We start from the raw sequence: 119,848 nt of genomic DNA, 5'->3' as shown, positions 1-119,848 counted from the left end.
GACCCAGTTGTTGTGTCTCTTGAATGCTGCACATTTACTCCATCTCCAACCACCGTCCCAGGCGTTATCAAGAAGCAGACCTTCAGCTTCCTACAACCTGTGCCTTTGCCCCCTGTCCATTTCTGGCATCTCTGACTGACTTAGTAGCTTAAACACAGTCTTTCCGAGAAACCCACTGGTACTATGAGCCTTTACCTTTCAGTCCCTTGTGAGCCACATGCAGATGGTCTTTGCATTAATTCTCCAAACCTACTATTGCTCCTTAAAAGGAAGGAGCACAAGTAAATACTTGGTTACTGGGAAATAACCACCGTTCCAGTTGCAACAGCCCTCAATCTGTATCTCATCTGTCTCTTCAAATTCCTCAGAGGACATCTGATTTAGAAGGGCAGGCAACTCATGATTTATCTCCTCTGACTTTGACTAGTCCCTGCAGCTGCCTTATTTCCACCTGCCATAAATTCTAGCCCAGCACCTCGCTCCACCCAGAAAATCTTGCTCATCTCTCCACACCTCTCTTTATGACCTCCTTTGTCCTCTCCACTTATCTCACTGCTGGTGCTTTCCAGCAGTCTGATCTTCAAGCAGATGGTCTTGGGAAACTGATTTGTAGGAGCAGATTTTTCCCAAACTGCTGCTATTTCTGAATGCTCCCTCTAACACTTTAACAACTGACTATTTTTCCTGGGAACAGTAGAACTGTATTGTCCCAGCAAACTTCTCAACAACGTAAGTACAATGTGCTGACAATTAAATCAGAAAACCTTAACACCAGCCACAACTCCCAAGTCATGCAGTCTGAGTTTCCACATTCATCACGCTGGATGCAGAGCCCAGTGCTCAGCAGTGACTTGTGCTGGAAAAGGGAGAGCAAATTGGCTGAACGCGGAGGCTGGCAGTCCTTGCCTTGATGTCCTATAGAGAAGGTCAGAGCACCCATGAAGCTCTTGACTGTTTTCCCGTGGAGTCCTTCTTCCCCAGCACGTCTTTGAAAGCGGCAGGCTCTCCCAGGCGTGTAGTGCTTCTGCGGGGTGAGGGCAGCCCTATTAGACTCAAAGCTTTCAGAAGCAGCGGCAGAGTCTGAGCTGCAGTAACTTCCCCCTGAGATCAGTCCCAGGGACTGATAAACTCTTTCAGTGCAAACCCACCTCTCTTGGGATCCGTGAGAAAAAAACAGTGGCAAAAGAAGCTGTTAAAAGCCTTCTGTGTGCAAGCGCCTTGCAGCAGCATTGCCTCTGGTGTGATGCCAGGTGCATTATTTTCAAATAATAAAATGCAGCTTGGCACATGCCTGCTTCAGAGGTATCCATTCCACCTCTGGCTCCTCTTCGTGAGGTTATTGAGTCAGTAACAGTGCAGAGGCATCCCAAGGGAAAGGCAAGCATGAGGCTTGCCAATTCATTACGAACAAATCTCTCCTTTCTTTCAGCTCTTTCTCCCCTGGTGAAAGGGAGAGATGACTGGCTCAGGCCCAGCACTGTGTCCGAAGGCAGGGCTTCGTGCCACGGTGAGGGCAGGAGATGCACACAGAAGGAAAACAAAGCCGAAGCCATTTTAATTCCTCTTCCTGGTTTCCAGAGAAGTGGTTCAGGTTAGAAACGTTCTCAGAAATTAACTTCTAATTACTCACCACCTCCAGGAAAGAAGTTATGATCTTCTCCCGCATCAACATTTTAACGGAGCATTGTTTAACCTAATGACTGCAGGTGAGTAAAACAAGAGCTGAGACATCAGGGAGGAGAGCATGTGTGTTTGGTCATGGGTACAAGAGCTTCCTGAGCCCTGGGGAGCACCTGCACTTCAAAACCTTACAGGAAGGGTGTGATAAGCTGGAAGTTGAGGAGAGATCCTCCAAAGAAGGCATTTTCCCAGCTGAAAATGAGGAAAGTCCACTGCTTCCTACGCTGGTTTAAAAGAGCCTGGAAGAAGGCTAGGAGAGGGGTTAGAGGCTGGGATTCATCCACCCTCACTTGGATGTCTTAGCTTTAGGTGCTTAAGTCTGAGAAGGACTCTCCCTGGGTGGTTCTCCTCATCCTGACGTTGGGTCTAGGGCAGATCTGGTGACTCTCAGTCAGGAGGGACTTACTGTCCCCTTGGCCTATGGGGAAAACCCCCGGGTGGAGAGCCCAACTTGCCACATGGCCCTTCACCTCTCTCAGAGCGTGGGAGCTCAGACCCATCCTCTGTGCCCCAAGACCTTGCTTACCAGACCCGTCAGCATGAACCGAGCCAAATACCACAAACAAACCACAGTTAAACCCAAGCACCAGTGCTCACCGGGCCCATCCTTCTCAAAAATCAAGTCTGAGAGTCACGATTTTTGCTACTGCATATAACAGTTGTATATTTATTGTAAGAGTGCGTGCATACGTGTACGTGTACAAGATAAAGAACATGTTTTCCCTGGTCCACTGTTTCACTAGTGCAGTTGAATAAGCCCTTGCTATCAGGACCTTTGTCTGATGGTGATGGAGCAGGGGTGGTGGTCTGGGTCCACTCAGACCAGCTGGAGAACCAGTTCCCAGAGCATTGGCTTCCCAGTGGAAAGCGGAGGCATTACTATTAACTGTCAAAAGGAAGGGACTGTTCCAGTTTTGTTCCAGTTCAGACCTGCAAGCATCACATCAAACTTGGGAAGAAAAACCCAGGACTTCTGGAAAAGAACAGGTTTGCATTTTGGACTGTAGATGAAATGACCCAGACCTAACCGTGGTGCTCCGCAGCTGACTGTGCATTTGCATTGCTGGCCCGACGAGATGCAACAGATTTATTCAGGGGAAAGGTTTGTTTCTCGAGCTGCAAAGGAAAGCTCACCCTTTGTGTATGTTGGCTGACACACCTCTGCTGAAAGACACCTAAATTGTGTCAAAACAAGTAGGTGCCAACCAACCCAACCCAGGCTTCCACTGGGACGGCGTGCTGAGCCAAGGTATGAGTTGCCTTACACGAGCTTTAAGATCTTTGAAACAGAGCCAGACCTTCACAGGTTCTCTCAAGGGAACACCAGCAACACATGCCTGTTTGGTAGCAGTCACTCATACTAGTGTTATCCTCTAGGCTTGCGTTCAGCACCACGTACGTGGTGTGTTTATCGCTGGTTCATCCAGCCCTTCCAACCCAGGGTGGGCTGTGAGGTCAGTCTTGGTCCTCCTGTGACTTCGTGGGGGCCACTCAGTCTCCACCTGCATCTCCACACTTTAAGTGATTGCTCCTTGAGGAGCACCCCTGGAAAGGGGTCCAGGGAGGGAACAGGGCAAATGGAGATGGGGTGGATTACTGGGAATGAGGAGCAGGGGGACATGGGGCAATAAGGAGGTGTAACTTTGCCCCCGTGGTATCATGCGCTGTATGACGGATGGTGTTGGTGCATCACGATTTTGTGAGCTAAACCCTGTACTGCCCAGCTCTGGGGCTCCTGCCCGCCTGAGCACAGCTCTCTGCCGACACCACAGAGCAAGGAGCAAAGCCCCAGCCCATGGGGCCGTGCGTCTGGTACTCGCTTGGCATAAGAAATGAAACCCAGCCCATGCAGGACCACAGCACACGAGCACGGGAAGAGTGTGCAACCCCCCCTTGGCAGCAATGAAGGCCAGCTTTGAGAGAGCAGCACGTCAGCTGCACAAAGCCAAATGAATAAAACATCCCTGCAAATACTACAAACAACTTTAGAAAGAGTCATTCATCCGGGACTGCCTTTTGCACCCAGAGCTGCCAATGGGAGTTTTGTCTGAGCACAGGGAAGGGAACCAGGCATCTGGAAGACTGGGATGGGTGGGATTTGCTCAAACCCAGACAGCTGTTTCATAGGAAACAACAAATTACGGTAATTCAGGCTTTAGCACCCTCCCAAAGGGAAGGTGGGTATCTAGATAGTCTATATCACCCAAAAAAGAATATGATTTCTAGCACTGCCTGTTTCTTACCCTGTTCAGCTGTTTCTGTGAGAGCAGTTTTAAATAAAGGGCCATCCAGGAATCTATTCTTTCGTCCCAGGGCATGGCAACAGGACATTTTTAGGTGGGAGAGGTCAGCTGCTCCAAATAGCTCATTCCACAGGAACTGCCCTGGATGGAGCTCAACCGTGCAATTTAGCATCCCCTGTCTTTCATGTCTTTGACGTGGATATAAGGTAATAACAGGTTTGACTGTTACTCTAACCAGCACTGCCTCAGATAAGCGTGAATAGGCTCAGATAAAGACGGATAACAAATTGTAGGATTTCTTTTTCAAGCAGAGGTCCTTGAAAATCAAGGCAACTGAAGGAAATGCACATCATCCGATGCTAGAAATTAACATTAAGCCTCAGAGGACTTTTCAGACTGAAGGATGCCAAAGACTTCACGATGGTATTCACCCCTTTCTGTATTCCTTTTGCACCCAGAATGGGTGGTAATACAGTGGAAATGTACAATCAGCCAGGACAAATAATTAGGCCCATTTCCAGGGCTGTATTATGTGGGAAGGGAGAGCATGAGAAGAGAGGTTTTAATGAGTCGTAGGAGCACGTATCCCCTTGAGACTGTACGATCCGTTTCTCTGAGGGGCCAACAGCAGCTGAAGAATATATGTGAATCAACAAAGAGCTGTAACAGCGACATTTTGGGTGTGGGGTGTCCACTCTGGAGTCCTTCCTCGCGCAGTTGGACATTTCACACATAGAAAGCCCAACCCATAGATTTGTGTCAGTCCCAGAGCAAATTTCAGAAGGCTGCAAAAGAGCCCATTCCTGGGGACAAAGAAGGGACCTTGAGGACGGGTGGTGGTGGCATGTGTGTTCCCCAGGGGTGGCTAAACTGGAGCTGGGCCAGGTAGCACAAAAGCTTTCCCTGTGCCCCGAGCTCCCCTTCATTGCACTGCGCATTTCAGGCCTCTGCTTCCAAGTGGGCTACCATGTATTTAGCGTTATTTAAATCTGGGGGAAGGCTTTTGGTCCAGCAGGACCTGCCTGGCACAGAGCAGAGCCCCAGCACTTTCCAAGCATTGGACAGATGTCTGAGCCCGTCTCCTCCTTGGGATGAACGACCGCAGCATGTGCTGTGCTGGGGGAGCAGGCTGCAGGACAGACCCAGCCTGAAGTCACAGAGTCCATGGTGCACGTCCTCCACATCACGTGTCCCACACCTCCCTGGGGGGTTCAGAGCAGGAAATGTAACCACCTCCATGCTTAAAGTCCAGAAAAACTTGTGCACCTCCATGGAAAAGATCAGGAGACACCATGAGCATCTTCAGCATCCTCGGCCATTCAATCCCAACCTAATCAGAAGCCCCAAGATACAGGCGAAGGCAGCAGACCAGGATGACACCATTTGCAGCCGTGGCACGAAACCTTTGCTGCCAGCTGGGAGACTGTGGCAACTGCTGCCACAAAGTCCTGCCTAGGAAATAGTGCCATGAGACCTATGTGTCCGCCGGTGGGAAGAGAGCTGGAGAAGGAAAAGGGCAGCCTGTTCATGCAGGGAGGAGGAGGAGGGGAGGCTCACCTGGCTCTGCCAGGAGGAAGGCGAGGGAAGACAGTCAGGGCTTTCCTGATCTGCATCGTGCCGGCTAGCGCCTGTCCTTGCATTTGCTTCCACCCAACGTCTCAGCCCGCGTGGCAGGGAATGGTAAAACCCTGCCGAAAAGGAAGGCCGATGTTCTCTGATTGTCTAATCTCCCTTTTGCAGGCTCTAATCTGCCCATTTAGCGGCGGTGTGTAAAGAGCACCTGGATGATTCACCGTCTAAGTGCTGCTCTTGTGGGGCCAGTTTGCTTCAGCTGTTGTAATATTTGTTTACATCTGTGCTAGGATAGCCTTGAATAAGTGCGAACCTCCCACAGACGCTAATTCATATCGGTTCTCCTTTGTGTTAAATATTTATGTTCTTACAGGCACGCCTAAGAAAAATACTGGCAAGTAAGCCTGCAGCTCAACTCCATTACAACTCAATTTTATCTCAGTGCAATTTGCATCTCAAACGGACGGATGAGAAAACACTCTGTACTTACAGAGCAAAACAGCCCAGCAGTTCAGCCGTCAGCAGATCTATTGATTAGACGGCAACAAGACTTATCGATGAGAACTTCCAATGACTTTTTATCGCTGCCTGGACCCATAACCATGTTGCAAGGGCAGGCGAGCTTTAAGCAAATCCCCACAGCAGCAAAGAATAAACCAAACCAGGCCAAACCAAAACGCCGTTAATTGCTCGTTGCGTGAAATCAAAGCCAGTCTGTGCAGAGAGCTAAACGAAAAGCATGTGTCCTTGGAGCTGATACGTAGCCCGGCTGGGTTCTCGGGGGGCTGAGATAGCTGCTTGTTCCAACCCCAAACGGTGCTAATCAGGGTGGGCTCATTGCTTTCAGTAAAGACAACCTGGCTTACAGCAGGTGAGCAGTTTTTAAAAAAATATGAAATCTATTCATTTTTTCTGTTTGCTTCTTACTATCCCACAGAACAAAAGTCATCAAACAATTCTGGCCTTTAGAAAGGAAACTACGAGGGGTGCAGGGAAGCTGCTTACCTTACTGGAAAGCGCGCAGCGTCCTCGCAGGTCTCCCTTCTCCACTGAACCCAGCGCCTCCTCTCCTCTTTGGTAAGCTAGTTTCACGGCACTTTTGTTTGCTGTTCTGCTACCTTGTCAGCTGGGGAACAGCAGTGTTCGGTAATTCAATCCTCTACTTAACCGCAGAGACACTCCTACTCGGAGATCACACCCATTCCCAGGCTCACGGAGGGACAAAGAGGGAGCCGGTGTGAGAGAGTTTCAACCAACTCACTGTTTGCATCAAATATCCACCAGCCCTACATTCACAGAACAATAATGATTAAGTGCTGCTTTAATTAGAAACCTGTTTTGTCCAGATTTAAAAGGGCAGGGGAGGGTTTTTTCCCCCTTTTCTCTATCTCTGCTGGACAAAGCGCGGTGCTGCTCAGTGCCACGTTAACACTCGGGCCCAAGAGTCCCAGCTCCAGTCCCTGACTCTGCCTGTCCCGAATTTTGGCACAGTTGGTCCAAGGGGAGAGGTGCTTGGGGCGGATAACCTGCTCCTGTGCTCCCTGCGAGGCCGAGCTGGGTCTCCCTGTACTCGCAGGCTGGAACCCTGGCTGTCTTGCAGCCCAGGGCGACGGGGAGCAGGGGTGAGGATTGCCGTCAGGATTACTGGCTGAAACAGGGATGTAACGGAGCACTGGAGCATGCAACCAGGCTGCCCTCCCAGGAGAAGGGTAATGATAAACCAGAAAACCCCAGCAAAGCTGGCAGTGTTTGCTGTAGCCACCTCCTGCAGCAGAAAGCTGTGTATGTGGATGCTCATTGCGGTATCGTAGCTTACCGTTAAGAAAAAAGGATATGCAAAGGTCGGCTGTAATATGCAGCTACCGCCTCTGAAAGCTGCCCCGGTGCCACTGGCTGTGGGTCACCTGAAGACAAACCATCTCCTCTCGGTCCCAACTGCTCCTGCCCGGCATGGGCATGGTGCTGCTCGCTGCCGGTGGAGGGGACATCCCTCGCTGGAGAGGGGTGGAGGTACCACTTCTTACACTGTCATCAACGGGCAGCCCTGCCTTTGGGGGACCCAGGACCGTGTCCAGCTGGGTTTTGAATATCTCCAAGGATGGAGACTACATGACCTCTCTGGACTGGGAACCATCCAAGTCCTTCCCTTCATGCACATCAAGCTTCTTTTGCCATTTGCTTTATTTTTTAGATTAACCCACACAAACTGAAAATAGATATGGATCAGCTCATCAGCTAAACCAGGTGTCAGAATAGATGTAAACCAACACAGTTTCCACAGATCTAGTCCACTGACCCCAAAGGACATTTAATGGGAAGAGCACCCAAAATACCCGTGACATTAGCTACAGACTGATAGACCACTAATCACAGATAACTGCAAATCAGGGCACGGGTTGAACCTGCTCATTCAGCCTGGGTGTGCCCATATCGGAGAGGAACACTTCGGAGATCTTAGTTTCATGGTTGAAGATGCAAAACTGACTCTTAGCAAGCAATTGCAAAGGCTACAGCTCATAAAACCCGTAACAGCCTTCACCTTTCGTTTTTCATGCTTTTCATCATGCTGACCGTCTTCCCCTGTTGCAGGCAACAGAGGAACCATGTTTTGTGTCTTCCTCCAGCCCCCAGAAGATGGGGACCTGCAGCAGGGTCTGCTTTTGTCTTTGGAGTCAACCCCAAGCCCACTGCTGGCCCAGCGGTGAGGGTGGGAGGCGTTAGAAGATGGGGTGAGGACACCTGGAGATCTCAGAGGATCGGCACCAAACTCCATTGTGCTCTGGTTCCCCTTTTGCCACATGAAGTCGTTATCCCCAGCACCAAGGGTTTAATTGATAGCTGCTGTGTGTCTGGGTCCTTTTCAGGGCTATACATGCTGATGTAAACCAACCCATTTCCATGGCTGCGGCTAGATGAATTTGAGCCCTGGGATGAAGCATGTCTTTCCTTTACCCACAACTTTGGTAACACACATCAAGCTCAGGCACAGGTGGTGTTTGAGCTGCCTGTCCCCACTCCTTTCCATCACCATAGTGAAAAAGCAGTAAATAATCCTGGTGAGCTTTTAAGGAGTCCAAATCTGTAGAAATATATGTAAAGCCGTTAAGAACAGTCAATGCCGAGGGAAAAGAAAATGTTTGCTATAAAACATGGGCTCATTTAGTGCTGAGCTGTAGGCACTTTTGCTTCCTGCTAATTCTGGTCATGCCATAGGGTTATAGAGCAGAAAACATTATTTCCGAGCAGTTTAACTCAGTACTGGTGGAAAACAGAATAGCCTGGCTTTCATAACTGAAACATGATCTGAGATGTTCCTGTTCCAGCTATTTTTCTCATGTACACGACCTGATGCACTCGTATTCTGGTCCTAAGCCTTGACTCGGTATTCCCAGACCTCAAAGACCTTGTGGTTTGATTTTTTTTTCATGCATACAGATGGCAGATGAGGCTGTTTTCAGTGTCCCAGCGCAAGCCTAAGACACTGAAGACATTGTCACGGGCTGATGCTGGGGTAAATCAGAACCTGCTGGGAGGAAGACTCTGCCGAAGTACAAAATCAAGGTTTGGCAGTGTAATGGCCCACATCTGCCTCAGCCTTGGCCATCCCACATGCCTGTGGACAACGTTAATATTGTGCATGGGGAAACAGGCTCTGCCAAGGATGTATTTGCAAAATGACATGTTGCAAAGGTATTTCCACCCTGCTTTCGGGTACGGAGCTCTGGGAGGAAGAGGGAAGGGCCAAACCCTGCAGATGAGATAACATGGCAGGGGCCTCACACTTTGGAAAAGCAAAGGAAGGAGGCAAAAAACCCCCACAAGCTGCTCAAGAGACCCGTGCAAAGACCTATCACTGCTTATGTGAGGTTAAATGTCCTGACTTGTAGCAGCCAAAGCATTGCATGCATTTCTGACAAACGTTTCAGGAGAGCTTTCCTTGAGCCACAACCAAAGCACGTGACATTTTACTACACATTCCTCACGTAGCCTCGCTCAGGCACTTCTCTGGCCTACAAAATCATGTCCAGATGAAAATCTACATAGTGCCTCTTACAGGCAGATCGCTACAGATCTGATAGAGGAGGATTGGGCTATAATTTACTGCTCCCCCATCGGCTGTGCTCCGGGGTATGGGGAAAAAGATGAGAAAGCAATACATATGCATGTATATTGACCATGATACACGTGAGGACCTTACTTGTTGGGGCTTATAACTTGCTGAAGCACAAGACCCCCCCGAGACGGACATCTCAGCCTGCCACGGCATCTAACTTGTGAGCAAGGCAGGGATGACTGGCAGCTGTAAAGGACTGAGCACCAGCCTCAGGATTTGGCCCAGCTGCCTGCAAGGGGAGTTTTGGTGCGGGAAAGTGAAGACAGCTTTGCTTTTTGGCCTGGTGGGCTCAGATCGGTGGAGGTCAGGGCTTCGTGTAGATACGGTTTCATAGGGCACCAGCTGACCACGCAGCACAGAGCTGCCTCTGACAGGTAATGGTGTGCTGGTTAATGGTTAACAGCAGCAAATGGAAATGTCTTGGGACAGGGGAAGGTGCCCGGGCACCGGGGTGAGGAGTGCTCCTGTGCTGCAGTGCTGCGGTGTGAGGCTGTGCTGCACCGATGGAGACACGATCGTCTTCAGCTGTAGGGAGTCTTTTCATTCTCCTCCGGTCAGCTCGTGTCGGTCGATGGCTCTCAGCCCTTTCGGCACAGCTCTTGGGCAAGGCTGTGCACGGAGCCCTGCGAACGGCAGCTCCCGCAGAGGCAAGAGGAGGACGGGCTAAATCCTCTTCTCCCCATTCAGAAGGAAGGAGTGGCCTTGGCAAGCCAAGGACACAAGGGTAAACACCGATTTCAGGCAGGAATAGCTTTGGTGAAAGCTCTAGAGATGCAGTTTGCCTTCCTGGAGCCAACAGCTTGCAGCAGGTTAAGACAGGAGCAGTCTCTCTGGCACAGGGATTACAACACTGAGGCAGAAGAAACCTGTAACTGTGCTCCAATTTATTGCTTGGCAAATTTAGTGCAAAACCCATTTTAAGCCAGCTATGCTGGGCTGTGAACTGGGGATATGAGGCTCATGTTTCCTCAAGCTTATGGGAAAAAATATCCCCCCCTGCAAAAGAAAAGGAGGGAGGGGTCAGGAATGATGATGTCTTGTAGCATCACAGCAAGGTCTGCTAGGGCTTCTGGTCAGTCTTGAACCCCTCTTCTATGTCCTAAAATGTCTATGACCCATCCTTAAAGGTGGGAGGCACAACTCTATGTCTCTGCTAGCAAGGAGAAATACCTCGGTGAATGTAACTGCGCTGACTGTAGTGATGGGATATAACAACACTGGTGGAAATGGCCATACCGTGCCAGGCCTCCCTTGGTCTTTCTGCATGAGCTCTGGCTGCTACCGAAGGCTTTGCAGAATGACGTGCTGCAGCATGTTTTGTTTTCCAGAATTACTGTTGGGGGAATGCAGAGGAAAAATCCTCAGGGAGGGTGTTTCTTCCAGCCTCCCGCTGGTGAATGACTCCTGCCTTGGAGCAAGAGAGCTACCGACACCTTTCAGGAGGTTAATCTGCAACTCGCCCGGACGCAGGGTGAGCCGGGGAGGCATCAATCTCCAGGGGCAGCTGGCTGTGCCTGTGTGCACTGTGGGCGTGGGTTCCCCTGCACCCCTCTCCGTTTGTTTTTGCACCCCGCTGCCAAGAATTAGCAGGTGCACCGAGAAAACAGGATGGTTGAGGTGGGACCGTGACGTGGCACAGTGAAAAAGCAGCCCTGGCTGCCTTCCAGCCAGAGGAGGAATGCGGCAGAGAGGCCCCAGTTGGGCTCCGGATGTATTCACACCGTTGTTTTATCTGGGGAGACTTCCAGAAGGACCCGAGTCCCCCAGACCCATCACCCTAACGTTGCCGTCAAACCCTACTCCTAATGCTGATGCCAGAGTTTGGGCACTTGATATTCTTTGGGTTCTTGGCTAACTATCTGCTAGGATGAATGAGGTTTGTGCTAGAAAAGCTTAGATTTGCTACTACTTCAGAAAATTAGCCTGCTTTTCCAGAATGCCAAAAAGCTTTAGGGCAGTACTCAGTGGCAATGAAGACTCGGCAGGACGTGGCTCTTTAGGTAAAGAGATGGACAGTCTAATGGTGTGAGCTTTAAGGCAACGTGGTGGACGTCACCGAGTCTTACCACGGGGGAACGACGTGCAGGAGAACAAAACTATTGTGTTCCTGTTCCTGAATGTTTTTCTCATTTTTACATAAGCCACAACCAGCTGAGCTGAGGATCCCGACTATCGGCTGATGATTGCTGTTATTAAATCACAATCTTCTGCTAGAGATCTTAAATACTGATTCAGCCCTTTGCAAAGCAAATGCAGATGATTTACAGGCTTAATCCCAGGGTAAGGCATCGTGCGAGCCTTGCACTGAGATGTTTACCTGCCTCATGTCTGTTTTAAGATGGTAGCAGGGATTATCGCTTGCTGTTACAGGGATGATACCAGGGAGGGAGCACAGGATACAGATGGATAAGGTTTCCCAACCAGTATCACTGCAGGAACTGGGTAGTAAAGACAAGAACAAACCCAGATCACCCAAGCACCAGCCTGGCAACTTGGTAATGAAGACCAACCTCCTCCTGACCACCCTGTCACCACCTTGACCTCAGTCCTCAGCCACAGTATGGAGCAGATGTTTCCCCTAGGTAGAGCAGCATGTCCACCTCGAGGAGGAAGATGATGAGGAGAGGAAGACAAAAAGCAGAGAGGATCAGTAAAAACAAACGTCCCTACAAACGGGGTGGTTTTGCAAATTGCTGTACGGATAGTTTAGGAGTTTCACAAAACCTCAGGGGCTCTCTCTCAGCCCTAATGAAAACCTTATGAAACCCAACACAAATTCCAGCACGCTTTGGTCAGGGTCATCAAGCAGAGCCTCTGCGATTTCCAGCGTCAGCTGAATCCGGCAGAAAGGAGACATTTTGCAGCAAAGGCTGCACAGGCAGGGGAGGCTGAGCCGCGCCAGCCCTGGTTAATGGGTGTGTGAGCCTGGCAAAGGTTATCCCACAGCAGCCCTTGGGCGGTGGAGGAGTAACGCGCTCGTGCCATGGCGGTGACACCCCCTGAGTTCCATGCTCCTTGGGACTGTCCTTTCATGGGAATCACATCACGAGCAAAGTGAGACAAGGGATTAATGTCTTGGTTTTGTGTGGGAGCTCAAGTGAACGGAGGTTATTTATGCTTTTTTGGACAAGATTACTTGGGAAGTCTGCACAAGAACCAGGAAGGCGACTCAGGTCCCCAACAGCTCACCTCCGCCCTGCAGGAGATGTGACCCAGGTTTCCCTCCTGTGGGGTACAAGGCTGGTCCTTTACAACCCGGTGAAGCCAACTAGTCCCAATGGTTTTAATGAGTTAGGATCACTGGATGCTGAAAGGTGCAGTTGCAGGACATGGTGGCTTTAGTGGCAAAGGCTGCTGGAGCTCTCACCCTCGCTGTTTATTTTTTTTTAGCATTCAGGCAGACCAGCAGTTTTCATAACTGTGGGAAACCTGATTGCTCACGTTGGTGACCGTACCTGAGTGCCCACAAAATAATTCCACCCTCCCTTGCAAACTTAATTTTTAACCCGTCCCATTTCAGTGACCCAGCTGCACGTGTGTCTACACAAAGTCACTCTCTGCTAAGGGCTGGGGTGGGGGGATGAAATCCTGAAGTCCTGCCCTGCTGCCAACGCACAGCAGCCTGCCCCAGGAAATTAGCGTCATAGCAGGTCCCCGATTTGAAACTGTGGTGCCCAGACCTGGAGAGTGTGGGGGATGTCCATGCAGCTGTGTCGAATGGGAACTGTGCCCTGGGAGAGGATCTGGATTTTTCTTGGGGACTTTTGGGTTTGTTCCCCAGGTCTTTCCCCCAAATAGAGCAAAAGTTCTCCCAGAACAGGTAGTCTGGTTTAGAGCTGAGTTTACCAACTCCTGTTGTTCACATCTGCTGAACAAGGCTAATGAATTTCAAATCTTAACAGGCGAAGGGGTGCAAGGACAAACTCTGCAAGCTGCTGAGCCCCGGGACCTGCAGGCAGAGCCAAGATCATGCCTACAGGGCTCGGCATACAGCAGGTAGCCGGGGCTGGGGCCGGTCCTGCAGCGAGCTATTGTTTGCAGGAATGCAGCCCTGCCTGTGCCAACCAGGAAGGAGCAAGAAAAATCAATCACCCTAAAGGATGAAAAATTGTCATCCTGCTACATGTTGCCCCTCCCTGTTTTTCATGGTCCCCAAAGGGCACAGAGCACCGTCTACACCTGACGTGCATGCTTGGTCCGTTACACCCCCACATCAGACGTCGGTCACGTCACGCTGCTGGAAGGAGCTCCAAGACTGCTATCATGAGCATGAGAAGGGCACCGATACTCGTCACAGGCTTGGTTCAGCTGATGAACAAAGATCAGGCGCTTTGCTGAGTGCTATACGCACTTCCCCTTGCACGTCAACTCCACCTACTTGTGTAGACCAGCCCAAGGATCACACGTAGGAGATCACATGTAGGGTGGGCTGGATCAGGTTGGGTTAACTAGGACCCACAGAGTTTCTCTGAGAATGGAAGATGAAGGGCTATTTGAGGGAAACAACTTGCATTTTGTTATTACAGGCATTTCAACGACTGAAGAATTCATGCAGCCACTTTCTAGGTGACACCACAGTCCAGAGAATTAAGTTGCTTTGCCAGAAATGATCTTCAGAAAGTCAAAGCCAGAGCTGAAACCCAGGTCTCTTGTATCCCCTGTACTACCCACTGGGCCATACATCCTACCGTGCTGCATTTGGACCTAAAAAGCTGGCTACAAGTTTGGGTGCCAACAAACAATGTTGTCCCCCAGCTACCATCGAGATCTACTTGAGAGGCCAGTAAGGAATGGTGGTGCTCCCCAAACCCCTCTCATTTTCAGGAAAATCCTTGCCCTGAGGCTGATACACCCAGTTCCTCCCAAGGCCTTTTGCTGGTTAATCTGTGCAAACACCGACACTGCCCGCTGTTAACGGGTTGGAGCAATGACACTGGCGAGGAGCTCATGTGAGCCCAGAGCCTTTTCCCGGGCAGTTCTGGTTACCGTGTTTGAACACTAAGCAAGAAACCTGCGTTACTTCCGTGTGGGAAGGGACTTTTTCTAATACATGTGAGAGGTCGTGCTTGGGGCATCCTTGTGCCGCTCCCCAACAGAAAGTGGTTAGTTCAGTGTTTCTCCTTCTTATGTTTCCTTGCTTTCCTGAGCAACAGCCCACATAAAGAGCCCGTGCTGCAAAGGGCAGTATTATCTTAGCAATTTTTGGCACAAAGGGAAAGCATCAGAAGTCAGAGAACTGCCTTCGTTACGCCCAGGGCTTGGCTTATTTGGATTAAACATATTATCCAATGGAGCGAATGGACACCGGCTCTATCTGGAGGCATCCGCACAACGCAATGAGCAATTTCACTTCTTACCAAAACTGCTTGGGGACAGACAATAACGAGATGCCAGGGACATCACCGCGCCTGTGATGGCATCAACATGCACTCACACGTGGGCTTTCTGGCTGTGTTTGCACAGGTTTTGCCTCGTCTGGAGTCAGAAACATCACTCCCTTTGCAAACAAGGAGGAGGAGGAGGGTGATACTGAGCTTCACCAGCCTTGGGAGGTTGAAAGAGAAGGAAGGGAGTCCTGGTCCTCAGGGCAGATCTGCTGCCCCAGCCTGAGGTTTTAGGATGTTTTCTCCTCCCTGGCAAGGATCTGGATGAGACTGGGACTTGACTCTTTGCTCAAAGATTTACTGGGGAGGACTTTTCCAGACCACATTCCTTCTGCACAGAAATCCAGCTCCAGAAGAGCGTTCTGGGAGAGGACCGACCGCAAACGATGCCTGTAGGGTTGCATTCCTGGGCTGGTGGATGAATCATTTTCCAGTCTCACAAGGGAAAAGCCCATCTCTAACACACTGAAGACTGGGAACCGGGTTGAGGGAGGGAATTTGAACAGGATGGACTGGTTTCCAAGTTTCAGGCAGTGCGAATGAAGCCGAGGGAGAGCAGTTAGCACTGGGAGAGCAGTTAGCACTGAGCAACGTGAGTGCTTCCACATCTCTGCTGGTTGTGGCAGCTGCAGAAGGCTGCCTGCAGCACGGGGATTGCTGCTCAGATAACCTGCCCAGGGGAGCAAATTTTAAAAGGACTACACATTACATGTAGAAAGTGCATGGCAGAGTTGCTTTTTTGCATGAACGGCTGACAAAGTAGAGATCTCTCGGGAACATTTTCCACTTTACCCAGAAAGTGGCAATTATTCAATAAAAACCCACACCCCAGCCCATTTCAGCCAAACTCCAAAACGCTTCAAATCTCCGATGACGCAGGCTTGAAGCTATTTCCTTACATCCCTTTTCTCCTCTCCTAAACCAGCCTTCCCAGCTGGATTACGCTTCCCAAAGGCTCTTCTAAAGCTGCTACACCAGGGTGCTTTGCACCTCACGCTCCCTGAAAGCAAAGCAGCAGCAGATAAGCATCCTGCCCGGCCACTGGAAGCTTTCACAACACTTACTTTTGAAGATGAGTCCAGATGCATTCATGCCAGAAAATCCCAGGTGCGGATGCGTACCGACAGAAATGCACGGTGCCTTGTGGTCCCAGAGACTCTCGGGTGCTCGAGGGAAACAAGCATCACCAGCAGCACGGTGATGGTGGCAGGGTGCATGCTACGTATGCCTGGATGAGGGGTGTCCCCACTTACACCAGGGAAATACAAAGTGTGAAAGATCCTGAAGAGGCCACACAGCTCGTGCCCGGCCATGTTTGGACTCTACAGACTCGTATGCTGCCAGAGTCTGGTGGCTGGATTTGTTCTTCAGTTCCTTCACTAAAGGGAGTTCACAGCTCCTGCCTCAGTGTTCATATTTAGAATTAGAAACGAAAAAAGAAAAAAGAAAAGAAAAGAAAAGAAAAGAAAAGAAAAGAAAAGAAAAGAAAAGAAAAGAAAAGAAAAGAAAAGAAAAGAAAAGAAAAGAAAAGAAAAGAAAAGAAAAGAAAAGAGGAAAAGGAAAGGAAAGGAAAGGAAAGGAAAGGAAAGGAAAGGAAAGGAAAGGAAAGGAAAGGAAAGGAAAGGAAAGGAAAGGAAAGGAAAGGAAAGGAAAGGAAAGGAAAGGAAAGGAAAGGAAAGGAAAGGAAAGGAAAGGAAAGGAAAGGAAAAGGAAAGGAAAGGAAAGGAAAGGAAAGGAAAGGAAAGGAAAGGAAAGAGGGAAGGGAAGGGAAGGGAAGGGGAAAGGGAAAGGGAAAGGGAAAGGGAAAGGGAAAGGGAAGGGAAGGGAAGGGAAGGGAAGGGAAGGAAGGGAAGGGAAGGGAAGGGAAGGGGAAAGGGGAAAAGGGAAAGGGGAAGGGGAAGGGGAAGGGGAAGGGGAAGGGGAAGGGGAAAGGAATATTTCAGTTGGAAGGGACCTACAATGATCATCTAGTCCAACTGCAGCATGCGCCCTTATAGCTAGGATGTAGCTGCATGGTAGTCCTAATACATTGCTGAAATCTTTTTGTTGAAAAAGAAGCTGTCTTCTAGACATGACACAAATTTGACATCCTGCTGAAAACCAGGCATTTATCCTGACAAGTGACCTTCTCTCACCTCTTGAAGAACCTCTCCGTGTGCTGCTTTCCTAGGGGCCATGCTTTCTGTATTCTCCCTCTGTGGCTCTGCCACCCCACTTTATCTGTAATTTCTGCCTTAGAGCGCAGTGGCAGTGACCACAGCTCCGATCGAAGTCTCCGGCATCCAGTAGAGCAGCAGCAATTATTTCCCAGATTTTACGTAACTCTCCTTTTGAATATATTCCTCGAATGAAGCGCTTTTTTTTCTTTTTGGCAACGGTTTGTTTTTTTAAACTTGTGGTTGTTTTTACTTCAGAAGGATGGCGTAAGAGATCCAGACTTTGTCATCCACTGCATCTGCCTGTTCTCTTTCTGCTCCCTACAACACAGTTTCCCCATTTCTCTTTGTATGTTTGAGCTGCTTGGACTTCTCATGCAGGAGAGACAAATGTGATCTCCCTGCTCACGTGTCTAATTTTAATCATCACCGGGAAAACTCACCTCTACTCCTCAAGGTGTTTGAACTGCGGATGGCTTCTCCAGGGCTTCAGAGACCCATCACCTACACCGCTTCCCTGGTTTGGCTGGGAGACCGTCAGTCAGGTGTGACTGTATCCACAGGCCCACTGACAGCAATGTAATTTTGCATGGAGCTTCCCTAAAATAACAGCGGTGTTTAAAATAGTGCCTCTCTTATCTTCCTCTAGCACGGTAATTCGATTCGCTCAAGGCAGTAACCAAAACCATGCAGGAAAGGGTTCTCTCTGGGGGAAACCGCATTAAGAAATGATCTTTGGAAAGCCCCACCAAGTCCACCGAGCTTAAGTAGATGACTTTGAGACAAGAGGGTTTATTTCTTTCCACGGTGCCTTGGGCATGACTAAAGCAATTTCTGCTCTGATTTTCTGTAAGCAATGCACTTCGGGTCAGGCTGGGGGAGCTGAAGGATGAGCAAAGCTACATTACATACCTCTGGACAGGCAACTGATGGAGACAAACATTGACTGGAGCAGGTAACAGCAGGGAAAACACCGACCTCAAAAGGATACAACTTTTTGGCCATTGCCACCCAATGACTTGGGCTGACCTGCGATGAGGGACACTTCTCCCATGACCGTTTTTCCCAGCAAAAAGCATCTGAAGTTATTTTTCCTGACCTTGCATGATTTCCAACTCAGACAGCGAGTGTTTTGTTGAAGTGCTTTGAAGTTGCTGCCTCTGTTGCAGATCTGAAGGCAGCTCCGGTACCTGACAGCTTACGCTTCCCATCCTCCCACCTACGTTAGCCTGATAAAGTCATTCTCCCCTCCTACCTTGCCACTGTGCACTTTTAAATAGAGCATCAGGATAAGCTCTGAACAGACATTTAGGAAAACAGGGCTGTGCCTTCACACAATTTATAGACTTGGATTGGGACCATTTAGAAATCAGCATCTCTCTCCACTTCTGTTCCTTGAACAGTGGTTTCGGCCAGCTGCAACTTAGAATGGGATGTTCAGCAGCCTTTGTTTTCCCATATCTGTGTTTCTTTCATTACAGTAGTGCAGCTTATTTATAACAGCCCTTAGACCAGCTCTCGAGGCTGTTAGCAGATAAAAGTAATTAGGCTTTAAGTTGCTGCTCATTTAGGGAAAAAATGGGAAATACAAATCACAGAACTGTTTTGAACTTTGAAAATGCTATTAAGAAATTTGACATTTTTTCATTGCTCTACAGCTGGCCATGAAACAGGAGAGGTGAGCAGAAAGTTCGTAGGAATTGACAACTTTGCAGTTTGTTCCGATAAAAGATTGGCATTTAAAAAAGCAACTCGGAGCACTCTCATCCGGCTCTAATTGCCATCATTACAGAAGAACCGGCTCTCCAGAGCATGGAGTACAGCGGTGGGAGGTCACAGCGCAGAAAATCCTGCTCCGCGTCACACCGTTCCTGGCAGGGTTTCTCTGCAGTGCCACGGCAGGGGGGATCTCTTCTCCTAAAGTGAAACCTCTGACGTCCTAGACTGAAGTTGGAAGTCTCAGGGAGCAAACACGCATCCCCCCCTCCGCTAAAAGGACGTGCTAGAGCTCACCTCGCACTTGTTAGTCCTCTCCTCTTGCAGGAGAGATGCTTCCCTATGGCAAGTTTCACTGTAACTATCATATTGCATCAAGATGCAGCCAAGGCTTAGCCACGACCTGGGTTTACTCCAGACGTTGTGCCGCCGTTCGAGATTGCCAGCTTCTGCTGAAAATAATCAAAAGCAAGCCCCTACCTTGAGGCAAGAGGTGGGGGGTTTGTAAAGCCCAGTGGACAGGCTACCTCGAGGTGATGTGCTGCGTCTGGATACCTGTGGGGAAGCAGAGACAGGAGATGGTTTGTGGTTTTATACCGGGATGCAAAGAATTTGTTTTAATCAGTGAACCCAGAGCTACGAAGACGATTAGGGGACTGGAACATCTTTCTTATGAGGAAAGGCTGAGGGACTTGGGTCTTTTTAGTCTGCAGAAGAGAAGACTGAGGGGGGATCTTACTAATGCTTATAAATACTGAAGGGGTGGGTGCCAGGAGGATGGGGCCAGTCTTTTTTCAGTGACAGGACAAGAGGTAATGGGCACAAACTTGGTCATAGGAAGTTCCACCTAAACATGAGGAGGAACTTCTTTCCTTTGAGGGTGGCAGAGCACTGGAACAAGCTGCCCAGAGAGGTTGTGGAGTTTCCGTCTCTGGAGATATTCAAAACTCGCCTGGACATATTCCTGTGCAACCTGCTCTGGGTGAACCTGCTCTGGTGGGGGGGTTGGACTAGATGATCTCCAGAGGTCCCTTCCAACCCCTGTCATTCTGTGATTCATTCTGTGATTCTGTAAGCCAAGTTGTTCTAGCACGTGGCTGTTAACGTGAGCACAGCCTGGGTGACTCAGACTTAGATCCAAACCAAAGCTGATGCAATGGCAGGATATAGAGGCACAAGCAGAATCAGGCTTTTAAGAGTACTCTTCCCTCTTCACTTCAGTCCTTCAGCTTTACCAAGGCATAGGCCAGTGCACTGGATGTGGTTTCTTGTAGCCAGTCTAGTCCTACACCACAGCAAACATCATGGAGAGGTGTGCCGCAGAGCCAAGAGGGTGACGCTCCCTGATGGTGATGGAGAAGGGTTGCCTACGGTTGGAGGTGTCCTTCTTCCCCCAGCCAGGGTTAGGTGGTTTGGGCTGCAAGTCTGTATGGACCTGTAAATCAGAATCACAGAATCACTAAGGCTGGAAAAGACCTGTAAGATCATCAAGTCCAACCATCAACCCAACACCACCATGCCCACTAAAACATGTCCCACAATGCCTCGTCCACACGTTGCTTAAACACCTCCAGTGGTGGTGACTCTACCACTTCCCTGGGCAGCTTATTCCTCAGTCCCATAACGACTGACAGCATTTCATCACCAACAGCCCGTGCAGCTGTGAGTATCTGGGTGGAGGCCATGTGGCCTCACAAGGTACTGGAGGGGACAATGTTGTGAACCACAGGATGGGACACAGAGGACCCAGAGCCCATGTCCAAGCTCTGCTACAGGTCACCTACGTGATCTGGGATGGCCTCTTCTCTCCTACACCTCCACTTCCCATCTGTAAAATGGGTACATTGCCCCTCAATGGAGCGCTCCCCCTTCTAACACCACATTTCTTACAAGGCTGCTAAGGAACATGAAAAGGTGACTACTTTTTTCTGCTCTGATGGCAGAGACACCTATAAATCACTTTGATTTCTCATCCCGTCGACCATCTCAGCAGCTAACCTGTGTTTCACTTCTCTCTGGGTTAAGTTTCATCAGATCCTGAACCACTACATTTGTTGGAGCGCTTCTGTACATTTATCAAACTGCTTGCCTCGCTGGAGGGTGAGCTGCCATTCTCTTTAATTACAGTGGTTCATAATGATCCGATTCCTGCTTCACTAATATCATGCAATAGTTCTCGGGGGGTATCTGCTCTAAAGCTGAAAAAGATTTTAGGGAAGGGAACCCACTATTATGACTAATTAGTTGCTCTGCTTCAACACCTCTGTCTCCAAGATGGAGCTGATGATACCCATTTTGGTGGTGAGATCCCTAAAAATGGGTGAAAGCATACAAAACCGGTGCCTGTGCAATCCAGCCTGTCAGAGAGCACATCAAATTCATTATTTTAAAAAACACAGCAAGAAAGCATCAGAGCTGACAACCTGGTTATGAAGAAGTTGTTAAAGGAAAAACTTGATTTTCTGTAAAGTTGAAATTTAGAAATCTAAAGCAGCCAGCAAAACTGGTTCCCTCTGCTGCCTGCAGCTGACTCACCGCAGGCAGATGAAAAGCATTTATCCCCCAGCTCCCGAAGCGTAGATTTTCAGGAGAGGCAGGGTGATATGGAATCAAATGAGATGATGCTGCAGCCTTTACAAAAGATATAAGAAAATACATGATTTGTGGATTATTTTTACCCCTCGGACAATGGGAACTCAGATAATTTCCTTCCTTTCCATCGGACTGAAGGTGAGAAGCGCCTGTGCCCCAAGAGCATCCAAGCAACGGAAACGATTCAAGGAAAAACAGGATCTTGGAGACATCAGAGCCACATTTAACATTGAGTCATTAACTGGAGCCTGACCTTTTCCCTGGCACACGGTATTCACTGTAAAGGTTGGGAGATGCCTCTCAAGGAATTTTTCTCCTTTTAATTTAAATTCTCCATATTGGCTGAGTTACGTTAATCGAGTTGCACCTTCATTCTGCATCTCATGGGGAATATTCATTCACAGATAATCTGATTTTTGGAGCACAGAGAGCATCTTTGTTTTGCTAACGGAGATGCAGGCGTTACTTGCGGTAGCATCCCCTTATCCCGAGTACCGCCAGGGTCCCGTGTGGCTGGAGGCTGCCCGTGATGGTCAAAGCTGTCACCTAGAAAAGCCAGGAATTTGGCCCAGGTGTGGATCCCAGCCTGGGATTTAACTTTCAAGGCAGCCTCCCCCTCACCATGGGAAGGCAGGAAAACCTGCGGTGCTTATTTAAATCCACAAGAACGACCTTTTTCACTCTTTGCAAGGGCAGCTTATATTAATAAACATACTGATTCGAGGCTAGAGCTGCGTCTTGTCGAAATATTTGGACGATTGTAAGAAGATGAATCAACTTTCAGGTTAAACACAAGCGATTCACCCCGTGGTGCATCGTGTTCCTCGGTGAAGCCAGACGGGGTTTGCTTCTCTTGTAGGCATCTAGAAACACCCATCAGCATCTCTTGGCCCTATGTTGTCTCATCGGTGAACGCTCATCTTCCATTCTAGTAACGTCGTTTTTCTAATCAAATGGCAATATGTGCAAAATAAAAATATTCTGACTTAATGAGAAGAATGGTTCTGCTCCCCAGAATTAACGAGGAACAGGATTGCAAGGGGTCTAGTGTGACCTCCAATCCAGACATTTTGCACTTGGAGAAGTAAAACAACCAACACTTAGGGAAATCTCTTCATTCCTCTAAAAGAAGAGGCAAAAGAGGGGGGAACAAGCGAGTCAGAAGCAAATAACGTGTCCAAGGTAAGCTGGAGGGTTCGTAGCAGAGCTGGGTGTGATCCCCTGGTTGGATGAATCCTCATTGACTGCTGGAGCCGCAGAGCTCTCCTGCTTCACCAGGTCAGGCGGCCACCCCAGTCCCCAGGAGAGCCAGCCAGGAGGTGAAAGAAGACACATGGGAATCGTAGAATCAAAGAGCAGCCCAGGTTGGAAGGGACCTTGAAAGATCATCTGGTCCAGCCTTTCGTGGGAAGAGGAGCCTAGATGAGGTTATCTAGCACCCTGTCCAATCGCATCTTAAAAACCTCCAGCGATGGGGACTCCACCACGTCCCTGGGGAGGCTGTTCCCGTGATTGAGTGTTCTCACTGTAAAAAATTTCTTTCTTATGCCAAGATAAAACCTCTGCTGGTGCAACTTGCACCCGTTGCCCCTTGTCTTCTCCATGACTCCTTGTAAAGAAAGAGCACTTGTCCTCTTTGTAGCCAACTTTTAAGTACTGTAATGCCGTGGTGAGGTCCACCCTGAGCCTTCTCTTCTCCAGGCAGAAGAGACCTAACTCCTTCAGCCTTTCCTCACAGGGCAGGTTCTTCCAGGTGGGAAGGAGCGTGCAACTGAAAACGCAATGAGAGCAGAAAGCCAAGGAGATGGGCTGCAAGGGGGCCTTACGGGTTGCAAAACCACCTTCTTGGGGCAAACAAGAGCGCATTGGGCATGTGAAACCAGACGGTGCACTAACTAACGGGGAGACGCAGCCCTGCAAGCACGGTCCGTTCCCCAGCAGATGCAGCCTTTCTGGCCCGGTCTCAAACCCTCCCCTCGCCCGGCTGCCGTCCCCCCTTGCCCCCGCGCGCTGGCTCAGGTCTCGGCCGCGCTGCGGGCGTCGCACACGGCTCAGCGCACTCGTGCCGGCGGGGAAGCGGAAGAGGTGCAGGGAGCGATGCCTTGCTGCCCACCTGCCAGCTTGGCACTGGATTTCTTTCTTCTTCCCCCCTCCCCGCCATCCTGGAGAATTAACATTTGTCCACAGTTCTCGTGATGTACTTGAGCCAAATCCCAAGCAATTTAAAATGTTGTTGCTTTAAAATAAAAAAAAAACCCAACAACAGAAAAAGGTTGGCAGCAAAGCTCTTGGAGGAAAAAAGGTTTACCACACTAGAGAAGGGGTGACAACTCAACTATTTGAGAAATACTGATTTCTCTCTTTATTTTTCATGCGCTGATCATATGTTTCTGCATTTTCATGGAAGAAAAAAATAATCAGTAACTAAAATTATCATGAATACTTACCTGCCCTGTAGTCAGTTGTGAAGCCACCAGTTCCTTTTGCAAAGGAAACTCAGCATTCATCGGGCTAATAAAGAAATTGCCTCTGAAACACTAAAAGAGAATTTTAACAGAAGGAAGACGTTATCCGTGGACCTGCGGAGTGCAACTCCGGCAGGAGATTCAGATACCAAAGTTGTGGTGATGCTTTTTCTTGAGATAATGTCTTTTAAATTCCCTTTACGGCGCCTTTAAAAGCCAGCGCTGCACAGCTGCACCATCTCGTGGTGCGACCAAGCCCTGCATGGCCCAAGCCTTTAAAACCCTCTTCGTTTTCCTAAGACTTTGATCACGGATGTATAAAAGCCAAGTGCACCCACCGCCAGGCCATGCCGCAGCTTGGCCCACCGCAGTCCGGTGCTGCAAAGTCACCCCGGACCTTCCCCAGCTCCCGTCCCATCCGCCTGCTCATTCTCCTCTCCGGGATGCAATAGTCCCACCATTTTCCACCCGCAACCATCATAATCCCAAATAATTCTTCGCATCCATCCAGTTACTATTTCAAGATCTACTCAGCAGGTAAGAGATCAGGCCAGTGACCTATTATTCATCCGAACCTGCCTTAACTGAATTACTAAGATGTGTTACAGAGAATTCAGATGAGATCAAGGCTCCGCCCACTATTCAGAGAAAATATTAAAAAGGAAGATTAAGGGTCACAGAGCTACACAGCCCCGTGATGCAGAGCCAAGGGCAGGACCTCAAATGCTCAGTCTTAGCCCCACTCTTACGCAGCACGTGGCCCCATGGGCTTAGGTCTCGACAAAAATCTTCCTCTCTTCTTCTCATAAACGCGTTTGCTCATGAAGGAACAAAATGGCCCAAGACACCAGATACTACGCCCGAAAATTTCAGGTGCTTAAAAACATGCATAAATTTTACATGCATCTACTTACTGTTCTCAACCTCTTACGGTATGGCATATAGTAACCAGGTAGAGATTAAAAAAAAAAAATTCTAAAAATATTTATAAAATGATTTTCCTGTTAAAAACACCCATGAAAATATGGCAGACTTTCATATTTCTGTGGGTTAATCTGCTAGCAACTGCTTCATTTACAGGACTTCTTCAGCATGATACTTACATGCTACTGCCTGACAACCTAACTCAAGAGACGCGTGCTGGATGAAAAGCAGCTTCACATGGTCACCTTGAATCAATTCAACTCAAGCAAAAGGCAGCTCTCCCCGTTCCCTGCAGTTTTCTTAGGGTATAAATGTTGCTTGACTGCAGACTGGTCACTGCTGGTTAACTCAAGAGCAGTATCAGGTCCCCTGCTCAAACCCACCACCCATGGATGGGCAGGTGTTTCCAAGTGCTACAGAGCCAGATGCCACTGCAGCCTGGAAGAAAATGCAGCGATGTGCCTCCTGATCTGCACTCGGGCCACCCCTTACCCCTGCAAACCAAAGGCAGGCAGGTGAGGAATCAACCTTCTGCTTCACAGGGTGCCCTTGAACGCAGCACGAGGGATGCCGCATGCAGGAACTAAACCCCAGTAGTCTCCAGCACCTGTTTTCTCCCAGCACCTTATCCCCCCCCCAGGAATCCAGGATCTTCCTTCTTTCTCACCTCCAGCTTACATACAGGCTTTGGAAGCAGCACGATTACTTCAAATCTCAGCAGGTTAACAAAAAAAGAATGGGAACTGAACCTACCTGCCAAATACGCTGCTAGAGGAAGAAGCTCTTGATGCTTAGCAGTCAAGGCTTTAATCTTTGTTAAAAGCCCAGCAAGTCGGGCAGGAATGGAATGAGGAGAACTTTCTGCCCTGATTCTATAAAGTCTTTGCTTTTCCCCCTAGATCTCCCCCAAGGAGAATGGCATCTTGGGGGGAGAGGGGGATTTCTGGGGGAGGATCTCAACCACACGCATTAGCAGACATGAAGAGGATGAAAAAAATAACACAGAGAGTTTATTGCCAAACTGAATCAAAGCATGAAATAAAAATCATCAAGTTACACTGTAAATAAATTTGGATTTTATCACAAATGCTCATTAAAGTCTGACAAAGAAAACAACCCATTGTCAGGCCAGTAACTCCTCCAGCAACCCTCAGGCTCTTCGAGTGCACCATCTATTCAAACGCAGGTGGTGTACGTCGCTTTTGTACGAACAAAATGATCAACCCTCGCTATCGGCAAGAACAGTGGTTCTCAGAGGGGGTGACATGCTTCTGGCTTAACGGTGACTCCTCTGTTCGCCTTCAAGGAGCAACAGCCTCGTCCTAGCTGGAGCCCAGCCCGCGATGATGGCTAAGGCTGACGGGGGCCAGCTGCGTTTCGCTGCTTTGTCCAGCGTTTTCCTGCAATTTACATCCCGCTCAAACGCGTCTACATCACTAAATTAAAAGGCGGTTGCAAAATTAAACGATGCCAGTTGCACAGAGAAGAGGGGTGGGAGGTACGAGGGAGGGTCTGCCAAGGTCCGGGGGATCCAGCTAAGCTGACACAGCCATCACCTCAAAAACTCAGATTTAAGCGATGACCAAATCTAACCTTTTAAAATTGCTGTTTGGGAAGGTGTGTAATTGCAGATGCAGGCCCACTTTCCTGAGTCAAATAGATCTCTCTTAAGTCCAAGATGTTAGCCTATGTCGTGCTTCAGAACTGCCGATTAACGTGGCAATAGGTAATTACAGGACAACCTGCTCCTCAGCACAGCCCCCTTCGAAACAGCACTTGAGAAGGCTTTAAACAAAACATGCCTGGAAGCTTTTCAGGTTTGAGTTTGCCAACCTGTCAAACCCAACATATTACCCCAAAGATAATTTACTTTTCCAGTAGCTCCAGCAGAACCAACAGAGGAGTCCAGGAGAACTTTGCCTGGTCTCCTGCCAGCGTAGCTGGGTCAGTAGGAAGCCTGGATGGCAAAGGCCGCTGGTCAGGAAAACTGCTGGAGACTGCAGGATCCCCTGGAGCTGCAGCCCACCTGGAAGAGCCCTATCCCATCTTGCAGGGAATTTCAGAGCGGTTGGCTTTCCTTCTGAGTCAGAACACAATAAAAAGGGGGGAAAAAAAATATATATATATTGGAAGGCATACGCATAGAGGTACATTTATAGACTACAGTGTCTTCAATTTTGTGAACACTTACTTTCAAGCAGCTAGGAGAGAACAACGGTATCTTTCTCACCACTATAAATGAGCTGGTTTATGAATTTTGAAATGCTTGTTTTACTGAGTGAAAGAAAGGCATCTTTATCCTAAGCAGCAGCTAAGGAGATTGGTAAAACTAAAAAAACCCAAAAACCCTGAAAAAAAAAAAAAGTCTAAAAACCCAACCCACCAGTACAAAGTAAAGGCAGTCTAGGTCATTCCAACCGATCACAGGAATACCTAAAAAATATTTTTAATTGCAACTAATGTGCTATCTTGAGCCAGCTGCTTATTCTAACAGGCCTGAGGTTTTCTGCTTGTAAAGCATTAATAATATGTGCCTTTTCCTAGAAAGGAAGGCTCTGCCTAAGTCTTACTGTGTCAGACAAAGTCCCAAAATAGACTTTCCAACCAAATAAAGTGTTTTATTCAGATATTCATTTGGATATGGCAGTGGTGTTAAGAACAGCTATTCAAGTAGCTGAAGTAAGCCCTTCAAAAGAAGTCCCACAGCTTTGAGACTTGAACAAATTATCGTATGATCTCATCCAAGAGATCTAAATAGCTGGAACATCTGCCAGAGTCACCACCAATTTATTTAGCAGAGTTCATCAGTAGTTCATCAGCTCTGTTTGCACAAGCAGGTGCCAGGGCAGTCAATAAGGAGTCCTATACACGACTTAAAAAGAGGAGAGGGGAGGAGAGTGGAAAAGAGATGGGTGATTTTACTATCTAACACGGATGTGCATTAGCAGGAATAAAGCCCCTGTCAAATCAGGGCAGTGACTATTACTGAAGAAGTGCGGAAATTCTTTTTCCCAGAGAAGTATTACATGCACAAGTAACTATATTGTTAAAATTTTTTATTTGTGACAGTAAAGAAACCATTCAATACCTGATTGACAACACTTCTCTCTCCTGAAAACACTCATATGGTATCTGTAGTGTTTCTCAAGTATCGCTGGATTGTTCATTGCATTAAAGTGTAAACAGCTCCATTATTAGAAAAAAAAAAAGAAGAAAGAAACATTTCCATTGCTTACTCCTCTGTTAAGAAGTTCCCAATAGATCTTTAACAAGAAAGAAAAAAAAGTCAGCTGGATTTTTACAATATAATGTGAAACAGAAAACTGACAGCTGGTTTTGCATAGTTAGCCCAGAGATTTTTAAGCAATTGCCCCACGCAAGTCTCACCTGCCCTCCTCATCCCACAAAGGCGTAACATCACAGCACCTTGGAAATCAGAGGCACAAACTTGTTTTTGTTTTACAAATAGGGCTGTGCGGTACTGTGTTTTATTAGTTTAAAAAGAATCTGTAAAACATAGGATTATGTGTTTGTAAATTATATAGCTACAGATTTTTTTTTTTTTACACTGAAATCTCAAAAGCTGCAACATCAGTACACACCAGTGTCATTTAGATACTTTATTGTCCCCAACCAGTCTAATCAAAACCATGCTGTGATAAAGTGATTGCATACACTGATAACCAAATCTCTTCAGGTGTGGAGTTTCTTCCATGTATAACTTTGCTGTTTAAAAAAGATTAAAGGGCAAAACAAATAGACAAATTATTCTTCCAAAGCTACCTAAATGAACACAGCAATATTGTACATTTGCTACGATCTTCCATTCAAAACCTGCCACGCTTCCTGGTGGTTAACAAGGATTCTGCGCACAGCCCTAGTTTACAAATGGCAATTTAACTGTAACACTTCAATTGAATTTCAAGAATCTAAGGCATTCTGCCTTACAGCTTAATTTAAAAATACCTATACAGGCAAAAAACCTTTTTTAACCCAACATAAAAAGGACAACAGAACTTCAGGCCAGGCAGCATTTCTTCAGCTGAACAGAATGACCAACTGGAAAAGACTTTTTAATACTTCTATAATATCCAGAAATAGAATTGAAAACCAGGGTTTATAACAGCCCTGGTGACCTGCATGCACTTCAAAATATGCAAGAGATTTAAGAACTAAGTATTTTTTCCTATTATATTTTTTAAAATCTTGTATTTAAAATACAATCAAATACCCGTATTGTGAATTTTACAAACATTCCACTCCTTTATCTGGCTTTATGGACAGAACTATATTGCTTTGTTAAAATCTAGAAACTCTAAATATATAGCGTATGTCTATTCACAGAAACTTAAAACTTGAAATTTCAAGTACGATAATAGTGTCAAAATAAACAACTATGACAGTTTGATCTCTTTGGTCAAATCTGAATACCCAGGGAAGTCCAAACCTGACGGCAGAGCACTCCAAGTTCGATTTCAATGGGAATGAGTTAAAAAAAAAAAAAAAAATTCATCAGAAGTTATAGAAAATACTCTTAAGATACTAGCAGAGATCAAAACTGTTGCTAAGTTTTTCAACTTTGCATTGTCACTGAGTGTCACTTTAATGCTGTACTAAGTTAAAGTTGTTTTTTTGTTTGTTTTTTGTTTTTTTTTTTTTTTAAATTTGTGGATTTCAAGAGCCAAAATAAACAATACAGAACAAGTACGGTTGTACAGAACATTATCAGAACCGTTCTTCCAGAAGCTGGTGCAGAAGTTCAGTTGTCCATTATATGTGGATTGTAAAACAATACAAGACACTTTAATAATCAACATTCATTCACAGACTTAAGGCAACTGGTTCATGAAATCGCTGCTTTCATAAATGCAAACTAATGACATGGTTCGTCTCACGTACAACAGGTCACAACCGTTAAATGGTAATGTCTCGGTGGGGTTATTTATTGTCTAATTGGAAGATTGTTTGGTCTAATGCTAGCAAGAAAGTCTTTGAATTTTTTCAGCCATTCCTATCATACCTGCACAACTAACTACAACCTGAATACTTCCCTGCAAACTGTATTTGAAGCCTAGAAGCTACAAACACAGTTGAAAATACTGCTCAGAGAACAACTTTTTGGCAGCTTACAGCTTCATTACTCTGAAGTCAAATACAAAATTAAACAATCTTAAACTGAAAGTAAACGTTAATGGACTAACCAGAATCCATACGTCCTTTTTTTCATGTTTTGAACAATGTAAGTTGGTTTGTTTTTTTTTAATTTGACAGTTTTGTCTTTTGTTGTGGCACAGAATCATACAGTACTAAGGTAATGCCAGCTGGTAAGAAAACGAAACGGTGATGCCGTACAGACTCACGAGTGTCACGGGACTGCCTCCAACATCCCTTGTTACCAGAGACAGTCAACAGCTGGCGCACAGCTGCACTGCAAGGGGACAAGTCATCGTTCAGTTTTATACTGCACCTACGACAATCTACTCACTGCCTGTGTAGGCTGGCCTGCCCTTCTATGAATTAATTTGTTAAGCTGCTTCACCAATGTTTTAGACAAGGATGACATCCAAGTCCATAAAAAAAAATTTCTTTCAAGTCGTCAAGACTTTTTGAGAAAAACAGAAAAGGCAAAGGGGATCTACTATTCAGAATTTAGCACAAGGCTAATTAGAAGCACCAACTACTCCATTTAGTCTTCTCTGATGGCAGCCAAACATAGCTGTCATTTTTATGTTTGTAGATTTCTGGTGCGGAAAATAATTAAAAGGTGACACTGCAAAGGAAAAAAAAAATAGGTGTGCCTTCTTCTTCAAAGGCTTAAAACATTTAAAAGTTATTCTTTTGAAAGGGTACTTATGACACTACAGAAGATGCTAAGCAGGTTCTCAGATTCAGAGATGAGACTTACTCAACTCCAAAGCCAGAGGACCACTTTTAGTCTAGGCTAGTAACTTCTGTCCTTCTAGCAAGACTCGATAAAGCTCCCAATCTGTACTTTACACCTTGAGGAAGAATAAATACAAATAAGATGTGGGAAAAATACTTTTTTGCATTTTTATATACCAGAGAAAAGAGAGGGCTTCATCCCAATTGGGAAAAAAAAAAAATTCCTTTGCAGGTCACCTTTAACTGAGTTCTCTGGTGTATCAGATACCATAGGATTAATACATAGGGGTGGGTTATGAAGCCTGCATTTTATTTATTGCCCAAGTTTGCAGCTTACAGAAAATGTTTCATAGCACAGGCACAGTGGCAAAAACAGTATAACAGCCGATGGTCAACTCCATTTGGTGAGTATACAGTAGCAGCAATTAAAAGAAAAAAGTACTCCAAACAGCTCAATACAGATCCAGCTTACCCAGATGGGTTTTTTAAAGAAAAGAATCTTAAACTAATAAATAGACCTCCTCCCCATTCTCCCAAGATAATGGTTTTCCAAAAAACGAGAGGCATGGCAGTTGTGCGTAAGCAGAGACAATAGAACTTCATCTGTCTTGAAGAAAAGGTGCTTTAGATCTATTAGCCACCTTATTTTCTCAATTCCATCATTCCCTAATACTCGAACAACTGCAGATATGTTCAAAACTGTGCCCAAAATCGCATCAGTGAAACAACCATGTAATTAACCCAAATCACCCCTCCCACAAATGCTTAAACCTTCTGAGCATGACAAAATGTAATACAACTTAATGTCATTGTGGAGACAGGAACCCAGCATCTTTGTTTCAACTTTTTCCTTTGTTATATATTACAGTGCTCTATAAAATTTTTCCTTTTTCCTTTTAAAGCATTTAGACAATACAAGACTAAAAGATGTCTGGAAATACGTCTTATACAAAAATGAATTTTTATCTTAAAATAACATTCAAAAGGCACTTCATTCTGTAAGAAAAAATTCAGAGTCAGGTCAACTGCTCTAAGCAGGGGGGTAAAATCGTCTGCATAGTGGGAGGGGAAGAAAGGGAGAGAAATTCAACTGCTGAAATACAAGCTTCTTTTTTGGCATGTTTTAAGAAAAGCTGATCCAGTAAAAGATGTCCATTTATGAAATTCATTAAAAGAGTCCCATTTAAAATAGCTTCTTTTTTTTTTTTCCTTTAAAAAAGTAGTCTGAACACATGACCTTAGGAGTCAGGCTTCTGAAGGCTTAATAGCATCACTCATGATTGTCCTTCGTGTCCAACGTAACAGGAAGATCAAGAGTAGCACTTCTGACAGGGGTGACCTCCCCAAAGCTTACATTTGAAAGAACTGAAAAAGATGGAGACAGCCTCTAGCAACTGCAATCTAGTAGCAGAAGTCAGTCAAAGTTAAGGGCTACCTGTTGCAGAGTTTATGAAGCATACTGTAAACTTCTTCCTCTTTGCTTAGTCCTTCAAAGAAAGGAATAAGATCTAGCAGCTCTGTGTCTGTCATGTCATCAAACCAGGACTGCACAGGCACCTGAAACAAAGCAACCAATAAATATTAAGATGACTTTATGATGTGAAGAACACATGAGTTTTGCCTACGTAGATGCCCTCTAATACTCACTGCCATCACAGTAAGGCAAATTGCTAGTCATTAGCATTCAAGTGGAGTACCAGATTCAAGTCCACATTTTCTAGTATGCGACATCAACCCCACATCCAACTGTAAAACAGCTGACCTTCCAAATCCAACTGTAAAACAAGCTGACATGCAGCTGACCTTCTCCTACATGCCCAGGTAACCTACATGACCCAACACTGGACAGCTCAATTTGCTCTGCCTCCTTAATACTCAGAATAGACTGGAAGGAAGATACAGGTTACCAAGCTGTACCGACACTTTATTTATGGGCAAGTCTTTTTTTTCCCCTCTAAGTATTACCAGTGTGAGTCACTAAACATAGGCATGCAGCAACAACCCCTTCTGGCATGAGGTTGCGGAGTAAATATTTAAACAGTGAGTACACAACAGTTCTGCGATTTAAATATAAGACCTTGAGATGGGTTCAGAAAATAACGCATGTAATAACACTTCTTAAATATGTGGGCTGGGTTTGGGGAAGGAGTTCTGCGTATCTTCACTACAGAAGTATACTGAGGTCTTCTAAAGACTATCTTGGATCTCATGACAATCTCTGGTTTCTGCAGTTAGCTAACAGCACTTTTCTATACATGATTAAACCACTCTGACAAGGCCCTTAATTTCATCTCCCAAATTGCTACAGCTCATTATTTTCTTGGCACTGAATTCCGAGATACCAAATGACGATCTGGATTAGGTTTTTAATTTTAACCATGAACATAAATTAGAGCTACAGCTCCTGGTTATTATAAATAGCAACTTTAAACCATGTGTGGCACCAACCAGAAAAATGTTTTCACCCAATTATTTAGGGCATCACAGTATTAGGATCTGAATTTAAAAGCTGATTGCTGCAGGATAAATAGCTCACATTAAAAAAAAAAAAAAAGGCTACTCCGGAGAGGCAGGACCATGCGAAAACAGTGTTCCTGATAAAAATTTCCTATGTTAATTTTAACAGTTCACAAAAAAGGCAGCCTAAAAACATCAAAGAAAACATTGCACAGCCTGGTTGTTTAAAAGTCAGTAGATCTAAGGCGAGTTCCAGCTTGCTGTCCTGGGGAGCTACAAAACAGATGTGAGCATCCGTACTGATTGCAGCAATGGAGGGAGCAAGTGCCAGACCATTCCATCATAGTTTCTGGAGCTGATACGAAACACACAGTGAAAATGCGCATTGCTCCTTATTATTCTCCCTTGTAGTACTGTTGTCTGCCTTTTATCCTTATTCCTAAAACTTGATGAACTTGTTGACTAACATTTCTAATTATGAAGAGAGTTATCACAAAAATACTTGAAAGGACAAGCATAACAACCCAACAGGATCTTGATTTCTTCCCCTTAGCCACGAATACAGAACTCAGATAGTAACCCGTAAAGCATTAATTATCTTGTCTAATAAAGTATTTTCATTCACACAATGAAAAAAGATGGAATACCAAAAGCAGTTCAAGTAAACCACCCTTTCTGTAATCACCTCGCCAAAGAACAAAAACTATGCTGGAGGGCAGCTTCGCTTTTTAGAGCTAGGTTAGTTATTCAGGTTCTACACCACTCGGTATTTCTCAAAACTGATGGACTTCATGCCAAAGCTAAAACTGAAAGCAGATGAACAGTCATGACTATGACACACTGTCAAGGTCACTTTGCTCTAGTTGAAGGCACCATTTGGCAGTGAATGCTAGAACCTACCTGCAGTCTAAGAAAATACAGAACCTAATACAGTTAGCGTTCTGAAAGGCTATTTTATGAATCACAGTCTGGGCAAGGACCAGAAAGATAAAGTTACACTTGAGTACTAAGAATACTTACTGCATTTTCAGGATGGAAGATGTAAGATGCAGGAGAATTATCTACTATAATAACTTTACTCAGCTCACGTCCCAGTCGACTCAGATCCTTCACGTAATTTCCTCGGTGGAAAACACAGGATTCTCTAAAGAGCCTTGCCCTGAACACACCCCAGCGATCCAGTAAGTCAGCTACTGGGTCTGCATACTTAAAAACAGAAGTCAGAAACACAACGTTAGCAATGCGCAGATAAGGCTAATTTACAGAACTATACAAAGAAGGGACACAAAATAATTTCAGATAAAATGCCCTTTCTTCATTTTCTTCCCTGCTCCTTGTTAATTAACTTACAAGCCTGAAAACCTGAAGTAATGAATAGAGTTAATGCAAAAGTAGGATGGTTCTCTTTCTATGGAAGGCTAACTTGCACTCTAATGTTTTGTGTGATTTATCGATTAGGTTTTATTTCTAGGGCCAACTTATAGTTACCCTCCAAGTTACCTAGAACTTGATGGATCCAGAGATCTCACCTAAGACTACCATAAAACCAAACAGCGCTATCAGAAAATCTATATGAAGCCATTTCCACAGCTGATTCACTTCCATGTGTCTCTGAAGATAAACGGCAATGATGGCATCTGAGCTCCATGTAGCTTTTTCAAACGGTGCCCATGGAGCCACTGGGTCTGTAAGAATCTCAAGATTACCAAATTGCATAATTGGGCCACCAAAGATCAGACAAAGATGTTACTAGGAAAAATACCCAGGTATAATACTGGGAAATTCTCATTTTATATCTAAGATGATACTTGAAGTGAGGCACAGCTTAGAATCCAACAATTGATATACACTGTCCAAGGAAAAGTATCCAAATAAATCAGAACATGAAATAACCATGTACTTGAAAATGGTAGTTATAACTTATTTTTGCAGGACAGGAGTTACCATTTTCCTGTATTTTGAACTGAGAAACAAAATTGATGTTGAAATCAATCATCTTTTGACTATGAAAACTGCTAGACATCTAACAGCAGTATAAAGTTGTTCCATTATTTAGGATTTTCACTGTGACTGAACAGAACATGGCAAACAGAGTGCAGGGAAGAATCCTCTGAATAAGAAGACAGGGTCCTGTCCCCTTCCACCATCTCTACACTAGGCTGGAGTAAAAGCTCACTATGCTAGAGTACTATTTAGAAATAATCAATGCAATTTTACAAACAAGACACCACAAACACAATACATTGAAAGAAGTGAAGAATTTAAGATGTCTACTACTGCAATGTCTACCACAGAACTACCTACAAAGTACTACTGCTACTGGAGAGCAGAGGGCACAAAATATTCCTGTTGATGTTTCAAGCTTTACAAAATGTCTAATTTTCTAACTCCAGATTGCAATTGCACCTCGACAGAACAAAAACGCGTTCCCAATTTTCAGTGAATTTCTGAATCACTGGGTTGATCATGTAGATAGCGTTAAATACGGTGTATTTTATTTCATGCCCAGCTTTAATATACTGCTTTACTCGCACACTATTTGTTCTAATTTCTCACTATAACCATGGTAACTTGTAAGCCTTTCATCTTGGCATTATGAGCAATGCATGGAGGCTACATTATGAGACAAGCCCATATGTGATGGTGTTACCATGGAAACACTTACCCACACACTAGCAGACAAAGTACACACTGTCAGACAAAGAAGCAGAAAAGAAGGGGAAAAATTAAGATAGTACCAACTGTGGAAATAATTATCCATAGAAAACCCAACCAAAAATCCACTGACCAGCACCGTAAAGGCTAATGAGATGAAGAGAAGAACAAACCTTGGCTAGACTGGCTGTGAAGAGTACACATTCAAAGAGCTCTCCCATCCTCTGAAGAAACTCATCCACATGTGGTCGTTTCAATACATAAACCTGGAATGACAATGACTTTTATGTCAAATGGTGTTTAAGGGGAAAAAAAAACAAAAAAAACCCCCAAAACACTCCTGTAATCCTAACACTTGAAGAAACAAAAGTTAGCATGGAAGCAGTTCAAATGAAATGCTGAAAGAAAAAAAAATAAGTATACAAGATAAAAGTAGGCATCCAATAATGAGAAATTTGAATGCATGGGCTGCCAAGACCCATACGGATTATGCAATTGCAAATACCGTGCATCATCTGGAGCGATGCTGCTTGGAAATATCTCATTAAAGGCAAACAGAGACAGTAGGGCCTCTCAAGAAGCGAGGATTCAGATCTCTCAACCGAGCCAATTTTGGTGCCGGTATCTTCAGTCCTGAAGAGCTTTACAGAAGGAATCAATCTGATGAAACCTCTGTGACGACAGCAATTGCACAATAGGGACCTGTTTTCTTCCTGTGGCTAATTCTTTCATTTTTTAAATTCCAGGCACTAAGTACCGTATCTCACTATGGATAGTTATCAGTCATCCGGCTCTGCAGAGAGCTTTCACCAAAAATGTTCACAGCACCATGCAGAATGTCTAGCAAATGCTGCTTTCAAAATTCGGTGGCAAAGTCTACAGCATCTTCTACTGTGACCTTGCCATAAAGATGGTAAATGCTCAGGATCTCTTTCCTCTTGAGCAGCTTGGTTTCAGCAACGCTCTATTGCCTTTTTGCACTGACAACCGTACAGGCAAGCTTGGCTGCCTACTGTCAACAACCTGATTAATATATATTAGATCCTCCTTGCCTCTCTTTTCAGAGCAAGGAAGATGATTTGCATTCACAGAAAAGACCAAGATAAGATAACTGCTGCTCAGAGAGCTTACAAGTAGTTCACAACATACTGGGAAGCTGAAGAGAAGACTCTGCTTGAAAAGGATTTATCTTGTTTGCACTTAGATTAAAAGTTTGAGAGAAAACACTGGCAGCATTTTATCTTCTTCGTTTGGCAAATAATCCTTAATACTGGAAATTTCAAGTGGAGAAGTCTGGCATACAGCTGAATTCAGGACGAATTGCAAGACTGATGCAATTTCAGGCACTTCTTTCTTTGGTATGTAGAACTAGATTAATTGTATGTATTTTACTAGATTCATATTAATAAAGAGGTAAAAAACAAGACACCCAGCGAAAAAGCCTGAAGGAGAAAAATATGGAAATGCCAGCTTCAACTGAAGTGTAACAATTAAAGCCTTTAGCAAAAGACGAAAAAAATTAGCGTAATAGGGACTTGAAATTGAAAACCTAAATCAGAAAGCAAAGTTTTATTAAAAACATATATGAAGGAGCTGTACCTTAATGACTAAAGCAGAAATGTTAATTACTTTTCCACTTTATGTAGCATCTACCTCATAGCATGAAAACTTGATCTGCTTTAAGTTATTTCTATTAAGGTTAACGAAACTATTTCTGGCCCCTCAAATTCAAACAATAGATTAAAACTTTGATACAGATAACAATTTATAACCCAGATTTATGGTTTTTTTGAACAACCACAGCAGCACCTAACCAATCAAATAAATGTGACATTTTATGAATTAAAGAGTTAACAGACGTACTTCAACACCGCTCTCTTTCCAGATAATTACAGCAAAGTTTCCTGTATTTCATTAGGCATAAACCAAGTAATTTCCTCTCCCACAACAATGCAATTCATTTTTCACTTAAATTTTACTACACAAAGTTGTTCTGTAGTATTTCCTTTCCAAATTATAGCTTCCAATTTTTAAAGACACAGGTAGAAAGACCTCTGCATTTGGGTGCCCAGAAAGAGACTATCCAGCTTGCCGCTTAAAAGAGGGAAGGCAGCAGGATGCAAGTTACTCCTTAACTCTAGAGTTCATAAGAACTTCTTAATTCTTTAGCCTTAAGTTATATTCCTACACTTATTTTTGAGGGCACAAAAGGGACACCCCAAAGTCTTAAAGTCATTCTTGGATAATTAGTGCTGGAATTAGTATTAGTTTCCCTCTTAAAACCTAGTGTTTTCAGCCACAGCAAAAGACGACTCCTCTTTGCTCTCCATCCCTATCTATGCCTGTCTTGGTGAAGTATTTCCACTTGGAATGTAATTACAAACTCCAAGCCAAGCGTACGAACTTTGCTGCTTGCAACATAACCCACCTCCTCCATAAGGAGAGCATACAGTAAATCAACCCAGGAGCTACAGACCGAGAGCTCCTTAACCGCAGGCTTGCGGACAGGAGTGGGCTTATAAAAGCAAGCATTTGCAACATGCGCTCTTTTGGCAATCTGTAGGTCTCCTCATACTGCAGCTAGTCAGTATTAGCTCTGAGTACACAGCGTTTTTAAGTCGTGTTGTCTCCATCCTGCAGTTTAGATCTCCTGATCCACCACAGAGCACCCCCAACCTCCTCTACTTGAGTTTTTCTTGCTGTTCTGCCTTAAATCTTACCTATTGGGCTCTGGCCAACAGATTCACTCCCCATTTTAAATGCCGCCTTAGTAATAAATGTGATCTCTTAGGATGAGGTTTCACCCAATTTTTCCCTTAATTCTCTCCCCTCTCTAAAAAGCCCCAACTCCTTCACCCCTTTTTCTTTTTTTTTTTTTTTTTTAATTAACAAAACTGGGTATTTTGCAGAACATATATTAATACTCTGGATAGTTATTCCCCTTGAAGTTTTTTTGAGAAGTCCTACTTAGATCCTGGAAGCAACTGAAAGTGTCCTGGTATCCTGGGCTACAAAATCTCTTTGGTTTACTTCACATAAAAAGCTTTCTTCAGCTGACAGTGCAGCTCTTTTCTCCTCTTCCTCCCGATTTGGAATTTTTTCCCCTTTACTTTGTTAGCGGCTGGACTTGCATCTCAATGCCGCATGGTTATTTGTGGCTTGGCTTTTTCCTCCGTTGCCTGATGTCTTCAGTTTAAGTCTCTAGACTAACTGGCTCCTGGCATTTTTCTGAGATTTATATACTGTCTTCAGGGCATAGGAAAAAAAACCAACCCACCCTGCAGTTTTTCTGTGTTGTATGCTCACTAATGTCTTCTTTATCACAGTAAGAATTTAGAGGAATACCATCTTTTTTTTTTTTTTATTTGAAATGAACCTTACTCTTAACATTTTAAGGCACAAATCAGGCACTAGGCATGTTTTCACAGGATTCCGTACTTAGAGCTGCTAATGGCAGAATGCAAGTAATTATCTTTAATTGTTTTCAAGCATTTGGTATTTCCACATACATTTTCTATACCTCAAAGCAGTTTTAACCTAGAAAGACTCAGTATTTGTAAATCAAAAGAGAAAGCCAGCTCAATTTTAATCAATTAAATAGGACACAAAGAACTGCCTTTCAAAACCAGCTTTACAACAACGAAATCTTCAAGTAATGACAAAGAAATCTGCCCATGACAACTCAAGCTCCGTATTCTCCTGTTTCGTGGGATGGGCGCATCTTCTTAACAGCGAGCAGAAAATAACACGCATCCTTGAGCCTCGTCTTTCTGGTTCACAGAGTTGTGGTTGCCTCCCAGTGCAAGTAACCAAGAATAGGCCAGCTAGAATGGATACAGCCTATCCTGGATTACTTGAACCAGGCCACAGCCTTCTGTAAGAAAATTAACGAATTTTGTCCTTTATAGAAAGTTAGTTGATTATTTGGACAGCGTTTTCCCCCACCAATAAAAAACATTTTGCACATTACATTCAAAGTATACATGCCAAACATTGCTTTAGTTTTCAACAACTAAAAATAAGCAATTGTTAACTGAATATAAAAAACACTTAACAACTAGTTTTACTCACTTAATAAACAAATTACATTGAAGAATGAAATTCCAAGTAACACCAAATCAAACTCTTCCTGGCTGCCCTCTTTACTCTTTGACACCGACAGCAAGGCACAAAGGCATTGCAAGTCAATTTGGATCGAAGACAAAGGACCGTCGAACCCTAAAACCCTTTACTCATTGGGGATAAAAGCTATATTTAATACACGGTTCCTAATCTGGGGGTTGTGATCGCTCTGCATTTCTGAAATGGGAAGCATGCTCCGAAAGAGAGGATGTGTTCTTGCAGAAGTTACGTCAAAGGTACCAAACAGGTTGAACATCTTTCTCCAGCCGCCACTTTCATCCTCAATAAACTATTTCTAAAGAGCGCCCTCACTTGCAACACATTTCACTGGACTTCCACAGTTTCTCACTTATAATTTGGTAGAGCAGGGGACCAGCTCTGATTTCCTTTTATTCAGAGAACCAGAGAGAAACGAGAGAACTGGCCTGAAGAGCATCAGCTTGCGTTAGAACTGTACTTCTGTATCTATGCCATCATTTCCAACACAAAGCATGGGATTCATCTCCTGCAACTTTAGCTGCCCTGTAGAAGGGCACAGTCTCTGCAGGCATCTAGACCCATAACAGAAGGAAAGAGAGGTACCTCCACACGTGAGTTATCTCCTTGTACAATAAAATGACAAATCCTTTCTAAAGACAAGGTAAATTAAGCTAGAGACAGAAAGATGGAAGAAGGACAAGCAGTGTTCAGGAAAGCTGTTTTTTAATTTAGGGAAGCAGGTTTACCCAAGCACCCTTTAAGATGATGATTTGAATTGTCCTCCCTATAGAAGAACAAGAGTCTCTCTGACCTTTGGATTATAAAGGACATAAGGGAAAATAAACTCCCCAAACTAAAACCAGCCTTTTTTGAATCCCTCTGTTGCACAACAAAAAATTACAATATTTACCATGAACAAAACTTGTTAGATAAGTCAGCCTCAAAACTCTTTCAAGCCTACTGCAATTGAACTTGCTACAACTTTTATTTTCGGTATAAGAGATCTGAAGAATCTTGTATAATCTCAAATTTCTTTCTGAATGGGTACTTCTGAAATGGTGTTCTCCATTTGTTTTCCATGGGGTTTGATCTAAGGCAGAGTTCAAGTACAACAATACTCTCAATCTTCTGCTCGGTAAGATACCAAGCTTACCGGTACAGCAGGTAGGGATATGCACTACGGACAGTATGGTTCAACAACATTTCACACATCCTATGTTATTTCAAACAGGTGGAATTATTTCCCACTGCCAGGGATTAATCTTTGAGTATATAAGCTGCTTAAGAAAATGCACAATATAAATGACAAAGTCTGACAGATAACAAAAACTGTTGATACCGGTACAGTTTATGCTCTAAGTGAATAAAAAATTACAGGTTTGAAATGGGAACCAGTTGTCAAAGCTCTATCACCGGTGTTTATGCACATCAGACTAAGCCAGAAAGTCAGCTTTCGCCGTTTAGATTATCACAGTTACAAAAAACCTGCATCCATCATTGCTGGATGATAGTAAGTTACTTTGCCTGCAGAGGTGATTACAAACACAGGAATCCAAGACTTTGCCTATTCTGCATACCGTATACATCACCTTTATTTCAAAGATCACAAATTCCTTACAATTAACCCCTGCTACCCTGATGCGAATGAGATTTTTACCTATTTTTGAGATTAAGAACTTGAAATACAAAGAGATGAAGCAATTTCCTTGAAAATTGCGCAAGAAGTCTCGAGCAAAGCACAGTCAGAGACTAACTTCACCTGACCTTCTCTCTCAAGAGCATCCTTCTTCCCGTTCACATTTAGGGTATGCACAAATTCACTCCCTTTGACCAGTTGTTTTTTGGTTTTTTCCTATATGCACTTATCTTGAGCGCCTAACTGCATTACTTTGGGTGAAGAATCTGAAAGTTTGCATTGGGGAACGGAAAAGCAACAGGCCTTTGAAGTGCTTGACTGTAAAGCCCAGATAGTATTTTATTAGGTTTTGTTTCAAAATGTAAATATATATAATCTTGACAAGCTAAGTGATCACAATCCTAAGCCATTCAAAATTGTTAGGCAACCTATTTTATTCCCTTTCAAAAGCATTCTAGAAAGTTTTAGGAGAGAAGACGTCTGCATTACAGCACCAAACACAATTAAAGCCCACATCAAATAAGAACAGACAATATCACAATATAAATCTCCCAAAACATCACTTAATGTATTTTAAGCATTCAGCTCTGGTAAACATTACAGGTTTAAGTACCCTGGATATTGAACTTTTCTACATAAAACAGGCACAGTGTAAAAACTGTCCAAGTTGCTATCACTTTAAAACACGTTTCAGTCCACTGACAGGTATTTAGTAATTATTTGAAGAGTGGCAATTACATGGATGGTTTTCATGACAGGAAATCAAACAAAACTATAAACTACCTTTATGATCTATCAATTGTTCCACGATCAAAATATGAACATATTAAAATAATCCATACAAAAGACAACAGTTCAAAATTGAAGTATTTAAAATCTCCGTGGATTCACATCCAGGGAAGATTTGCAACTCAGTAACTGCATTATCTTTAACCTACAACAACCAATAGAGGATGTTTCAAAAAATTGCAAGATTCATATATCAGAAAGGCTCAACTTCACATTAACCAGTAAAACCCGTCTCCAGCAATAACTTTAATGTCTGTCTGAAGAGGAAAATTTATGGCACTGTAATTTATTTCATTCAACATTTTCAGAAATGACTACTGATTAAAGACTCCAAGCTAAGATATATGAAGGGGACTGATTTTCAAATTATGGGTGTTTTGCATTTACTGAAAACCATTTCGCAGAGTCTTAAGTGAAGTTCTTAAAGAATACGGAATAAAAACTAGTCTCCCTGTGATTTTGTCCGACCTTTTAAAAATGCTAAAGTGTATAAAAAGTTCTATCAGAGGAACTTAAATTACTTACAGGAAGAGAAGGGGACAGAACTTAAACATAGATTGCCACAAAAACTGAAGAAGGGTCTGTTCTTCCTTAATGCTTTTATAAAGCTTTATCCATACGAACTACTAACAGACATTAAAGCCAACTTATGTCCTGTTTGTCTGTGGAGGGAATAAAAAATGCAGTATTCAAGTAGTTTTTTCTGGGCCTAGCGATGTTTGAAAACCCATGCTTAGATCCTGTTTTAAAAATGTTTTAAAATTGACAGAGTCTCAAATATTGAAGTCCTGAGAGAGATATTCTGGAGAACTGAAAAAGTTAAAATCGAGATTTAGTAGTTACAAACTACATACGTGATCAAACAGGGATGCCTGTCCGGACGATACATTCCAAAGTACACAGCTTTTGCGTTTTGCAAAGGGACAAGTTATTGAACATAAAGCAGCAAACGGAGAAAGGTAACGCTCTGGGACACTGAGGACAGTTCCACTACTAGAACAATGCTACACGAACAACAGCACTTACCTGATGTATGGTTCCATCAATTTCAACAGGAACAATGAAATCAGCATTGCTAATTGGCTAGAAAGAATGACAAGGAAATAAATCAATATTAAAAGTAAGATCATTAGAGGGAAAATTTCAGGGGTGTAAAAGAAAAGAGCACATACTTCTCAGGAACAAGTTAATAAGCACTATTGACTATACAGATCCACTCTGTGGGTGCGCCCTTTACACACACAAGTCAAAAGCTCTGCACAGCTGTATTCACCAGATACTGTACTTCCCTCTTCCCTCATATTTTTAAGCTTCATAGAATGTAATATGCTTTACTGCTTGAATAACCCCTGCTACTGCTGAGTGTGTTTACTAGGATAAGTATCTATTTGGATAACTCATTCTGTGTGGATGATGACAAAGAAATTCAGCTACGTACTTCACATATTCTACGCTGGGTCATCAATTAGTAATTAATTAAAGATAAAGACAGTGGTAAAAGTAATACCTAACAGTTATATTTGAATCAAGAGCTGCAACAAGCTGCAACAAGACTTAAGTCGTATAGTTAAATGATTCTCAAGATGTGGTACCTCAAGAACATGCTATACCAATCAAATTAATCATGTAAAACTGCATTTTATTTCAAAAGGGAAGAGCAGGCACACTCTGTCCGTGTCCCTGAATTCATTTTTCTAGCCTTTTGAATACAATTTCTTTCTTAAGACTGTTGGTCAAGTAAAACTACTTTGGAAAGCAGAAAAATGTTCTTGTAGACAGTTTAAGAGTCTAATCTTGGCTAGATAGTAGTGGTAGTTGGGGGACACACAGCTAGGAATGTTTACTAGCTCAAATGGACATAAAACTTGGCAGAACCCTTTGGTACAGCTCATGCATTATGGCTGTGATAAAAAAACATGTAAACATGCCTGACTGAAGTTTGTAACTGTCTCCGTGATCTGCAGCTTGGAAATGGCTGAGATATAGAGCTGCCAAATATAGTTTTAACAGGACTGATTAAAAGACAATATGCTTCATGGATAACAGCCTAAAACGAAGGCTGGGAGAAGTCTGGCTGGTAACTGGTATGGCATTACTAAGGTTGGAAAACATCTCCACTCAGCTCTATCAGACTTGCACAGACTTTCCCACCTGGTTTTCTGGATCAGCCAATAGACTGATCTTAAGTACCACCAAGAACCACATCCCTGAAGAATCTGTGCGACTAGAAACAGCCTTCAAACACATTGCGGGGGGCGCGGGGGTGCCAGGAAAGCAGAGAAGCAGCCAAGGTAAAGAGATTGAGAAGCAGATCATAAACCGGTGAGCCTAAACAGGTGCTCTGTGAAAAATGGTAGGGAAAAAGAATCCTGCAGTATTAACCTGATAGCAACCCTTTGATCCCATTCCCTGGAAAAACCAGATTCTACTTCCACTGTTAAATGACCTTCCTGCGAGGAGAGCAAAATGACTGTAAGAATTTATATGGAGGGCAACACCTTCTCCCAGTCGCAAAATAATACAGAAGATGTTTTGATCCGACATCTGCAAGTGCTGCATCAGAGAGCAAATGAGAAGCTACACTGCATCTACTCGTCCTGATCAACCAGTATTGGCAACCAAACCTCCAGAGCAGCTGATGCTGGAAAACTCCATTCTGTTGATGACTGCTGTGCTAGCATGATCTAAAGAATTCCTCAAATACCTGCAGGTACAATCTAGATTCTTCTTTAGCTGACACCAAGCAGTTTCCAAGATATACTCCTCTTTCTGCCTCTGAAAAAGACAGAGGGGAGGCTCCCATCTGCTACCTGCGTGAAGCCCCTCAGACAGAGAAGATACTCTGCAGCATCTCTAATAGCCAGAGAACAAGCACACAAAAATGTTCTGAAGCTTCACCTTAAAAGAAACCCAAATGAACTGTCAATAAGACTCAGCCACCAAAGTTTTCACGTGGGTGCCAGCTGCATGCATACTTCGAAAAGACTTGCACGCACTTGAAGGATTTGTGTATGCATGACGCCCTTAAGCAAGATAAATATTCTGTACCAGCAGAAAAAGAATAGGTCACTGAAGCTGCAAAGGTTTTGAAGCCCACTGATAAAAAATACAGCTATTACTAAACTTTCTTAACAGGAGCAACAGCAATCAGATGTCAGAGAAAACCACGTTCTATTTAGACAACCTGATTTTTGCTAGCACATAGACTTTGTAACACTAACCAAACTACTCTTAACTACATATTTGCTTCTCCTGCTTATACTTTAGGTACTACATAGCCTTCTTGTTGGCACAAGTGATAAGGAAGACAGTGTGGGCTGGGGTTCTGTGCTTCATCATGATGGGAAGACAGGGGAGAAGTCTGCAAGAGTTCCCTGGATAAAGGTTTCTGGGGTTACACATGTGAAGCATGTACATGCCTCGAGTGGGAACCAGAGACAGAGTGTGAAAGATGACAATGTATTTCCACCGAAAATCTTTACTTCAGTTAGAACTGTTTCTATTTAATAAAAAGCTTCAGAGTTTTAAATGTTCTAAAATTGTTTCACAGCCAGTTCTGAATATGACTACATTCCAGACTTGCATGTGGTTTAATTCATTTTATACAAAACCATGTTTACATCTCCTTGATTTAATAATTTCTGATTTTTGCTTCTATTATTGTTTTATGATGGGAATGATAACAATAATGTCTATCTATTCCTTTTTTACTCTTGCCAAAGCACCCCAAACTTTATTCCTTTAATATGCACTTAACATGAAAGACTAGTACCTCCTTAAAGCTTCACAAATATGCAGGGGCATAAAAAGACAAGAATTACCCTCCTTCAGATGTTGCTGCTTTCATAAAAGAGCACTTTAAATACTCTGCCTCTCTGGTTGTGTTAAAAAAAAATTATCTGCATTTGAAATATGAAACCTATTTCATAACAGAATTATGAATTCTAAAATATCATGTGTTTTAAATAAAGCCTTTTGTACTAAAAATCACAAATTTATGTATGCTTTTACAGCTTTTAAGTGGGGACCTGCTTGAGCAAAGCAGACATGTTTTAGTGGAAAAAAAAACCCCGACTAAAAGAAACTTGTGTGACTTGATTATTCAGGCAGAGCAGTATGCATATAGATGTTAAACCCCCTGCTCTTCTGGAAATCCATCGTTATTTTTGATGACCACAACAGCCTTACTTCAGCTGAAGTATCTCCTTGTATGAAACAAAATCCAAACAGCACCACTGGACAGTGCCAGACACTAAACAACTAAAGCCATTTCCTCCAGCACTTGGTTTTCTCTTACATACTCCCATCACAGGGCTTCACATTAAGATAATGCCATCATAGATGTAAGACTCTAGTCCTGCAGAAACACCAACATTTCCCTAACACTATTTACTTCACACAAAAAAGGACCAGTTTTCTTTTCCTAACACAAAACATTATTCAGTGTTCAAGACTAAGCAGAATAATCTTTTGATTTTTCTTAAATATCTATTTAACATTATTTAAATACCCATTAAATATCATTTGAATAAATAGGATGATTAAAACGAGCCCACTAAGAAAGGACTCTGCAATCAAAGCAAACCTCAATCCTACAAGAAAGGATTTACACTATGTCAACCATTAAACATGTATTTCTTGAAAATGGTTAAAAAAAATTAATAACCACCTAAATTGAATCTCATTTTGTTTCAAAAACCAGGAAAATCGCAGTACAAAGTTACCCACAGCATTCAGAAAACAAACTTCTATTTTTACATTTCAGATAACGCTAAGCCTCATACTTCATTATTTTTATGTAAACGTAGACTTTTAAATTCAGCTTTCCCTTCCTATTTTTGACTCTCATTTAATTAGGAAGGCATGGTCCCTCCCTTCCCAATCCAGCTGTGTTTCTAATCTCCCTGAAAAATTCTCAAGTCCAAGTTCAGTCTGGATATAGAAGACAAGGATCTGGCACTGAGGGTAAGAGGCTCCTGTACGCCACCGCAAATTGTTATATACCATTAGGCACAATAAAGACAGAGAAGAATCTTACTTTCAGTTTGAGGCACAGGAATATTTGAATATTTGTTCTAGTATCTCCATATAAGGTCTTCTTTAAGTCAACAAAGACAGGCTGTTGCCAAATTCTAACCACAACATGAATTATGGTTTGCATATTTAAATGCTGGCAACTAAGTACTGCAGGATTAAAATGTTGAGTTTATGCTAGCAGTGAAAAATGGAGTGTAACCAAAACTAGAAGACTATAAAGTTGGTGGTAACTCTAGCTTGCTGCTAGTAAGGAAACATTCTATTGATTCTTACAAATTCTCCAATATCAAACTGTAAAACTAGCACATGCTTTATCTTGTCTGACATTTGCTAATCAGAAATACTACCAGTACTCTGAGCCAATTTAGGCTATTTGTATTTCTGAATTCTCCTATTCTAACTTTAGCCCTACTTGAACAATAGAAAAATACCACTACTTCCACCACATGCTGAATTCTGAAGGATTATAAAAGTTGCTTCTACAAGATGACTGACTCATCAGCAACAGCTAAACGCTCTTTGCTTTCCTGTTGTGAAAGCTAAATAATTAAAAAATACTTACTGCAATGGGGACAGCAGCCTGACATGGAAAGCAATCTTCTCCGACAACAGAGCACAGCAATCACTGGTGCTCAAAATCTACTGGTTTAAGGTACATCTACCTAGCACAAAGCTATGCTGAATTTCCATTCTCCTAGATTAACTATGGCATCATTTAAACATCAAAACCAAAAACGTATTTTCAGAGCAACAAGTTTTGTACCTGTTGAGAGGTCCTTGTTGGAACAGCTACTTCAAAGCCATAAAGTCAATAACTATTCCAGCCCTTGTTGCAGTCGGTGTGACTTTCTCAGAATCAAAAAACCAGCAATGTCTGTGTTATTCCCCTTACAGCTAAATTAGGATGAATAATCATAGGAGTAACAATGAGAACTACCAGGCATCCTGGGAGAGCCTGTAAGACTAGTTAATGTGTTAAGAGGCTTAACAGTTCCTACAACATTCGCTGACAGATTCAAGTTGCAAGAGATCGCTTCTGAATTTACTTACCTTAAATGAACTGTGCACTAAAGTTTCATCTAAATCAATGACCACACACTTCTTCCCATAGTCTGACGCTGTCAGTTCCGGCAGGAGGTATTTAGCTGGTGGCTAAAAACAAAAAGAAAAGAGGAAGACAACAAAAAAAAAGTAAAATCTCTATTGAAGGGGCACTCTTCTGCCAACATTACTATTCTAGTAGTTACTGGGAACTGAAATACATGACTCAAAGTTGAATGTTTTTCTGGGCTCATAGCAAGTACATGTATGGAAATTAATGGCTCATGCAATACCCATACAGACTTTTCTCTTTTTTTGGTGGTTTGTTTTTATTTTTGGTTGGGTTTTTTTTTTTTTTTTGTTTTTTAAATTGAGACTTATTTAGAATGATCTCCAAAGCACTGGAAATGAAAATGGTAAAAAACCACCACTAGCTAAAAACCAGAGAAAAATAGGACATTTGATACAATGATATCTTTTCCAGTGGCCCTCTTCCTAATGCCTCGGTTTTGGATGCTGTTGTTATCCTATTCACAGTCAATGCCGTTTCCAGCCATATCATGCTGACGGACATATACACAAATTTTTATTTCTGTTTGCTATGAAAGATGCTAAAGTGGAGAACCCAATCCCGAAGGAAGATGGCGTTATTAATTTTATCTTCCAGGACATGTCTCCACTCTCATTTTCACCACTTACGAGGGGGCTGAGCCAGAGCTTTCATGTGGATTATGTTCCCAATCAAGGTATTAAAATTGCAATAAAGAACCTAAACCAGACTCTTCTACAGCACGCTGCCCTTACTAAAAAATGGTACCAGTTACAAGAATTGACAATTTTTCTGAAAGCAATGCAGTCACATAGCCTTAACATCCAATTTGCAATACAGTTATGTTACTTTAGACTTCAGTACTGGATACTTCCTGAAATAACAGGAATGGGAGAGAACGCTTCCATTTGGAGCTGAAGCACTCCTGCCACTCACTGAAAGAGGGGTTTTTTGATGAAGGAAAAGGCCTAGCTTCATAGAAAAGTATCTATAGGGAGAAGCTCAAGACGGAGAGGAAATTAAATTAATTAAGAATTGGATACAGAACTCTAACATCATTCTTTTGCTATCTTTTTATCTGTTCAGACAATGTTGCTCTGGCAAGGATGCATCTATCACGTTTTTGTTCTTTTCAATAGCCTTTTGTAGAGGTGCTTGCAGAGATCTGAGGCCACCCCTTTGCAGACATCGGGTGACAAAGAGATGAGTCGGACACCCTCTGAACACCCTACAGCAGCAAGTACAGATTATTAACCCCTGATTGATTTTGGATGGCGTCTCAAGTTGATAGATAGCGGCCAATCATGCCTAGTTGGTTCTTGTTTAAATGAAGGAACTGACAAATGAGATTCTGGACTTAAAGAAAAGTGTCTTTAGCTAAAGTATAAGTTATTAGGGGATTTTTAGGAGTGCTCACTGAAATCGATTTAGTTCCTTACAATTAACATCAGCAACAGTTTCTTCAGCAACCAAAATGGAAGCTGCCTTGCTTACAAGCCACTTGTCTCAATGCATTTTCTCTCAGCACACATCTAACAACGACCTTCAAGAACAAACAACTGCTGCTTAATGCCTGTAAAGTATGCATAACCTAACTAGACTGAAATTTATATGACACCCTTTCCAGGTTATAGACAGCCCCACATATACATTACTTCCACAACTGCTTGAGCTCTACCTTTGCTTGTCTGCAACTAGGACCAGATCTAAGGAATTTAGGTTTTCCCCTCCTATGCCAAAAATCTAAAAGGTACGTAGGGACCCCACCTCAACTGTTCATAGTAAGAAGGATCCAGATTTGCAACCCAAATAGATTAAAAGCTTATTGAAAGAAAAATCACAGCCATTTAAAGACAATAATCTTCAGAATCCATGTTCTGATACTGATTTCTTGTCTTTGAAGGAGAGAAAAAGGTAGGAACATCCCAAGAAACCTTAAGTGTATTTTTTTTTTTTTTTACAGCATAGTTCGGTTAATTTTTTTACTCTTAAGACTGTTAGTATTTAGCTCAATTTTTTGACCAAGTTAATCTGCACAAGCAGAAACACATGGAATTATATTATACTGAAAATATATGGAAATATATCTTTCTTCATATAAAAATACGCATATGAAAAATATGAGCACTGTCATATCACAGGTATTTTTGTTTTTTACCTGGAAACTAGCACACCTGTCATCAAGAAAAGGAGGGACACACACCAAGGACTAGAAAATGCGAGATCCTTCAACTCTGAGAACTTGAATTCCTTGACTGCATGGTGAGAGACACTTTGTTCCCATCCTCCTCATCCACCTTCAGCTCTGCTTTCTAATGCAGCGGCTGGGAGAGGAACAAGCTCACCTGCGGTATCTACACAGAGATGCTGGTTACTGCTAGTTTCTCTCCCTTTTCAGTATTGCCTTAGTACATGATGTGCAAGTATTGACCTAACTTCATCTAACAAGACCGCACCTCAAACTTTTTCCCAGGGAAAGTTTTCCACTAAGGCACACCAACATTTCTACAAGCTTTGGATTCTTGAATTCAATCTGATCCTGTTTGCAAAGACACCTGGTCAACAGTTTGCACATTAAAAGATCAGCAGAAATGAATTTTCCATTTCAAAACTTGTATCTCTATTGCCCCCAACTTCGAAAACACATTTGCCACCTGAAAATCTTAACAGGGACAAGGAAACTATTCTGAAGCCAAAGGCACTACAATTTGCGAGGCTGCTAAGCACCTAGTGTAGGATGCTGGAGCGCGGGTGACGTTTTTGAGGCTTTAGGAACTTAAAGGGTTTGTATGTAGGATATCAGTCCATTTGTTTCGCCATCCAAGGTTTCTAATCTAAAGCAATTTGCACATGCCAAGAGTAGCAAAGCTTTTAGGCAGAAACAAGCATTACTCAATATTGTATTTTAATTTCCTCACTAATGGAGACATATCCAAGAAGAGTTGTAATTACCAGATTTCCATCATAGTTAATAGTGAATAGTTATGGATCTTTGATAATTTCTTTTTTTAAACATAGTAGCTTTAAAGATATCTAAGATGATTAAGAGTATTTAATTGTGGCTAACAGCAACTCATATTTACTATGTAATGCTCTCTGAAAGACTGCAGACTTCCACAGAACTCAGCAGAAAAATAACGTGGTATCTCAGTACTGTAAATCCTAGCTTGGTCTTCAATTCTAACAAGAAATAAATTGTATACAAGTTAAAGCTTTTAAACTAGTCACTGTTTGGGATTTATGCATTCCAGCCAGGTCTCATGGCTGATCAGCTTAACAGACCTTGTAGTGAAACGACTGCTGCACTGCTTCAGTCCCGTGGAAATAGTATATTCCCTAAGAAAAAAAAAAAAAAAGGGGGTGGTGGCAGCAAGAAAACAGGACTTCTGGTTGAAGCATAAACAGCTGGTCAACACAAACCTTTCAGAAACTTACTGTATAAAACAATCATAACCTTTCTTCCCTGTATGCCCATATTTCCCACGGAGACAAGTATCAGAATTAATAAGCCCTTCCTTTGTATACTGGAAATGTTGTCTAGCTTAAGTGCAGCACATTAATTCGCTGTTCGTTTTCCCTTCAATTCACACTTTTGGTTGCATTCTGCATAGCTAACAGCTTCTCCCAGCAGTTACGCACAGAAACTCTAATAGAAGATAAATTATTCCCACTTAAAACACAGCTGCCGAAAGACGCTAGCTCCTGTTATGAAACAGGCAGCTCACAAAATTTCTTCTAGAAAAAGCTGTAACAAGAAATTGTCTAAACGTAGGTGAGGACAAGTGAAAAAACAATCTCCCAGTGCTCAGATTTAACTTCTGCAGGGATTCTGGGGTCTATTTTCAGTACCACTCCTTAACAATGGGATTTTAGATTGAACTGAAGAAATGGGCACTCCAACTCATATAAGAAGGTGCATGAGTATGGCTTTGTATTTCCATCTATCTTTTTATTCAAAGAACAAAAACAAGTGCTGAAGTTGCTATGGGTCTACTTTGATTTCTCTACCATACTGCTTTCCAAAAAAAGCTGAGAAAAATCCAGGAAAGCATGGGCATTCTGACCTACACTTAATGTATTTTTAAGTTTGGCCTATCACAAAACTCCTCAGATTACCATTCTGCTCAGCTGTTAGCTGGTATTGTTTTTTCTAGTTTTGTGTGTGTTGATTTCAGCCCTAAAAATAAATCATTTTGCAGTATTAAGAAAAAAATGAATTACGTTGCTGTTTAATCTATGCCTTATCTGGAAACACGGTTTCAGAATACAAACAGGATAAAGTTCACCCTTAAAAAAACAAAGTCACACTGTTTCTATTTTCTGAAGAACCAAACTTGAAGCTGGAATGTTTCTTGCTTAGCAGTTATCTCTATCAATAACCATGTGAAAATTCATATTAACTCAAGTTTTTAAATGAAGTGCAATTAATACAGGAAAGTTCTGATTCAGCAGAAGATACACTTCATTGATATTGCACATATGTACATAAAGCAAGGAAAGTTTTCAAACAGGTGACCTCAGCAGACTGCCAGCTTCAGGCGTGATAAAGCTCCAGAAAATCTCGTATTTTGACTGAAGGCTTCTATTTGAAAGTTTAATGAGTAGGGAGCGGGCAGTGCTCATTTTAGAGCCTTTTTCAGAAGGAATTCTCTAAACACTTGAAGTGATGACATTTGCACTGAGCCCCATAAAAAGTAAATGTCCAACTTAACTGTGACCAATGTCATTCTGTGTCTGTTTAGAAGATTTTTCTTCTGGTATGTACAAATACATACAATTCAAACAGCCTGTTCCTCATCCATGACCCTACGTAGCAGAGCATCAAGAATTTCTGCCTTAATGGGTCTTAATCACACGGTTAAGAGCTGTCTCAGAGTGAACCTCTGGGCTCCAGCACGCAGGACAAACAGCCCTTGTAAGACTGGCAAAAAGGACGGCTTTAATTTTAGGCATTTTTCAAATATAATGTTGGCTTTGCATCTTCGTTCCTACCACTTTGTCCATACGCAGTTCACTTCTGTCTTTATTTAGACCACGATGTACTAATGCTCACTAAGTTCGGTTGGACAGCGAGAAGCACTCCGATACTGGGACAGTAAATGTCACACAACTGCCCCTGGGTGATGGTCACTTGACAACATTTGCATGTCCTGCTGGAAGAAGGCATCAGATGGCACCGGAGAAGAGGAACGAGTGTGTTTAAAGTCACCTGCTCACTGAGAACTCTACGTCATGACTGCAAAGTTAATTTTACTGACTTAATAAAGTGCTGGGAATATAGGTGAGCAAAATTACAGCTGAGCTACAAAAACAAAACAAAACAAAGAAATCCCTTCCTGAATCATTCGTTTTCCTACCACTACCCAAATGTTACAGAGCACTGCTTTAACATCAGAAAGATGGTGATCTAGCAAAGTATCTCATATCATGTTTGTACCTGACAAAGCTGTACTCACTTGTCATTTCAAGATTTTGTTCTGTTGGAATTCTTACTTCATTAATACCTACACTCACTCTTAAGCAAAATTTTATTCCAGGTCAGAGTACAGCAAGAAAATGTTTTAAATTCAAATAACTACTAGTAGAGCAACTACAGTCACCAAACAGAATCTGGCAGTTATGTAAAAGGAAAGTAATTTAGAAATCAGTATTTTCATACATCCAAAGTCTTCTATTCCCAGACTTGCATATATACAAGTTAGATGCATGTACCTGTGTGTGTATACATACATACATGCACGCAAACATATGCATAGCTCATATTAGAAGTAATTTCATATTAGAAATAATAGGTAAGCAATAAAGAGCAATTTCTAACAGTTCTTAAATTCAAGAAAAAGTGGAAGGAGGGAAGTGATCCGCACAGTTATTGCGATCTCCTGACCTATTGCCCTGCAGCATGGACAGGGTTCTTATAGCAGGTCTGGTAATATTCAGGTCTTTAGGGGCTACCAAATATCTCAAGAAAGAGGGCTTTGTCAGTAACTCCACACATCAGTGCTGCTATTTCCTGGAAAACTCTGCAATAATAAAGTATTATGAACAGCAAAGGAGCTCAAAAAAATGTATTTCCAGATTTTAAAAAGTCTAAGTCTTCATCAACATAAAAAACAAGTAGAAAAAGAAGCAGCTTTTTGACCAAAAAAGGTTAAACCTAATTAAATTAAAAGCTTCAGTTTGAAGAACTGGGGTTTTTTTTCTTCCTTTTATTTAGTTTTGAAAAATAATTCAGATGCCAAATGGCATTCCACGTTTAATCCAGGGAAGATAAGCAGAAATATTAAGGCCCATAAAACAGCAGCTGATACTGAGAGCATCATCTCGAACGAGTGCAGGAAGGCAGCTTTGGTCAGTGTACTCTGTTTTCCTGAAGTGGCTTGTTTCAAACAAATTACGCAGTTTCTAACTCTTCTTTTTGAACTGGAACATAGGGAAAAATTAGAGGAAAAGGTTTTTGTCACTGGGTCCCGCATAGTGATGATGAGTGACCTTTTGTCTCTACTGAAATAAGTAACTTCATCTTTCAGACTACTTCACACATTTTCAAAATGATAAAAATTCAGAAATAAATTTAACTGAAATGGAAGATGAAAACCATATAAAACCCAAACTCTTCTTTTAGTCCCTGTACAACACATGCAGTTCAATTCATCTCTGAGTATACTACATTGCAGACAGAACATAAAATCCTTTTGTTAACATGCAACACAAAACAGACCTGTTAGACTGCAACATAAGATGAATCAAAGCAAAAGTTATGAAAATTATTAAAAGAAAAAGGGATAAAAATACATACACTTGGTATAGGCATGACCTGCATCTGGTCACCCTGGGGAAAAAGAAAAAAAATCACTGTAAGGGTAATGGCTTTTAAAGGGTAGAACAAAGGTCTGAAGCAGTAAATGTAGCACTCAAACATTTTAAACCAAAAGTTCAAAGTATTCAAGAAATCAGGGTAAAAAAAAAAATAAAACCAGGATCTTGCATTTTAGTCGCTGAAATGATCGGTTAGTATATTGGCATTTATGATTTTTAGGAGACTGGACTGGTAAAACCCATGCTATGATTAATAAGAGATGATAATAAGTAAGTACCTGTATTTACTGTAACTTTTTTTCAGCTTTAAGATCTACTAATGGGTATATTTGTCTATTTTCACTGCAGCAACAAGAGGCTCAGCCAGACCTTGGTAGAAGGGCAGAAGCCCACTCCTTGAAGTTTACTTCACTTGAGACAACTGCCTCAGAAAAGCCAGTGTTTTCATTTAGGCAACAGCAAAATGCCCGAGATGGACATGATGATAATAAACCAATCCAATGAATTCCACTTTCTTCACCCAGAGAGAGGCAACAGTATCAGTGCTCCTCCCATGGTCTCACTTTTGTATTGTACTTAGGAGCAGGCAAGACAAGTCTTTGGCCAACTTGACCTTTTCTTCTTGTCCTGGGACCTGACATATGGAGACAAAGGCACTTCCATTTACAGCTTCCAAATGGAGAAGGCTGGTCACAGGGTCACCAACTCAACATGTAAGACATTTTGGGAAATAGGAACTGTATTTTCTAACCTTTGTAAACTGTCAAAAACAAGTATTTTTTTTTCTGGTGGGCACAGCACATTAAAAAAAAAGGAAACTGACCTTTCTAGCACAGATGTTGCTTAGGTAGATGATTTTATTCTTTAATTGCTTGGACAACACAGGCTCTGACTACCAGCAGATTGACTATCTATTGAAAGAGCTGTTTTCAACATTGGAACATCCTCTTCCAGCTGAAAAAGTCTTGTGCTCACTTGTTTTGGAGTCTAACATAGTGTTGACACATCACTGACAAACAAAAGTAATTCAATATTATTTTTCAAGTCCTCTTTTTATTGCTACAACAGCAGAAATTTTTACTGAAGTTTGACTAAAATCCAGAGAAGCTGATAAAACAGCTAGAGAGCTGCAACTGCCATGAGCTATCAAGAAGTTTGCTTTAGTAAAAAGTATCTGATTTCTATATAAACAAACACCAAAACTGGTAAGAATCCAAATTTTCCTCAAGATAATGGCAAAAAGAACAGAAAAAAAAATATATAATTCAGCACGCTAACGTCCTGTTAGTGGAACATCATCTGAAGTTCATGGGCCATTTCAGAAAAGAGTGAATTTGAGTAGGTGCCAGTCGGATTTGCTGGCCTGAGATCAAATTGTTATCAAGGATATGGTTACGCAGGCAGACCACAGATTGCGAACCCATGTTTTGTTTTGTTTTTAAAGGCACTTTTTGCATTCGCTGGTAAAGAGAATAAAATACAACTGGAGCTCCTCTTCTGTCAACAGACGAAAACAGGAGATGAGAGGTAGAGCCACATCCATAGTTATGGTACAAGATTATCTTATTCGTGGACACAAATATAGCTGTGTATCACACCAGGTTTTCCCACAGACTTCGAGAGGCACTCACTGTGGCGTAACTTGCTTTCGATTTCAGCAATCTCTTGAAGCAAGAGAGGCATGCCATGGTGTTACTGTTAAGCCTGACTTTCATGGGAATCCAGAATTTAAGTTGGTAAAGAACTTGCCTTACTGTTCGCTTTCTTTTCCTTGCAGAATTTCTTAAATCAAAAATCAAGGAAAACAAGTGAATTTCCTAAGAGGAACCCTATAAAGTACCTACACAAAAATCAAAATGGTAATGATGCCAACTGGAAAAACAAGCACAAAGATAAATGCAAGAGTCTGCTGGTAAATCATAAGTGTTCACGAACAGACAAATGCTTTTTAAAAACAAGCCTACTATGGGAAACTTTTTAAAAGCGTCCTGCCTCATTTCCTGATGCCTTGGAACAGGAAGGGAAGTAGGTCATAACGCTATCGTTTGAAATAGATGACAGATGACTGCATTTGTTGAAGTCTTTCCACGAGCTCTTGATGGTGGTAACGGGACAAAGCTGTTCCTAGAATGCCAGAATTTCCCCACTGTATCACTAAGGGGAACAATCAGGAACTGATTTATCCAGCCACTGAAATCAGGTTTTTTTTTCATGGCATGATATATACAGATGAAATGATAAATCTTACTTTTTCCCTTAGCTACGTAATGTTACTCTGAGACACAACATTTTCAGTACTGCATCCGTTCCTTAATGCTGTCTGTCTATCATCACGTATGGGATCAATGAGCATCAAATGACAGACCACACTATTTTGCTTTTTTGAGAACAGTCTGCATTCAAAGATAAGGAGCTGTTTCATTTTAAAGAATAACCCCTTAAATGAAAAAGCTGATCAAAAGAACAGATTTATCATATTCGTTTCTTTAACACAAAGCTTATACTAGACTGGGACAGGTTCTTTAAAAACAGTGATATTGTAGCCATTTGACCCTTTCGTTGACTTGGACTATCGAACTTTGTCTCTTAATATAGAAGACTTTTTGGGAAGGCAAAGAAGGTCAGAATGAGTAGGCAGAGACAGAGGAACCAAACAGAGCTATGCAGAGGGTTTTTTTTTTTCCTAAATAGACCTACCATACTGCATGCTGATGGTGACCAGCAGAACCAAATACTAGGAATTTTCTTGCTCTGATCAGCAAAGCTTAAGCAGGAGGAAGAGTACTATTACTTACATTAATCTCACTTATCTTCCTCGACACTGGGGAGTGAGACTGGTTTCCAGGTCTGTTCGGAAAGCATGCTATTAATAGACTCCCCATCAAAGAGTCCGTGCTCACGTGGCTCCTCTAGGTCTCTTGCACGAAGGAGATACGACTTTTGACCTCAAGAACATGTCCCCTACAAGCCGTTTTTCTCACTCTGGTGAAACATATTCACGTTGGATACAGAAGATCCCTTCCCCTGCACTTCCTAGTGTGTTATAAATAGAGATCCCTGAAGCAGGCAAGTGTTGGAGACATGACAATAGGTCATCAAAACAGCTTTCCAGCATCACCTTGGTGATGACAGCACCATGCAGCAAAAAGCAGTTGGGAGAAGGAGACCTAACTTTTGTAGTGGTTAGGATGGGTGAGGTGGAAATTCAAGGACTTGACCTTTCTGGCTTCATTCCTGTTACAGGGAAAGCAGCAGGGGCAGCTGCTGCCCCCAGAATAAACCTTCTTCTAATTCTGTCTTCTTCCCTGTTGAGTGTGGATCAAGACCTTCTCCTCTAATCCAAGAAGTATTAAAAACCCCTTTCCTCATTCATGTTTCATCTTGTTGAACATGAGCCATCTGCCTGATTTGGATCTAACTGTAAAACAAAAGCAGAGATGACTCTAGTGGAAGTGGGTTGTAAGTGAAATGGCAAAGTGCCGAGAGACTTGTCAGAGCTCCCTCACCCACCACGACTGAAGGTGAAGGGAAGAAAGAGCAAGTTTGTATCTAGCTTTTCCTACCTTTCTCTATCTAGATCTCTCCTTGAAGCCTGCAGATGAAATCTCTATCTGCAAACACTACAAAACTCAGGTAATAAACTTACCCAGAAGAAAAAAAAAAACTTACACCAAGAAGCATGCCCAGAAAATACACAAATCGAGTCAAGTTGCTAAATGAAAAACAGCAATTGAGATTTGAATTTATTCAGAAGGAAACAAAAACCACTTCTCTCTCCCAACACTCTGGACCCTAAAAAAACTGGCTGAAAGGTCTTGGTGAGCTGCCTGCTGCTGAGAAGGCAGGAAAAAAATCAGCAAGGATTTCATGAGGCTGAACATTGTGTGCTCCCAATGACGCATGTGGCTCAGCATCCAAGCTGTAGACAGGCTGATATACCCACTGTAATAGATGTCTTAGAATACATCTTTGTGCTGCACTAAAAATCTGTCACACTTTAAGAAAAACAAATATACAATAGTTTCAGTAAATACAAGTTACTATTGAAAAATGTTGTATTGAAACTTTAGAGAGAGAATGGATCATTCATTACCAGTATTAGAGTCACACTTGGACAAGCAGCTGCTCTGTGAGTAGAAGGTTTAAAAGTGAACTCAATACTTTAAAGAAGTTTTTGGGCTTTTTCCCCTAATGGAATAGAAGTCAGTGCTGAAAAACCCTGTTTATTCAAACCCATGCTCAGTTTGGTGTTTCTTCCAATCCTATGAAGTAGTAATATGACACTTGACTTGCCAAGCATAATCAAGTCACATCATTTGGTAAAATACTAATTGAAGCACTGATTTCATTTGAAGCACTGATTTCATTTTTTCTAGTACAGCAAAATAATAATATTAATAAAAAAATTAAATCGCACAATGCAATTACTCTGAACAAAATTTCAGAGCTGCTTTCAGTTACTTTATAAAATACTGTTCTCTGCTTTCCTTCCTTTACAACAGGTTAGCACTGAAATAATTCAGACTCCTAATTAGAAGGAAGTTAGCTTGTCACATCAACTTCAAGAATACGCCAGAAGCAATGTAGAACACTGTATCCTGTGAAAACAGCAGAAGTTTTCTCCGTTCCTTTCCCTCCTCTCAAGTCTTTACCACCAGTTTTCATGTAACCACTCTACTGAACAGCAAAGACAAAAGGAAAAGTACATCCAAGCCATTTTATACTAGCTTCTAATAGTAACTATTTAACATTATTGTGCAATTGTCTTTTTTCCATTTTTGAAGAAAAGGGTTACAACACATGAACTGACTGGGCCATGGGCAGAGGTCACCTGTGATGTGATAAATAATTAATACAACATACAAAAGAGATAGCAGATAGAAGTAAGCGACCATTTGAATAGCAGCTCAACAGAGTTTAAACTATTCTTAACGTGGCAGGCAGATCAATGCAACAAGAGCTTTAATTAAACAGCAGAGGAGTTTAAGCAGTGTGTTGTCAGGCTTTCTTTTCTCTCCTAAAACAGGTAATTTTGTCATTCCTGAACATTTAATATCACTAATTTAGAAACTGAGGCCCACTGTTGCAGGTACTTTCCCCCAACTTATTTATCACTTCTGAATCTAGACAAGATGCTCAGTGTAACTCGGTCCAATCCAACCAGCCTGCACAGTTCTAAAACACAGCTCTCCTGGTAAAAACACTAGCCTGCCAGCGTAACGATATTCAAATATATCCAAGCCTTCAATGCTGTTTTTCTTTCTTTAAAAGAATTTCCTACTTACATTAACCATGTTAGCACTGAAAATAAAAACAGCATATAAAAACACATACAAAGCTCTTAAGTCTTCAGTACTGCATTTAAAATAGAAATGTTACAGACTTATTTGCACTCAATTAAGAACTACCCAAAAACTTAGCCATACTTGATTTCTTCTACAAAGATCTGTATGCATCTGAGTGCATTTCATTCTGTTTGAAGAAAATACACTCTTTAAGAATTCTTTTTAACGTATTCCTTGAACTCTTTTACTCAATTAAACTGTAGTCTGGTAATGCTATGAATTCTGTCATTTGTGTCTTGGACTCGTGTACAAGTATTGCACAACTTCAAAACTGTTCACTAAGGTAGCACAGAGTGAGGACGGAAACTTGTGTGAACATACATGCAATCACTCACTCAAGGCATAAGTTATATTTAGAAAGTAATTAATAATAATTTTACAAAATGCAATCTGAAAACTACTGACTCCAGACCATTTTAACTCACGTTTTCTACAGAAAAAAATCCCTGTTTTTTTCTTTATGATTTTCTTTCCAATAAACTCTCATTTTCTCTCATATGTAACTTTGCTGGTAGCCTCACCTCTGCCTCCTTTCCATTCCCTAGCACAGTGGAAAGGGAAATTTTACTAGTTTCCCATTCCTTTTGCTCTTCAGGTGAACATGCACATACATGCTACACACTACTCAGCTTTCCCTTCAGCTCATCCAGGCTATATTTCCCTCACTTCAGTCAAAATGTACCTTGGCTAGCAGAAGTCGTCTAAAAATACATATACAATTCCTCCTCTTGGCAGAGGAATTTTCAGGGCACTTTACCTCTGCGTGAGCAGTTTCAGCATGAACTGCTGCAGTTCAGACTTCACCTCCACACGTGTTCTTAGTCTCCACCACTTTAATCTGCTTTCCCTTCCTCTCTCCCACCAAACAGTTCCTCTGCTCTTTCACCTGAGCTTTTCCGAATTCAAACATAACCAGCAAAATTCAAAAAAAAATAAAATGGACAGGACAAGGTAGGTAAGAAATCAGCTGCATCAAATATGAAAAAATAGTGTGAAGAGCAGAAGGGTGAAACATAGAGACATGTCCATTTCTGCTATTATTCCCCATCATGGATACACCTATATTTGCAATCTCTTCAAGTCCTGGAAAAATGTGAGGGGAGTGGTGTTTCAATTAAGAGTATAGCACTAGTGGAGTTTTGAGAGTGCTTAAAACCAAGATGGTATGGAAAAGATGGTATTCCTATGTTTGCTATACTGAATGGAAATTCTTCAGTTCATAATGCAAATGCTCTCAGTGTTACCAGGTCTAGTGGAAGGTGTCTCTGCCCACGGCAGGGGGGTTGGAACTAGATGATCTTTAAGGTCCCTTCCAACCTAAACCATCCTATGATGATGATGATTCTATAGTATCAATTAATTTGACTTATTAGGTAAACAAAACTCAGTAACCTGGAAAAATGGCCAAAAGTCAGTACCTCTGGACTCAGCGTGCATTAAATATAGGTGAACTGGTTAGAAAAAAGGTCCAAACAATTACGGTTCTCCCCCTTTTTTCAACTGTTTTTATGTCACTGAACACTCTTTCAACTGACATTCAAAGAGGTTCTATTATGCTCCAGTGGACACATTTTAACGTTCCTGTAACTGGGAAAGAACCAAAGCTAGAGACAACTCAGCAGCTGAAGTTTTATGAGAAGCCCACGTTTTTTTAGTGTCTTACTCAGGTTTTAAATGTTGTTCGCTTATAAAATGTATAGCGCTAATACCCTTCACGAAAAAAAGTTAGTTTTAAATTACAGCTGAATAGACAATATTAGCAATTCACCATCAAAACAGTAATTTTTTCTGTAACTCATAACATGTTCCCCATGAGGGAAACATATTAAGACAAACCTTCAGAAGCGCAGAGTTAAACCTTGGTTACAAAAGACCCACATGAGAGCAAAATAAGATAAAAGCCTGACCTTCTGAAGTCCTCCATTCTCCTCCACCAAAGGAGGAAGAGCACTGGTGCTATTGGTAGATGGTGGTTCGACATTGTAGTCACGAAAGCAGCAGAATAAGGTGCTAAAGATACTTCGACTCCTCTGCTTCTTCAAGCTGATATTACATTGGGACACTAGGGGGGGGAAAAAAAAACAGCAGAAAAATAAATTCATGTAGCACAGACCTAGTTTTCCAGACCACAATGAATTTATGATGCATGGTTATTTCCTCCGAAGTCCTTCTCACGTCTTAAGATAACCTCACAAAGATTTTTCCTTCCGTTTCAACACATTTTTTCCTTGTCAAACTCACACGGTGACGGTAGCCTATTACTAACCAACCTCGATCTCTGCACAATCAAAGGTCTTGCCATGCTAAGACACTACATTGAGAGTTCTCCTAGAAATATCAAAGTCGATGAAACAACTTGCTGCTAAAATGTCTCTGGACTGAGGAAGCGAACAGGACTGATCTAAACCAGAAGAGACGCAATAAACGCCTACTGCTGCCCAGGCATATTTTCCTGCCAAATACACGATCACGTGTGGAACATATAAACTCCTGCAAGGGTCAGAAAAAGATCCGAGATGTTTCTGAGTTTCCTCTGTTAGCGTTTGACAGCGTTGCTGGGGGACAAAAGATGCAACACGGAGGCAGTACTGTGAGCTCCAACAACGGCTGCAGGAACAAGTCTGGAGAGGGTGTTACTGAACAGCCAGGAGTCTTGGCCTTTCTTCTCAACTTGCTTATTGGTCTACCAGGCTAAAAAACTCCACACTGGTAAAAAAATTACACCCAGCTCAATGAAAGCGAGCGTAGCATTTTTAAAGACTAAAAACTAGATAAAAGCAACAGTTTGGAGAAAAGAAATGCACATAAGACAACTAGTGATATTTCCCTAAGAGTCAAACTCCTGAAAAATTAGATCTTGAACACACATATAAATAAAATAAAAGTTGGAAAAAAGTTTGAGAGTATTTTAATTAATAGTCAATTTGATCACCAAATATTTTAATGATCTATTGTTAGCTAGAAGTATTTGTTTCCTACATCGGAGCGCAATACCCGACAGATTTAGCACTCTTCCAGGGCAGGGACAGGCAGGTGCACCCTCTTCATCTTGTGCCTTTCACGCAGCCCTTTTTCTCTGACGTTTATCTATACGGCCGCAACATATGGTACCGAATGTTATCGACGCTCAACTTCTTAACATCACATGGTAACACAACAAGAGACAACCATGTCGTGTGCATCTTGGAAATAACTGCTTTACCACAACTATTACAGTGAATACTGTGCAAAACCGAACCCCACGCACCCCGTGCCAGAGACAGGCACTCCCCTCCGCCGTACTGCCTTACCTTAGCCAGGGACCAACCCACCCTCTCCATTAAGCAGAGGAATATCACAGACTATAGAGATTATTGGCTTCCTTTTCAGAGTCAACAAATGATTTCATTTAAAATACATGCAAACAAGCCCAAACAAGTGATTTTTATTTACTTTTTTTCACAGCTATGCAGCAGCGCATCTTGAAGTAGCAGACGTTAAAAAGGTGGATTACACTGAGAAAAAAGGATGCTCTGAAAGCACCAAGCAGATTAATAGCCATCCACGTGCTACAGAGGTTATTTACATTCTATATTAGAAGGAACAAAACAGCCCCCCAACCCAAAGTTAGAGGGTAAGTGAAATTCTTAGTAAGTCCCACTACACACATGAATATATAATTCCCCATCTTTCCTCCTCTCTCAGATTATTAGGGAACTGCCACATACATCTACATCCTGATATTACAAATATATCAAGTACAATCAAGGCAACTGGCAACATAAATACAAATAATACAATTACTAACACAAAAAGAAAATGTCAATGGGAGAAGAGTTTTGTATGAAACAGAACAAATCTCCTGTGGAAGAATTAAGGGATACCATCGCACTCTGAAGTCCAAAGGCGTGCAGGTACATGCGTGTGCTTTGACAAGAAAGCCTCACCATGCAGATTTTGAGTGAACTTTCAAGCCCTCTCTGAAAATATAAGCAAAGTCTTCTGATTTTGTAGTGTCAGCACAAGGTAGGCATCAATATTTTCTCCTCCCAAAGCACATGCAAGGCGTCCAACAGGTCCAACCGTATTATTCTGTTCTCCATATAGTCTATATTTCCATATTTGCTAAAATATTCTTCTGCCTTAAGGGAGTGAGCAATGCTTAGGTTCAGTTAATAATTGCTACTAAGAGGAAAGTGTACTGATATCAAAAACTAAATGGGTTTTATAAACTTATACCATTTAAAAAGTGCTCAGATAACAGAATAAAGTCAGAATTGTGCACAGATTTGTGCGTGTCTGTGCGTTTAAGGAAGTGTTTCATTACTTTAAAGACATTTGTAAACTGAAACCAATCTAAACACTGCTTTTCAATACTCCAGTTTAACAGAAAACATATGCAAAACTCTAGCCATTGCTGGTATATGTTACAGAAAAAGGCGGCTTCTCATCTCAAAATGTCACATTCTGTTCGCAACAGATTTGCGGAAACACGCGTTTAGAAATCCCCAAAGGATACCTGTGCAGATATGAAGGACTTTTTCAAAACAGCACTCAAGAAAACTTGTACTGCAAGCACAAATAAATTTGTTGCGATATCATCTAGGCAAAGAGAACTCCTTTCTGACCTTAAACACCGAAATACCCTGAAATTCGAATGGGAAGCACACCACTATGTGTCCTGTTCCCTACAGCTAATGCCACAGAAACCCTCCTAACAATTTGTATTTTGTTTTCAGCCTCTACTTAAAAATACAATAGCAAATAATTAAATTTGAATGCTTAAAATAGAAATGCTCTCACACAGCATTTATCATAAGCCTTTGTTTTTCCTGTACTTTGTAAGGTACAAGAATGTAACATCAAACTTCATTCTGCAAACAATTTTTATGTATAAAATAATCCTCCCAAAGCCAAGACTGCATTTTATAATAAAGTCCAGTTTATATTCTAGGCTGGGATTGAGATAGGTCTTCAATGCAGGATCCATTTCTATAAAGTTAATAAAAAGTGTTAAGCAAGAAAAACTAATTACCAAATGTTTGCATAAGAAATGTTGCAGAGTACTTCTGAGCTTAGTCTTTGGGAGGTTGATGAATACAAACAGCATGCAAAGCAAAAATTTACCTAAACCACATCATGTTTGTCCCCAAATCTTGTAAGACTGAAGATCAAACCATGGATGGTCCAGACATGCTAAAAGCAATATTAACAGATTACAGGATGAAGTCCCAAATTTTCAAGAGGAATTCCGCCCAGTAACAACTACAGCATTTAACGGAGAGGAGTGAAAGCAGGGATGCTGCACGGGCTCTGATGGCTACAGCTTTATAAAGATGTGTGTGGCCCAGAGACGCTTGAACTCCTCATCTCTAGTGATTCCTCAGGTCTGTTCGCATCTCGCTGCTCTCGAGCTGCTGTTTGGAGCAAGCTTTTCAATCAGGTATGAATTACAGCAGCCTTTTTAAATTCATAATTTACAGCCTTAGCTGCACAGCAGATCAACAGGAACAGCTTAACCATTTAAGAACTAACATTGGTATCTTTTCTATGTAGAAGACAGAAAGAGGCAGTGAACAGAACAGATAGTCTAAATAAATATTCAAAAGTCTGAGACAAAAGCTACCGATTTCTCCAAATCTTTTAAGAATATTGATTTTCCTTGATCAAATTACACATTTCAAATGGCCACCCACTTTCGCTTAGTGAAATATTTGTTCTAGGAAAAGTATTCCTTCATGTTGTTTTTCATCTGGGCAATTTTGCCATTCACAATACAGTGGTGTTTCAAAAGGGTCTTTCCACTAATTCACGTATTATTTTAAAGATACCTGGGTTTTTTAATAACGTGTTATAGAGGCTCTACTGTGACTTAATAAATTATAATTTTGGATGCAGTAAGGAACAGAATTGCTCAAGTGGCTTTAGGTGCCACGCAGTATTAACACACACAGGTATTGCATACGTACATTTTGAGCAACTATGACAATGTTGTGCATCACAGCAAATAGTTTCTCCTTCCTTAGTTACACTGGACCAAATGCAACACATGTGCTGTTTGATAGATTTGCATTTCTTGAAGCGCTGACAGTACATACAGGTAACAACTGTAACTCTAAAGGTGTAAAGAAGCATTAATATTGAATCACTACCATAAATTTAGGTATTCTGGGTGCCAGCAAATTTTGAAGAGAAAAAACTGCAGAGGACAAAACCCGGCGTTCCTTAAAAGCCTATAGATAAGGCCAGGCAGTAACGATACTGCAATGGTAAACTGAATTATCTAAACTCCAAGCCTGAGCAGCATCCAACATATGGAAATTAGAGGAGTTTTTCCTGATTTTCCCTTCCATCTTTTGGGAGTTACAACCTTGATTTCTAGAACTTATTTCCTATGGCATCCACAGAAGTACTGTACTCATTACCCCTGTCACCACTGAATGGTGAAGACAACTTTAAGTGACCTTTTACAATCTTAAACACCGCATACCAAACATTTAAACACTGCGTACCAAAAAAGCCTGGGCAAAACAACTTCACAATATGAAAGCATGTTATCCGTGAAAGCAGAGAAGATGATAACCAGCAGATATCTGCAGAAAAGTTGAAGAAAGGAACAACGTAAGACTGGAGCGATGCTTTCCCTTACCACCACCCCAGATGCACTCTACCTGCAGTGAAAGGACCTCCCTACCTGAAGACATCAACGGTGCATGTAACAGTCCTCAACAAAGTCCTCTTTCATGACTTTCTCCCATCACGTTTTGAACCTAGGCCAACTTTTAGTGCCGAAAGTATTCTGGGGCAAGAAGGTCCACAGATCAGTCAACAGTTTAGCTGTTTCGTAACTCTGATCCTCCTTGTTTCTTATCTTTGTACAGTCTCTAATTCATATATTTGAGCAGGAGGAGAGGGACTAGAACCACACACAATATCCAGGATGAAAGGAGAGCACCGTGAATTTATACACCCACACAATGCTCTGTTCTCTTACTTTCCTAATAATTCCTAATATCTTATTTGAGTTTACCAGTGAGCACTGGGCTACTGTGATTTTTCAGAAGATCTTATTATAATACCAAGATCTCTTCATTAGTAGATATTTCGGGCATCACTGCAAATGTAAGTCAAGAATTCTTACCTCTTCCCATGCAGAAAATTTCACCTGTATCTACACTTAATTTCACCTGCTATTTTAGAGGCCAGTCATTCAAAAACCACGTTGCCTTCCTATAGCTCTTCACAGTTAAGTTTTAAATCTATATACATATGCACATATAAGCACACACATTCATATAGATGCACAAGCAAATACACACTCCTTTCCCCTCCCCTACAAGTTTTCTCACTTTTGTTTCCTTATTCCCTTTTCTGTATGGTTTAATGCTACACTGAAAAGCAGACTGCACAGATCCCTGCGTAACTTCTTCCCCAGGGATCTCACAGAGGTCTGCAAGAGCCTTCAGCGAAGCACTTTGCCAAATTATCTGAATTTGTAAAAGATTATTTGCAGACAGGGTCAGAAACAGGAGCACAGCTCTTCCTGCCTAGAAGGAAAGTCCCTCTGGTACAGATTTCCCCCGATTTGGAAGTGCAGGGTCTCACCTATAATTTCCAGATGCTATTTCTAATGACAAGTCTCACTGCTCGTAACCTGTGTGTTACCCGCTGCTTGCGGATAAGTTAATTCTTGAATTGCCTGCAAGTTTCTGGAAGTCAAAGATGGTCCACAGAACTGTGCTTATTGAGGTCTTCTGGCAAGTCTTAACAAACCCACAGCATTACTAAGCCTGGGGAGGGGTTTAAGGAAAGATGAAGGCAAGTTTTAAAATAAATTACTGCAATCACATAAGCTTAAATAGAAGATGCCATACTAGGTGGTTACACAAAGAGACAGGAAGAAAAAAAAAAAAGAAAAAACAACAACCAACCCCCAAACATTACAGATGAATGTTATAATACAAAGTAATACAAGAGCATGCTAATAGAAGTAATCTACAGTATCTTCTCAAACCTCCTTTCACTCAAACCATCCTTTGGAGGAAGAAGTGTTGCACTGCTGTTCTCCCACCAGGACAGTTCCAAAAGCAGCACAAGTTACACAGTAAAGAAAAAGCTTTTCCCTCATGCACTATTCTAAAAAGTTTAGTTCAGGGCTTCTCCCATCAAATTTTGCTGTAGTTGTGTCAAATTACAAGAATAGATTGTTCTGCAGCCATCGTACAATAAACCCCTCACTGCTGCAGGAAACCACCGTGGGCAGACTGGAGGGCTCCTAATCCAGCCCATCCCTCTGCAGCGCATGAGTGAGCTAATTACTGCTGAATTTTTCCTAATTAAATGAATGCAATAGCCAGTCCTCTCAAATAATATAAACTGGGTAATAAAGAGACTTTCCGTGTGCTTACAGATGAACTTGCTAAATGCAATAAAGTGAACATCTGTGTATTCTGAGCTCTCCACTAAGAAGTTTGTTTATAATACAGAATGGAAAGATGCAAGTCAGAATAAAGTGGTATTAAACAAAGCCATTCTTCAAAAGGAAGCAGTTTTGAAGTTTATACATGATTAGAGACGTATAATTTCTCAGTCTTCCTAAAAGGCTGCATCAGATCTTATTAGAAAAATAAAATTTTATATCCTACATGACTCAAAGCTAGAAACAGTTAAGTAGCAGAAACCCAGCAACTTGGCTTATACAACTCCTATTTTTGTGATGTATTGACCAGGACAGAAATTATTTTACAATACCTGATGCCAAATCTGCATGTGAAGCCCGCATAACTTTGGTTTTAAATGCTATCTGCAGTTTATCACTGAAGATTTTATGATCTTCCACGAGAGCTGTGCAGAAAATACAGCAATAACAGCACTGTCACATACCTGAAACAACCGCCCACAACTGGTTTAACCTTCAAACATGTATAACCCAAGGAAATTGTTCTGTTTATATTCGGCATGATATACCCCAGAATTATCTTCATTTCAGCTGAAGCTGGCAACCTCTCTCCCCCCCCCAAACATAATTAAATAAACGTAAGGTTTTAGTTTTTCCATTGAAATTATTTCTTTGAAGGGAGGGATCCCAGACTAGTTTAGTGAAAGAAAAATCTTTCCAAAACACTTAATTATCCCCCCGCCAAACCCTTTCCCATACACTGCATTAGCAGTCTGCTCTGGATGGAGCTGATCGCATGGCTAGGGGCCAAGAAATAAAAGCTTAAACATGTAAGACAGGTGGGGACATGGGGGAAAAATAACCCAAGTAACTTGTTTTTACTTTTGAGATAATCTCTTCTTTATCGCACTTTAATCTATTTAAAGTAGGTCACTGCACTTGGATCTGAAAAAATGTCAATACGATTTATGAACTTTCAGGAATTTTAGGAAAAACTGAACATTACTCTTATTAACCCATTCCATGATGTTTTGGAAAACAAGCTCAGAAGTTGCACTTGTACGCTGAGATTAAACGGTTACGCAAGAACAGCTTATCTCATTCAAAGGGAAGTTATCTAGTGGATATCAGAAAACTACAGTTTGCTTTCCATACCTGCGAAAGTCCTATGAAAATACACTTTCAGGTAGTACCCAGGACAAAAGGAGAAAAATCATCGGGACGAATGTTGATTTAAGACAGCTAAAGCTGTACGAAGAAGAAAGACCTCCACCTGACCAAACAAAGCTTTCGAAACATTGTTGTGGCAGCTTAAAGCAAAAAAAACCCCTTCTTTTGCCCTACATAAATTATTTATTACACTCCTCAAATCTGGGTGAATTAAATAGCTGCCATTGTTGTTGGATGCTCATTTTCTAAGGATCAAAAGTAGTGAAATTCTGAAGTCACTTTTTTAATACATGACTGAGAACTCAGCACTGCTCTCTCTGTACAAGGCTGTGATGCATCATGAGATATAGCTAGTAAATGTTAAAAACAGCAACTGTACACAGAAGCCTCTTAACTGACAGGGAGGGGCTAAGAAACCATGAAAAGGCTCAAAGCAGCACAAAAACCCAATGGATCCCAAGGCAAATTCCAAAACTATAAAGCAGTTGTTACACTTCAATCCGCACGCTGAGGTTTGGTTGGACATGCATATATATGATGGTATAACCTTCACATCATATGTGTCAGCTTCTTACATAAGCCATGATTTAAACACCTGTGCTGTCTTGCAGTGTTGCAGTATTCAAAAAGTTTGGAGGGTTGCTACTAGGAAATACTATGTTATAAGAAATGTGTCTGTCGGAGGGAGCCCAACGCCTGGCATTTATTGAGCTTGAAGACTCAAGGCAGATCCACTGCTTCAGGGGCATCCACATTTCATAATGAAGCTGAAAAGTTAAAAGCTGTTTTAACAACCTAATTAACCTGCTGAACTATGTTCTGAGTGAAACACCTTCAAGTTCAAATTAAACAGCGCAGATTTTGGCCGCCTCCTTTCCTGCGCCCGTGCTTGACAAGCGAACAGGGCAACACTGAGACCACTTCCAATTTCGAGAAGCAGCACATGTAGATCTGTATCTCCAAAGGACTGAAAAGTAGGTCTCCTTGTCATCCAGGAAGGAACTAATTAACACTCAGCACTTTCATTTTTGTGCCTGTATCGCTTCCCACTGGAACAGCTGAGGACAGAACATGGATGAGAATACAAAGGAGAAGTTAGGAGATGTCCACCTCCAGCAGCACTCCAGTAACTCCTCCAGCAAGACGAGCCAGGGAGCTGCTGTACCTCTGCCTTCTGCATGAACAGCTGAACAGTGTTTAAAGAAGAGCTGAATGTGCCCATCCAGCCTTGCCCGCGTTCTCTGAGCTAGAGAAGAGCCCGAGCTGTGCTCGGTACCTGTCCCGCGCTGGCATCCATCCAGCCGGCCAGCACGTGGCATCCTGCGAGACAGCATCAAGGACCAAGGGCCCGTAACGGGGTGCTGCCCTGGTCTTCAAGGCTGACCTGTGCATGCTCACTTCTTTTTCACGTAGGACTAAGTAGCTGCTGAACATGCTAAAAAAGGTGCTACAAGGAGATACAACATTTTTTTTACCATGTACATGCATATGTGCATACGTATATGCACGCAGTTCACAGTCAAACCTTTTCCTAGCATTTGCCTTTTTTTTTTTTTTTTTTTTGAGAAGAGCCACAGCACTTCATACATTCCAGAGAAGCCTATGGATATAAATTCTTAAAACATACATCTGCTTAAAAAAGAATAAATAAAATTAGTAAATAGAATAAATAACTAGCCACACCCCACAGCCACTCTTCCATCAGCTGATAGTCCGAGATGGTAACAGAGCTGCCACATGTACAAAGGACCAGAAAAACTTGAAAAAAAAAAGATTAAAAAAATTAAAATGAAATAAACCCCCTCATCTGACTTTCACACGACACACAAGGCAAGGCTGCAGCACTGGAGTTTAGCGTTCGTTGGCAGAAGTGCTCAAACTCAGTTTTTTTTCCTTTTGCTAAAACTAAGTATTTCACTTCTGAAGTAAAATTCACGCATTGCAAAAGTGATGCTTCAAAACAGTTTAAGCGCAAAATAAAATACAGCAGATAATGCAAAAGCAGCTCCAGTGCCAAAAGATTACTACCGTTTTTAACCGGATGGAAAAGGAAGCTAACTGAACTACGCAGGCACCATTACGGAGGCGTATTACGCTACAAAATAAACATAACTTTTTGCAGTGACATTATGGAGCCATTTCTCTCTACCTATAGTGCTTCAGTACGTTTAACGATTTGTCACGGCCACAGTAATCTATAAATGGTGTAGAAGCAATATCCATAGAATCTGATACATTTAAAGCAGTAGCACATCATGAAGATCCACTTTAAAAAAAAACATATTTTCTGCAAAAAAATCGAAGCATTTCAGAAGCTGCAGCATTTCTTCGTTGTTTGAGCAAGGACCGAGCTGCTTGATCTGGAGATTTTCCCAGCGCCGAGGTTTGGAGCGGCAGTTGAACAGGAAATACTGCGCAGTCTGTGCATGCATTGCATTCCTGTCCCGCCCCGAGCGGGCGGCCAACAAACAAACCTTTCTTCTAGTGAAAGAGCAAAAAAAAAAAAAAAAAAGGCAGACTGCACAAAGTTCACCAGCAGATGTGGCCTATGAATCCAAACCGGCCTTTTCTGCTGATAAAAAGAATTCGATGCATTTGCAATGTTGGTGTAATGTCACGGTTTTGTGAAGCTGGATCAGCAAAGACCTGGAAGTTTAAAGATGCAAAATCTGCAATGCTGAGCTTCTGCAGGGTGCTGTAAGTGAGCAGTAATTGCACATATGTCAGAGGGTTTATTTGAAGGAGGTTTTGCCAAATATTAGCAGCAGCTTACAATTAAGCTGCAACAGTTGATCAGAACTGAAGTTTTACAGCAAAAAAGACCTATTCATAAAAAAAGGGATCGTTTTATTCCCATTTTATGTGCAGCACTGAAGAACAAGGACTCAGCACTGAAGTTACTCTTCAACCGTGAAGTAACAAACGGAATTAGTAACCAGGACATATGTTCATCTATCTTGACTGTTTCGAATTGCTCCCAGGTTGGCCTCTTAAATCTTGGAAGCCATTTAATAATAATTTGTTAAATATTTGGGAGGGAAGGCAAAGGAGAAACAAACAAATGGAAACATGAGCAGCACATGGGGTCAAAATGGCAGAATCTGAGAGTTTGTTAGTCACGGCTGATACCCTCTGGCATCGGAAGAGGATTAGAGTCTAAACGGCAATGAAGCAAATGTAAACAAGCCTGTGTTTATAGAGCAAAAATCTGTACCATATCCGATCTGCTCTGCCTTGGATTCTGCTTACATGTAACATGGTGGGAAAGGCAGAAAAGAACAACTCACCGAACGCCGAGTAGCTAAAACACAGGAAACGCAGATACGAGCGAGCAACGCGCGGGCACCTGAAGCCGCCACACAACCAAAGCAGTTAACAGTTTTCCCCAAACATTAATTTAATTCAAAGCTGGTATAATAATAATAAAAAAAAAAACACCAGTCTTTGAAACACCACTGATTAAACAAAAAAGAGTGAAAAACAAGCTAAAGAAAAGCACTTCTGCAGAGTGTGTTTTCTTATTACACATGGTGTGAACGTACAGACAGACGGATACTCGCACATGGCAGACATATACGCGGCCTCTGCAACCTCAGGCCACGTTTTCCTTAAGAAGTTATGCCATGACATCAGTATGAAGTTACTGAAGACCTGTAAAAGCCCCTTTTTCTGCACTCCACAGGCACCACGCAGCGTGTAAAACACCAAGCTATCCTCCTGCCGCACTTATTTTATCCGATCCATTAATTTTTCAAGTCGAAGTGTGATCCAAACCTAAAGAATATTTCCAGGCACCATACCTATGATCGGCTCTTTTACTTATCAAGTTTGTTCAGTTTAATCAATAGATGTTTGAGGGGGGTTTTTCCCCCCCCAGGACCAAATTCACAACCTGAGGTTGTGAAATTAAGCCGAGTTTCTTTCTGCCTCCTGCCATGAACAGGTTGACTCAAGCATAGGTGGCAGTTTCAGTATTCTTTTTTTGACTTGAGAAGTATCAGGCAAGGGATTCACCAAATCCAAACGCAGAAGAAATTCCTCCACTCTCTTTCCCCTCAAAAATACTACTCCACCTCCAACCACAGCCTTACCAAAACCTTGCTCATCTGAGGAGAATAAGCTTAATTTACTTCTCCTAAATATAGCTGTAAGATGTTCCCATAGAGATAGTGACATTCCCAACTGTACTTTTTGCAGCAAATACTTCAGTAAAACATCAAATCTGAAGTATTAGTCTCTTTTTGCAAGCTTTTTTCATCTCTTTCCTAGGAGCAGCTCTTCTTTAACAGATTCATCTCGCAAAAACGCTGTTAAAGGTGCTCCCTTGCAAGGAAAAGTTTTGTTTCTCCATTTCGCCATACGATTTTTTTGTTCGCTCCCGGGGGATATTTTGGGACAGGCTACAATACTCCTTCCTGCCAGGGAAATCGCTCACCCAAAGTTTGCTCCCCAAAAGACACACCCCTAATAATGAAAATCAAACTAGGACACCTGTTTTTTTTGTGTAGATCCTTTCATGCCTATTTCCAATTATCTCTTATTTCTCCCAACCCATTGCTATTTTGTGGCTATTGAGTGCACTTCTCAAAAAACAACCACTCTGCGAGAAAGTACACATTTAAAACGATGGTGTAGCTGGTAACGTGTTTTATAGAACCAAAGCCATTTAAATCACGTAATTTCTGGAAAAGACTCTGTCTTAATGGAGTAAGGAACATGCATGACTACTTATGAAATATTTACCTTCTTTCTTTGGAAGAAAAATAGAAGTTGCGTAACTTCAAAAAGACACTGACTTTATTTAATAGAGATGTAGTTGTTTGGACCAATTCCTGTTTTTCCCTGTTCCTCCTTGCCCCTCACCAAATTTTGCTATGTTATGAAACCCAGATACAAAGGAAGAAAGAGGAACCGCACTCATTTGGAAGAGGAAACTTTCTCTTAATCACTGTATCGTCTGTGCTTTGGTCATTAATATAATCTAAAAGTAATAGCTGTTTCTAACAACTAAAAACACTCTTGAAATCAAGTTACAGTCAGCACACAGCTAGTATCACTTTAGCAGGTTATTTGAATCCAGCGCTTCTGGAAGCAAAATTAAAACATCAGATTTGATTATAAACTTAATTCTTGCATGTTTAGTTGCAGAGATTTCTCAAGTAGCAGCCTGTAAGATACTTGAGTATATCTGCTCGGACAGAATCTGACTTAAAGGAATTGTAGCCAAAGTAATTTCTCCTCCAGCGGTACCTTCCGTGGAGCAGATTTTACCCAACCTTAGATTACCCTACATAAATTCATTTTTTTAAAATACTTGCAATATTTAGGGACATGTAACAGAAGAGCATATTACAGAGAGAAAAATGTTTGCAATCTTATTTGCTACTTTTTTCTTCAAGCTATTGCATCCTCCTTCACCAGTTAAGCTAGAAAGAATTTTGATGAATTTAAGTTTTCAGTAAGTTCCTCACATATTCAGTAATTATATTAAATCTAAAGTAATTACAACATCAACCACTGTGGGCTTTCAATTCAGTGGAAGCATCACTTGCAGAACAGCAGCACTGCCAGGTATCTCTGATGAAAATTTTGAGCTGTAGTTCGTCTCCCTGTAACAGAGCATCTATTGTTACACTCCTAAGTAAAGAGGTAAGTCAAAAACCCCACAAAAATGTACGGCAAAAAATGTATTCTCATTAACAATTTGCTAAAATACCTAGCACTGCCCTAGTGAAGCATGAGCCCTCTCTCCTTGGCTTTCAAACTCTCTTCCCTGGGGTGTATTTAAAAAGGCCAGTAGGATATATGCTGTCATTTTTGAAAGACAAGCGTAATGTATTCATATTAAGTTTAAAACATCTAAATGTCTATCTGAATCCTGATCAACTACAAAAAAAGCCCCACAATGCTGACTACAGAGGAAGGAGCAGCCAAAACCAATACACATCTGACATTATTTAAAAATGTTTAGCAGTCTGATACAGAGAGTTTTATTTCCGTACTGGCTGGATATGTATGTTGTACCAAAACACAAAGCTGAACTAAGCATCAAAACCACCTTTAAGAAAATGTTCAACTTACCTCATTCAGCAAGTCCATTATTTTTTTATATATATATATAAAAAAATTTGTATTTCACATTAAGAATTAAAAAGCCTGAAATGATAACTATCAACAGCCTATAAGATAAGTCAACCAGTGCCAGCAACCACCGTAAGAGCATAGACTGCAGGAACTGCTTAATATTAAGTGTATTTTCAACTGAACTAAGTTAGAAATTATTAATTCCTAGCACTTCTGACCATGTACTTTGGACTGAAGATTATTTCACCCATTCAGCATTCCCAGATCATTAACAGCAACGCATTCCCACCTGGAAATATGATAATCAGAAAGCTGAAGCTTCATTAAGACTGAAACAAGATATAGGAAACTGCAAGCTTTGTATCATAAAGTTACTACAGTTTTGACAAAAAAAGCAGCAAAATTTGCCCAACTTCCAGAAATTCCTTCCTAGAACAAAGCCACATTTTATTGCCTGTTTAGAAATTCAGGTAATAAAAAACAAAAATAAATTAATTTTTCTTATTCCATTAAGGTTAACAGGAGGGGATTTTTAAAAAGCATTTCGGTGCCTTAAACAAGTACTTAGATGCCTCCACCAAGCTGACAGTTCAGCTGCAGGTTGGAACAGCGGCAGACACGCTTAATTGTTTCTCCGAATACCCAGAACATCAAGTACTTTTGACCTGTTTGAAATATCCTAAACTTTGTACTAAAAGGAATGCACACAATTTAATAGCCATCCTTTAACTTCTAACAGTCCCGAAAAGCAGAAAACTAGCCACTTGCTATTTTACAGATAAGTCATGAGAAAGCATGAATAACCGACCGCTGCATAATAACTGAAGATGTTAAATAACCAATGTTTTCTGGACAGCAAGTTTGGAGAAGTTAAAAAGAAAGTGTTTACTTAATTCTACCAGAAAAAAACCCAACCCAGTACACTAACTTTATGTTGTTTACTGGAGCAAAAATAATTACATTTGTAATTATGTGGATACATTCTACAGAACCCACTCCTGTTATCCCCAGACAAAGGCCATATATTGATCTTATCAAAGGTAGAATAAAAGAAGGTAAAAATAGCACCCGCACCCATTAACAAAATTAAAACCCTTTCCTAGCTTACTTCTTCAGGATGTACCTTTGTGCTAATTGTAAGGGATAACCAAGGCATGAGGCAACAGAAATTAATTTTACAGCTCGCCCAGGTCCCAGCCGCTCTCAACCTACATTCTTGCCCGAGCTGTTTATGCAGAGCACTTCCAGATCAGCTTGGTCTCTGCCCAATCTGACAAAAAAAAAAAAAAAAATAAAAGGTGTTTTTCTTCATCACAGATGCAGTGGTGAGGGGGAGCAGTTTATTTAGTACATAATGACATAATACTATCCCCACCGCTTTGCATCTTTTTCTTTCTCGGGATAAAAAAAGCCAGACTTTTACCATTTACATTAAACAGATCTTACTCTCCTGTTGTTCTTGGCACTAAAGAAAGCCAGGTCTTGCAGAGCACTTACTCTTCGTCTCTTAGGGAGGTAGGATCCTTGTCTTATTATCAGCGTTTCTAATAGCAGAGGTCCCAATTAGGCTTGGGGGAGAAAAGCAGCTGATGGTCTCATGCAGGAGCCCAAACCAGATGACCGATCCAGTACATTTACGGCACTTAGCTTAGATGGAAAATCCCAGGCATATGGACCCATAAATGTTAAATTGTATTAAGTCTATACCTACGTATACACTCAAGCACTTAGAAGGCCATCTTTAGGATTTGCCCCTTCTCCTCTCCCCAAAATAATAAGCTCTAACCTTACAAAGCCCCAGCCAGCACCGACACTCGGCATCGCTCCTCTTCAGTTATCGCATGCTCCCTGCGCAGCTCTAACCAACTCCGGCTCTGCCAGTTTGCAGTTCAGATGCCCGCACCGGCTCTGCAAGCAGGTGTTCGCACAACAAACCCCCCCGCGATGTGGGTCGTAACTCAAGCTGAGATGGAAGAGGGGGACAGCAACAACAATTTCTAACTGAAAACTGTACGGGTGCCTCCGGGATACCCGGCTGCGTACAGCAAAACTTGCATTGAGAAAAGCGTTGCCTAAGACGGTCACACCTGCAACAGCTGTGTGCGCTGTTTATCCTAATAGCTTCAAAAATCCCTTTGGCTTGAAGAGTAAGTATTATGTCCTGTACTGTAACATGGCATAAGCCATTTGAAAAGCTTTCTTCTGGCTGCTGTTTGAGTGCTACCAGTTGGGGCACAGCCTCTCCCTCCACATTTAGCTCCCTCTGCCCAGCATATTCAATAAATTCCTAAAATCTAAACAGGTTTCTGCATTTGAATTAATCTCCCAAAGCTATACAGAGCTAAAGCAGAAAAGCGTTGTATGTGATTGCACGCCTGCTGCAAAACAACATAAATATCTGGCATCTCTCCCACTCCTACATAACCAAAACGAGGAGGACAAACAGCTGTGTATTGACTTCATTACTGCCCTTCGTAGATCTTAGTTTTCTTGGGGACACGAAAACATGACAAGAGAAAGGCATGACCAAACATGACTTCCCCAGACCAAAATTTAACAAAGATCAACATTGTAAGTCTGGAGCTAACTCTTGTCATACTATGGAGACATTCTGCCTTCTGCTGAAGAACTCTACCCGAGTAATGTGTGTGCAAGAACAAAGGCACGAGTCCCCTCCCATAGTCCCAAGACAAGCAAGGAACTCCAGCCCTGCAAAATAAACAAAGCAAGGCCCGGTGTGCTTGAGACATGCACTGCCAAAAATCTCCTGCCAAGACCCAGACAGCTGGTGGTGGGAAGTTCCTAGATGGTAATGGGTCTGCACGTTGAAGAGAACTACTTTTGATTTTTTAATTCTATCATTATAGCTCCAAAGTAATTTCTGTGGATATTCTCCTCAGCCTCCTGGTAGCTCAGTCATCAGCCCAGCTGACCACAGGCAGCGCTCACAAAGCCAAGCTGATAAGCACTTGTAGGACGTAATTCCTCTGATTTGTCTATGCTAGAACCCACCCTAAAAATGCCCTATTTTCTTCCTTCTCTCCACTGAGAGCCGCTGATGAATAGCTCAGCTGTTTATATTGCAAACATTTACAGTTAGGGGAAAGATCACCATCCCCCATGTCACCGCTTTAGTCTTTCCTGTAAGTCAGTGGAGTTGGCCAAGACCAGAAACAATCCCTCAAGCTTGCTTATCCTAAAAATGCTGCAAAATAACCCTTTCATTTAATCCTTCTGCTCCTCTACCCGTATCAATGCAACTATTTCCTAAGCACTCCAAACTATTAATCAGCATCGCCAAAATACAAATGGAAAACATCATACATATGATGAGCAAAACGGGATACAGGACTAGGGCCTAACAGGAGGTTCTTCAACAAGGCTGAGTCAGGAACACTGGCCACCAGATGCAGCCTCCTGCACCCACAATGACTGCTGAACGTACCCCAGCTTTCATGAATCCTGGGGACTCCAGCGAGTTCCCCATGGCATGTCGTAAGAAAAATGCCACAATACAGAAAGTCCGATGGATGACACAACATTTCATGGAAGATTATTTGCCCAACATTTTATGTGTACCAGCTCAAAGACCACAACACAATTCGGAAGGGAAAGAGCTTACACAACCAAGGCAAAGCTTCTAGATGGGCTTTCACAGCAGATTTTTCGCTACTCTTCCTCCCTCCTTTTGCCAAGGGTGAAAGTGGAAAATTTTTTCATACAGACGATGCCTTGGACACTGAGTTATGCAGTACTTAAGCAAGCACATTTTCCTCAAACCTTGGCTTGGTTTTTTTTTTTCCTCACTTGAGAAAATTCAGTTGTTCAAAGATCTTATTTAATCAGGTAGTGCACATTTATAGGCGAGCCCAAACACTGAAGAGGCTGTTTCATCCCTTCCTTTAATGAAGGATGAGCACAATTTCCAAATACCTTTGACATGCCACGTGTTAAAACACGCTTCACCACCATCCGATAACAATGAGAAGTAATTACAACATTTGTGTAATGTTTGTGCCTGCTCTCTGGCCACGGGTTTTAAGTGTCCCACCACCATCTGAAGTTCTGTTCAATCCCAAAGACAGGTGTATCTTCATGAATAACATTAAAAAATGCAAGTTCTACAAATCTGCGACATTCCTCCTGCTCATCTGCTTATGGTACAAACATCTATATCTGTTTGTGTTTTATGTCATTGGAAAAATCATAGCAAACATGAAGGAATGTGGCTGGAAGGGAATATGTGAAAAAAGAGCTAGAAATACATAGTTTCTGTTGCAACCGGAAGTTTTGGATACTTCCATTAAAAGGAAAGACAATACAAAAATCCAAGTAACACCAGAAGGTACTAACTGCTCCAAGTGACAACTGGGGACATCGAATTGAGGTTTCCTTAAAACTTCAGATCAAGTGACAAAAGACAATACTGTATTGTACTTCTTAATAGGATATACGTACTGCAAAGAGAAAAAGGTCAACCCCACCAATTAAGACAACCAGTTAAAGTCTAAAGGAGAACTACATTCACTTTTCTGCTCCACTCCGAATTCCCATTTTTTTGGACAAGTGCCTTCATATGTTTTATGCCATGGTTCCTTGTCTACAGAACAACTTTTTAAACCCAGGGTAAAAACACCTTCAAAATATTTCCTGCTTCTTTTTTATTCTTAGGTAAGGGGCACACACAGCCTTTCACTAGCACCTTGGGGCTGAACATATGTTAAAAATTGAGAAGTGCTCATTTAATTTAATAGTAAGGTCTAGAGGAGTACTTGGCTTGTAACATCCTAACTTTATTCCCTTATCCCAGGTAGTGTCAATTCCTGCGGTGGTATCATGCACTGTTTTAGCCAACATATTCTAAAAGCGACATTAACCATATGCAGGAAATACTGCTAGATGAGGTCCTTAACATTTAAGTAACAATTTAATTATGCCTTCCACAAAACACAATTGTGGTGTTTGGTTATTATTAATTACAGATATTTTTCCTATTAATAAATTAATTGTTGCATAAGATTTGAGTAAGGCAATGGAAAAACGTATCTTCAGAGCTCTTGTCCGAACATGCAACTTGGTACTTCTTTTCCTTAAGTCATTCAAGGCAACTAAACCAAGCATGATCTAGGAATGAGTACATTGAAAAGTACAAACAAAAGAGATCACTAAAGATGATGTCACTTGGCTTATACTTCTTGTTTGTAGTGATAGGACAGCAGAAAATATAATCACAAACATAAGTTTGCACCAGGTTTAAAATATTCCATATTGAAATAATTTATTGTATTACGTAATGCTTAATAGCGTTAAATGTTTTTCCAAATTCCATTTACATGCCATAGATCATGCAATAGATGGAAAAGCTCACACACGTTTTGCCTGCCTTAATAAACCAATAGTATATACATATATGCATGAATACATTACATGCATATGCACACATCTGGAAAAGCTAGCTTGAAAGTTGTACAAGTAACAAAAATATGTAGCCCAGCCCTGTATCCAAAACAGAGAGGTAGTAATTCTTAGACATGGACTTCAAAGCAACTTCAATACACAGTCACTCTGTCACTCTTAAAAGCATATTCTAACCAGAATTACCCTTTTTTTTTCCCCCCAGGAATTGCATTCCAGTAATATTGTATGAATTATGCAATGATCCTATCAGCTTATTTTCAATAAAATTCTGATTCCTTTTCCCTGAGTGAATTCCAATAGTACTTGCATGCACCACTCCGGGATTAGCAAGAATTAGAGTCCTTTAAGTTTTTTTTTTTTTCTGTACAGATAATGTTATTCTTCAAGTTCATTTCTACTGAGGAGAGGAAAAAAAGCTTTCAGCTTTACTTTCCTCATGAATAATACATTAAAAATTTAATATTAGAGAACAAATCTTCTTTTTAAGCCTCCAGAAACAGTACTATATTTGCCCTATTACTTCGAAAAGATTCAGGTACACATTTAAATAAGGGTAAACCATAAGCTCCTGTTTTCCATGATTAAGCTGTAACAGTTGGACTTGATGATCTTAAAGGTCTTCTCCAACTTAAATGATTTTATGATTCTAAAATATTTCACCATTTATCAGACCAATTCTAAAACAATACTGTGTAGCTTTATAAGCACCATCAAAAAAGATAATCACTTACCGTATCCACAATAAGGAGTATAATACATTTTCGTCCATAACTCAGTATTATAATCTGAAGTGGAACAGATTTTCTCAGCCGTTCATGAAAACCAGTTTGTTTACATGAAGGAGACAAGAGAATCCTGATTTCGAGTAGGCATCTATAGTCCACATTACTAATAGTATATGTAAATAAAACTAAATCCCACAAGCAAAACCATTTACAGCAGTAAAAATCATGTAAGAGAGCAGAGGGAGCAAAATAACTGCCTGTTAAAAGGATGAAAACTTCTAGGAAAAGAAGAGTCCTTCTAAGAACAGCAGCCGCATGGATCTCGTGCTACTTGTTTAAGCCTTGATTCTGCAGTCTGATGGCTCTGCTACGGCCTCAGGCTTCTTATTCCTTCTCAGGCTTCTATAAAAATAAACAAACTGCGGAATACGAACCCAGATGTTTCAGAAATCAGAAAGCAAGAGTCCAAGTATACTGCTACCATAGAAGTATTTTTAAGTGTTTGCGTCTGGCAAGACTGCGTTAGAAGGCAGTATTGTCGAGTTCAACTCCCTGGAGCCTTCAAGTATCTTTTCCAGGAAGCCACCAGCAAGTTAACGGCACTTAAGGAACTGGACAAGGTGTCCTTTGAGAAAGGAGCACATGCACTACAATCTGCAGAATAAAGGACAAATGTAACAAACACAAACTCTGTCTTCATTTCCATGCATTGCCGCTACTGAAAGGATTAGTAGAATGAGAGTGATGTCAAGGGCTAAAGGGTCATTTTTATTAAGGTGATTGGAAGAAATGTTATGGACTCGACTGTATGGCTGCAACTGCAGGTTTAAGTCAACTTTCAGCCCAATTATCCTTTAAAGGTATCTTTCAGTTTCTCTTCTATAAGCTATCGTGTTCCACAGGAGCTCAGATACTCTGCTCATTACCATAGCAAGAAAGTAGGAAGCTGAAAGTGTAATCCTTTACCTAATTTACTGCAAATCCTTTTGAAACTATCATTAAGGTACTGGTGTTCAAAGATTTGACTTTGGGTTGGATTTTCAGGTGGTTCTTCACGTTCCCTACAAAAAGAGAAATCTAAGGTGCAAGACCTGGGAAAGAGAGGCTCTCTAGTGCCTGGTTTACAATGAACTAGCTTGTAAAGACTGTTTGATCATCACTTCCCAGATGGGGAGATTGTGGAAGCGAGCTGTAAACCCTATCTAAAACACCTTTCTAACTGAGCTTTCAAAGGAAAGTGAGTCCCAGCAAGTTTTTGGGAACAGCACTGCCGAGTCGCTTGGCTTTGCAGTGTTCAAGAGACGGCCTGGGAGACTCCTCCTGCAAACCTGCGGCTCTTCAACTAGAGAGCGGTGAATTCCTTGTATTATTTTTTCCAAGAACTTCTATTTTCCTACTTCTCAACATTTGCTTTAGTCTTAAATAATAAAATTCATATGAGGAGCTCTTTTACCTAAACCCTCCCAGAAACAAACCCCTACTGCTTTCTGAACCGTTAAAGCCACGAGAAACTGCCAATCTGCCCTCACCCACCTCCTGTGTTCAGCGCGGCGAAGGGGCAGCTTTGCACAGACAGTGACTGCCCCAAACGTCACTCGCGTCCCACAGCAGGAAGTCCCCTCGGCAGCAGCTGGCACGCAGCGCTGCAAACCTCACAGTCTATGTTTGTCCATTACCCTTTTTCCTTTTGGCTGGCGTCTCGGGTTCGTGAGCTCCTCTCCCCTTATACAGGAAGCTGGGGCCTCAAGCTTAATCCTGCACATTCAGTTCTCTTCTCTTCCAGCTACCACTACAAACATATTCTCACAGGAAAAAAAAAAAAAAAAAGGCAAAAAACCAACGTACCGAAAGCTCTTGCAATCAAATCTTTGCTAAACTTCTCCACGGTGAGACTATTTCTCCCTATTTCTGGGAGAAAGCTGAAGGAAAGAAAGATTAACAAATTCCTGCAGCTGAACAAACACACTAAACGTTATTCATCAAGACAGAGAGCAGATAATACAAATCTAAAGGTACAAACAAACCTTGCAATGCCACTACAACCAGATAACCACAAATGTCCTAATACCTTTATTCACAGGTTTCGGCATTACACTTCAGTCACTTTTTGTGAGCCAGACGCCGCTGCACTTAGCTCTTTCACTGGCTTGTGTGCAGGGCTGGGGAAGCGGCAGCAGTAGCAGACTCGCGGGAGATGGGGAGGAAGATGAGGAAGATGGAGAAGATGCAGTTGCAAGCAGAAGAGCTTGGCTACAGCAGCCTGGGAAGCCAGTGCAGCAGATCAAGGGGGTAAAGGGAGGAAGGAGGAGTCTACAAACTCTACTTTCTCCTCTTTTAGTCTGAAAGAGTTGAGTTTCTCTGCATTAAGGCACCTATCCCCTCTGCTGCTCTGCCTGCCCGCTCCATGCCAGTCTCTGGACTCTGCCAGCAGCCCCCTCCATCCTCAGAACAGCTTGTTTCAACCTTCTCAACCTAAGGAGGTGGATCTCCTTTTCCTCTCTCTTGGCCATTACAACATTGCTAGGACCACCCCAGTATGTTCTGGGTGGAAAAAACCAACCAACCAACCAAGCATCAAATTTCTGTATCTTGAAATGTAGCGTTTTGTCATGTTGTGTGTGTGTGTCCCAGCAGCTTCCTCAATTCCTTCTTCCTGAACCTCATGGCCTAAAACAGAGTGAAAAACCCCTTCCTGTCATCCTTTCCAATTATTTTGGCACTTCCTCAATTATTGACTCCAGGTAAAACTACTATACTATACATAAAGATATATGCCATTTGCTTAACTGTATACATGGCAGTTAAGAAGGGGAGGATTGCCCAGTTCCCAGACTCACCACTCCCTCAGTGGCTGACTAAGATCAGCAGCCAACTCCACTGCAGTTTTTTACTGGATTGACTCTAAATAATTTTATAGCATTTAAGACATAGACAGCACAGCAGCAAACTACTGTTGACTTAAGCACCGAGTGTTGTATCGAGAACCTCATCAAAAGGAGCTGATGTGTCTTCTAATGCCTGTGGTCTGCTGAATAACTCCAGCTACTCACCAGATGTACCGCAGGATGTGCGACGGGCACGACAAAACAAGGACGTATTACAGCACCCTCCCTACCATCAGTCCCTTGAGCTATTCTGAAAAAGCATTTGATATGGCTAAGAGAAAAAGTACTTTCTCAAAAGGGAGGGAAGAAGGGCTACTGCTTTAAGTGACAGCTGAGTTGATTTCTTTTAGGTTGTCTGACCTACTGATTCAAGGTGCTTCCAGTGGTATGAATGAACCTCATGCTTTTCAATGCTCGTCCTTTATTTTACATTCAACTACCGAGATCCCATAGCCATTTATATGTAATGTTTAATAATGTAACAGCAAGAAGAGGTGGGAAGAAAGGAAAAGAAGTGACGATACATGGATTAACTACATGCAGAATTAACCACACCAACACACCCTTTCTATATGAAAAAATGTATGCCAATACCAGCACTATTGTGATTTCCGTTGGCAAACTAACTATTGAAATGTTGCAGTCACATCAGTCACAGAAACTACGGACAGATATATAAATAAAAATCAGGATTCCTGCCCCCCCACCCCCAGATAAAAAAAGTTCTCAATTTGTTCAACCTTTCACTGCAGGTCAGCTTTTCTAGTCTCATTTCTTTCTCCCTGCTCCTTGGAAAGCTCTCCGATCTAAATCCAGTGCTCAAAGCTTTACACAGCAGTCCAGAAGTCTTTCCAAAGCAGGGTACAGCAGGACGACTTCACCATTCTTACAAATCAGCTGTCACGTTGGAATGCGTAAACAGGCATATATCTTTTTTTTACTGCTGTGTGTCAAATCTGAGTACTACAAATACCTCAGGATTTTCTAAGGACTAGCAACACAACTAGCTGTCCTTTCTTCTCAGTTTTTGCACTGGATTATTTCACAAAATCTTGAAATAGTCTGATGAAGTAACTTGAAAAACACAGGATATACATTTAGCTCATTCAGTCCCTTCCTATTTTTAGTGGAAACACCCAGTATGTCTTATTTCAGTACCTGCAGATTCAGTATATTCTCCATTGCATCATCCAGGTCATTAATGACTGACCAGCACCAGACCTAGAAGAGACCGCTGCACAGTCCCACCTGCCGTATCCCTTCAAAGGCCCTGAACTATTGACACATTATGCAAAGATTTCTGCGCCCATTTTATAGCAGTTTAAACGCAGACCACATTTTTCTAGTTTAGACTCTTAAAACCTTCACTGCAACTAGATTTTCCTTTCTTTGTTACCAAGTTACAGAAATAAGTTCAGTTTCTTTGACATTGTTTATTTTTGAAAAGAAAAATCTGCTGGATATTATCGGTTTCCTTCGTTTCTTGCAATGTTTCTTACATTTCCATGTTCCTTTCTGAAAACTGAAATTAGAAATTATGAATAAGGCAGCCTAAGTATTATGTTCATTCTTCTGGTTTTTTTAGAAGCTTATTTACTCTTCCCAAGGTGTCAAAGGTAACAGCTCACAGCTCTGTAGTTGTGTAGTTTCACACCAGCCACTAAGCATCCAGTGATTTAATTTGCCATCTGCTTTCAATTAAAGCCATAGCCAAAGACTGATACAAGCTTCCCTTCCCCCATTTTAATAAAATATTTTAGTGTCAGAAGTTGGTAACTTCCTCTTCCTGCCAAGCAGCAGACCAAATCCTTTGTCTTCCTTTCATTACTACAACACTCGCTGATTCTTTGTATTCCCCACAGCCACTGCTAGGTGCGTGTCCTGGCAAGCACAAGTCACAGAACATAAAAAATGGATTTTAAAAAATTAAAAACAACAACAAAAAAACATCAGAGCAACAAAAATATTCTTTTATACTTACCCCTGCTCAAATCATCTCTGTTGGAAACTAGGTCAGACTTTCTGCAGGCTTCCTTCCTTCCTTCTTGTGCTGGAGAAACTTACCAAGTTAGTGAGTTACTGTATTTTCTATCCTTTTGAACTGGGACAGTCTGTGCTTGTCTCCATAATAAAAAATTCTGTTGAACTGCCACCTCATCTTAAGTCCTCTTTTTCTTTCAGGTTTGCATCTGTAAGAACTCTCAGAGTCATGTCTCCCACTTCTCAGAGTTTATTGAGGTCTGCCATCCTGTAGCTCACCGATTTTAATGTTTTTGCTCTCCTCTCTCTTCCCTCCTTGAATCCCCTGATGAATGCCACCATTTCACAGTCACCCTTTCCAAGCCACCTTCCACTTCTGTGCTCTTGGTGCCTCCTTACCTCTGATTCAGAGTCACGCTTTTCAGGATCTCTCTCAGCTGCCCTTCCTACATCAAAGCCTCTTTAAACACCAGGAGGACGTGCTGGACAACGTCTCCTGCTGTACTCCTTCCCCAAGTGTCTAGTTGCAAAAATCACTTCACCACAATCATCTGTGGTTTGAAGCATTCTGTGAGTCTTACACAGCATACAAGGCACATGCTAACTGCAAGATGCTATCAGGTACGTGAGTGAAAGCACAATAAGGATATGAAGACGTCCAAGAAAAACTATTACCACAACGTGACTGTACTGACACCATCACTTTTACACTCACTTTTACAACCTATTATGCTAAGAAGAGACGTGTTTCCATGAAACGTGGCTACTACAGAAGCTTTCTGATGCTACCGTTTTACGGTAAGTTTTATTATTTCTATCATTCCGTCTCAGTCTTTCTTTCTTGATAACTCCATAAATGAAGTTCAAGTATTTAATTACTGTGTCCTAAAGACCCATCACAAGGCCACTGGGTGCTTCACCACTTAACGGAGAGCACTCCCGAAGCTGCTACACAGCTCTTGAGCAAGGACAGCACTGACGGTACCTCGTCGTGATGTACCATACTAGAGTGCAGCAGTCTTCAAACGGCAAATGCAAACATTATTTATGCGCTCTATATCACTGTCACTGTTCCTGTTCATACAAAGCACATCTTAGTCCGTCCTACAAAACGCACAGTGTGAACACAGACTGTAAGCCGGCTCTTCCTGCGTAAAAGACAACTCCAGCATCTCCAAAGTTCATGTTTGGCTTCAGGAGGTGTTGTCTGTCACAGATAAAGGACTCTGCCCAAACTGAAATTCCCTCCTGTGACAGCCCCTGCATTTTCCTGCCCTTTGCAGATCCCCTCCTTTCACAACCGCAGCTTTTACCACGTCTGCCACAACACGTGCGTTGCACTGATCCTGCTTCACAAATGCACAGCTCATCTCAGATCTTTTTAAAAAATAATTGCTGTAACAAATCTTCATGTCTAGATGAAATATGAAAGTCATTTTGAGAGAGGTGCATATTAATCCTTAAGGGATGAATCTTTCTTTCTCACCAAGACAATTTTAGGTTGTATTTTCAGACTTTAAGAAAGTGCCAGAGAGGCAGTAATACACACAAGTGATCTGTAATTCTGCTCAAATCCCCATATAAGCAACTCTCAACAGGGCATGTTTCCCCTTTTGATCAAATGAAGACCTGACACAGCCTTCTCTGCCCGAGTTGCAGAGCTGCCCAGCTCCCTTTCAGAAAGCTGTCACCGAGACCAATGTTTCCACTCTGTGACTAACCACACTGAAATAAAAGTATTTTTATTTGGTGGGGGTTTTTTTAGTGCTTTGTTTGTTTGTTTAAGATTTTTTCTAAATTAATTCGGAACTCAAATGCCTGGGAGAGAGGTTTTTAAAAAAAAAAAAAATCACAAACAAAAAACCTACTGCAATTTTGTACTGTTTCTTAATTCCTCTTTGAAGACAGTGTGGAGTATTGGTAAAAAACACAGGTCCACAGGCTCAGCACTCAGCAAAACACCTATGCATTTCCTTAAAGTTTTCCTTATAGGTAGAATATAAACTGATCACCAACACTTTAATCAGTATTAAGCATCCTTACAACAGGTAAAAATTATACGATGGTTGTCCAAGGTTGAATTTTTTATTTTTTTTTTAAAACCACACTACTTCTGAACAGCATTGTATACGTCCAAATGTTCATAGTAATAGGAAGCTTAAACATTAAAAAAAAATGAAGAACTGCAGAATTCAAGGAGCCCAAATGAAAGAGGAAACAGAACGTTCAAGACCAATGATGCTTACAGGTCAGACGGACACCAATAGGTAAACCATCACATTTCAAGCAATAACCACTGTCACCATGCAGCAGAGCTAAAGAGGAGGTCCCCAAACTTACAACAATCTCTTGCAACAGCTAATGTTTCTACCACCATGCTCAATCTAGACTACGGTTTGACACACAGGCGTGCTTAAATCTGTTCAGCCGTTCTGCGTATATACGCATGACACGCAGATGAAGAGAATCGCATTTGTAGCGATGAATGAAATGACTACAGGCACACTTGTAATGTTTCATGTCAACGCTGACATGTTCATCTATCAGGTTTTCAACATGTACAACCACCTTTCCATCATGAGATGTCTTATTACAGACTTCAGTAACAGCAACCGCAACAATTAACAATCTCTTTGGCACATTTGTCTCTACAGGTAGCTCATGAAGTCAAAAAGAGAGTGGGAAGAAAAGGATGAATCGTAAAGAAAACAGGTATCATTTACGAAGACGACGGTAAGAGGTCAGACTCGATACACTTCCAGGAAGCGACCTGACGATCCCTTTTTTTAAGGAATAGGGCTGTAACCTTGTTTTAATAAAAAATAGGTGCACATTAGGAACACAGTTTTTTATTGGACAGCAATGTAAGGAATAAATATTAACCACACTCCAAACATACCATTTGTTTTAGGAAATGAGAAGCCAATCGATTACCAGTGGCAGATCAGGATATACAACTACCGGGACTGCACCCCAAGTCTCTGTGCCAAGAGACCCCGTATGTTTCACAAACTTTTGAAGCAACTGTTCTGAAATGCTTCAGAGTACAGGATTTCCAAATGCTTTTACGCTGTACTTTATGTAGAGCACTGCTAGTAGATAGCCTACTGCCCTACATTTTTCGGGTACCAGTCAAGATAGTAATCGAAGATAATACGCCATTGATGAAAGGCCAGAAGAGAAACAACCACGATCTACTCCACGTGAAATCACATTTTAAAGGCAAAGGCCTATGAAGCATAAAAAAAAAAACCACCAACACCACACAACCAAAAAAAACCCAAACACCACAACCTTTCTTCCACCTAATGCAACCCCTGTTTAAACTTATGTCCAGAAAAAGGACTTATGTCCAGAAAAAGGGAGTCAAACGCACACAAGGAAATGGAGAAGATGGGGCTGCAGCAGCCTCTTGCATGGCATTTCAAAGATTATTTTTTTTTTTTATAAATCTATTTTCCATTTAAGTTAAGCACTTAACTCCATGGATAAAACACACATTGATTAGCTGCTATTTTTGCTTCCACAGGGTTATCATTGACAGCAGCTTTGCTGAAAAGAGCCCCGCAAGAAACACTGAAAACAGCAGCAGAGCTAGCGTACCAAATGATTTTCAGTAACGCATCAAAAATATGCTGTCAAAGATTAACTTCTTGCCTCCAAAAGCAAAGACGCTCTTTTAACTGTTAATCTACCAAACTGCAGTTATTAAAGTTATCCATACCAGAGACATACAGCACAATATATTATAAAAGTATACCAAATACCGCTGGTAAATCAGAGAAGACCTGTCCCCAAATTACACAAAAACTAGGCACATGGATTATTTTGGCACCAACAGTCAGTGTTTTGCAACAATTGCCAAAGATGGAAAAATAATCCACCTCCATGAACATGAGTTTTACTGTAAATACTTTAGTTTGGCCTTGCTATCCCATAACAGAGACCGCCAAGTAATTGGCTAATCCACTTTCAGAGAGGTTTGGTTTTTTTTTTTTTTACTTCTCTTGAATAAACTGCAAAACTATGCCCTGCCTTCCCCTGCCATTTCACTGCATGAGAATAAAGATTGTATCTTATTACGCAGCTTAATGATATGTTAATCTTAAAGCAAAACACTGAAGTGAAAGACTAATACTGTTACCAAAACAAACTGACAAACAATCAGAAAATGTGCTATTGAGTGTACCAGAGCTGTATGCCCAAATAATGTGAGAAACCGAAGCAGTAATTAACACAAATTGTTTTATTTGACAGAATTAACAGAATGTAAGTGCCCTCCTACCACGATGCAGTTTAAAGAAGGGAGAGTTGGCTTCTTATGGACTAGTTGTATTATGGCAATAAAACAAAGGACACTGCAAAAGGTAAAGCTGAAGCTAAAGAAAGGATATGTCAGAATTTTATTGGGAGATAAAAAAGGAATTTTATATGTTTGTTTTTCTTTGAAGACAGGATCCAGAGAGGTTTTTTAAATGAGGTACAGATTTTCTACAGCAATACCTACCATATAATTTTTTTTTTAATCTTCTGTACTGGAAATTAATGTTCATGGTATTCCGACGAAATGCTAGGATGATAATAATTTTAAAAAAAAAGTATATCCATTCTTTGTGAGGCTGTGTGAACAGCGGGTTTTATGAACCATTAAAATATTTCACTTCTGCAGGTTCTGTGCTAAAATAAGAAGTTAGGGCAAAAAGTAGTACCTAAAATGCTCTCGTCCTACAAGTCCGGAGAAAGTTAAACTCAAACAGCAGAGAAAGATTATCTCATCCACAACAGTTAAAAAAAAAAAAATAGAAACACAAAGAACCCCCAGCATTAATACCACCAAAAAAAAAATCCCTACTTAGTCTTAACAGTTGTTTTCTGTAACCTCAGAACATTTTGCAAGGGATACGTTGCCCCTTGTTGCAATCTTTAACCCCTGCTCCTCCTGCACCTTTGTGCAGATACGACTGTCAGCGGTTCATTTTTACAGATGAGGAAAATCAGGGAAGCACAGTACTGAGAAGAGAGGACTTATGTCAGCTGCAAATACTACAATTTATTGGAATATGGATGAATATTTTGAAGGATACAAACTCCAGCCTGACATTCATGTCTCTCTGGTGACCTGCAGAACTTCCTGGCGATGTAAGATGTACTTGGCACAGAGAATAAGAACAGGCAGAATGAAAGAAGGTTGAAAAAGCACTCGAAACCACCAAGGTCTTCTACGTTATTGTCCTCTCAAAACCCAGCCTCCTCCTTCTCTACATGAAGCCCACACATATATCACCTTACACTATAATCCCATATTCTATTTTAAATCATTATACATTTGGGGAAAAAAATAACTAACAGAGAAAAAATGTAAAACGTTGTCAGATGGCAATTTATTTAAAAGTAACCCACTACTTAAGCTTCTTGTTCAGAAACGCTGACCTGTTCATGGATCATCATTCCTTTTCTGGAGGGAGACCATAACTACCTGGTACCATTAATGTCCTCAGTCTAATTTTCAGCAGAGCAGAGACACTAGTGCCTAAAGTTTCCTCACATTCATACTATACTGTACAAGAGCCATTATCGTAACTACTACTCACTGAGATTACACAGGCTCAGATTCTGTGTGTTTTACAGAAAATATATCAAACTGCCATGCAAAATTGCTGCAGGATATTACGAACCGCCAAGCCTTAATGCAGAGAAAGCTGAATTTTAAAGGCACAGGATCTCATCTAAATTTTAAATCCAGACAAACTTAAGTTGATTTCAACATGGAGTATGAATAGGCACTGTGTAACAACAGCAAACTACTCAGGACTGAGACCACTACGTAGTTAGGACCATGTCTGTCAGGGACTGAAAAACATACAATTTAATAATAAACATTAACAACAACAACAACATATTCTCATTACTTCCATTTCCATCTTTGAAAAGGTGAACTGACAGCACTGTTACTTTCACATAAATACATACCCAGAAAAAAGACATCTCTGTAGGATGGCCTCAAACAAAGCAGATAAAAAAGCCATGAAGGGTTTTTTCCCCCCCTTCTTCATTTTGCTTGTTTTTGAAGAAAGCGCATGCTGTTGCTCTATTTGAAATAGGAACCAGTGCAACATTTTTATTAACAGCATCTCTTGAGCCTACCTGTTTCTAGTTTTCCAGAGAGACTATGCTTTCTGTTTCAGCTTTTACTGTAATGAACAGATATAAGCACAGTAACACTGTAAAAGCTTGCTTCCTATTTACTTACTTTTATGCTGTAGCTATCACTCTAACACACAACAGTCCCTACCCTAACATGTTCAAGATGTAAAACCACAATTACACAATCTGCTAAAACTGGTAGAACTCTTTGCCACCAACCACATGATCCCATCTTCTCTCTTGTGAGAAAATTAACCCAATTAAAAGGGGTGTGTGCATGTGGGGGGTGTTAACTATAGCTCAGACATACAACACATGGGCATAAAAGCACTAGTGTTTGTCAGCCTCATTCTGGCTTTGCCTTCACCCTTATCCAAATAATTTTTCTGGATATGTCACTGGGCAATTAAAAAAAGTTCATAGATTAATAATATGTATTTACTGAAACACTCAGTAACTTGGGTACAGCGTCTGAAGAACCACCATATCAAATCCTTAACAAGAAAGTGCTGGAAAAGAGGAGTATCTCTTTCAAATGTACTTGGCTTCCATTTTCATAAGTGACTTAACGATTTTGAGGGGGTTTTTGCCATATAGTATGACTTTGTTGAAAGTGGGGCTTTATTTATTCTAGAAAATTTTAAAAGCTGCGTATGCACAGTAGGATAAGTACTTTCAACAGGTGATGATGCTAAACCAAAAAATGGCTTAGATGAGTATACAAGAACGTGACAAAACTGTATTATTCCGTGAAGTGAGGAACTTATAGCTACAGTATTTTCCTGCCCTCGGGAAAAAACATGACCAAGGCCAAGTGGGAGAATAGAATGAAGCACCAGTTTTAAACTGAAAATCACTACAAACTTAATGGAAGAAAAAGCTCTCTGCAGATTAATTATATTCAAGTGAACAGAGAGCTGCTTGAGGAAGAGGGAAATACCGGACAAACAAGCATTTTTTTATTCCTTTGTACATCTAGATTAACATTCTAAGCAGATACAGCTACCTGAGGGGAGGTTATGGAGAAGATGGAGTGAGACTCTTGGAGGTCCACAGGAATAGTACAAGAGGCAACGGATCCAAGTTGCAACAGGATAAATTCCTCCTAAATATGAGGGATTACAGTGGTCAAACACTAGAAGAGGACCCCAGACAGGCTGTGAAATCTCCATCCTTGGAGATACTCAAAACTTGACTGGATAATGCTCAGAGCATCCTCAGCCCTGCTTTGAGCAGGGACCTGCAGATGTCCCTTCTGACCTGAATTACTGTACAGTGCTATGAGCCTGGACAACACCTACCACAATAACGAACCCTATTAGCTAAAGGTGAGTAACAGGTATTTGCATATAGTTTGTGCTCCTGTATACATATGTAACAACTAACTCTCAGCTATGGGTTAAAAAAAACCCACTACTTTAAAAAAAATAATCCTTTTCTAACATTAGTCTGCCAGCCTTCTATGAACAAGAAGCCTTTTTTAAATTCTTTTATGTAGCAGAAAATTAAAGCTTAGTATTTTTATCTTGAAAAATGATATTGCCAAATAAGAAAACCTAAAAAGGGCTTGTGTGACATCTGAAAGGTGATTCTTTTTTTCCAAACTGACATTTACATCACGCTGCATTCCTTACAAGCTTTCATCCATCTTTCCTCCAGTTTTTATGTTAGCTACCTGATTCTCCTTTTTCTCAGTTTTCTCTTTACCCCCAAAAAATCAGCCTATCTTCTTTTTCCAGATCCTTACTATTTAGGCATCCTCATTCCCTTAAATTACTTCCTGGGACTTTAATAGTAGAGGTAGAGCAAGCAATACCATAGCCTGCCAGTAGAAACAAAATACCACCTTGCTAATCGTTGATCACAGAAAAAGGGTGAAAAGTGTTAGCATCTCACTAATTGCCAAATGCCTTGTAAATATTTACTAAATAGCAAACTCTCATCATGAATCTTACTGCATCAAGCTCCAGCACCGAGCTAAATTTTATCCTTAGTATCACAAACCAGCACCATTAAAATCATACCACTGAGCATACAGCTGAGTTTATGGAATGATTTAATCCGGTCCTAAAGCAGAATTTCAGAACAGAAGTTTAAAGTTGACTGTAGATTCAACCCCACCCAACCTAAAACGCACAGCAAGTACCTGCGTTAAAATGACTCCCCTTGAACTAGAGCTTAAGCTGACACAAACAAAGTCCTGTCCAGGTGCCAAGTCACACATACCTGTGGGGTGAGACAAGATTCCAAAATATTACCGCTTTAAGTTCACATAAGGAAGAAGAGGGGTACTAGGAAGACAGAAGCCCTGTGAGCAGGGTAGTGGTCAGACCCCCCATCCCCAGCATGACCACGCAGCTCTGTGAAGGCTTCTCTATCGCTATCGCCTTTCCTTCCACTGATGAGAGCAACCTGAAGCCCAGACCCAAATCACTGAAAATGTACATCAAATGAAATTTATACAAAAAAAAAACCCAAAACAAAAACAGTCTTAGTTCTAAAGAGCTATGAAAATTTAATTTTGCTATGAGTGCAGTAAATTTATGCTTCCTGAATACAAATGTTAAAAGAGGAGTATATCAAGACTTTTAACGGATGCAGACTTTTGACTTTTTTCCTTAGCAGTACCCTGGACTATCAATAAGTCTATGGGAAGAATTCAGTCAGAATCCCACTTAAAATACTCATGTATGCGTGATCTCTCCCCTTCCTTCCACAACAGCATCCCATTCCTTCTATAGCCAGCACCAGCAATCATCCCCGATGAATCCCCTTCCCTTTCCATAACTGAGTATCGATTTCCCCTCGATGCTGTGGACTTCAGAAGAGCAGGGAACTAAAAGTTTCTTACAAAGACTTTTCAGAAATAACTGTGCAAAGGATCATGATCTTGCAAGTATATTATTTAACTCAGAAACAGACAATTAAAACAGATTTTGTGGAAATGCTGAAGGGTAAGCATATAAAAATGTTGGTGGTACTCACTCAGGAAGCCAGCTGACAAAATCCATCAGAGGAGGAATTAGAAGAGGTGGTATTTTATCAAATTCAGTTGCAGCTTTTTGCAATGGGAGATTTGTTAACATCCTATAGAAACTGTGAAAACTGTCAGAAAGGCCCCTGGAATAATGCAGCCTTTCCATAACCCTCTATATTGTTCTCCTGGCTGTGTTAACAGACAGAAGGAGAAGTTTCTCTACAGTGACAAAACAACAAGCCCCTGCTGATGCCGAGATCAGGTCTGCCTCTATGGAGTAAAACGATATGACTTCAGTGTAACATCAAACTTCCAAAAATCGCAATTTAAATATGCTGCCTGAAGTTTACTGGTGAGCAAACGATGCAATTCTTGTCTGCAACAGGGGAAGTTTTTAAATCTCTTCCATTTTTACTAAATTACTGATTAATTCAGCCGGGTATTTTGGCTTTGGAAGCTGCAGCATAGACGGACTTCCAGCATGCTGAAGCACCATGTTACCTAATGCTGCTCAGAACAGAGGGTTTCAAAATACGACAGCCCGTTTTAACAACCACCCCCAACGCTGCTAAACTTAGAGAAGCAGAACACCACCAACAACCGCTGAAATTCTTTTGCCAAGTTTTCCCTCTTCTTCTCCTCCTCCTCTGAAGAGAAGCTAAAGATAAACAGCGGGACTCTGCAACTCCGTATCCCTGGTTACATTTCAGGGCAGCCAAGCGCCAGTGCTGCATGTACAGTGTGCGGAGCTGATGGCAAAATTGTCACATTAGGATGTTGAACTCCATTCCACCTGTCTTTGCACACAGCCAAGCACAGAGGTCAGAGAAAAACTGTGCACGCTTCCTCTACTATTAACGGAGTCTCCAGGACACGATTCATGACATCCTAAAGCAACTACAACAGTGCGATTAACTGCATCCTACAAGCGCCTGCGTTTCCTCGCCCAGTTATTAAAACAAACCCACCTTATTTACATGCACACATGATAAAGCCACATGTTAATTTTTATTAAGTATCAAAGATTATTTTACCAAAACCCCCAAAATGGAAAAATATTCAAACACGTTGAACAAAATGGAAGACAACTCGACCTCTAACTTTATCAACCAACGTAAGGAAAATTGTCCCATCCTGACCACCTGGTAAGGCACAGCAACATTTCCATTTTTCAGACATGAAAATATTTCCAGCATAGTTAGCAACAGCTCAAGTATTTGACTGAAAAAGTTGTACCAGATATTTAAGTATCGCATTATTTAGGACTCCTTCAAGCGAGCATCTCTTTCAGTCACGCATCCTCAGCTGAGGAACAACAGAACATCTGGCTCAGCTTTTCCTCAAAAAGGACCGAAATGCTGAAATCAATATACAGGTGGTGTTTGTGAATAAACACAGCAAAAAAAAATTAAAAATCAGCCAGTGGGGAGGGGAGCTAGCAACGGGCAGCGAGTGCAAGGGCCCTGGGACATCTCCTGGCACCTCCCGGCTCCGCACAGGGTAAGAATAATTATACGTGGTCCTCCCAGTAATCAAGAAAAGTGGCATATCTGGCCCAAAAGGCGGGTCATGGTTTAGAAGCATGCTGGTATTATTTCCTGTGACTGTTCCAAGGGCTGCATTTAACCTCTGGGAAGTGATATGAATAGACGTGATGTTTTCCAGAGGGAAGGGTGCTAGTGGTCAGTTTTACCCAAACATTGCCAAGGAAGTGTCTTCAGGTTAAGCATTCGAGTCCTCCATTCCGTTGACATGTTTTAGTTTTTTTCTAGAAGAATTAAAAAGTGACCTCTCTAGTAAATACCAGCTGCTCCCTTTCACTAGAACACAAATCAAGAATTTACCATGTTCATATTCAACTCTCTTCCTCAATATATTTTTACTATTATTTAACATGCAAGACAACTGTTTACAGAGACATTAACCCACACTTTCACAAAGAAAACGTAAGAATTTATAGGTGCTTTGCCACTTACTAAACTTTAAAAAGTGAATTTTTTTTTATTTTAAAAAAAGTGTTTCTGAATACTGGGTCCAAACAGTAACCTTCTCAGGTATAGAAACATATTCATTGTTTTTATTACAGCACAAGTCCATCAAACCTCAAGAAATGTTTGGTTGCTTTGTATGATGAAATAGAAAGCAAAACCAAAACAGCGTTCAAAGACATCTGCTGACTGGACTTGGTAATCATTTCCACAACTGCAACATTTTATCAGCTATTTAACTGGAAATACAGGATACAGATTCCCAGACAGTTCCACAATTCCACAGTTGCTGTACATGTATGGTCTTAATTAAAGCAAGAAAGCCTGTTTACTCCTGTAAAATACTTCCTAACAGCCAGCTAGTTGACTATCACCTAATCAGCTATTAAAAAGGTGAAACTGTGAACCTGTCTTCCAGCCAAAATTATTATCCATTCAAAACTGTGTCATTATTATCCAAAATAGGTATCTTTACTGACCTTTTTTTATTTAAAGAGCAGCATGTATTGGGCTGACAGTTACTTGAAAATAGTTAACAAACAAAGCCATCCATTTTTGGTTTTGTTTTCCCACCTTGGCTCCAACTGGTAATTTAAAGTGGCCATTAGAAACATTTTACTTCAACCTTGCACCATTAGTAAAGGAAAAAGCCAAGCATTCCGGTAAGCAGTAGGTACATTACTGTTTGCTGAAAAAATAATGATTTTTTTACCTACAGACTTATAAAATTATTCACAACACCCCCCCATCCACAGTGTTAAAGATAAGTAAAGCCTAAACTAAACAGCTATTAACCTTAGCGTGTGGAATTTAGGACTATCTCAGCATATTCTGCGATGAGTCAGCCCAGCCATATTTTACACTTATCTTTCTTTAGTACCCATTGAAGACATTTCCAAAACAAAACCAGTATTACTTCTATGTTTTAGCACAAACACTACTCAAACAAATGCATATCCTTGTACACTAACATCCCTCTTTCTCAAAGGGTTGGGGTGTGTTTTGTACAGACTGAGGCCAGCTTACCTTGCTAAAAATCGTACTGCCATGCCCTCCTGGTCATCATCACAAGGTTGCCTTCTGAGATTTTCATTATTAGTTTCCTTTTCACAGCTTATATCCCTGCAATATTACTGGGTTTTTTGTTTGCTTGTTTGCATGCGTGGTTTTGTTTTATTTTTCTTTTGGAGGGATGCTGGTTTTTGGTTTTCTTGGTTTTAGGAGCACAGGGGAATTATTTTTTTATGTTGCAAAGCTCCAATAAACATTTTTAGGTATACAATTCAGGAAGATTGCAAGTGTTATTTGAACAGAGTTTGGTCAAAGAAATACTTTTGGGTCATGGGGGGAAGAATCAGAACCGCCTGTTGTAACATGAATTCACAACCACCATGGAAACTGTATTTGGACAGAACCACAACAGCACAAGGTCAACATGAAGTTTTGCACTTGAGGGCTTAAGCTAGTGTATTACACATTGCAAAATGAAGTGGCATAGTTTCATTCTTTTTGTTTAGGACACACTTCCTGAAAGGACTCTTTGAACAGAAATCATAAAGCAAAACCTCCTTCTGATCTCATCTGTTCTGAAGATGTGGTGTTGTAGTTACTGAGTGCCACTCTGCACCTAACGGAAACGGTACCTTGCCGATGGTTCTAGGGGCACCTGGTCCTGAGCAATCTACTGAAGTCTCTTGCATCTGGGGCAGGTTTTGTCTGAAAGCTCATCTTTCTCCTTTTAATAATATTACAGTTTTATAACATGAGATAATAACAGTATTTAGTTATTATGTCTAAGTTAAACAACTGTTTGATGTAAAAGTATTGAAAAGAATCCATCACTACCAAAACAACTGAGGTAGTGACATTTTTAAAAACACTGCTCTCAGACCTCACTTGCCTGCCAGAACGATGCTAAGCAGGTAATTTATAATAAAATGCGGCAGTAATAGTAGAGCATGTAAATACAGCAACGAGACCTGAACAGATTCCTGTTTCAAAACTGCCAAGTTTGACTTCCAGTTTTGTTCAAATTTTTATCCTCGCTCCTGTTACAACATGCTTATAAAAGAAAAAGTGGTGGCAACTGTAGGGTAACATGGTGGGCACGAATAAATCTGAAAGCCTTAAACAAAAAAAAAAACCCCAAAACCAACAACCAACCACAAAAAATCTATCATAATACTAACAGTGAATGGCCTTTGTAGTAATACTAGTTAAAAGTAGCGTGTCTAAGTTGTTAGCAACCTTTCCAATACAGACAGCAAGAATTTGCTGGAGTGTTTTAAATTTCTTATGGGGCAGGAAAAAAAGGCATTCGACTTTCAGGGCACAGTTTGCATTAAACTGTCAGTTTTATCATGATAATCTGGAGCCAGAAACATTAAAGTATTCAATCCACTCTAAAATTAAGACAGACATTTCTTGGGTTTTTGTAGGTTTCACTTTCATTCTCCATTAAACTTCACCATACTTGCTTCCTTGACATCTTTAATCTCAACACAAGAGGTAATCTTCCAGAAAGACATGAGGTTTTGAAATGTGAGGAAAAAGGAGTCCCACAACTATGTACTCATGATAAACCCGATTAAACAAATCTACTTAAAATCTCATTCCTTTGTGGATAAGCAGACCTCTACACAGATGCAAATTGTTTTACAGTTATGTTGTAAACCCCCTCCTTCTGGGACTTTTCAATTTATGTCAATGTGTAATTAGCAAATGAATTGCGCTGTAGATTGCATTCAGTACTCTTTTCTTTTTTTAATTCCACAACTAACATAACCTCTCCCCCCCACTTCCAAAACTCTCAAGTCATTTTCAACTTACTGATTCTCAACAAACAAGCTTCATATCATAAAAAGTAATGAGAACTGGCAGCTGGCCAACAAATGACTTGGCGAGGGAATCATCTTCCAGCACACATAACCCATCGCAGGAAAACTGTTGGTGAGAGTTCATGATAAATATAATTTCAAATACTTGACACGTTCAGTTAGCTGGTCACTACGTAAAGGTATTTTCCCCTTCCTTCCCCTACTGACTGATGACACACAACTCCTATGCTGAAATACAATCAGTACCTTTATAATATTATTCTTCAGTAACTTCGTAAGATTACTTTTATTCTAATAAATTCAAATTGCTGTCTGTTATTCCTGTTTAGAAATTCCCAGATAAACTATTTCGGGAACCATATCTTCTCAAGGATCAGGCAGAGCACCTGTACGGTGCATAAGCAAATGCCTCCTTTTACCCAAATGGGATGTTCTGCCTTTAATTCTGAGGCCATGCTGCACTGTGGAGAAAGCCCTGGAATACTTCCTCTATTGTACTGGTTATTTTTCATGCACCTCCTCCCCTTAAATACAGCACAATATTCACTCAAGGTTTTTACCCAATTGTTACGAAGAAGAAATAAATGTCTTGGCTTTAAGAACCAAAGCTGCTATACAGTGGCAGCAATCCTGCATGAGACACAAGATGAAGACCTTTATCTTACTAGATTTTAATAGGGAGTTAAGAAAAACAGAGAACGTCTCTCCTTATCATATAGCTCCTATGCCATTTTGACCAACTTGCCAGGGGCCAATCTGTCCATGCAATACGATCCAGGGTTCCTCATCACTGCACCATCTCACTCCCCAAACATCTCCTATAGCTTCTCATGCCAGAATTATCCCTGGACACAGCCACCAGTGCCAAACACCTCTGAGCCCCTTAAACTTCAGCATCATCAGAGCACAAAGAGGCAGTTGCTGCAATCCAGAAACTTATGATGAAAAGAGAAAAAGGCAAGAAAGCGAAATACAGAAAGGGAGAGAATTAAAAGAAAGTCAAAGCTTCACTCCAAAACCCCCTGTAAAATACATGCTTAAACTGTTTTTCCTGAAATGCTTTGCTTTACACTGCATTCATCAAATTGCTAATGTGTATCTTTAACCAGTTTTAGTTTACAAAAGTCCCATAGCCTATTTTGTTAAATTTGTAAGGCTTTTGTGAAGGTTTACTGAGATCCTTTATAATCTTAAAAGCTCCTTTCTCTCCAGGTGGTAAATACAAGATCTTTCAATGTGCTTGGTTGAAGTAAGTACAAATGATTAAATATCTTCTAGGAATGTGTCACTATTGACCACACCTTTCCAGAGTACTTCTATCTGAACTATCAGTAGGAAAAATAGCCAACTTCACAGTTCAAGCAAACCTTAGACTGCAAAACAACTTCTAAACCTACGCCCACCATTCTGAACTTTACCAAAGCTTTCTGATAATTAGAGCCCCAGTAACCACATGTACGTGCATTCATGGGTAACCAATGCAGGTATGTAAATACTCAGGCATGTATATACAAAACAGCTTTTGTGGACAAAAATAAAGAAGCACTGCATGCAAATTGTTAAAGGCACGCTTGGAACAACTCTGTACAAAATTCATACCTTCACAAAAACTCTTCTAATATTACTTGAAAGAAATATGTGTGGATTCTTCTACACGTGTCCACTGTAATAGCATCCATTGTGGCAGAATTTCTTTCTGACAGCTATGAAGATGGAAACTGGTCCATCCACTCCGAAATGTTCTGTGAGGCTAAGAGTTCATCCCCCAGCGCGGGAGACGCATCTCTCCCCTTGACTCCCAGAGGCCAGGAGAGGAATGCTATACATCAAGGAGATCACTGAGCTTTGCAAATGATCAAATAAACAATAAAGTTTAAAATTTTACTGCTGATTACAGCGGACAAGGAAACAGCAAGATTAGTTTTACCACTAATTCTGCTGGGACTCCTGGAGGACAACTCAGGAAGCAAGAGAGCTGCGGAGGTGGGAGAGAGCACAGCGGTGAATAAAAATCAATATATCACTTTCTACCAAGAAAATAAGGAGGCCCTGCAACAGCAAACAACTGGCAGAATTGGCTGACCAGTTACACACCAGACATGACTTGACTTTAAACAAAACCATCAATATACAAACTGTAACTTCAGGTTGACCTTCAAGAAATAAATATTTCCTACAAAATTGTCCTAAATTTTTATAAACATTTTAGAAAGTTACATACACAGTAGGTTTTGACAGACCAGACATTCTTCATTTGGGCTTGCTCTTCTGCACAAAATACAGCCTGCAGTATCTTATTTGCCCCTCCCTGTCTGTCAGGCTTTAAATATACTAATAAAGGTTCAGAAGAGAGTAATAGCTCTTCCTTGCCGAAAGAAATAAGGAAAAATCTCATTTAAAAAACCCTGGCATCCTTAGAATCCAAGTTTACCATATATTTATTCAGATTTAACTGACAATAAATTTTCCAGATAATAGAATTCCAGTTTCTAGTACAGCCAATCACTTCTAATAATGGGGTTTTCTTTTTTTATAAATCATGCTTTATTACCTTGTACAAAGAAAACAAGCTGTGGCACTTTACGTAAGTGATCATTTTGATAACACGCTGAATAAAGCCTACAAACTTTATGTAGGTCCAACACTGCGCACAGAACTTTCTCTGCTCACTTGTCTAAAGCTGGTATTTTTACCGCTCATATCTATGTTACACAGCAGTAGCTGGTACTGAAAGGACTGGACTGTATAGGACTCACTTTGATTTTTTTTTTTTTTGTCTTATAACAAACATTCTGGAAATAATAAAAAGGCCAAAATTATACCACAGCAGACTGCCTGGAACATATTTTTACTCTGATCTATTTAGATGCTACTTATGCTTTCCACATTTGTCACATCTATGTCCGTTTTACACCTTAACCTCTCCAAGTAAAAATAAAGCAAGCTCCCGTCAAACTCCAGCAAAAGTAGAATTTACAAAAGATTAATATTTCCAGTAGGAAACTCTTAAAAAGTCTCTGACTACATTACAGCACAAAAGGCATTTTGCCCCTGTGGCTGCCTGCAGCCCCTTACAAAAAGCTCCGGAAGTTCAGCAAAGCATTTAAACCCACTGATACCACGTCATCCTATTTGAGCCTCCTGGCCAGGTAGATGAGCACTGAAAATAGAGTTTATATTAATATCATCCAATAGAATAGAGACATGAAGACTTCAGAGATGCTGTTGAGCATTTCTGAGAGATTTTCCAGCCAGGTCTCCACTGCTGAGAGGGCTCAAACGGTATACAACCCTTACTAGCAATCCAGATCTGGTCTTCAAACACCTAAATAGCCTTGCTCATCAGCTCGATCAGCCGTTTGCGTATTTCAGCTTGGAAGGTTCCTGCCCCTTTCTGGATATGCTTATGAACTGGGATAAGGGAACACACACAACCACCCAGTTGGGTGGACAGAGACCCACTGACTTCATCGTGAGAGCACCCACTGCCCAGGAGTGGTAGGAGGATGGATGGGGCCAGAGCAGGTCGGGAGCCCATAGCAGACACTAAACCTATTCCCTGTCCCACTATCAGTCCCCGTATGGGCTCCGCAGCCCTCAAGAGCCAGGAGCTCATACCCTCTGCTCAGTCCCTCAAACAGGCTGGAGCACTTGGGCAGCCCTCTTCTCCTTCCTGGTCCTACATACATCCACACGCCTAGCTTCTCTCCCAGCAAGACATATCCCCCAGGCAGGGAGGAGAAGGAGGGATGACACCTCTTCCCCTACGGATCCACACAGTGAGTAAAAACCTAAGGAAGAATGTAGAGAGTTAGACCTATCCTCGTTTTTCCTGGTTTTTAAAAAAAGGAAAATGTTTCTGTGGACAGAAACACTTCAAATATAATTCAAAGTAATCCATCTGAAATTCTCCATCAGATAGGGTTGAGTAATGGAAAAATTCACTTCCCAAGTTAACATTTCCATATCCAGGATTGCCTGAAACAGGATTTTTAGTGGAAAATGTAATACTGAGCACCAACCACGGTGGTCATTGCCAACAACTCTTCTAACTCAAGGTTTAACAGAAAACAAAGGCGCACTTGCTTACAGAGTGAATATTTAAGATTCGACACATATAAAAATTGTGGGCTAGAACTAGTTTGCAAGCATTTTCGTGTTTGAATGATGACTTTTACAAGATAGTAAAACTCATAAATGAAATGTTCCGTGATGGAAAAATAAGCTTCCCACAGTTAAACCTATCTACCAGGCAAACAGGAACAACGTCTTTCACCAACACTGACCAAATAAGTGAGTTTCATTTCTCTGAGCTTTTGCTTTCTCAGCATTTTAGTTTCGCATCACTTTAAAGAAACAAACATGGACCCGCTATCCGGAGGCTTATTCGTAATGTTCAGATTAAATTCTGAAAGATGAAGTGTAGCATCAGTCACACTGCATTTTACTGATTATCCCAGAAAATGCTATTTGCATTTCTGAATACTGAATTGACGAAATGTAGGTCAACTTCGGTTTTTTAAGGGCATGTTAAACTTCTGAACACTTTTGTTAAATCACTGCATTGAAACAAATAGGAATTTGAGATGACGCGCACTATGAAGAAATTATAATGCTGCAGCTTACAGACATGGACTGAATATTAGATATTCATGCAACTTCTCATTCATGTTACTGCCAGAACACTTCAGCTTGTTAACTGCTACCCTAAATCAGATCTTGGGTTACTACAGGTTACTACAGTCTCCCTGGAACATAAAACCTACTGTATGGTTACTCTGGTTTCACATAACAACCATGACATTAGTTAATGATTTAAAATGTTACCCTCTGTGAGCAATTCACATTCCAATGTAGTGCTGGAGGGGTTTCCACATCCATTTTTTTTAAATGCTACTTGAAAGTTAAAATTCTGAAGTTAATATTACAAAAAGTTGTTGAGACAATGTCTCAGGAACATTAATGTATCTTCAAATGTTTGAGTATTCTGAATCCTGATGACGTAATGGCAAAAAAGAATATTGTAAATATTTTCATGTATTTTCAAAATGCTTTTTATTGAAGACACAAGACTTATTTTGGCTTGTAACTTGAGATCTTAAGAACTTGTTACTTTAAATGATAATGAATACTGGTCTCATTGCTGTTTTTTCCAGTATTATTTGAAAGAAAGGGAGGCAAAAAAGTTTGCATGTTTGCGAAAACATCCTCGGGGAATTACGCTATTCACTAAAAAAAAATTAAAATTGTTTAGGTTCCACTGTGAACCTTTTCCAAATAATTTACTGCAGAAGAAAATATACTTCTGTAGGGACACTAAAACATTCAGTTACTCTAAATAACTGAAAATTTGCTCAGCTGACAGACAAATTTTATAGAAGTCAGGAAAGATGTATCTGAAGAAAGAAAACACTACCACAGCATGAAGGATTTGGTACCTGAAGGAGGACTGGACTGTTATTACACTACTGCTTAACCTGGCACACGGAAACAGCTAGGAATTTGCATCATTTATGAGGATCAAATTAAAGCATGTAGGTAAAAAAGGGAAATTCACTTCTTTGGACTGAATGCCTATCACCTGTCCATGATCGCACTCGCTTGGTTACACTTAGCGCAAAGACTTCTCAGCATTGCACTATTTTCTATAGATTTAACTGTATAGGTTTTACATTAGGGGTCATTGTTAAACTAATTAATAAGAATTAATACTTTCCTTATAAAATAAACAGTTGATTTTCTCCGTAGAACTGATTATACGGAGATTCAGATTTTTCAGTTTTTCTTCGTAGTTTTTATTTTTTTTCATAGCTGCTCACATTTGTCACCGATATAACAAGCCCCTTTTCACATACTTATGTCTCCATTTTAATTTCAAGTTACAAGTCTTGTTAATGCTTCCAATTTCCAGAAGCGCCAAATGACCACAACATAAAATATTTCTGCGAAGAACTACTGTTTTCGCTACTCAAAAAAACTAACACGGAATTAAATTCTCCATGAATTTAGTGCTCAAAATATTTTTTAATCACCTACATATCACTTCCAATTGGGCAAATGTAAGTTTCTATTTCCCAGAACTAATTTAATGACATAGAAAGGGACCAAAATCCTCCAGGAGCATGAACGCCACAGGCATTTCAGAGCAAACATTACAATAATAATAAAATATGATTGTAGCAACTTTCCATGCTCAGCTTTCGTTTTGACAGACAACTAAATACAGTGCACCACCATGTGGCAACATATCAGGGAATGGTCATGTACCAAGATCTGTTTTTTTCCACTTCGAAATTTTTTACTCTTAGTTAAAAATAAATGTTAACAATTCCATCTTAGTATTAATAAGCTCCTCTTTAACAAGTTGTCACAGCTTCACTTATCTCAAAAGCTAGTTTTTAATACACCTGGATTAGCAAGAAAATATTTGGGCATTTTTATGTGTAAAGCACAATATTTACCTAAAAACATAACGGACCCACAACCAGAGAACAGCTCTGTTTCTTGCCAATTGCTCTTCCTTGCACAAGAGAAACGGGGCATAAGCATATACTGCACATCAAGCTCCTTTTAAAACATAAATACATTTTAAAAAAAAATAAACCAAGCTAAATGCTAGACTCACGGCTGATTATAAGCTTCGAAAAATCTTGGGGAAAAAAATCAAACACTTGAAGGTATACACATGCATTATTTAGCAGTTGCTCATCTACTGTAAAACTGCTTCTCTCCACCTTAACAACAAGAAAAAAAATTATTTTTTTCCATGAGAAACACCAACAGAAGGTCCCAAAACCCTAAGAAAACCCTGACTCAGGAAGCCACTACATGTCACTTAGTACCCTGGAACATATTTCTGCAGCCAAATGCTAAACTCAGAGGAAAAAGCAGCTTTTCATGAAACTGGACAGCCTCTGCTCACACAGTACAGTGCTGTTGTAATTCACTGTTTTATAAAATTTCAGAAGATAAGGTCAGGTGATTCTTGTATTCATTAAATAAAGAGTTAATTCATTATGCCTTAACATATTTGTTAGCCATTTTGTACCAACACATTCAGTTCAATCTGAATTAGCAATGAAGACTCACTTTAAACATCAGTCTTCCACTAAGAAGCTATCGGTATTTACCATCTCAGCTTCGGTCTCTCTCGTAGCTCACCGGACCTAAAGGCTTTGCTAAAACTGTTAAGAAATCTAACAGAAAATTGGGTGACACGATATGAAACCACGCAAGGAAGGTAGGTAGGGCAACGGGTTTTCACAAGCTCCGTACCTCGAGCAGTGGAAGAGGTAAGAGCAAGCAGCCTCTCCTTCCAGAGCCTGGGATGGACAGACCTGCAATTCTCTTTCTGCAAAAGTTGCTCTGGTGTGATTTGAGAGTCTCACCACAGAGCACATAGTCAATCCAAAGCATGCAATTTAACCACATTAAAAAAAAACAAATACAGAAAAAAACATTACTCCACCTCCTGTATTAAGATCATGCAGAAGTTTCCTCTTGTCTCAAACTCCAGCTACCCTCCTTCCACGCTCCCCCAGCCCACCCTTGCTAACACGCAGCCTGAAAAGCTCCTGCTATGCAATTAAGACCATGGTGATTTTCTGCCAAAGACAAACCAACAGCAAGAACACAATGCATATTATACAAGTTACTGCATAGTTATGCAAGTTATATGCATATTTTCGCTCCACAGCGTAGCTCACTGTACGGAGGACTCTAAAGACACTTGTTTGATGCAGATGCTTATTGTTATTCTGAGCTGTCAAATTTTCCTCTACTTGTCTCAACCGGCTTTTTTACACTAAAATTTCAACCAGCTGCTAACAGTATTAAAGAAGCTCTTCCAGTATGTACAATAATAAAGGCCATTAAGATCACAACAACATCTGAGCACAGTATCACGTAACCAGGGTCTCCAAACCAGGTCTTAGGAGACATCATAGGCAGAGCACCAGCACCTTATTTACTGTAGGTACCCCACGCTCAACATTGCCAAAACGGAGGAAAACACCATAAATCTCTTGAGACAAACAAGGCCTCGCAGTGGAAGTATCGCTTCACAAGCGATACGAATTAGAGAGTTACGTGAGCACTCCTATACTGAAGAAAATAATAATTTTCATTCAAACGCCCCCTAACCTGATGGCTTTTTTTTTTTTTTTCTAAATCTACCTCCATACTACTGCAGTCAGCACTGGTGAGATGAGAAGACAGAAATTTCATGTTCAGCCTTTCGTTTGAAAGTAACAGGGAGCAACTTCTCCAACGATACAGGACCGCTCACTATTTACAAGATGAACCACACAAAAATGGAAGCTTTCTGGATACTAAAAGCATCGATTTTAGGGGGAGTTAGATCAATCTACCATTTTCAGAAGACCACTCAGAGGTCTATTACCATACCTACTAGGCAACATCGCCACACACTCTATTTCTGATGTCTGTCCTTTCTCCCCTTTTTACCAGCACTGCCTGTAACAAAGCATAAACTCAAGATCCAAATAACTTCCAAAATCTGCAAGCGATCACACACAACTCCCCAGAAGTTGAACCCTGCTGCGTGCCCGTACCTTTCTCATCACCAGCTGCAAGGATGCAACGACTTACAGCCCAAGACCCCTCCAAGCTTCCAAAAGGAAACAAGGTTAAGGTCAATCGCTAACGTTTACACTTTCGAGGAGAAGCAGCTCCTTCAGCCAGGCTGGATTAATCTTATTTTGGAGTAAACGCAACTTAAGTGCGATGCCTTACGCAAGCAACAACTATTTACCTACAGAGTAAATAGAGCCCGCTTTTAACAGCGGCCCATGTTTCTTTCCGAGGCGCACACATATCCTCCAACAACAAACCTGAAAGCTTCACAGGTTCTTAAATGTGAGGCAGGGAGAAATACAGGAAAGCAGAGAGAAATCAGGAAACCCTTTTTTCCAAAAAGTGGAGGGAAGAAGCTTAAAATCTTTACAGCTGAGATTTCAAAACCTTCCAAGACATCCAGCACAGGTATCCCTTCCCTGAAGCAGGGCACGAACTGCAAAGTGACAACCTTACAAAGTTACCTCGCCGACCCTCAAGCAACAAGAGCATTTTATTTAAATAACTGCTATTGCACTCAGTATTTAAACACTGTAACAAGCTCCCAGCTGTATCCAGCAAGCAGTTGCAGAAACCTTCGTGCAAATATCTTCATCCCACAAAAAACCCCCCAACCCCAACAAGCCCTCCTCTATTCCCAGCAGCCTGGAGAGAGGATTATACGGTCACTGAAGAATGCAAGTTGTTATTAGGAGCATTTTTAAGCAGCAATTTCCAGAAAAAAAAAAGAAAAACCAAACGGAGAAAGAGAGAAGGCAGCTCACCTTTATCCTGAGTGCAGGACAGGATCTCCTCCTCTTTGGGGTTAGTCACCTGGGTGATAATGGACGGGTTGTCCATGGAAACAGAGTGAGATTTCACCTGGCTATTTCCCTCCCAGAGGCAGGCTTGTGTGCGGGGGGGATTTGTTTGTTTGTTTGTTTAAAAATCAAGATGCAGATTTGTATTTAAAAAAAAACAAACAAAAAAAACAAAAACCAAAACCAAAAAGACAACTCCTCCAGGAGCGAGGCCAAGCTGGGGGGGGGGGGGGGGGGAGCACCGCGCACAGGGGCCCCTCCGGTAGCGCTGCCACCGCCGCCTCCTCCAGGCGCCAATTCTCCACGGAGGAGGGGGGGGGGGGGGGGAGGCCAATCAACCCCCCCCTTAGAAAAAAATAGGAATTACTCCAATTCTCCCTTCCGGGAAGCCCTCCGCAGCGCTCCCCCCGAGACCCCGCCGGAGCCGCCGCCGCCTCCCGAGGCGGGGGAAGTGCCTCCGGCCCTCCGCGCCGCGCCTCCCCCCGCGGCGAGCCCCCCCCTCACGCCGCCCCCCGCATCCACCTGAGCCGCCCCGCGGGGCCTCCCCCGAGCGCGTCCCCCGGCACAGCCCCCCGCTCCCTACATACCCCCCCCCGCCGCCGCCGCCGCCGCCGCCCTCCGCGCTTATCTCATCCCCGCGCCCCCCCTCCCCAGCCCCGGCCCCCCTCACACCTCCGCCCCGGCCCTCCCTCCCCCCCACCCCCCTTCCCGCGGGCAGCGCTGCGGGCTCGGCGGAGCGACGCCGGGCGGCCGCCCCCTCCTCCTCCTCCTCCTCCTCCCCCCCCTTTCCCGGGTCACGGGCCGCCGCCGTGCGCGGGCGAGGAGGGAAGCGCGGTGCAAGGGGAGGAAGGGAGGGGAAAGGGGCCGAGCCGAGCCGCGCTGCGCGCCCCGGCCGCGCTCCCCGCGCTGCGCCACAGCCCGTCGCCGCCGCCGCGCTCGCAGCCTGTCAGCCCGCCCGGCGCTGCCCGCGCCCCGCCCCGCTCCGCCCCCGCGCCGCGGGACGCTCCAACATGGAGGCGGGGAGCGGGCAGCGCCCGGGCCCCGCTGCGCGGTAAACAAGGGGGCGGGGCCGCGTAGGGGGCGGGGCTACGGCGGGGCGGGGCGAGGCGCCTGCGGAGGCAGCGCGGTGGCGGCGCGGGGGGGCGGCGGGGGAGGGGGCGGCTATTGTTATTGCGTACAAAAGGCTTTTCTCCTCGCCGGGAGCAGGGGGCGGGGCCGACGGCGGGGCGGGGCCGGGCCGCGGGGCGGGGCCAGCGCTCATTTGAGGGGGCCCTCGGAGCTGTGAGGCCTCGGGGAGGCGGGAAAGGGGTTTGTGCGCCATTTCCCTCCTCAGGGCTGTCCTACAGCGGCGCTGGACTGAGTGGGGGCCGCTCTCCTTCGGGAACGGGTATAAATTGTCTGAGGAGATGTGCTCAGTGGGGAGTTAAATATTTCTATGGGTGGCCATGAAGTGATTTTCAGAGGTGAGAGTGAAGGTGCTGAGGGCAGTCTTGGCAGCTTCTCTGAGAGAAAATACTGTTTTTTTCCTAGAGCATCTTGAAAGGCATGTCTGACTTTCTAGGAATTCCCAGTGCTGCTGTTTGCTGGTAGCTGGGAGGTGCGTCAGGAGATGGGCCGTGGTGTGGGTGCCCTGCTCCTCCTACCCTCCTCAGGTACCTGCCCTTAGCCGGGGTCTCGGGCATGATGGTGGGGAAGGTAGATGGGGGAGCCCACCCCGAGTAATGCCTCTTCTATGGGGCTGTCGGAGTGTAAAATGAAAAGAGAAAACCTTTAAGAAAGTGTGGTGCTGTATTTAACGTAACTAAGGTATTACAACCTCTTTTTCTCTCCTGAAAAAAAAAAATACATGTATGAGCCTCTAGTGCAACCTTACTACAAAAAGGACAGATATCACTTTAAATTCCATTAACTAATTGGGGAAAATCCTTCTGTAACTGGCATAGACCCAGGCAGTGTTAATTTTGGTAATACTGGTTATAACTATCTTTTTTTCTCCCTAAAAGAGAAAGCTGCTGCCTGTGTGCATTTTTAAAATATAAATAAGTATGTATCTCTGAACAGGTTTACTTAACAGTAGCAAGAATATGGCATTTCAACTGCCAAGCTAGGTTGCAGAAATGACCATTCTGTTTAATTCCAGCAACAGCAAGCAGCTGTTCTTGCAGTGCTTTGCCGTGAGGGCAGACCATGGGCCCACCCTCACGGAATTTCTCCTCTGCAGTAGTGCCACATTTAGTTTCTGGGGAAAATTACTTAAAGCTCTGGGGCCTTGTTTTGCTCTCAGTGTATTCCTACAGTCAACACATTTAAACATTTTGCTGTGAGTCTTCAAATCACTGCATTTGTTTAATGTAGAAAAAGCCATTCAAAATCTGGCTGTGTTTTCTCTCTCACAAAACTAACACTCCCTAAGCAGCAGTACATGCAGAGATACCAGTATTGCAGGTTTCTGGGACTTGTATTTTAGGTTTGCCCGTCCCACTCTTATGACAAACACTTGCACAGGGAATGAGTGCAATGCCACTGCTTGCATTGCATCCAATTGTGCAAGTTTCAACCTGCTGTTTAGCTTTGGCTTCTCAAGACAAAAGTCTTGCTGTTGCAAACAGTCCCTTACAGGTTAGATCTGGCACAGATGAATAGGAGTTAGGACATGTTGGCTGGTGGAATTGGTCCTGCTACCTGTGAAGGTTGAGAGCTCCTGCTCCTAAGGTATTATGAAGCTTTATCACAGCACTAGCTATGTTGTAATCCGGCAAGTGCTTGATCTTTTACCCACCCAGGCACTGGAGGCATTTTTAATTATCTGAGGGTTAATTTGCATAGAAGCTTTTGCTGAAACAATAAATTCATACCTCTGTTATTATTTGGTATGAGTTTCTGAATCAATATTTATATTTGGATAAAACCAAAGTAGCTTCCTACTAGCACTAAGACAAAGGGGTTGCTTCAGAGCAAGTTTGAGAAGCATCCAGCGCTAAAGACATCTTCCACTTCTTTGCAGGGAAAGGAATTATAACGTGTGGTAGGAGAACATGTGCTCTAATGCCTCTTTTCTATGCAGGGATGAGGAGATACAAACGTCTTGTCTGATGAAAAGCACGTTTTGCAAGGCTTGACAAATACGATGTTCACCTTGAGCCGATGCGTTATGTATGTTTAAAATGTTGGTAAGCTTGTTTTTTGCAACTTACATTGTAAAACTCCAGTCGAATGGCTAGCCGTTTATTCATCTTATTAAGGAATTTGGTACTTACTTCAGTTTAGAGGGGGAACTGCTATTTATGGTGATACATAAAGTGGAACTAGGGTGAGAGAACATGCCAGGAGGGGATATCTCTCCCTGTGCTTGTCCCTTTGCTACTGTCATGCAGGCTCCCTCACCCCTCCAGTCTAAAGTGGAGAGCAGAAAAGCAGGATACTGGTAGCGCACTAGGAGTTGGAGACAGTCTGTGCTCTTGCAGGGCAGTGGGAAGCAGAATGGAAGTTTAGGAAGCTCAGCTGTACTTGTCCTGGCAGTGCTGCTGTAACATAGGAAACAGGTCCCTTCCTCTGAGCATGTGGTTCAGCCTCTCCTGCCCCCTCTCACTCCCATTCCTGTACTGGTTACGAGACAGGTGTAACAGAACCGAGAGCAATCCATGCTGTTTCCTTTCTGCTTTTACTTTAGAGACACTCTGAAGCGTGTAGAGTGTCTTCTATCTATGTTTCTTTATATGCTACATGAACTAAATCCTAAATAATCCCATGGAACAAGTGAGTGGTTTCATCTCCGTGTTACAGATAGGAGGTGGAGGCACAGACAAAACAATACTTTGCAGGCAATGGCAGTACAAGCTTGTAGGAAATCCAGATTTTCATCATGACTCCTGACATTTGTCCTTGCCACTAAAACATGTCCCCCTTTCAATGCCATAGGATGTTTTATAATAGGGGGAAAAAAATGGTTTTTAGCAGAACTGTTCTACATTAAAAGGAAGCATTTATTTTCATTGATATCAGCTCAGTGAAGGCTTGACCCTGGGCCCACAATGGGGGTTTTATCCTTGACTTTAATGGAAGAACAATCAAGGTCTCATGATATTACATCTTAAAGAAAGGAAAATACTGCAGTTTGTATCAATAAGATAAATGTTTCGTAGTTAGTGTAAGCTGCTATACTCTTGCAATAAATGGTTTATTAGATTGATTAAATGTCTTAACTTCACTTCAGCTATTAATCAGTTTTGGCAGCTGTTTATTGCTTTGTGTACTTTGAAGTAATGGAGATTATCCCTTAATTATCTCATTGCAGTTCATTCATTGTTTCCTAAATAGTGCCATTACAATGGTAAATTGCAATAGTAAAACAGTGTCAATACAAAGTTATGGAGTTCCCATTTTATGATGCATTCATAAAGTTAATGCAATCTGCTTAAAATGTAGTTGTGATTTCAGCGTGGTGACTTATTTGATATGTTGTAAGAGGTTTTGATGAGAAAACAGTAGAGCATTAAGTCTGCTGGGACTCTGCTCTCACCAAAGTAAAACATAGCCTATTCCCTGTTGGAGTAGATGTGCATAGTAGAATTTATTAAACTAGTACTTATTTGAACACTTTCATTTTCACCAAATGCTGTGGATTCCAAAGATCTTGTGCCTTTGAACACAATGTATTTATTTCTTTTTGTGTCTGTGCAAAAAGAAATGAGAAAGCTCCAAGCAATGCTATCATTTAGAGGTTACTGTTGTCATTCCACAGAAGGATAGAAGAGTACCAAATCAATCAGAAGAAAATGGCTGCTTTTAGTATTATCTTCTGATCTGGCAGCAATTCATAAAGTAGCAGTTGCATAACAATTTCCATTCTAAGTCCCTTTTTCAGCCAACTGTAACTGTACCTAACTTTAACATTATGAGTTGTCTGTTTCAGGCTGAGTTGTTTGGGAGGAATCGGTATTACTGTCAAGGCAAGAAAGATTCATGAAAACCGCTTTCAAAAACTGTAACATAAATTGTCTCCCTTCTTGCTCCCCAATAAAAGGGTTTTTTTGAAAAAATAACACTGCAAATTTTGGGGTCTCGTTTTTTTTATTCTCCTTGACTTTTCACTGTGCATATGATGGCAGAAAATGTGGGTCCTCAGCTTGGGTTAAATTAGTGCTGAAGATAAGGTGAATGGGTTTTTTACTAACATTAACAATTTATGTTCAACCCCAAATTCCTATAGACTCCTAATCTAGAAACTTTGATTAAGGAACCCAACTAAGATGAGGCCTGATTGTGCCAGATGCTAGACACCCACATGAGAAACGATGCCTGAAAAGCGCTCAGCCCAGTGTGAAGCGAACATATAATTAAAATGCCTGGCCATAATTTTGGAGCTGGGTTGGATTCAACTGGTGACCAACAGGTGGAAGACTCGGTAGAGCTCATCACCTTGTGATCTACAAGTGACATATCCAGTCCTCCCTAATTGCAAATGATACACCTTCGCAAGAGAGCCTGCTTTTGTTTTTTTAGCAAGCAACCAAATTGCGTTCCAGCCTTTCCAAAGACTGGTAAAGTCTCCCATTCCTTGGGTGTGCTAGTTGCATCTTCTGCTTCATATGGTCAAGTTTAAAGAGTCTCCTAGTGCCCTAAGGTTCTCATCAACATCTTAGAGCTGGAGGTGAGCTGCCACCAGAATTCAACCAGCAGACACATCTGTAGGAAAGCTCACACTTAGTCAAAACCAGCTGACTCAAGGCAACTGTTTAAATTCTTTAGCCTAAATAATTTGGCCTAAACCAGATTAGGGCTTACTCTGAATCTTTCAGACTACAGAAGCAATACCATGGGGCCAGAAACAACCATTTAGGAGGCAACAGCAACTTCAAGTAGTGTAACTGCTTGTTTGTCTGCAGCCTTAGACCCTATCCATGCTATAACTTTTTGCTGTTGATCAGAGATGAGAGGTGGGAATTCTGTGTCATCAAGGGGCCGCAGTGGAGACATGACAACAGTAGCAGGACTTCACTTTTGGTTGTACTTCTGTTTCACTTGAGCGCAGCAGTGGAATAGGGTAAAACTTGGCTTTGCCCTTATCTGGTTACCCATTGTGAGCACTCTGTTCTCCAGTATCCTGCTGTAGCATTCCTACCGATACGGCTGTAGAGGCTTGGTTTCCATTTCAGTTTTACTGGTTGTCAGACAGTTTATCTGTGAAACAGATATAATAACAGCTAATCTCATGTTATGGTTCCGTGGCTGTTTCTAACTCCTATTAATAGCAAGTGTGGAAAGCCTGGGAGTAGATTTTATAGGGCACTGGGGTAACCAGTTACTGCACGTTCCCCTGAGGCTACGTAGCATCAAGTGTAGCAGCTTGTCCTTTCCAGACTAGATCATGATCATCTTAACTGGCATTCGCTATCTTCCGGGGATTTGACTGTGCTCTTGGTATTCTTTCTGAGACACGATCGGTAAGCAATTGATTTTGCTCCGTGATTTATACTTGCAAATGTCCCAGCTGATTTCCAGGGAGAGGCTCCGTAACTAAGCTCTACCTTGTGCACCAGCTCAGGTGGGTATCTTCACAGCACTTAAAAGTGATCTGCTGAATTGGCTGGACTTTCACTGGAGGGAAATAAGATAGGTACACAATAACTCTTAGAGGTTCATACTTTTAAATGCTTCTAAATGTTTTGAATTCTCATTTCAGTTACTGGTACCCATTCTTAAAAGTGTGTATTTTTCCCCCAAATGTAGGAAATAATGTGTAACACCTGATTCAGTGAGGCATTGAGCAACACAACCATTGTCACATATAAAACACGCCTCCTTGAAACAGGCCGACAAATACCATTCTTACTGATAGATACATGGTGGGATCGCTAAATTAGTAAGAGCAACGGTAGATGCCTGCCACGTCAGTGACATGGTTATGCTTTCCCATTAAGCACAGTAAACATGGGAAGGTATTTGTCTACGAATTCTGGGGGAACCAGCTGATGAGCTGTGAGAAAGTCCTGGCTTTATGGATGATGAAATGGGGTAAGAAAGGCATGACAAAGGCCTGAAACAGCCCTCAGCAAGGACTTCAGGTCATCTTGGCATACTGAAGTGGTAATTTATTCTAGGAGTCACTACTGAAATCATCAGTGTGAGCTATGAAATAAAGCAATAGTATGAATAAAGTCAGTAGAATTTGGCCTAATTGAGAAACAGAAAAGGAGGAGTGAGGAACACAGAAAGTCTTGTAAGTGCAATGTCCTGTCAGATGACAGTCATGGTAAATAGCCATCTAATTTTTTTTTTTGAAAGGACTTCTCAGAAGAAAAACCTGCTGACTGTTGGAAAAATAAAGTCAAAACGATTAAGAATTGCAATGAGAAATTCTAGTCAGTGCCTAATTTTATGCCATTCATTTAAAATTGCATAAATGGTAACTTAGCTTTTGGACTCAAGCCTAGAAGAGCACCTGAGAACACATCGTTGCATCATCATTGAGAGTCTATTGGCCTTCTTTTTTAATTGTGGGCTGGCTTTGGAAAGTGAAGTGGCTTGATTGGTTAAGGCTGATACTAGACCTAACTAGCAGTGAATGACTACCACAAAAAATGCTAACACGAAAACCACAAACTCTCTTTGAAGTCTTTGGAGCTATGCTTACTTGCCACTCCGACCATTTGTTTGATTGAAATTTTGTTCACACGGCTGCTAGTGGAACATGAAAGTGTCAAGAATGTGAAAGAGCATTTCTCATGTGGTGGGGTGGTCTGTGTGGCTGCAAGTAGAGAAATCAGAGTCAAAGTGGGTAGGCTTGAGTGAGGAAAAGAGGAGAGAGTATCTGCAGATGTAACGAAAGGGAGCCTTAGGCATGTATGTGTTCCGTACACAAGCTATGAGGGGGAAGGGTAGATGGAGGAAGCAGTAAGACAGAGGAAAGGAAAATGAACCACAGAAAGGGTAGGAAATGGGAAATCCTTAAAGAAAAGCTCCTAACAACTCTTGCATTTCAATTCTAGTGGCTTTCCCCTGGAGAATTTCCTAGCAGGGCATTTCAAATGTGGGGTGATCTTCAGCACCTGCTTGCTGGAGAGCTGCAAAGAAACTTGGCAGCATTTGTTGGGGAAGGGAGCTTTAGATACTGGAAATGCAGAGGTAATTTAAAGGAGTTCTGTGGCTGTGCTTGAGAATAGTATTCTCTTCTCCAGTTCTTCCTTTTGCTGCCTGCGTAATGAAAAGGAGCCCAGTGGACACCAGGAGCTCCACATAACTTTGCTTTCCTGAATATGCAAAGCTATGGAGGTGCTGCTGCTTGACTGGTTCCTGGCAACTCCCAAAGCAGGAGACACTGGCCATCCCCAAATAGTTTGGAGTAATACCCTACACTTTTCCCTGTAGAATTTTATTGCAGTAAAAGGGCCACAAAACAGGTTCTCTGATAAGTATCTACAAGTAACAGAAGGGTCTAACCATCAGGAAGATGCACTTACATAGGACAACCAGGATGAAAGTGAGGTTAGTAAGAGTATTTGATGGTGAGATCAAGATAGCTCAATAGTCTTGTCAAAATTAGTCTCACTGTGCTGCATTCTGTCCAAAGAGTAGTAGGAAGTGAACCACGGCCTAAAGATTTACAGTTTAACTGTAAAAGGAAATAGAATTTCATGTGGAAAATTGAAGCATAGGAAGAGTAGTTCACCTGAGATTACATAGGCAATTTCTGGCAGGGTTGGAACTACCCAATCTGCTACCTCTCCAGCCTGAGATTGAAGCTATCCTTTAAGATCTTGAAAACCAACCCAGTAAAGACACAGGAAGGAATATAGTATGATAAATTGTGTACTACTCCCGGAAGGTAGGCAAAGTCCATAATTCCTGGTCCTGTCACCCACTCATCAGGAACAGAAGCACCGAGTGTCCCACTGGGATGCAGGAGCTCAGCCCTGTGAGTGGACACAAAGGACTCACAGAGCGTATACTGTTGCCTCATGCAACTGCGGTGCAATCGTTTGTTAAAAAGGTGCCAAGTGTAAAAATGTAACTGATGCTGTGTCAGTGGGTCAGTGGGAAGCCTCTCCATGTTTATTTTTGGAGCTGCCATCCCAGCAGGATACCACTGAACTGAGATTCTCACATAAGCCATTCCCAACTTGAAGCCTGTCCCAAGCCACCAATTTAATGAGTGCCATTGCTGTCATTTACAGGTAACAAAGACATGGCTGTAAATGGAAGCAAATAGGTTGT

The 119,848-nt window shown here is 41.7% G+C and overlaps 1 protein-coding gene across 3 annotated transcripts; it reads right to left on the bottom strand.

Annotated features, from left to right (window-relative positions):
• Positions 1-32,043: 32,043 nt before the first annotated feature.
• CTDSPL (CTD small phosphatase like) lies at positions 32,044-110,846 on the bottom strand. Of its 3 annotated transcripts, XM_059818499.1 has the most exons (9): positions 110,600-110,846; positions 62,563-62,717; positions 55,291-55,323; positions 51,777-51,830; positions 48,455-48,556; positions 43,394-43,450; positions 36,015-36,107; positions 34,207-34,392; positions 32,044-32,286 (listed from the first exon to the last, which is right to left on the bottom strand). In XM_059818499.1, exons 1-9 carry the CDS (start codon positions 110,673-110,675, stop codon positions 32,161-32,163), a joined length of 882 nt encoding a protein of 293 aa, XP_059674482.1. In that variant the 5' UTR covers positions 110,676-110,846; the 3' UTR covers positions 32,044-32,160. The 3 variants fall into 3 exon arrangements, with proteins under 3 accessions (XP_059674482.1, XP_059674483.1, XP_059674484.1); XM_059818500.1 differs by lacking the exon at positions 51,777-51,830; XM_059818501.1 differs by lacking the exons at positions 51,777-51,830; positions 55,291-55,323.
• Positions 110,847-119,848: the final 9,002 nt, after the last annotated feature.

This window comes from Gavia stellata, chromosome 6, assembly GCF_030936135.1.
Source record: "Gavia stellata isolate bGavSte3 chromosome 6, bGavSte3.hap2, whole genome shotgun sequence".
Classification (NCBI taxonomy): domain Eukaryota; kingdom Metazoa; phylum Chordata; class Aves; order Gaviiformes; family Gaviidae; genus Gavia; species Gavia stellata.
The sequence above is the reverse complement of the archived record's forward strand: the minus strand, read 5'-3'. Positions and strand labels throughout refer to the sequence as shown.

Excerpts from the sequence above, each read along its gene's own strand:
- CTDSPL (XM_059818499.1), bottom strand. The coding sequence starts at position 110,675 with ATGGACAACCCGTCCATTATCACCCAGGTGACTAACCCCAAAGAGGAG. Across the intron at positions 36,108-43,393 it reads TTGATGGAACCATACATCAG|GTTTATGTATTGAAACGACC; the intron begins GTAAGTGCTGTT and ends TTGTCATTCCAG. Across the intron at positions 32,287-34,206 it reads TCTTCCATCCTGAAAATGCA|GTGCCTGTGCAGTCCTGGTT; the intron begins GTAAGTATTCTT and ends GCTTTGTTTCAG.